Below are 144,179 nucleotides of genomic sequence, written 5' to 3'. Positions count from 1 at the left end.
AGAAATATTAATTTTGTCACTTATTCATGAAGATTTTGTGACAAATGCTCGGTCAAAATCTGTTCCATGTAGTAATACAGAAAATGGTATCATGCTGCCAAAAATTATTTAATATATAGTGATATTTAGTTTAATAAATAATTTGATATTAGTTTCATCATGGCAATACTCATGAATTGGCAAACCTAAATCTAAGACTATTTAAACAAAAAAATGTTTTCAAATAATCCTCAAATACTTATAGTGTATAAGAAGTTTAGCAAGGAGAATGTTATATAACCTACATTAAGTACTCCTTTTATATTGCTTTGATTTATATCTTAATTTCATAATGAAACACATAAAAAAGTATATTTTTGTGTAGCAGCCATGCAAAAGTACTGACTTTAAAACTGTCAATGCTTCTCCCTAACACATTTTGTTGCTCATTTCTACTAATGATGAACCCTTTTATTACACAATACATTTAAAATTATGAAAGTAAAATGTTATTTTTAACAGGTATGATGATCTACAGTTTTAGTTTATTTTAAAGTAGATCCTAGATCAAACTTTTCTAAAACCAATTTTACTCATTTCTTAAACAGGTACATATTTTAATATAATAAAACATTTAAAAAATATTACATGATACTTTATCAGTTATCAGCAGAAAACTTCAACAAAGTTGAAATACAATTAGACTTAAGCGATCTATGGAGCATTTTGGTTTCAGAATGTTTAATATTTTTCAGGAATTAGGCTAAAAAGTAGTTCTCACATGTATATATGTGTGTCATTACTTTACAAAAAATTGTTTCACCATGCTTATATTGTACATGGTTTTCAGATAAAATATGTTTAAAAACTATGTAATCTAAATATTTTGCTTGTTTGTTGAATATTTTCAATTTTACCACAATTGACAATATTTTTGAACTTTTTTTTACATATTCCCTTATTACATAGGGCTTTATCTTACGTGTTTGCTTTATTAGCGAATACTGAAGTGAAAAATGTGGACTCATTCAAAATATACACATCTCTGCTAATACTTATAAAATCATAAAGGAACAAAATATAGAAGACAAAGGAGTGTGTCAGTAAAATATTCACTTACAACTTTCACATTTTGGATTATAATTCTCATGGGTAGTGCACTTACTTTGAAGCAACTATTTTTCATACAGCATCTCACTAAACTTTTTATAGCATTTTTAGGTAGGTTATGTTCATTTTAATGATGATAAAGCTAAGCCTTAGAGAGATTAACTAATTTAAACCGAAAATTAAATAGTGATTGGGCCGATATCTTTTTGTCCTTTCTTCAGTTCGTATTGCCTCCTAAAAATATTTCAGTATTAGAAAATGAGATACAAGGGATAGAAATACTTTTCATATATACGTACCTACCTATTCTCGCCATTTCTTCTCATATTCTTGGTCATAGGGGAAGATTTTAATATTCACAACTATATCAATTACCTTTAAGTAAAATGCAGTGTCTTCCAAACCCAGGACTAGAAAAATCACAAAACTACTTTCGTTGGCACATTGCTTTGTAATATATTCTATATATTTGAAACTTGTGGAATATGCTACAAATAAAACAAAAACTCTAACTCATGATTTTTTTTCTACCTCTAACAAAAAACTCCTCTCGGTTTTTTCCTTGAATTGAAGTGTTTTCTAGCACTTCAACATTCTCTTACACCCATAAGTTTTATCAGGTGCAACAGTATCCTCTACCCTACTTAGTAGACAAGTGTTATTCATTAACAGAATGCACGTAAGTGATTTTTAGAACATTTTCTGTTAGAATTAAGGACTTTTTTTCTATTGATATCACAATTGAGACTGAAATCATTTTGTTTTCGGGCTTTCGATATACAAATGATTGGTAATTTCTTTAAAATTCTTAAACAGTCAAAATTAGGCAAAGTAGCTATGCACTGACTATACTCTAAAGTCTAAAATGTAATAAAAATAATGAAATGTTTAGACTATCTTAGGTTTAAAAGGATCGCTGTGTATGCATAAGGCAAAAAGATAATGTTAGCCTGCAAAGGATAACCAAAGTTAGATATTAAAATGTGTAAAATATTTCTTTAAGAAAAACATATGTAATCATTTCACAAACTTCAAATAATAGTCATTGGATGCTTTTAGGTTATTTTTAATGCACCAGATTTATTTACCAATTCAAAAAAACACTTGTAAGTAGATACTTTAAAAATTCCTAGGGTAAACAAATCGATATATATTAGATGTATAAGAACTAGAGCCAGGAGCAGACTGAGTCCCTAAGTTATAAATAACACCTTTTTAATAAAAAGGGTGTGCTTTATCAGAAATCCAAGTAATACCAATTTATAGAAACAACAGAATGTTGGCCACGTTAAAGTTAATGGCTGGAGGCCATTAGGGGATTGAAGAATGTACAACAAAACAGAACCATCTCCAAAATGCATTATTCATCCCTCAAAGAACCCAAACAGAGGGGGAAATTACAACAGGTCCTCACAAACCCACAAAAGTTCAGGCATCAGGAGGTGTTGCCAGATGCCACTTCTTGCCTCTCAGTCGCTAGGCCTCTCTCCATGTAGAAACCCGCTGGTGCAAGAGGCAGGTGCTCCACACTCTTGGGGATTCCCAAGGCCCACATGCTTCTCAGCTTCCTGGGGCCCAATGCGCAGCGCCTCCGCGCAGCTCCCGGAAGTGCCAGGCCCCACACAGCAGGCCAGGCCCGCGGGGCGTGGCGTACGGAGGTGGGAGGGGCCGTGAGCCGAGGAGGAGGGGCCGAGTGGGGCCCCGCCCCTCCCGGCTGCGGCCTCCAGCTACGGCCCGGGTTCCGCGGGCTCCGGGTCCGGGGCTGGAAGGCCGGGCTCGGGCTCGCGCGGAGACGCCTCCTCCTGGTCTGCGGGCGGGCGCGGCGTCCGCTGCTCGAGGTGCAGCTGCAGCAGCGCGCGGCGGTACATGGCCTCCAGCTTCTCGAGGCGGGCCCTCAGCGCCCGGGGGCTGCCCGGCTCGGGATCGGGGCTGCCGCCTCTCGCCGTCCGGTTCGTGCCGGCCTCCTCGGGGCCCGGCGTGGCTCTCGCCGCCTCCTCGGGCGCTCCGTCGCCTCCCTCGCCGGGGAGCCGCAAGGCCTGACGGAAGAGGCTGCGGTTTTCGCGCTTGAGCCGCCGGTTCTCCAGCCGCAGCCGGGCGTTCTCCTCCCGCAGCCGCGCGTTCTGCCGGTCCCGCTCGTCCCGCGCGCGGAGGGCCTCCAGGTGGCTCGCCGCCAGGTCGGCGAAGCGCTCCTCCAGCTGCGGCCGGGCGCCGTCCGCACGGCCTCGCCAGCCCACGCCGCCGCCGCCGCCGCCGCCCCCACGACCCCGGCCCGGGCGGCCCTGCCCGCCGCCGGCCCCGCCGCTGCCTCCGCCGCCGCGGCCCCCTCGCCTGCTGGCGCCACCACGCATGCGCCACATCGGTCCCGTCCCCACCGCGCCGAGGGCCGAGGTCGCGCTCCGAGGCTCGGACGAGCTAGGCCGGCGGGGCGGCCGAGGCCACCGCGGAGGAGGCGGCTGCTGGCTGCGGGCCAGAGGAGGCCGGGAACTCGCCTGTCGAGGCGTGTCTTGTCTGCCGCGGCGGGGCTGCCCCGGGCCTGCGGTCGCCGGGCCGCTCACACACAAAGGCCCTGGGGAGCTGGGCCGCGCGGGCAGGCGCGCTTCCAGCGGGGCCCTTCCTGGCGCTTCCTTCCGTGCAGGCCTGTGCTCTGCAGGAACCGCCGGCCTCGCCCAGCCCCGCCGCCGCCGCCGCCGCCGCGGTTACCTGGCTCTGTACGGGGCAATCTCAAAGCAAACAGAGTAAGCCCTGGGACAGCCATGTGGGCCACGCTGAAATGCTGCAACTACTTCATTTAGAGCGTAGCGCTTTAAGCCACCTCTAGGCTTTATAAACACCCAACAGAACTGAGCTGAGCCTCTGTCATGAGGCCCTCAGGTGCAAACAGGTAGCCCTCAAAATAAAATAAGTGGGCAATTCTCCATTTGTGAACAGCCTGGACGCCACTTGCAAACTGCAACTCCATAAAACCTAGGAAAGGCAAAATGTGCTCCATTCATTCAAGAAACATTGAATATTCAGTAAGTTGCAAAGTCTGGGGACAGGTGGATACAACTCATTAAATGAGTCACATTCCTTTTTTTAAGGATCTCAACCTACAAAAGTAACTGGGTTATTGCAAAGTAAGTTAAGGATAAGATATTGATGCCAAAAAATTTATAGGGGAGAGAAAAGGACTAGAAAGAATCTGTTTTTAAAGGTAATTCTTAGATTCACTAAAGTCTCCAAACTACTGGAACAAGTAAATGAGCAAGAAGAGCATAGAAGAATCTTGGTTCACAGAGCTGGGGTTTTCATTAAATAGTACAAATAAAGAGTAACTGGTAAAATACACAGTTATTTAATTTTTCATCCTTTATCAAGTAAGATCCTAAATCCCCACAATCACAAAATAAATTGTCATTCTCATTTCATGAAGTAGAAAAGTAGGAAAGATATAATTTCAGCATTTCAAAAATGTAAATTTAGTTTTATTAAGGGCTACATTCTAAATTTCCATTCAAAGTAAATGATGTAAACTTTTGCAGATATGCACCAACTACTCTGGATTATTGAACAAAAAATAAATAAAAATGTTTTTCCCCATAATGTATACAGAGAATGCAAGAAAATGCTGGTATGTAAGGAAAGATGATTCTCAATTTTAGATATGTTGAAGTTTTAGGAATCTGTGAGATAAGTTAGATATGCCGTGGAAGGTAGAGAAAAACACTGCATAAGATTCAGTCACCCCCTCTGTGTGTGTTATGAATTGAGTATTACTGTATTTTATTTTTGTTAGCTACACTCTCCTCACCCCCACATTTATAAATCTATTAGTGTTCTCTTATTACAGTTTCCCAGATTAAAGCAGTTCCGTGTCACTTGTAGAATACCTGCTAAATTTTGTACCTACCACTGTAATGAAGCCACACTAGGTTTTCTAACGGGCATTGATGCTGGTTATATGAGAAGGCCTCCATGCCTTCCTCTCTACACTCCAAAGTACTCTCTTTTGCCTTGATACGTTAATGAAGGAATGTAAAATACGAAAAGCAGGTAAAATTGATTAAACAAAAGGAGATCCAGTAAAATTGACAGTCTGTTTGTTATATCTTAACATTAATCTGATTATATGTGGACACTCCAAAAGACAGAATTCATTAATACTACCTGACACTCTGAGTCAGGTATATGTCAAATAGACTAACTTTATTTTATTAATAGGAAGGAATAGAGGAAAGGAAAGGAAAAAAGAAAAGAATGGGTAGGGGGAGAAAAGGAAAAAAAATGATTCACAAAAGCTATCAAATACAGTTATAAAAAAACAGTCATGCAAGTTATTTATGCAGACCAATGAACATTCACCTTATAGTTTATGGAGATTCTACCAATCTTTATGAATAGGAGGTTTAGACAATGGATGTAATTTCTAAATTGAAAGTATTTGGGATAACAGAATTACTACAATGATTGATGCCAAAATTATTACTTGTGTTTAAATTTAGATAATATCCCAAAAATTCTATATCTGAATATGAACTTATACATAATTTCTAAATAAGGGAGCACAGAACTTAGAAGAATACTTCTACCCACCATTGTTAACAGCCTGCATCTGAAAATATTGTGCAAATAGTATAACATATATGTGAAAATAAAATGAAAAAATCTTGGAAAGGAAAAATTATGAAACTTATAAAATATAGAATAAATATGCAGCTATATTCTTAAAAGAAGAGAATATAGGAATATGTATATATATTAATTAGAAAAAAATATAAAAGGTAAATGCCTGTGCTTTCCTTTAAAGATGGGAGTTTTTAAACAGTAAAATTACTTGCTTGTTAAATAGAAAAAAAGCATCAAAGAACACAAATCAGTATTTCTTAACATAGTATTTTTGTCCTTTACTCTTACTCAAGAAAAAGAGGTAAGAATTCTCCAATAAAAAATTTGAAATCCTATATAATAAAAGGGTAATATGCAAATTGACCCAATGGCGGGGCAACGGGTCACTATGACACACACTGACCACCAGGGGGCCAGACACTCAACATAGGAGCTGCCCCCTGGTGGTGAGTGCGCTCCCACAGGGGGAGCGCTGCTCAGCCACAGGCCGGGCTGATTGATGGCTGGCGTGCGCAGCTGCAGTGGCAGGAGCCTCTCCCGCCTCCCCGGCAGTGTTAAAGATGTCCACTGACTGCTTAGGCCCGCTCCCTTCGAGGAGCTCCCGGACTGCTAAAGGGCACAGGCCGGGCTGAGGGACTGCTAAAGGGCGCAGGCCGGGCTGAGGAACCCTCCCCCCATGCACGAATGTCGTGCACCATGCCTCTAGTTAAGGTAATGAATATCACATTCACATTGGTATAAATCATTCTACATCTAATATTTCTTTTTCCTCTCTCCTTAAACCATCCTATAATATCTCACTAAATGAACTTTGATTAATTATTTTGATCAATTATGTAACAATGTTGAACTCCTTAGTCTGGTACTTAACAGCTGTCCAAAATCTGGGTGCTCTGGGTCTTTCCATGCTTTCCTTACATTACTCCTCTGTTGGACTATTCATTCTCCTAATGAGTCATTGAACTCTTTTGCCCTGAAGTTTGGTTGTAACATCCCTTCTGTGGACTGAATTGTGACCCCGCCCCAATTCTTATGTTGAATGAAGTCCTAACCTAATATGATGGTGTTTGGAGATGAGGCCTTGGGAGGGAATTAGGTGTAGAGCAGGTTATGAGAGTAAAGCTCTTATGATGGGATTACTTGCCATGTAAGAGCCTACCACAACAAACTTGCTTCCTTTCTCTCTTTCTCTGCCATGGGAGTACACAGCCAAAAGGTGGCCATCTTTAAGCCAGGAAGAGACCCCGCTTTGGGGAACCAAATCAGCCAGCACCTAAATTTTGGACTTCCCAGCCTCCCTAATTGTGAGAAATAAATTCTTGTTGTTTATACAGTTCCTTCCATTTTTTTTTCCATCAGTTATCTGGACTGCAAAGATGTCATCAAGGCAAAGTGTTGCCCTACCATTTCATACACCTGTCTTAGGTCTCCCGAACTCAAGGTGCATTTTTCCTCTTTTAAACATTTATAAACTAATGCCTGTTTATGTAACTTGATGTTGAGGTCCTTCCCTATGTTAACATTTCTTGTGCAAATAGATCTGCAAATAGAGCAGCTTATATTGTATGGGCATGTGTGCGTGTGTATGATAAAAATATTTCTTAAATTACTAGGATGTCAAAAGCATTTATTCAATTTCTTATATAATATTTAAAAAAGATTTACAAAGTAAAAATGCTAATCATATAATAGTCAACGTATAGGGTGTTCCAAAAAAATGTATACACACTTTACAACTGATAGCTCAATTGATGTTTCTTTTTTTTTTTTTTTTTCAGATTTAACCCATTGGAATTAATAATTATTCCAAGTGTATATACATTTTTTGTATATCTGGCAGATTGAGCTCATTGAAACTCACAAAGAAAGATTTATAGAATGTTGGAATTATTCAGACTGAAATAGGAAGGAGGTTGGCATTGCCTTGCTAATGACTTGTCTTATTATATAGTAGGTCTTCGTATGCAGATATTTAAATATGTAATTAACAAGAGGCATGACTTTTGTAGTAAGACATACCTGGATTTTACAAATACCACAATCTTCTCACCCCACATATATGGCCTTGGACAGCCTCCTGAAGTCACAATTTCCTCATTTTTACAATGGGGTTCTTGTGAAGATCTATGAATATCTTAAAATAGAGTCGGCCAGCAAAGAGTACTCAATAACTCTTGATATCATCATTTTGTAGTTGTTTTTATTTTATGAGATAGACATTTTAAAAATTAGTTACTGTGAATATCCTGCGCTATTTAAAACCCCCATTTGAGTTATTTGCCTAAAGAACCATTGTAGCCTGGTGGTGGTGGCTCAGTGGTTGATATCAACCTATGAACCAGAAGGTCATGGTTTAATTCCCAGTTAGGGCATATGGCCGGGTTACGGGCTCAATCCCAAATCTTGCAGGAGGTAGTGAAGAAAATGATTCTCTCTCATCATTGATGTTTCTATCTCTCTCTTCCCCTCCCTTTCTCTCTGAAAAATATATATTTTTTTAAAGAGCCACCTGAAATGTAATATGCATCCTTTTTAAAGATATGATTCTTCTTTCTTGATAGTTCTCATTAAGTGTTTGGGTTTTAAAAATCCATATTTTGTAAGCCTGTGTGCTGAAGAATTTGGTTAATCACATTCTGAGCTTGATGTTTGGTGATATTCTCCCTAAAGCCCTAGTTGAACATGGTTTGTTTTCTAGGAGCAGATTTATTAGGGCTATGAAGGGCATGTATTGATGCTTGGTAGCATGAATATCTCTTTATTGGAATAATTATTAGAGAGTTAGGAATTGGGAATATTGACTGTATTTATTTAGTCTTTTGATATGGACAAAAGTATTAAAAGCTATCAAACACTAGCATTGCCCTCTGACAACATCATTTAATTCTAGCTATAGGGAAAATTGTGACATAAAAGCAGCACAACTGATCTATCTTAATTAGAATAGTTTCTACAGTGGGGGAAATACCCACCTTCCTTTAAAAATTATAAAAGCACTAGCCAGACTAATAAAAGAGGGCAAAAACATTATAGATTAGCAGATAGTAATGTAGCTGAGAGCAAAATGTACAAAATGTAGCCACACAGGATATTTAGCTAAAGGGAGAGTTCAAAATAACTGTTCGAGCGGGGGAGGATATCTGTTAATTCTAAAATAATGTTTTATGCTATGTGTTTGTAGACTAGCATTATTCCTTAACGAGTCTGGAGCTGGCTTCCACTAGCCACATCCTGTCTAATAAAGAGGGAATATGCTAATTAACCATCACTCCGTCACAAAGATGGCTGCACCCACAGCTGAGGCCAAGTTCCCATAAGGAGCCTTAACAAGCAATTAGCAGGGACCTGAGGCTACGCCATCCCCCGCCCAATGGGTCTTGACAGGGGACCTCAGGCTGTGCCCCCCTGCCCGGCAGGGCTTGACGGGGGACCTCAAGGTGCACCCCCAGTGCTGGGTCGGGGGAACTCAGGCCGCACCCCTTGCCCAGCAGGGCTTGACGGGACCTGAGGCTGCACCCCCCCCCCCCCCCGCTAGTGGGGCTTGACAGGGGACCTGAGGCTGTGTCCCCCTCCTAGTGCTGGGCCAGGGGACCTGAGGCTCCACCCCCCCCACCTGGCGGGGCTTGATGGGGGACCTCAGGCCATGCCCCCCACCCAGCGGGGCTTGACAGGGGATCTCAGGCCATGTACCACACCTGGTGGGGCTTGACGGGGGACCTCAAGGCATGCCCTCCACCCCGGTCTGGGCTGGGGGACCTCAGGCCATGCCCCCCATTCTGGTGCAGGGCCAGGGGACCTGAGGCTACATCCCCTGACTGGCGGGGCTTGAAAAGGGTGGGACTGGCTGGGTCTGGATCTAGCCCAATGCGGGGGGGGGGGGGGGGGGGGGGGCCAGGTCTGGGTCTCAAGCGATTTTGAGGCACATGTGGGTGGGCGGGGACTTGACTCTGGGTCCCATGGTGTGCCCCAGACTCTGACAGAAGGAAGGTTTTCATATACATTTTACTAATTTTCTTTCATCTCTGACACTTCTATTATAGAGAAAGGGCAAATAGCGATATTAAATTATTTCCTCTAATTAATCCCCTTTTAATGTGTACGAATTTCGTGCACCGGGCCACTAGTATATCTATATAAGTGTAAGTGAGTTAAAATAAAATACAATTTAATAGCCAGTTCCTTATTTACACTAGTCACATTTTAAGTGAAGTTCTCAGTAGTCAAATATGGCTTAGTGGCTAGCATATTGGGTGGTGTGGGTATAGAGCACTTCCTATCACAGAAAGGCCTGTTGGTCATCAATGGGACAATTAGTACTATATTCTACTTCTTACTCTAATTATTGGTCTCAACCTTCAAAAAGCCATTCTGAGATTCATGAAAATGATGTCCCTGCATATTTCCAAGGTTTTCTGGATGTTTGATTTCATGCCACTGACAAATTACTTTCATCAACCTTGAACACAGAGAACCATCTTATTTTTAAATATATGTAACCTAAAATAGTGAGTCTCTAAATCTGAGCTATCCAGTTATGTACACATCATTGAAGGTAGTAATAGGAGTTTGGAAATAATTTCTAATTAGAACTAAGTTATTAACAAGCTATTTTCAGAAGGGTGCAAAAAACAAGTAATTTAATTTTTCTCCTACCACTGCCCCTCAAATCCATTCTGTGAGCTCTTCCTTCCATTCCCTTGGATACTATATTGAGAAGAACCATTAATTTGCAATTACTTCTGAGCTTAATGAACAATTATCATTTGCAGATATTAAAAGTCCATTGCAATGGAATTCAAAACTTCAAATGCTCTTCCAATTCATGACTCCTCTTCTCCTCACAGCAGTATCACTGCCAGGCCCCAGATCAGGATTAACCAGCCTGCAATGGGCAGGAGGTGAAACTGACGTATACTCTCTTCCATGCTTCATCTCCTCATCCTCCTCTAGCTGCTATTTCTAGCTCCCTTGGGGGCAGGAACAGGGACAAGGTGAAAGTAGTATTAAAGGAAAAGGAAGAAAAATCATAGGTAGCTGGTGCTGCCATTTTTAAAAATTTTTTTATTTTTTTTTGCTTTGTGTCCTCTGATGGCAAGACTTCACTCATAGGACGCCTTTGTGCATTTTGGGCCATCACACATGATCCTCTGGCACAGACAATTCCCTTTTCTTCACTTCTAATGGCTTATGTCACTAACTCTTGCTCTAGTGGTAAACACCACACAGCTTCTTTCTGTGATGTTGTCTTACCTCCCACACATAATCCTTTTAGAGAAATTCTTTGGAGAAGGGTAGAGCCAGTGACATTTCTTACTTTCTACTCAAGAAGTATATAGGTCACTCCCACTACAGTCTTGTCATTTTTCTCTGTCATCAAAACCAGCTTCAGCTAACCTTTAACCTTCAGCTTTATCCAGGCCACAGTGTTCTGCAAACATCAAGAACCTCAAGGCCACTTTCATCGCACTCTATCTTGGAAGCACATGCTAAGAACATGAGTTTCTTCAGCTCTGAGTGTATTCTGCTTCAGGCTGAGATGTCAGCCTCCATTCTGTGGACTGCTCCCCCTCCTTAAATCTGGTTCTTTTACTTTGAATATGTAGGAACTTCAGGAAAACATTCCCTGTTATACTCTTCCAAGAAATTTATAACCCAATTCTCCTCTCTGATTATGCTGTCTGCCTATATATAGGACATTGAACCAGTTTCCCAGCTTCGATCCTTTGATGAAAGGTCTGGATATGATTTAGCCCCTCTTGGACAAGTAGGCACCTATAAACCATGCCTTTAGCTTTAGCACTTTAGCTAAGATGAGGAGAAGTTCTACCTTATTTCAAACAGATAACATATTTATCCTAGTGAAGGATACACATTCATTCAAGCAAGTAGTGTTTATTGAAATTCAAATGTGAACCAGTACTTAAAATATTTAAAATATGTAAAGTTCCTAGCATATTGTAGGAATTTGAACATTACCATTACAGTTATAAACTCTAAAATTGCAAACGCTCAGATTATACTAAATTCCTGTATCCTTTCTTCTCTGTTTTCACTAAATATTTAATTCAATCTGATTAACCAATTAACTTAAATATGTTGTTCTATGCTAGTGATTTCCAAGCTTATATCTTGATCCAAATAGTCCACTCTGAGTTCCATCTTCATATGTCAGTTCTCACCTGACATGTCTTCCTTACTATCTCACAGGCATAACAAGCAGCATTTTCTTTTAAAAAAAAAAACATATTTATTGCCGAAAGTATTACTGATGTCCCCTTTTTCCCCATTGACTTCTTCTAGCCCGCCCCACCCCCTATCCCAAGCCTTCACCATATTGTCTGTGTCTATGGATTATGCATATATGCATACAAGTTCTTTGCTTGATCTCTTTCTGCCCACCTATCCCTCCTCCTACCCCCGCCTTCCATCTGCAATTCAACAGTCTGTTCCATGCTTCTATTTTCAAAATGAAGCTCATAATACACTGCCCTCCTCAGCTAATCTGTTTTTCTCCCAGACTTTCCCATCTTAACAATTAGTTGTTTGGTTGTTTAGGCCAGGTGACTTCTTTGTTTCTTTTTTCTTCCTAATCATTCCTACTCCTTGTACTAGATGCATCTCAAGTCTTTCGTTTCTTACTCTAAACATGTTTTAAAATTTTTCTCAGCATGTCCTCTGAAATCAGATAATCCTAAATACTATCATCTGTCATCTGGCCTATGCAGCAACTGCTCTGCTGGCCTCGACATTTACCATCTTGGACTCAAGCTGCACAAAGCCACAGTGTGACCTTTCACAAACATAAATATGAACATGCTATTCCTCTGCTTAAAACTCTGCAGTGGCTTTCCATTATACTTCCAATAAAATCCAAAATCCTTATGATGGCCTAAAAAACCCTTGCAGAATCTCTGGTTCCTGCTTACTTCTTAAGAATCATGTATTTTTGTTGCTTGCTTGTCTACTACACTAGCCATCCTGGCTTCATTTAATTCTTAAAGTTTGTCAAATTGTTTCTCACTTTGGAGATTTTGAATATTCATTTCCATCTAATGGGAACATATGCTTCCTCTACAGTGTGGCTTGCATTTTTTATTCTTTTAAATCTTTTAGATCTCAGCTTAAATATTCTTTCCATCAAGGTCTTCATAGATGAGAACTATCTTTTCTATCTATCCCTTCACCCTATTCTTTTATTTCAGAATGTTGAAAATTAGTTGCAACTATATTTTGTTTATTAATTTTTCCACTATTCTGTAAGTTCCATTTTTACATATTTTGTTCTTCTGTTCCATGAGTCTGTAAAATACAGAAAAACAGATACTATATCTGATTCATTTATCCCTATAAGCTATCTAGGGCAGTATAGGTGCTCAATTAATATTGGTTGAATGAATGAATGAACCCAGAGGTGATCAATACCTCTTTTTTTAGCTATTAATGTATAAAAAAATCTTTGTTTATTAAAAATAAAATAACTACTAAATTCATTTTTGCTAAGCTTTACTTTTACAAATAATAGGGAAATAAGAGTACTATGGAGTTCAAAAGATAAACAGTAGCTTAGTTCAATCATATCTACAGGAAATATCCAGATGTAGAGAGTGATTCACCAAGAAGAGATAACAATCCACCCATTAGTAGATTGTAGATTACAGTAAAACAAGGCTTGGAAGAAAATATTACCGAGTTAAGTAAGCACTTGTAAAAATGTTTGAGAATAGGGAACTTATTCTATAGTGTTTTTCTAGTCCAAAAGAAACTACAGTCTTAAGCAAAAAGGAAAAAAAAAGTCCATTTTGTTTACATATCTAATTATATCTTGTACCATTGGGTTCTCCCCATGAGGAAACCTGAGACGGCAGTTAAAAGGGGAGGAATTTTGGCTAAGAAGCAGTTCATGAGGAAGCAGCTAGAATATATTTTAAAGCAAAATAAAACATGGGGAACTTAGAAGTAGACACAACTGTGGCAAATGTATACAGTAGGAGGAGTTAAGTGTTCCTGAGGACACTGGGCAGGTGCAATAAGCCAACCACCACTCTACATTAAATTGGAAATCATATCGAAGAGTTCACCAGTGATTATTTATAGACTGACAGAAAGATGTTTACATAAGGTTATTTAGAAGCAAGAGTAAGAGCAGTACTCAAACAAGAAAAATAGAGTAGAAAGAGGCTATCTAAAAAGTATGCATATGAAATGAAAATTAGAGGATGGTGCTATATAGTAATACTAGAGGCCCAGTGCACGAAATATATGCATGGGGGCAGGGGTTGAGTCCCTCAGCCCAGCCTGCACCCTCACCAATCTGGGACCCCTCGAGGGATGTCTGACAGCCCTCTCACAATCCAGGACTGCTGGCTCCCAACTGCTTGCCTGCCTGCCTACCTGCTTGATTGCCCCTAACCACTTCTGCCTGACAGCCTGATCACCCCCTAACCAGTCCCCTGTTGGCCTGGTCGCCCCTAACTGTCCTCCCCTGCAGGCCTGGTTGCCCCCAACTGCCCTCCCTTGCAGGCCCGGTCACCCCTAACTGCCCTCCCCTGCAGGCCTGGTCACCCCTAACTGCCCTCCCCTTCAGGCCTGATCGCCCCCAGCTTCCCTCCCTTGCAGGCCTGGTCCCTCCCAACTGCCTTCCCCTGCTGGCCATCTTGTGGCGACCATCTTGTGGTGGCCATCTTGTGTGTTGGAGTGATGGTCAATTTGCATATTACCTCTTTATTATATAGGATTAGATTCTAATTTTTCTTCAGTACATTTTGGCTACAACATGGATATTAACTTCCTAGGATCTAACTCAGAAGTTCGTATACTGTAGTTGAAGTTCAATAAGCCATTTCAAAACAGAGGGATAGATGGCTGAATGATAAAATGGATAACAATGGCTGGCCCAGGGATGGGAAATGTGTGGCAGGAGGGCCAGTACACCCTCCCCTTTCAGCATGTATGCAATTATCACTAATCATTACAGTATTCTGTCCCGCTAAAGCTGGATTTGGACTCAGTCCTTAAAACTTTCTCAACACAATGCTGCAAACTCCCCCTACTAATATGTGGGAGATACGATTTCAATTTCTCCCACAAGCAATTGAGAAAGTGAAGAGTAGATGCTGGTCCTCACCTTTCAAGGGCAGCACTACGTACAACTAAATTATGTGCTTGAGAGTTGTTCGGTGCTATGCTAGCTGAAGCCAGGTGAAACAGGTTGTGATACTTCTTTGTACCCGCTGCGAATTCCAACTAACTTCGGATAAATCATTGACTACATTCTCCCAGATCCATAATCTCCTGAACTATCATATGACCCACATGAGACATTTGATTACATTTTAGATCCTTTGTTTTCCTATGGATAAAATATCATACATATATGAAATATAAAGGTATCACTAGATGTACTTTTATGCAATAGAAATTAATTATTCTCATATACCTTTACGTTTTTCAGGGCACAGAGTAATAATAGAAACACATTTGTTTGTTCAAGGTAATTTGAGTTACTTATAACAAGTACAGGAAAAGTTATTGGTCATTTACCTCCCTTTAGTTACTTGCTACTGAGAGAGATACCACAATTTGTCAAGCTCCCCAGTGTCACATTAGTGCTGATCCAGTGAGTGGGATGAGATGGAAGAGTCCCAATCACCAGTCCTCTCAAAGCAAACTCTGAAACCTTTTGTTTGAAAGGCTGAAAACAACATTCTCCCCTTATTCCAGATATCAACAAAGAACAAACAAAAGCCAAATCCTGTCTAAAATCCTCTCGAATGTCTCAGATCGGGACAGTGAGCTGAGCCTGTTGTTGCTTAGAGATTCTGGGTTTCAGGGGAGAGTCCAAGAGAAGGAACACTGTTTTAACAGATTTGATAAAATTTTTCCCCTCAGTCACCTCACAAGCAAGAGGCATCTGTCTAGGGAAGAGACAAAAGGGTGTCAGAACAAAGATATCCATCAAAATATGACTTCAGGGAAAAGACTATTCATATTTAGAAAAATTAAGTAATTGAATTCCACAGCATGAAGACTGGAACAGACATTACATATTCTAACAGATAACAGAGATCCATGGGGACTATCCGCAAGTGCAAATGGGCTTCCCATGCTGGTCCCAGGGAATGTGATGTTTGTTTGCTTGCTTATTTTTAAATTGAAATTATTTTGTGACAGTTCAGTGGTTATCATTTCAGGCTGTTCTTTCCTGTTTTAGTGTACAGGCAGTGCTACTGCCCAAGACGGTGAAAAGCAGGCTCATGGCCTCCTGCAGGGCTCAGGGCCCTATGGCAACCACTCCGAGGTGAGGTCCCTGAGCCAGGGGTGGGAGCCACCCACAGGCACGTCTCCTCTGTCAGAAGGCACTGGTCCCCGCTCACTCGGAATCTTCACTGTCACTGTCACTAAGTATAACTCCAACATCTTGTTCCCATCATTACTTTGTATTTGGGGAAACAGACAGTAAGTTTGCTGCTAAAGAGGCTGGAAATTCCTGCCCTAGACCCTTCTTATCAATGAATCTTCAGCTCCACTCAGGGATGGTGAACTAGGATTGACCATTTACTTTAAAATCTATGTGCAGAGGTGTAAAGGGCAGCAAAGTGAGTTAAGTGAGATGACAGGAGTTCCAGCAGATAAAGGATGATTAGAGAAATTGCAGCCAAATTAAAATTCCCTGTTCTTATTTCCCACTGATGTGCCTGGTTCCATGTCTCCTAGTGTTGTCAGTGGAAGTGGGGTTGTTGCGTTGTTGGGAGGAAAAGAATTTTGTGAGACTCGCAAGGGAGGATGAGTGATATTTATTTGGATGGAAATAGACCCCTGGGTTTCCAATGTCCTATTCCTCTCTGTCCGGCCATGGAAAAAGTCTAACCATGCCATCAGCAGGGCCAGAATAAAGGCCACTTCCCGTGGTTTCTGCTCCATGTTAAAGTGCAGTCCAGTCCAGCGTCCTGCGTGTGAAGTCCGCAGGGCCATGAGTCATGCGGCTGCTAAGGCCACATGGCTATGGAGAGAGAACACGGGAATGCATGGGGGAGTGCAGGTCATGTAGCAAGACAGAACAAGAGAGAGGGAAACCTTAGTCCGGGGATTTTAACCAGGAGCTTCTTCAAACTAATTAACTTTCCAAGATTTCTTGAGCTTCTGATGGGGTCCATCCCCTAGCTGAGCCATCATTCCCCAGGCTAGGCCCACAGGCAAGCACCTCCCAGCACCACCCTGACTTCTACTCTGCATGGCCTATCTCCCCCTATCTCCGCCCCCTCCCCTCCCCCAACAGTCCATTACTAGTTGGGGGAAGGGAGGGGTGTTAATTCCCTTGGAGGAGCAATGCTGTAGCTTTCTGGTTAAGCTTCCCCGGTGACCTCGCTTACAATGTCAGACTTCCCCTAGCTTTCTTTTCTTCATTAATATTAACTAACTAACTACATGATAACAACAGGAGTTGTCCTTGCTTTCCATCCTTTTTAAAAAATGTAATGAAATGTTTAATAGAATATTTATAATTATGATCCTTATTATGGTTTCAGAATATTCTTTATGTGTGACCCAATGGCAGATGATAATAGCCAAATACATATTTAATAATTTCCAATCAATTCCTGTCTTCCGAGTTCACCTAGGTATGAACTTTTCAGAAATTAATACATATTCAAAGTAAGTGGAAAATTCTCTTTCTATTTCCTTTAGCCTCTGTCACTTCCTCACTGTTGTTTTATCATTTATTTAATTGCCCAGTCTCAATCCAAATCCATCTCTATGAAACTGAGACTTCAAGTTTAAGATTTTTGTTACCTGTAGTTAAAAACTACAAAAAAATAGTATATATAAGCTTAGGTACATGAAAGGAAACATTTTAGAGCAACTGAAGCAGTAAACATATAAACATAGGTATATTTCCATTTGGCATACAAACAAAAGGTAGTGGAGAGTTATTGCTATGTATTCAAAGAAAATTCTCACATGCATGGGAAGTCTTCAGATTTGCTCCCAGAATAATCAGTATGACCTCTATTGGAACTCCTTCTGGTTTCAAATGAGACAATTGTGAAAATTCCAGCAGCTTCTGATAGCATTAATTTATGAAACTGTCACTCTCTGACCTTGGCAAGTCACAGTTCAGCTTTTCAATGAACATCTAGTTCTTAGAACTTCATATTTCATGTTGCTAGTGGAAGCCCTCAACTTGAATTTTTGTCCTGTGTTCCGGATCTGACATACGACTGCATGTGTCAGGTTTGGGGGGAAAGACATGACAAAAATCCCAAGTCTTCTTTCATCTAAATATATTCCTCGAATTCAAAAACAGTTGCATATGCCAAATTCAAGGAGTTCTAGTCAATTCTTGTTTCTTTTTTTAAATCACTGCTTGTTGAGAGAAAATTAGTAAATCCAGTAGAAATCCTCAGGTTTTCCCTACACCAATGAAAATAAACTGATATTGTCTTGAACAGAGCTCATGATCTCTGACCTCAAGATGTTTACAGTAAATATTGGACTCTGACATTCAAATCTACCTGTAATGGAGGTGGTCAACATAGCACTGAATATGGTTTTAAACAGCATCAACTTTCCCTTGTAACACTGCTGTATGTGTTTCATTTAGATTTTAGTTCTGGGCACCAATGCTAATGGGTCTTCCTATTTGAATATCTAGAGACAGAACACTAATTGGGTAGAGTGAGCACCTATAAAGCAGAGTGTACAGAGCTCACTGAATTAGTGATAATATTTCATTAGGGCCTGAGCTCTGTTATTTTTCTTATATTTTCATGCATAGTAGTCACAGATCTTATTTAATATGTCAAACTAACTAATGTTATTTACAATATAGCAATAAGTAATGCACATTATATAGCATAGTATGACCACAGTGAAAATTTCATTTTATATAAAATCTCAGAATATATACAAAAAATGTGTATAATAGATATGAGTTTACAAATAAACTTTCACAAAATTACACTTAACCTACTATATGTATGTCTTGATTTTTTAAAAAGATTTTTAATAGCTTTTTAGAGAGAGAGGAAGGGAGAGGGAGAGAGAGAGAGAAACATTGATGTGAGAGCTAAACATTGATCAGTGGCCTCCTGCACATTCCCTACCAGGATTGAGCCTGCAACCCAGTTATGCACTCTGACCAAGAATGGAACTGGAAACCTTTTGGTGCATGGGATGATGCCCAACCAACTGAGCAACGCCAGCCAGGGTTTTCTGTATGTGTTCTATGTAATTAGAAAAAAAATTTTTTTGGTTATGATCCAGTAATACATTGCAACCCAGAGATTTTAAAACATTAATAGATGTCTAAGGTGTTATATCTATAATAATAAAAGCATAATATGCTAATTAGACGGGACGACCTTCCAGATGAAGCCAGGGCTGCGAGGAAAGCCCAGGTCCCAGGTGCCAGAGGGAAGCCGGTGCTGGCAGCAGGGGAAGGAAGGCCTACTCTTGCACGAATTTCATACTGCAGGCCTCTAGTCAGCCTCTAGTTATAATACAGTGCACAGGTGGGGTCCCTTAGCCTGACTAGTAATTGGGGCCATCAGGCCCAGTCCCTATGGCGCGATCGGGGCTGGCCGGGGGGCGGGAGGGACTGTGGGAGGTTGGCCCACCATGGGAGGTTGGCTGCGGGAGCACACTGACCACCAGAGGGCAGCTGGGCTTTTATATATATATAGACTAGAGGCCTGATGCATGAAACTCGTGCTCAGGATGGGGGAGTCCCTCAGCCTGGCCTGCACCCTCTCTCAATCCAGGACCCCTCGTGGGATGTCAGACTGCTGGTTTAGGCCCAATCAGGTTAGGCCCAGCAGTCGGACATCCCTCTTGCAATCCGGGACCCCTCACTCCTAACCACCTGCCTGCTGCTCCTTACCGTCTGCCTGCTCGCTCCTTACTGCCCACCTGCTCACTCCTTACTGCTTGGCTTGCTGCTCCTTGGTTCTGCAGTGGAGTGGGGAGAGGCTCCCGCCACCGTCGCTGTGCTCACCAGCCATGAGCCTGGCTTCTGGCTGAGCGGCACTTCCACTGTGGGACCTCACTGACCACCAGGGGGCAGCTCCTGCATTGAGCGTCTGCCCCCTGGTGGTCAGTGTGCATCATAGCAACCAGTCATTCTGGTTGTTCCAGTCGTTCTGCTGTAATGGTTGCTTGGCTTTTTTATATAGAGATACCAATGACAAATGTGTTTTTTAAATCTAAGACATGTGTTAATAGAAAATGTTATTTTTAAAAATTATATTTATTTTGCTGCCTGTTGTGGTTTCCTTTGACTGTAAGAGTGTTATTTCTAACTGAGTTGTTTTCTCTTTTGATTAGCTATATTGATGGACACTTTAAAGGAGATTAAAAATGAGAATTTGAAAATCTCTTAGGTTATTTTCATAAAAGTTTGGTAAAGTGGCCAGCACTTAAAAATATCAGAAAAATGCTATCTTATCAATTTCAAAGAATCTTTAGCAAATCATTTATAATTTGCTGAGTGTTTTCTAATATTGCCTGAAGTTATAAGAGTTTAGCTATTAATTTAATGTATGCAGAAAATTCCTACATAGACCATACATAGAAGTGGTAATGGTAAGAAATTTTCATGGGGAAGAGCCTCAAAATAATCATTTTGTAGAAAAGGAAACTGAGACACAATGACTATTAAATGATTGAATTAAAAGCTTGTAAGCAGAAGAATAGACCAGGAATTCAGATTCCCTCACCCATCATGTGTTATACTCCCACTATAGAAACTGCCCCAGTCTTGCCTGATCTTAATAATTATTCAGGGTGCTTATTAAAAATAAAATTTTCTGAAACACTGTTCTAGAAGATTGTGAATCAATGAATCTAGGATGACGCCCAGGAGTTTGCATTCTTTAAGAAGCGTCCTAGATGATTCTTACACTTAAGCAAGTTCAGAAATCACTACCTCTGACTATTTTAAAAAAAACAAATTATTTGCTTCTGCTATAATACAGACTATTTGTTGCTGAATGTAAAACAAAATGACAGTTTTAGTTTAAAGTGCAACCTATTTCCTACTGTTCCATATGTATGCAAAAAAAATAAAAATCTTCAATATTTGGAATAGCTGTTTATTTTGCCCATTTAGACATTAGAAAAGATGTATTAATCATAGAGATTTGAATTTAGTATAATAACAAAATTTACTCCACAAATGTTAAAAAGATCTTGGCTTAAAGGGATATTGGCTCATAGTCTTGCTTTCTATAATACCTAACCCGGTCTCAAAGACCCTGGGGGCAATCCCTTTAACAGCCTTCTTTTAACATCCCTTTTGAAACTTTCACAACATCTCCACTTAAGCCACATGTCCCCTAGATCATACCCCAAATTTTCAATTATCTAGAGCTACCATATACCTGGAAACCTAAACTCTGCTCCTCCATTCTATGACGACAAATCCCCATCCTTCTAGATGCCATCTACTTTTGTCATACATCTTCCCTGAGAACTCCAATTTCCCATCTCCCGTTTTTGTTGTTCCCTGCCTGTACTCCCCTGCACTGTGCTCTGTTTTCATTGGCCTCCTTTCAGATCCTTGAACACGTCGAGCTCTTTTTTCTGCCACAGCATTCTTTTGCTAACTTCCTATGGTTTCCTCTTCAAACTCAAGGTCCAAACTGCAATTTTCCCACCTGAGGCATTTTTCATTATTACTTTCGTATAGGAGTTGACTGTTTCCTCCACTAGTTATCTTCTTGGCATCTTACTGCTGCCCCTCACAGCTCTTTTTAACAAGTTGCTTACGTGGACTGTCATAAGCTATAAAGTCTATGAAGTCAATGACTATGATTATTTACTATTATATCTTTGGCACCTAATGATGTCTACATTTTCAAAGTTAGTCAGTAGGATCACCCTTTACTTCTCCTATACTGGTCTCAACAAACTGAGCATTTAGAAAGAAACTAGAGTATCTCAGAAACTACTTGGTGGAACAAGCCAACATCTGATCTGTTTCAAAGAATGAGAAAATGCAGAGAAAAAAAGACAGATGATCATCAATATCCTGTTCATCAGTTAGACAGAGCTAACCTTAAAAAGCTCAGGATGTTTAACCTCTGTAGTTTATTTTAAAACAGTATATTGACTTTAGTTGCTATTCCATTATATGTTCAAATAATTTTCATCTATCCCAAGCATGTTGTGCAGTGACTCAGCAGACATCTGTGACAAGTGTATTTTTAGAGTAGCAAATATGTGTGTATGCATTTATAGTACAAGCAAAATTAAACCTGAATTGGAAAAAAAGTGAATTATCCAGCCCCAACCACTATTGTGCCATTTTCATCTTCAGAATCAACATTTTCATGGTACAATTTTCAGATCACCTGCCACTTTTAAATGCCAGAATTAATGGGAAATTGTTCCTCTTTCTGTATACTTACTTTGCTAGAGAAGCCTTTCTACAGCGAATGTTGAACGCTATTAAGCCCTATTTATGGTTTTAATAGCTTTGTGTTAATGAAAAAGTCAGATACCCTTTATATACCCACCTCAGGGGCTCCTCTAGGAGATGTTCTATTGATGTGAAAGGGAGTCAGGTTGATTTCTGCCATAGACGAGAAAGTAGTAAAAAGGCTCAAACTGCCTGTGGTTAATGAAATGGCTTGTTTTATCACAAATATTCACTGCCCGTGTTTCCACTTATTCTTCCAATGGCTGTCCCCTGCTTTTTCATATAGCTCAAATCTAATGTCTCAGTTGTTATGTGTGTCAACAGAAATAGGGAAGGAAGATGATCTCATAATGTTTTAGTGAGAAGAGAGTTGAACATATAGACAGCATTCCTATATTTTGATTTGTGTGTTCGGGGTTATTTGGATAATCTGAACAGATGAGTTGGATTTTGCCCCGGCCAGCGGGGTCTTCTAACGGGGGTACCGAGGCGGTGCACCTAAGAGAATGAGAGACAGACAAGGGACGCAAAGAATGGAGGCAAGACAAAAGGGATTCTGATCAAGCCTCAAAATTTTATTTTTTCTCAGGCAAGAGGAAGTGGGCCTAGTTTCAGTAACTTACTGAAGGTCAGAGTTAATCCTTTGACCGACTCTTGGCTCCTGACAGGATTTCCTGGAACAATTAATCAGGACCTTAAAGACTGCATCTGTAAAATTGAAGTAAGGTGTGGAAGGCTATGAACTTTCTAGCATAGAACTGTATTTTTTATTCTTCTTTTTAAAGTATCATGAATTTCCAAGCTATCAAGATTTGCTAAATCTTGCCATGCATAATCTTCAGAAGCAGTCTATGTTTAATTTATTTTCAAAATACTTTCAATTTCAGTAGATTTCCATGAAATGAAAACATTTACCATAATGTATGAATTTCATCAGGGAGCTGCCTTAACAGTGTCATAAGTAAATACAGGAAAAGCATTGCAAAAATATAGTAAAAAAAGAAGAAGGAGGAGGAAGAGGGGGAGGAGGAGGAGGAGGAGGAGGAGGAGGAGGAGGAGGAGAAGTTAGCCTCTTAAAAAATGAGCTATATTTTATTTTTTATTTTTTTTATTTTTTTTTTGAATTTTAAATATCATTTTATTTTATTTTATTTATTTATTTTTTAAATATTTTTTTTATTGAGGTATTATATGTGTACATATCTTACCATTACCCCCCCCACCCCACACCCATACATGCCCTCCCCCCCCAGAGTTTTGCGTCCATTGTTTATGCTTATACGCATGCATACAAGTCCTTCGTTTGATTTCATAACTCCCCCACCTCTCCCTAACTTTTCCCCTGTAATTTGAAAGTCTGTTTGATGCTTTATTGTCTCTGTATCTATCTTTTTGTTCATCACTTTATAATGATCTTTACTATCCCTAAATGAGTGGGATCATGTGGTATTTTTCTTTCATTGACTGGCTTATTTCACTTAGCATAATGTTCTCCAATTCCATCCAGGTTGCTGCAAATGATGAGAATTCCTTCTTTTTTATGGCAGCATAGTATTCCATTGTGTAGATGTACCACAGTTTTCCGATCCAGTCATCTGCTGATGGGCACCTAGGCTGTTTCCAAATCTTAGCTATTGTAAATTGTGCTGCTATGAACATAGTGGTGCATATATCCTTTCTGATTGGTGTTTCTAGTTTCTTGGGATATATTCCCAGGAGTGGGATTACTGTGTCAAATGGAAGTTCCATTTTCAGTTTTTTGAGGAAACTCCATACTGTTCTCCACAGTGGCTGCACCAGTCTGCATTCCCACCAGCAGTGCACGAGGGTTCCTTTTTCTCCGCATCCTCGCCAACACTTGTCCTTTGTTGATTTGTTGATGATAGCCATTCTGACAGGTGTGAGATGGTACCTCATTGTTGTTTTGATTTGCATCTCTCAGATAATAAGTGACTTTGAACATGTTTTCATGTGTCTCTTGGCCTTCCTTCTGTCTTCTTTTGAAAATATTCTGTTTAGGTCTGTTGCCCATTTTTTTATTGGATCATTTATCTTCCTCTTATTAAGTTGCATAAGCTGCCTGTAGATGTTGGAGATTAAACCTTTATCAGTGATAGCATTTGCAAATATGTTTTCCCATGCAGTGGGCTTTCTTGTTGTTTTGTTGATGGTTTCTTTTGCTGTAAAAAAGCTTTTTATTTTGATGTAGTCCCATTTGTTAATTTTCTCTTTAGCTTCCATTGCCCTAGGGGCAGTGTCAGTGAAGAAGTTCTTTTGGCATATGTCTGAGATTTTGTTGCCTGTGGATTCCTCTAGTATTTTTATGGTTTCCCATCTTATGTTTAAGTCCTGTATCCATCTTGAGTTTATTTTTGTGTATGGTGTAAGTTGGTGATCTAGTTTCATTTTTTTGCATGTATCTGTCCAGTTTTCCCAACACCATTTATTGAAGAGACTGTCTTGACTCCATTGTATGTTCATGCCTCCTTTGTCAAATATTAATTGAGCATAGTGGTTTGGGTCGATATCTGGGGTCTCTATTCTGTTCCACTGATCAATATGTCTGTTCTTGTGCCAGTACCAGGCTGTTTTGAGAACAGTGGCTTTGTAATACAGCTTGAAATCTGGTATTGAGATCCCACCTACTTTATTCTTCTTTCTCAGGATTGCTGTGGCTATTCGGGGTCTTTTTTTATTCCAGATGAATTTTTGGAGAGTTCTTTCTAGGTCTGTGAAATATGCTGTTGGTATTTTGATGGGAAGTGCATTGAATCTGTAGATTGCTTTGGGTAGTATGGACATTTTAATGATGTTGATTCTACCAATCCATGAACATGGTATGTTCTTCCATCTGTTTACGTCTTCCTCTATCTCTTTTTTCAGTGTCCTGTAGTTTTCCGCGTATAGGTCTTTTACCTCCTTAGTTAAGTTTATTCCTAGGTATCTTAATTTTTTTGGTGCGATGGTAAATGGGATTGCTTTTTTAGTCTCTCTTTCTGTAAGTTCATTATTGGTGTATAGAAAAGCCATAGATTTCTTGGCATTAATTTTGTATCCCGCTACATTGCCGAATTCATTTATTAAGTCTATTAGTTTTTTGATGGAATCTTTTGGGTTTTTTATGTACAATATCATGTCATCTGCAAATAAGGACAGCTTCACTTCTTCTTTTCCAATTTGGATGCCTCTTATTTCTTCTTCTTGCCTAATTGCGATAGCTAATACTTCCAGTACTATGTCAAACAGGAGTGGTGAGAGTGGGCATCCCTGTCTTGTTCCTGTTCTTAGGGGAAATGGTTTTAGTTTTTGCCCATTGAGTATGATGTTTGCTGTGGGTTTATCATATATAGCTTTTATTATGTTGAGGTATGATCCTTCTATTCCCACCTTGTTGAGAGTTTTTATCAAGAAAGGGTGTTGGATTTTGTCAAATGCTTTTTCTGCATCAATTGATATGACTATGTGATTTTTATCTCTCAGTTTGTTTATGTGCTGTATCACGTTTATTGATTTGCGGATATTGTACCATCCTTGCATTCCTGGGATAAATCCTACTTGGTCATGGTGTATGATCTTTCTGATGTACTGCTGGAGCCGATTTGCTAGAATTTTGTTGAGGATTTTGGCATCTATGTTCATGAGGGATATTGGCCTGTAATTCTCTTTCATTGAGTTGTCTTTATCTGGTTTTGGTATTAGGGTGATGCTGGCTTCATAGAAGGAGCCTGGGAGTGTTCCTTCCTCTTGAATTTTTTGGAATAGTCTGAGGAGGATAGGTTTTAGTTCTTCCTTGAAAGTTTGGTAAAACTCTCCTGTGAAGCCATCTGGCCCCGGGCTTTTGTTTGCTGGAAGCTTTTTGATGACTGCTTCAATTTCTTCCATAGTTACTGGCATGTTGAGCTGCTTAGATTCTTCCTGATTGAGTTTTGGAAGGTTGTATTTTTCTAGGAATATGTCGATTTCCTCTAGGTTGTCCAGTTTGTTGGAATAGAGTTGTTCGTAGTATTTTGTAACAATCCTTTGTATTTCATCGGGGTCTGTTGTTATTTCACCTCTTTCATTTCTGATTTTGTTTATTTGGGTCCTCTCTCTTTGCTTCTTGGTGAGCCTGGCTAGAGGTTCATCAATCTTGTTTATCCTTTCAAAGAACCAGCTCTTGGTTTTGTTGATCTTTTGTATTGTTTCTTTGGTCTCTATGTTGTTTATCTCCTCTCTGATCTTTATTATTTCTTTCCTTCTGCTTACACTGGGCTTATCTTGTTGCTCTCTCTCTAACTCTTTGAGTTGTTGGGTTAGGTATTTTATTACCATTGTTTCTTGTTTTTTGCAGTAGGCTTGTAGAGCTATGAACTTCCCTCTCAGGACTGCTTTCGCTGTGTCCCATAGATTTTGGATTGTTGTGTTTTCATTGTCATTTGTTGCCATGATGTTTTTTATTTCTTCCTTGATGTCTTTGGTAATCCAGTCATGGTTTAATAGCATGCTGTTTAGTCTCCAAGTGTTTGATTTCTTTGGGTTGTTTTTATTGTAGTTGATTTCCAGTTTTATGCCACTGTGATCTGAGAAGATACTTGATATGATTTCTATCTTCTTGAATTTGGAGAGACTTTGCCTATGTCCTAACATATGGTCTATCTTTGAAAATGACCCATGTGCACTTGAGAAGAATGTATATTCTGTGGCTTTGGGGTGAAATGTTCTGAAGATGTCGATGAATTCCATCTGTTCTAGTGAGTCATTTAGGATTGATGTTTCTTTGCTGATTTTTTGTTTAGAGGATTTGTCCAATGGTGATAGTGGGGTATTGAAGTCTCCTACTATGATTGTATTGCTGTCAATCTCTCCTTTGATATCTTCCAGGAGTTTTTTAATGTATCTTGGTGCTCCTGTATTGGGTGCATATATGTTTACCAGAGTTATTTCTTCTTGTTGGATTTCTCCCTTTAGTATTATGAAGTGGCCTTCATTATCTCTTGTTATGTCCTTCACTTTGAGATCTAATTTGTCAGATATAAGTATTGCTACCCCAGCTTTTTTTTCATTTCCATTCGCCTGGAAAACCTTTTTCCATCCCTTTACTCTCAGTCTGTGTGCATCCTTTTTTTTGAGGTGGGTTTCCTGTAGACAGCAGATATCTGGGTTTTGTTTTCTTATCCAGTCTGTTACCCTGTGTCTTTTGATTGGGGCATTCAATCCATTTACATTTAAAGTTATTATTGATAGGTACTTATTTGACGCCATTTTTATTCTATACCCCTGTGTTCCTTCTTTGCTTCCTATTTCTTTCTCTTTTTTTTTTTTTTACAGCAGACCCTTTAGCATTTCTTTCATTGCTGGTTTGGTGGTGATAAACTCCCTTAGTCCTTTTTTGTCTGTGAAGCTCCTGATTTCACCTTCAATTTTGATTGATAGCCTTGCTGGGTACAGTATTCTTGGATTTAGACCCTTCCTTTGCATGACTTGGTATATTTCATTCCATTCCCTTCTGGCTTGATGAGTTTCTGTTGAGAAATCAGTTGCTAGTCTGATGGGGGTTCCTTTGTATGTTACTGTCTGTCTCTCTCTGGCCGCTTGTAAGATTCTTACTTTGTCGTTGGTGTTTGCCAACTTAATTATAATGTGCCTTGGTGTCGATCTTTTGGGGTTCATTTTGCTTGGAACTCTGTGAGCTTCTTGGATTTGTGTGGGTTTTTTCTTCCCTATATCAGGGAAGTTTTCTGTTATTATTTCTTCAAACAGGTTTTCTATTCCTTGCTCAGTTTCCTTTCCTTCTGGCACCCCTATTATCCTGATGTTGTTTTGTTTTGTGTTGTCCCGAAGTTCCCTTAGGCTCTCCTCCATCTTTCTAATTTTTGTTTCTAGAAGCTGTTGTAATTGGGTATTTTTTTCCATCTTGTCTTCTAGCTCACTTATGCGGTCCTCTGCTTCGTCTAGTCTACTCTTGATGCTTTCTATTGAGTTCTTTACAGCAGCGATGTCATTTTTCATTTCTTCTTGGTTCTTCTTCATTTCTTCTTGGTTCTTACTCATATTGTCGAATTTGTCTTCCATCCTTTTCAGCCACTTTATGACCATTTCTCTGAATTCTTTCTCTGATAGGTTGTTTGCCTCTAAATCGTTTACTTCCTTTTCTGGTGATGCCTGCTTCTCTTTCCTGTGGGGGCTGTTTCTTTGTCTCCTCATGGTCTCTCTTCTCCGGATGTCTGGTTATATAGATTTCTCTCTCTGGCGTTGATTTAAAGGTATAAAATACAACACAACCAGGCACAACAGACAAGGCACTGAACAGAATTGTATTCACGATATTAATAACCTCCAATAAAGGTAACCACCAGAGAAAGACAAATTAGGGAATAGGAGTGGAAGAGGGAGAGTAAAAAGAAAGAACAACAACGAAAAAAAAACAACAACAAAGAGTGTGAATCTGAACTTGGGAAAAGAGCAGAAAGAAAGAAAAGAAAAAGAAATAAAAGAAAAGAAAAAGAAAAGAAAAAAAAAGTAAGAGAGACAAGAATGATACTAAGAGAGAAAAGGGGAACAAACTATATATATGGGGAGTAAACTCCACTAGAACAACCACTATTCCCAGCAAATTCCAGCAACACGAGCCTGGAGATTAATACAAACTGCAACAGCAGCTAATATCAAGTGAGGCAAGGGAAAACAAAAGTAAAAAACAAACAAAAACAAAGCAAACAAAAGAACCAACCAAACCAACAAAAAGAATAATCAAAACAATCTCATAAAAAAGCATAAAAATTCAATCTAATCAACATTCAAGCAAACAACAACAAAAGGCCAGAGAGAAAAATAATTTTTTTAAGGTAGCGTAGAGAGAGGTTTGTATGGATTTGGAGCAGGGGGTTGGGAATTAGATATATAAGTAGGATGAAGTTTTAGCAGAGAGTAAACTGAAAAAGTAGGGAAAATCTAAAGCCAGAAAGGGTTAAGATAAACTGGGGACCAAAAGGGGAAAGGTTAGGAGGAGAGTGATGGCATAATGTTAGCTTTGAGATAGGGTAAAGCGATTGTAAGGGAAAGATGCAAATCGAATGTAGGACACTAATCCAAAAATAAAAGAAAGAGAAAATCAAATGACATTAAAAAAAAAAAAGTAAAATAATAGTAATAATAGTGCTGATTGAAAATAAAAATGTAATAATTAAAAAGGTGAAAATCGAGTGAGGAAAAAGAAAAAAAAATTAGTTTCTTAAGTAAAAGATGCAAAAAATGAAAATAAAAAAATATGAGAATAAAAAATTTAAAAAATTGAAAAAAGAATTGAAAATTAAAAAATAGGAAGACTGAAATGTGCAGTAGCGGCTGTCATTCACTTCCTCTATTATTCTGTTTGGTACACCTTTTTCCCAGTCTGGGCGGTATTTCAGTTCAGCTTCATTCCAGGGCTCCTCAGTGTTGGAAGCCAGTCCTGCTTTTTAAGCCAGCCGTGTCTTAATTTCTCGTATTTATTTTTGATTACACCAGAGACAATTAGCGTTTCAGCCCCTGGGTGGCAGTGTTTCTGAATTGACTTCCGGGCCTCTCTAGCTCTTTTTTTTTTTTTTCCCCCTCTATGGCACTCACTACAGGTTTGTGGAGGTGTGCGCCTCAGAGCTTGTGGAGGTGTGCGCCTCAGAGCTGCCTCTCTGATGGTCACATGCAGCTCTGGTCCCCAGGTTCCGAAAAAAACAACTTCCCCCTGCAGTCTTTCAGGGATTTCCACCTGGGTTTACCTCTGTATTGGGCTTAGCAATCAGAGTCGGAAAGAGCCCAAGTGTGCGGACCGTGGGTCTGTGCACCAGACTAAGGATCCTGCACTCCTTTGAAAATTCTTAGTCTGACCCTCCTCGTCAGATTAAAATGAGTTGCTTTCAAGAGGTCACTTCTGTTAGCAGCTCAGAAGACCCCCCTCCACATTCACGGATCACGGCAGTTCCAACTGCCGCCGATTTTTCTAGGCACAGACCTCCCGGCTCCTGCCGGTCCTGCGGCTGCCGCGCTTCCCTCACCCAGCGCTTCCCTCACCCACTGCGGGGATTAGAAACCGCACCTTATTTCAGGCGAAATCTGACCTTTCCGTGGTGCAGTGAAGAGTTTCTTTGAATCCGAATGTTTGCGCTGAGAGGGGACCGGTGGTCTGGTGCTCGCAGCAGTTCAGTGTTTGCAGTTGTCGCAGAAAGTCAGGTTTCCACTAAAATCCTCCTTTCCTTGCAAGATGGCGAGGCGCCCGGTGAGCCCGCAGCTCCGGGAGGGGACCCAGCCCCTGTGGGTGCTGCGCGGTCAGAGGAACACTGCCCAGCACTCCCCCGCCTTCTCCTGGAGTTTAGCTGTCCCTTGGCTTGCCCACATACACTCCCTCTGCGAGCCTCTGCTGCTCCGACTCGATAAAAAATGAGCTATATTTTAAAGTCCAGCCTTATTCTGCAAATTGGACAGTATCCAGGTATTATGTTAAGAGTGAGTGAGTGCTATCAAGAAATGGTAGGTAGAATCTGGAGTTGAGTCTGCTGGTTTAGACCCAGCTAGACTAGGTCTAATTATAAAAGCAAGACCACCATGGCCAAGGGAGTTTACAGTGAAACTGACACACAGAGTGGGGGGTCAAGGTGAAACCAACATTGATGAAAGATGCTTGGGGCAAGACAGAATAGGAGAACGAGAAAGTAATGACTCAAATTCAAACATGAGATCACAAGATGAAGCCAAACTAACTCAAGCAAGAAGTAGCAGGTAGGAAGGGATTGATAAGCACCAGCCAGAGCATGTGCATGAGACTTACTTAGAGATGCATGCATGTTTTCCTGATTCATGAAGCCAGAGAGGCAACAAAATTTCAGGCAGAAGGTCATGTGGCCTTTTATTCAGATTCAAATGTAAGTAGTCATCACAATCAATAAGTAAAATTCGTTATTCTCGTTGGTTTGTATGGATGGACACTTAAGAATGTTGGGTAAGGAAGTTCTCGGTTTGCTGATATGGAGTAATTTTTAGGATGTATTTTTAAATGTAAAAAGCTAAGTGTAAAAGAATATAGTATACAGCTTTCATAAAGAAAGAAAGAAGAAAATATCACTATATATGCTCATTTTTGCAAGAAAGTAATTCAAGTAGTAAAATTCAGGAAAACATGAGGTGATTTACCTACAGGAGTGATGGGAACAGAATGGAAAGAATAAGGGAATGCAAATGGGTTAGAAGAGGAGAAGGGGATGGGGAGAAAAATTTCTCTGTGTATACCTTTATATTTAGAATCAGCAATACTTTACAAACAGAACCAATAAATAATTTAAAATTAGATATGCAGGAAGAATAAAACATGAAACACAAAAATAACAAGTGAACCTAACCCTATTACAAAGGAATAACATGGCCCCCACTGAAGGAATCAGAGAAAAATAGACTAAGAAACATCATAAAATGTTTTGACAAGATACTCTAAGATTAAAGAAGAAGAAAAACTGTACACAACTAGTAGACTCCAAATAGTAAATTTGATTTTCACTGGGGTGTGGATAAGCAATTCTGAAACTATCTCAGTAAATGTCTCTTACTAGTATAGGAATGAGACCCAGGTTTCTCACTATCAGAGGAAGGAGTTACAAATAAGTAAAGGGGAAAGCCAGAATGAACCCTGAGATGTTGGATTGGAATTGGAAATATGAGTTGGAACTCATAAATTATAATGCGAATAGATAAAAATAGACATAGATGGGTATATATATGTGTTACTATATAAATAAATATGTTCTATCTGTATTCACTGAGAAGGTATAGCAGCAATGAGAACACTATGTGCCTACTGAGATCTTGGTTTCTGTGAACAATTTCCGAAAATTAAACAAAAATACTTGAAAAAAATGGTTGATTCTAGGGATGGACATTGCTGAGTAAGTACAAGATGAGTCTGGAACACCATAGAGTCTGGAAAGTAAGGAAACTTTAAAACAAAGAAAGGATGGGGATCACAGAAGCCAACATAAAGAAGTTCCCAACGGCCAAAGCTGGGATCATCTGAGGGAAAAACAACTAAACAATAATAAGCAACGGAGCCCCTAAATATTCATGATATAAATAAATAATTGGATGCATAAGCAAATAAGAGGGATTAAAGGGACATCCATTCCTTACAGCAGAATCCCAATCAATATAGGAGGAATGATAAAAATATGCCACTGGGTAAACATTTAATAATATGTATTGCAGGCAAGAGTCATTAATTAATGCTAAAATTAGTAGGCAACAGTATGGTAAGAAAAAAAATACCTCTCCACAAAATATTTACTAATATCAAAAGGAAAATAAAATTTTTACAATGGAGAAAACCTGGCAAAAAATAAAAAAACTGATATCATCAGGAGTAAGACATATCAATTACTGAAGGTCTTCCTAAAATCTGTAGCCATTTATCTGAAAACTTCAACATAGAAGCATCATTTCCTTTAGAGTAATTTTGTCCTTTTCTGACTTTTCAGGCATAGAATTACACAGTATGCATCCAGTGGGACTACGTAATGTTGTGGATTTGCTTGAAGTTTCAATCTGATGACAAGGAAACTGTCAGGTTTAATGTCTTCTGAATTTATTGGAAGGCTCTAGCACAGGAGCTGTTATTTAGACAGTTTTGACCAAATGACAGTTGCTCTCTATTTAGGAAAAGACTGTGACAGAGATAATCTGATCAATTGGATGGACTCTGACTGTCATTAGGGTGATAGATGTCACACCTCTTTTTCTTATGTCACTCATATCATAGCTTCAAAGGCTAAGTAAGCAAACTTAACTCACTACCTGCACAAAGTTTTTGGACATCTCCCAGGATGTTCCAAATACTACAGCCATGAGCTAAACAGATGCTATCTCTCTCAGAGGTGGCATCTCCCGTGATTAAACAATTGGCAATAACCATTGGCTGTGATGCAAAAATATGTTTCCCAAAATTATGCTGTAGAATGCTGGTTTGGCGGTTGTTAAATATTGTCCAGTAAAGGGAAAGGGAAGAACTTCCATTTGAAAATACACCCATATGAAAAGTTAAAATATCCATTTAAAAGTATCCATACTGACATTGTAAAAACAAAACAAAACCAAATTTAAATTACCTGTAATATTGAATTCTTCAGATATATAAATTCAGATGTAATTCCTGAAGATTATATCTGATTTCATTAAAGAGGAAATCAGTTAAATTTAAGAAATATCTATTTAAAATTTTACGTTAAACACATGAATTTTCAAAGTCTTGTCAGCAAATTGTTATATGTGTTTCAAGAGGAAGGAAATAGTGTGCGGCATTTCACAAACTCACCCAACCACATAGACCACAAACAACTGCCCCTTTCCCCAGATCTTAAGGACTAGCGCTCTGTGGAGAGCATTTTAGGAAATAATATCTTAACTAACAATAAATCAATCACCATGTAAGTCTCCATTATAATAAACAACAATAGAAAAATAAAGTCTTCTTGCTTACAATTATGCTGAAAAATTAAAGCTCACCTTTATATATTAATAAAGAACCAAACAATGAAAACTAATTAAGATGTCAAATGGTTCAGATGATCATTTCGATGGGGAATATCCACATGCATTAGAATCGATAGAGGAGGCAAAGAAGCAGAGACTGGAGCTGAGCTTTGATGTGTGTGTAGGTTTGGGGTGGGTGCAGAGCAGACTGCATGGCGCTCCCCGCACAGTCCATGTGTATTAAGTGCTTGTTAATGAACCAGCTAGCCTAGCTGTGTAGCCTTCAGAGGAAGCGCTGCCTGGCTCACACTGGAGAGGAGCCACCAGGAAACTTTTCATCTGGCAGCAATGCAGTGGAGGTGCCTTTGCAGGAATATAATGAGAGCTTCTTTGGAGAGACTGTACAAGCACTTTCTCCAGCAACCTGCAGTGAACCCAGTCAGGATGCTACGCTTGTCCTGCAATCTCTCCTTTGGAGATGAACACTTGGCTTCAATGGTAGAGAGCTTAAGGGTGCAGTGTATCATTTCCATCTGTCTCAGGGAGCATATATTCCTACCTCCTTCCTGAGGTAGAATAGCCCATTAACTTATGACTGTATCATCACTCCCTACACTAATTTCCACTCAATCAAAAACACTGGCAAAGCTAGATCGCATAAGCACGAGCCATGGCCGGTAATCTAATATGGCAGGCAGGAGTACTTACATCAATTCTCTTGAACGAAGGAGGCCAATATGTACTCTGCTAAAGCCTTCTTAAGTGTACGATTCATACCTTATCCACCCCCGCATTCCATCGCCATACATTGAACATAGTGTGTACTCAGTAAATAACTTTACCTTTATGCAGGTAGAACCTGGTTTAAATAATATGTCCAGAAAACAACAGGAGCAATATTGCCAGATCATAACTGAGTTGGTTGTATGAAATAAACTTTGGGAATTCTGACAGCATGAGTCCAAATAAACATTGATTGGAGGCCTCTACCTCTACAAACATCCTATATAATAAAGAGCTAATATGCTAATTAGATCAAACAGCAGAACAACCATCCGGACGACCTTCTGGACGAAGCCAAAGCTGCGAGGGGCTGCGAGGGCCGGGCGAGGCTGTGAGGGCTGGCCGAGGCAGCCAGGGCTACAAGGACCAAGCCCCTTGCATGAATTTCATGCATCGGGCCTCTAGGCCTATATAATAAAAGCCTAATGTGCTAGTGTCTGGTTGTCTGTTCAACCAATCAAAGTGTAATATGCTAATGATATGTTAAGGCTGCTCAACCGCTTGCTATGATGTTCACTGACCACCAGGGGGCAGATGCTCCAACTGGTAGGTTAGCTTGCTGCTGAGATCTGGCCAATCAAGACTGAATGAGATGGGCTGGACACGCCCTGGAGCCCTCCCATGGTCCCTCCTCAGCTGGCCAACCTCCTACGTCCATTCCCAGCCCTGATCATGCACCTGTGGGGTCCCTCAGCCTGGCCTGTGCCCTCTTGCAATCCAGGCTGAGGGACCCCCCCTTGACTGCATGAATTCCATGCACTGGGCCTCTAGTTTAAGAATAAAACTGAAAAAATAGGGAGGGGTTGGGGCAGGGGGAAAGGAGGAAGTGAGGAAAAAAGGGAGAGAACTCAGGGACATGGACAGCAGTGTGGTAATTGCAGGGTTGGATGTAGAAGAGGACATAGGGGGGATAAATGGTGATAGAAAAATTAAATTTAAATTAATTAAAAAAAACTTGGGGGAAGATAAATAAATAAATAAATAAAATACAAAAAAAACACTCTGAAATAATAGAAAACAATAATATTGGTTATGCTGAAAGGCCAATTAATCAGTCTGTAGTGAGTTTCTTTCTGGGCCAACAGTTCTTTTGAGACCCAATTTCAATGTCCAACAGTTCCTTATGTGTACATGTCAGCACTGACATTTCAGTTCTGGATGGTGGACAAATGGTGGTAATGCAGGTCCGACTCTGTCTGGTTTGGTCCTGGGCAATCTGCAGTGATGCACAGCTGCTAACTGCTAGTATGGGAAGGCCACATCAGCGTCTTCCGTCTCTGGACTGCTTCTCTTCTGTCTTCATGGCTGGAGTAGTCCTGTCGATTCCTCTCTTGCTGGAATCCACATGGTCTCGGAGTTGTTTTCTGAAAATATACAAACATATTCTCGACCAAAAGTTAATAAAGGAATATTTTCTATAAATTTGACTGGGGGTCCTTTTTGAATTTTTGCCCAAATGATTTTCCTCTGGCTTGTTTTGTCACCTTGTGTGTTTTTCATGGGTGTCTTGCTTTTAGCCTTACAATTAATTTTCTAAAGTATTAATTTTCTAGATGTAATTTACTTACAGGATATTTTTTCTTACATGATATTCCTCTACTATCCCCTCCTTTTTTGATTTAAATGTTAGGAGGCTTTTGAAATTTTTATAATGTAGTCTTGATGGCTTTTAAATTTTAATTTTTTGCACTATAATATTACTGTTTTAGGTTCATTATATGGTGCACAATTTTATACTGCTTGTCTCATTTTCGGTTCTTATAAGTGTATTTCTAATAGCACATGATCTCACTCATCTAGGGGAAATAATGAACAACATAGACTGATGAACAAGAACAGACCCAGAAACAAGGAGGCTTGGATCAGACTGTCGGGCCTCGGGGGGAGGGTAGGGAAGGGTGGGGGTAAAGGGGGAGATCAACCAAAGGACTTGTGTGCGGGCATATGAGCCTAACCAGCAGTTAAAGACAACAGGGGGGTGTGGGAATGTGTGGGGAGGGGTGTGGGATGGGAATGGTGGGACGAGGACAAATATGTGATACCTTAATCAATAAAGAAATTTAAAAAAAAAGAAAACAATAATATTAAAGATAGTTGTAACTTGAGGTTTAAAGTGCTCAAAGCATTTTTCACTATTCAGGAGGAATTTTGAGATATAAAGTGGCTTAGGACTTTGCTAACTAATGAATATATGGTAAAAACATAAAGCAGAATTTATACACTCTGTCCTTATAAATACAAAAGCTATAAGGGAAGGAAAAGAAAGAATAAAGTATACTTAGTCAGTTTCTCAAAATATGATCAAATGAAAAAAAGAAAACATAATGAATATTAAATAGAAATCATTTAAAAAGGTCACAGATATTAGTCAACATATATCAGTATTCACAATATATAAAAATAAGTTACTTTGACTGTTGAAGACAAAGATTCTGAGATGGATTAGAAAAGAAAACCCAGCTTATGCTGTTGTAACAAAGGCAAGTTATAACATAACACATCTAAATATTAAAACAGAAAAATAGAAAAACAATGAATTATGTCTGCAGATACATGCACAAGTGTGTAAGTGCACACACACACACACACACACACACATTTCAGAGAAATACTTAACCAAAGAACCCCAGGGTAGCATTATTATCACACAAAATATACTTAAAGGAACAAAATCATTATTGATTTGAAGAGGGTTGTTGCTTAATGATAAAATGAGAAGTTCACTAAGAGTTTTAATAATCATAAAGCTGAATGTGTCTGTCATCATGGCTTTGTAAAATACATGGAAAACACTGGCAAAAAAATAAATTGATAAACTCCTAAAGTTACTAGGGAATTTTAACATTTCTGTTTCAAAACTGATAGATCAAGCATTTAATTCTTTAAAAAAAACACACAACTCACTTTGTTCATTTTACCCTGGTCAAATATAAAGTTGAGCTGGATCTTGAAGGCTTTGGCATTCTGTACAGCAGACTTCAAAAAAGAGTTTAAGCCTTAGCTGGTTTGGCTTAGTGGATAGAGTGTTGGCCTGTGGACTGAAGGGTCCTGGGTTCAATTCTGGTCAAGGGCACAGGCTCAGGTTGCAGGCTCGATCCCAAAGCAGGGCATGCAAGAGGCAGCTGATCAATGGTTCTGATCATTGATGTTTCTCTTCCTCTCCCTTCCTCTCTGAAATCAATAAAATATGTTAAAAATGCTAAGAGGAACATGATCACAAAAAAACCCTGAAGGCTACTAAAGAGAGAGAGAGAGAGAGAGAAGAGAGAGAGAGAGTTTAAAGGTCTAAGGCCTAATCACAATATCATGGCATGTATTGATACTTAGCATAGCTTTCTTTTTCTTAAAGAATCCCACCTTTCTGATAAAATAGAAAAGTACCCAGAATTAACATTGAATATTACCACAAGTTGCCACCACACTTATGAAAATACCTAATTTGATTCACAAGTGACTTGGAATTTCTTTGAAAATACTTTGATGTATGCCTTGTAATGCCAGATTTTACAATAATATTTTATTTTTTAAATAAAATTACATGAATAGATAAAATGTCCAGATATTAGGGGGCATTATAAAAATTCAAATTAAAAAAATTCAAATTTTCTCCTTTAATCTTGAATCCTTAACTCAGGTACCTTTACACAGATGTAAATTCCTTAGTAGTATATCTGATTGCATTAAAGCAAGGATGGGTAATCTAAAGATGATTTCCTTTGTTCCTTTCTAAAACTACATGCATTTACTAAGCTCTCTCTATAATTTTTGATGTTGCAAGTATTGTCGATTATAAAATAGTATTGAATATTTGCAAATAAATTATTTCGGATGTGCCCTTTTTACAAAACTTAAGTCCTCAGTTATTGAAATAACTGTTGAGATAAGAAGGACTTTTCATTAAAAGTTAAAACTGAGTGGTATAAATTACTGACTTGTCTATTGCCCAGGTCCTTCTATGAGAACAGGTACCTTCTCTGTCTTGTTCAGCACTGTATTCCAACACCTAGAGTACAAGTGAGATAAACATTATTACAATATATAAGCACAAAATAAATTGATGAATGGAGTGGATCCAGAGACTCGAAGCATGGAACAGAGTTAAACAAATGAATAAACTAATAAGTAAGCAATCAAGCCAGTCACAACTGGAAAACCTTTCTATTAAAAACTGGATGCTTTATTTAAACGGAAAGGTACCTGAGATTTCCAAGATTCCTTTGATTAGGTCTCTGACCATTCCTGGCAGACAGTCACCATAAACAAGAATCAGGAGAGCTTTTCAGAGTCTCCCCAGTGTTGCCCTGTGTGCAGAATAGGTGCCATTTCTAGAGGATCAAAATAGAGTTCGGATCTTTAAAACTAGAAGGAGAAGCTGTTCAAACCACATGGGCCTAGATGGAGAAATTTGTGCAATTTTTAATCCAGTCCATCTCTAAAGCATTTATAACAATAGATTCTTTCTGGATTCTACTAGCCTAGGGACAAGAGAACTCTACCTACAGTGTTCAATCTTTGATACCAGGCTTTGAAGTCTTCTTGCAAGCAGTCTTAGATCTGTCCACAAGCTCCAAGTCTCCCTTTTGTATTAAGTTTTTGTTCAGATCCTGAGCCATCACCACCAAATCAAGTTCTTGCCTTCTTTGAGATTAATGCCTTTGATGTAACCTTCATTGAGATCCTTAACCCTTCACTCTATACCTATAGCCGACATAAACACAATTTTCTCTGATAGGACAAAGGAAGAGGGAGGGAAGGAAGGAGGGAGGGAGGGAGGGGGGACAGAGGAAGAGAGGGATGGAGGAAGGATGCAATCTAGACATCAAAATTGTATTTCTTTAGGTTAAACAGCACATTTCCCATACATTTTTATTTAAATCCAAATAGCCCAAGGAATCTTGAAAATGAAAAAAAAAACCACCACCCTTTATTTGAAAAAATTAATCCATCATATACCAGGTAGCTTTCCTTCTAGGAAGAAAGGAACCAAATGGGGCTAGATTACTGAGAAACACAATGAAAAGGACAGGAAACAGACATAACAGGACTCCAAAATCTAACTCTTTATCCTGAACTCCTTTCTCTGAGTTTATGTGCAGAATTTGAAAACACCTGAATCCTTTAGAAAATTCTAGCATATCTTTTAAGCCCTGATTCTATTTTAAGCAAGTTACAGACTTAAAAGAGTAGTTCTTAATTTTATTTGGAGTGAGGGAAAACAGACATTTATCGATCCTACTTGTGATAATAATCTGGAAAAGAGAAACAATACTTTGCCATAGTTGTATGATTTTATCAAGTATTACTAAAAGCTAGGAGTCAAATAATATACATTTTTCATCTATTTCTGCTCCCTGAATGTATAAAACTCCACTTTACTAACAACTAATTCATTTTTACTGCACAAAATGTGACTTTTCATAAATGTAATACATAGTGTACACATCATTTAAAACTAAAATGAGAAAAATCTTTATATGAGCAATAACTATAATAAACATGTTTAAATGTAAATGTAATGCACAAAGCTCAAACAATGAGCCTACATGAACACTGTGATATTTAGACATTTGTCAGACAGCCCTTTTCTGTTTTGACACCCAAATAAATGTTATATGTGTAAGACATTTCAATGTGTGGGAAGATTCTATGTATGGAGAGTTGGAAAACATTCAGGCAAGCAGTACCAAAACAGTCAAATACTTGCAAATCCAATATGCTCATCCATAATGATTCATTCTTTATTTAAGACACATTTTCAAAGCCTAGGACAAACCAATCTGTACAGTTAACAAAAGCCTTTTGCTTTTTTTAAAATATATAAATTTTATTTTTTTAATGTATTTTTATTGATTACAGAGAGGAAGGGAGAGGGAGAGAGAGAGAGATAGAAACATCAATGATGATGGAGAATCATTGATTGGCTGCCTCCTGCAGGCCCCCCACGGGGATCGAGCCTGCTACCCAGGCATGTGCCCTTGACTGGAATGGAACCTAAAACCCTTCATCCGCAGGCCGCAGGCCAACACCCTATCCACCCAGCCAAACCAGCTCAGGGCAAAAGCCTTTTGCTTTTGACCTTCTAACAAACGAGCTTCAAAAGAAGAAATACAGAATCTAAATGTTAACAATTTTCAATTCTATGAGGTTTTCCCCCCAGTGCTCAGACATGAGATACATATTAACTGCAATTATGATATCGTTACATCTTCTATAGTCTTTGTTCTTATTTTTTAAAATTCCTGCTTTGTATAAAATCAGCAAAGCAACTTTCAGCATAAAAGAAAGCAATGATTCCCAGGATCTTGGATTTACCTTGATTAATTTTCTCAGCATGGGTTTCATTATCTCCAGCTGGAAATTATCTTGGAGATCTCTGGATATGACAAATGTGCATGAATTTTAAATTTGTGAAAACAAAAATAACAATATTGTGGATGATTCATCATTTATGGTTTTTGTTTTTTCCTTTCATAATTTTTAGGAGACTGGGGCTGTAAGCAAATATATCTTCTCTTACACTGTGTTCATGCTCTTCTTTTGAGGAGAGCTTGTTGGAGAAAATATTCTACCCTGAGAGAAGAAGTACATTGAATATATCTTCTTTCACTTTGGATTATGTCTAGGGACTTAACTGATGGAGTGAATATATTTGAGCAATGCCGAGTGAGTATTTAGAAGGAAGAAGACACATAAGAAAATGGGAAACTTGAGGAATAGTAGCACTCCGGCAGCACTCATTTTGTTATCACTGTGCCAGAAAACGTTCTAACACTCTACACAACTACTAGAGCTCCCACAGAGGGCGTGAAGAAAAACGCATTATGAAATCCGGAATGTGATTTAGTTTTGAAATTATACTCAATTTGTAAACATAATAGACATGGCAAATATCACATTGAAAATTTCTTTCATATCTGACCAATTAAAGTTAACCCATGAAGAAGTGTGGAAAGAGTGAAAAGACTATAATTTTTAAATAAGTTTAAATCTTTCTTGTCTTAAAAAACAAGTGTGTTCCTCATAAGCTTCTTTCCAGGCATTTGAGAACTTAGCAAATGAAAACATACAACCCTCAATATTCTAACTGGAGTAAGGTCCTTACATAGTATTATATATAATCTTTATGACCTATACATTTTTCCTTTAAATATATTTTTATTGATTTCAGAGAGGAAGGGAGAGGGAGAGAGAGATAGAAACATCAATGATGAGAAAGAATCATTGATTGGCTGCCTCCTGGGGATCAAGCCTGCAACTGGGGTGGCCTGACCAGGAATTGAACTTTAATCTCCTAAGTTCATAGATCTACACTCAACCCTTGAGCCACGCCAGCCGGGCTGACCTATACATTTTTAATTATTATAAACAAGAATGAAAAAAAATTTCATTCTTAAAAGATATGGCAATGCAAATCTCTCCTATGTTATGGTATTAATCCCAGTCACTTGCTTTCCAACTAAGTCATAACTTTCAGCTGCTTTTTACAAATGCACTTAAAATTTTTTAATTTCATTTAAGTGCTTCTTTAAAATAATAAAACCAATCTAAAAACAACCATAAAGCACTACAGTAAATATGTAAGAAAAAGACAAATAGAAAAATAACCAAAAGATTTAGTAGATACTTTACAAAAGAGGACATCCGATAATCATATGAAAAGGTGGTGTGCTGGATTGGTCATCATAGAAATACTAATGATAACACTCTGATATTACTATAAATAAACTCTCCATAATGTCTAAAATGAAAAAAAAGAGAGACATTGCCAAATTTCAACCAATATATATGTAAATTAGTATAGTTGAGGAAAGTGTGTGGCAGTATCTTCTAAAGCTGAACAACAATACTCTATGATCCAGCAATTATCACTCTAGGTGTATAATTATCTGAATTTCATTCTACAGCCCAAGACATATAAAATAATATCCACAGCAGCACTATTTGTAATAGGCTGTACTGGAAACTGCCAAAATGCTATTAAACATACAACCAGAATATAAATTGTGGAATGTTATACAGCAATGAAAATGAAGGGACTACAGTATGCAACAATGTAAGTGAATCTCACAAGTATATTTGCACTAAAGAAATCAGACATAGAAGTGCATATTGTATGAATCTATTTATATAAAATTCAAAAGCAGGTAAACCTAGACGATGACTTCAGCAGTCAGCCTAGTGGTTAACCCTGTCAGGGAGAGTGATGGAGAAGGCACAAGAGGTGTTCTTGGGAAGTGATTATGTTCTGTTTATATCTGAGTGATAGTAATATGAGTCTGTGCACATGGAAATTCATTAAGATATACACTTACGATATGGGAAGAAGAAAAGTTGTCTTCAATAAAAAAATTTACATTAAAAAGTAATTGTTATTCTAAGTGCCCAGAGAATGATTTATGCCTGAGAGGGATCTACTAATGTGTTTAAACTGAATTATATTTTTGAAAAATTTATAAAAGTAAAATCTTTTAGCTTGATTCCATTCTCTTTTGACTTAAACTTCTCTCTATTCCCTTCATGTCTCTGGAGTGATTGAGGGCATTTTGAAGATCCTAAACACCCTGAAGAAACTAAAACAAGTTTAGTTGCATAATCATTCAGTTTGTATGAAAGGGATAGACATGTATTTTGCAGTTCCTTCCATGTATAACTCCATCATTGGTTGCTGCCCTTGCATAGGAATGACTTCCAGGAATTCTCTGAGGGCCCACTGGTTTTGTGAGAGAATGCATCAGAACCAGAGCTCCTATGAAGGAATAAAAAAAAAAAAGTGCCTACATCCCTCAGCACTGGGAATATAAGGTTAATGGAGGAGAGACACAATTTGAACATACAGACTAAAAATTAGTCTATGAAAAATTCTTCTGATGAATATGCATCTAAAACTTTAAGTATTTATTTATTTTGGTTTCTCATCAAAATGGAAGTTCTCTCCTTTAAAGCATATACTTTCATAGAAGACTATGTAATTATAAAAGCAGCATAATTTTTATGGAAATCAGAGAAAGTGGACTTTATTAGTATTCCTGTATTTGTGGGGAACAAGCTTGCAGCGGCACTAAGAGTGGTGGACATGTTCAGTGCCCATGCTTTCTGTACCTAAGCTACCAATAAGAACAGATGCTGGTCAGTCATGGTCAGGAAAGACTGAATGAACGATTTTCTCTATAGAAAATGATATTATAAAACTTGTTTTCAGAGACAAAAATAATGCAGCCAAAAATGTAGGGAAAATATTTAACCAATAAAAATATGATTTATTACTTTTTGGGTTTGTGATTATTTGGTATTTGAGCTTTGAAGTTTGTAATTTTGTATGTATTCTCTCATTGTAATTACTGATTTTGTACTTACTTTTATAATTGCAGTTTCGAACTCTTTTCTTAAGGAAGGTACCCCTACAAAACTCAAATCTGCCTTAATAGGTTCCACTGTCCTTACTTCTCTGTCTCATCCAAATATTTCCTTTCTCTTTTTTTCTTCTACTGTAGCTTCTCAGAGTGTCTGCATCTACAACCAAGTTGACCATTTTATTGAACTAAAAGTTGATTACTATAGGCAGATAACAGGAGAATGGGCGAATCGATGATGAAAACAAACTTCAAATTTTCAGTGCTTATAAAAGGCATATTGGAACACATGCTGGGAAGGGCATGAGCTGGAGAGGGTGTCAGAGGGTTTGACCTCCACTCGGCACCTCTGGGAATGGAGCAGTTTAGCTCTCGCCACTCTGCAGACTGACCCTGGTCAAAACCCGGTTGGTCACTACTAGTTGAGTGGCTGTTCCAATTCAAAGTAAACAAGGCAACTAGATTTGAAGTCCTTGCCTGGTAATTTGCATGGTCCTTAAGGATGTGATTTGAAGATGACAAACCCAGTACCTGGCCGTCTAACAGCCTAAGTGTATTCAGAGTCAGTGGGGGCATCTTCAGTCACCTGCTCTGTTGTATTTGGTGACCATTCACAATGATGGCCCCATGGTGTCACTTTTATTCCCCTTATGTGAGGGAAAGGGGAAATGTTCTCACTGCTCTCCATGGCAGGTGTTCTGGATTCTGGTAAAACAGCCACTTCCTAGGTTCCCCTCCAAGGGATGACCGCAGCTCATTCTCTGTGTACACACCCCCCCCTTGTTTCCAGGTTCCTTCAGAAAAATGCAAGATGCATCTTGTTTAAAAAGGTGGGTTTTTTTCAGCTTGAGGTAGTTTTTTTTTAAATATATTTTATTGATTGATTTTTTTTTTTTTTTTACAGAGAGGAAGAGAGAGGGATAGAGAGTTAGAAACATCAATCAGCTGCCTCTTGCACACCCCCCACTGGGGATGTGCCCGCAATCAAGGTACATGCCCTTGGCCGGAATCGAACCCGGGACCCCTGAGTCCGCAGGCCGACGCTCTATCCACTGAGCCAAACCGGTCTCGGCAGCTTGAGGTAGTTTTTCCACCTTCTCCAGCAACAATCATCCCTCCTTGCAGGAACTGAAGCAAAATATCGCCATATCACAAGGGCTGTTTTGTTTACTTTTTAAAATTAGCAAATGCTTTAATAATAATAGACGTAGGGTTCTCAAAGTAATGTGAGTCCACATATACAAACACAAGAATATCTATATGTTAAGCATTACACTTAGCATTTGCATGTATGTTTTGTTTATTTTTAATTTCTTTATTGATTAAGATATTACATATGTGTCCTTATTTCCCCATTTTCCCCACCCCCCATTCAGACCCTTACCCCCCTGTTGTCTGTGTCCATTGATTAGACTTATATGCATGCATGTAAGTCCTTTAGTTGATCTCTCCCCCTTACTCCCACCGTCCCCTACCTTCCCTGAGGTTTGACGTTCTGATCGATGTTTCTCTGTCTCTGCATCTGTTTTTGTTCATCAATTTATGTTGTTCATTATAGTCCATAAATGAGTGAGATCATGTGATATTGTTCTTTCTCTGCCTGGCTTATTTCACTTAGCATAATGCTCTCCAGCTCCATCCATGCTGATGCAAATGGTAAGAGCTCCTTCTTTTTTACCGCAGTGTAGTATTCCATTGTGTAGATGTACCACAGTTTTTTAATCCACTCATCTGCTGATGGGCACTTAGGCTGTTTCCAAATCTTAGCTATGGTGAATTGTGCTGCTATGAACGTAGGGGTGCATATATCCTTTCTGATTCGTGTTTCTAGTTTCTTGGGATATATTCCTAGAAGTGGGATCACTGGGTCAAATGGGAGTTCCATTTTGAGTTTTTTGAGGAAACTCCATATTGTTCTTCACAGTGTGTTTTGTTTACTTTAAAAAGTCTCATTTTTTAAAAAAAAAAAAACACCTTTGTCTATATCTGCCTAGGAGCACCAGTAGTCCCCATCCGCCCTCCTTTTTTCTCTCCTTCCATGCAGAAGAAGAAAAGGAAAGGGTAGTGATTTTTGATCATTTGTATCCCATGTTATTTATTTTATCCTTACAATAAATTTTGAAAGTAAGTATCATTACAGGTCAGGACCTGGATAGCCGCTGAAGATGCAAACCAAACGCAATTGCTTTTTCTCAAATTGAGGGAGAGATGACAGGGAAGACATGCTCACCCATTCTGAGGAAAATAAAAGCTCCCCGCCTTCCTCCCACGGGCTCACTCTCAGGAGTCCAGGAGAAAAGGAGGCCCCTAACCCAAAGGAAGATAAAGCACTCTAGGTTCTCCCAGCCTGGTGCTGTGCCTAGCTGGGTGGAGTAGGGGGGAGAGAGTGTTGCCTTGCAGTTTAGTTTATGGTCCTTATAGAGTCAGATCTCTGTCTCTTCCAGTCCAGCCGACCACAGTCCTTCCGTCTGAGGTTCCAGCAGGGATAACACAAATAGCAGGGACTGGAACGCCTACCCTCTCCCGTAAGGCTTCTTTGGAGAGAAGGCCACAGAGCCATCAAATATGTCCAGGCAGTTGTGGGCTAGGCCACACCTGCACAAATAAACAGGAATCCTTTCAAACCATATCCTTGAAGTCCAACCATGCATTTACTTTCCAATTGTCCTCCATCATAAGGAAGTTATTTTATCCTGCTTACACACCTTAATTATTATAATAGACTATCCAGTGACTCAAATACATTGCAAATTGTCACTTGCCTGTGGGAAACCAGAAACATCAAGATCCCCACAAAAGTGTATTGTCTTGGGGACCCCTACCCATGCAGAATAATTTAACTTATTCTAGAATATGAGATTGCCTTAATTTTGCAGCGATATGCTCCCACTCATTCCAATTCCACCATCTCTGTCTCTCTCCACCTTCCCGTTGCATTTCTTAGGCCAATTCCTCATCCCTCCTCCCAGCCCAGCAACTCCAACATAATTCATTCCACAGCTCAGCTCCCTGTAGCTCCAGCCGGGAACTTAGCTACACATTTATTTTTACCTTTTCAAAAACCCTTACGCTATTAACGCCTTCGGTTTAACAAGGTGCCTCTACTCCTGACCTCACACAGCTTCCTCCTGTGGGTACAGTTTCCTCCCATGGGAATAGCTGCGCCATCCCCTTCTCCCACTCACAGTAACAGTGTGTGTGTGTGTGTGTGTGTGTGTGTGTGTGTGTGTGTGTGTGTGTGATGCCGCTGATTCACACAGGTGAGTGAGTGGAATTATTATTGGCTGACTTAAATATTTTTAAGTCTTAGACTTGCTATTTGATTCTATGTCGTCTGGGGGGCAGCACGAAGCCCACACTGCATGGCTGACTCAATCCAGCCACTTCATTTTTGAGACAATGCTGAGTTGTACACAGTGTTTCCCAGACATGATCTCATTTTATCCTCACAATAACCCTATGACTTGGATAGGACGAGGTGCATCAGTCAGGATCAGGGTCTGGGGGCAAAAAACAAGAGACAATGTAATGTGAAGACTTAACTAGGTGTAAAGTTTTAACTCCTGGAAAGTGTGACTAGAGAACTCTGTTTCCCAAAGGTAACACCTTTATAAAGCCCCTGAGGCTGAGGGAACAAAGAGAAGAGGTTGCAGTTATTCCAGTTCCTTCAGGAGGGTTCCCTGGAGCTGAAATGCAGATGGCTAAGGAGGGGAGACGGAGCTGCTCCATGCTGACTGCCGGGAGCTGGGGAGAGGGAGTCTTCGGGACGGTAACCCAGGCCTCAGAGCTGGGACCTCCGATGGGTGCTGGTGTCTGGAGCAGAGAAAGGCGGCAAGAAGCTGGTTCTGCAAGTGTTGGGGAACCAGCAAACAGGACCCAAAGGCTGCTACAGAAGGAATGGCAGCTGTCAGCTGAAGAAGCGCTGCAGGCGGGACTCACGGGAACTGCTTGCCAGTGGGGGTTTCCCTTCTTCTCCCTCCAGGCTCGTGGTCTCCCTCTAGTGTTCGCTATTGTCAGCGTCTAACAGGCAGCAGCTGGCAAAGCGAGGAGTTATGTGCAGATTACAGTCCGGTACATATACTGTAGAGGAGGGTATGGAGGTTAAGGTCAAAAACTTAATAAATACAGCAGAAAATTTTCCTGGCCTAATTTTGCAAAATAAACAGACAAAAAGAGGAAAACAAAGCTGAGAGAAGATAACCAAACTAAGATCTTGTTAAGATAAAGCTGGTGAGTGGTAGTGCTGGGTCTTACATTGTTATTTTGATTGTAAATGTCATACTCTCTTCATTATGCCATGTTTTCTGAGGCCTAAATGGTTGAAATAACTCTCCTAGAATCGCATACTATTTCAATGGCAAAGACTGAAAACCATCTCTATCTCAAAATATTTAACTTACCCCTCTTTCTGTATATCACCCTGACTCAAAAGTGTCTCACATGTATGAGAGATGGAGTGTAGAAGAAAAGAGAACTCCAGGCTAAGGAGAAGGGAGGAGCTCAAAGATACAGCTTGTAGCAAGAGACAGAGACACTGACAGGAGAAACAGCTGAACTGGGAAAATCAAATGGCCTATTCGTTTATGAGTTCATGCATTCAACAAACAATCATTGCATGTCTACCTCATTCCAGACGCTATTGCAGATGATGGTGGCTCATATTTGAATAAAAGTCCCTACTTTCATGCAGTGAACGACCTAGTGAAGTAGTGAGATAATAAATAATATGAATAGCTTATGTACTTTGTTAGAGAGTATAGAGAAATAGAGCAAGAAGAAAGATAAGAAATATCCACAGAGCGGTTGCATGTCTCTAGAAGGATTGCCACAGAAGTCCTCATGGAGATGGTGAGGTTGGAGTAAAGGCTTGAGGGAAGCAAGCAGCTGATCATGCAGGTATTTGGGGGAGCGTGTTCCAGGCCGGAGGAGCAACCTTAAGAGTCCTGAGGCAGAAGAGGAATGATGAAGAAGCCAGTGTGGCCGGAGCAGCAGGGAGCAGTGGTAGGAAACAGAGTTAGAGAAAGAAGAGAGGACCTGATCAGTGGGGCCCATGTGAAGATCACCACTGCAATGAATCAGGTAATTGTTCCTTAGTGTCTGCGCCCCCTTCTGGAGGACAGCTTTATGTTCTTCCACTGATGTCATGTGTGGCCATGTGACTTGCTCTGGTCAGTGAAACGTGAGCATACATGATGCCTGTTCCTTCAGAAAGAAGCTGGAAGGACTCGCACATGGTTCACCACACTCCTTTCTCCTTTTTCCAGGATGACCTGCTCTATCGGTCTGGTTCTCAGAGGAGAGATGTGGAACTGAACTGCAGGGAACCGGAAATGGACACGTAAGGCAAGAAATCAATCTTCCTTAGTTATAAGCCACCGATGTTTTCCGTTTGTTACTGCAACACTTTTGAACTATTTGGGATGATAAGTACTCCTCTTCTAGTTATGTAGGATTCACGTATAGGCCTGTTTCTTGTTTTTCCCCCTAAGTAGGGGTAAGAGGAACATGCTACCTTGGACTTGGTGGTGCTCCAGTGGCGCCATCCTTTTAAGAGAATGCTTCTCAGAGAGACAGTGTCAAGGAAAAGGGTCAAGTCACATCTTTGGTTACTCTCTTCACACAAACTACCAGTTAAAGAAAGAAAGTCAGAATTCTATTTGGAAGTCCTTCTTTCTTAAAGGAATTGGATGCTGCCTACTTTTTAAAAAATATTTTTTCAATTACAGTTGATATTCAATATTGTTTTATGTTACCTTCAGGTGTATAGCATAGTGGTTAGACATTATATAGACATTTATATAACTTAAGAAGTGGTCCCTTCAATAAGTCTAGTACCCACGTGGCACCATGCATATAGTGCATATATAATAAAAGGCTAATATGCAAATTGTCCCCTCAGGAGTTCGACCAGGAGACTGAGAGTTCCATCGCTTGCTATGACGTGTGATGACCACCAGGGGTTGGTGTGGAACATGGCAGGTGACTTGCAGCGATGGCGGGGTCCTGAGGGAGCAAGGGAAGGAGGAGGCAGGGAACCTGATTGGCCCTGATCGTGAGCCAGGCCTAGGGATCCTAGCCATGCACAAATTTTGTGCACCAGGCCTCTAGTTAAAATATAATTGACTATATTTCCTATGCTTTACATCTTCATGACTATTTTGTAACTACCAATTGTATTTCTTACTCCATTCACCTTTTTCACCATCCCCCCCCCCCGACACTGCCTTTCATCTGACAACCATAAGTTTGTTGCCTGTATCCTTTTTGTTTGTTCACTTATATTGTTTAGATTCCACATATAAGTGAAATCATATGGTAATTGTCTTTAGAGAAAGACTTATTTCATTTAGCATAATACCCTCTAGGTCTATCCATGTTGTGGTAAATGGTAAGATTTCATTTCTTTTTTATGGCCTAGCAATATTACATTGTACCACATATTTTTTTATCTACTCATCTATTTATGGGCACTTAGGTTGTTTCCATTTGCTGCCTACTTACTTTTAATGGAGTTTATATGATATAGTACCTTTCTCTAACAATTGGGAGAATCAAAGACTATAAGAGGAAGGAAAGGGAAGAGAAGAAAGTACATTATCTCTGTTCATGCTGTATTCATCCCTTCCCATCTTCACCTCACAGGCACCAAACATCAGTCTTTGCAATCTGTCCACTCATCCTCCCAACCTCTCTTTTACATCTTTACATATATGCTGGCCACTCTGTTTTTCTGTCATTGCATTCTGGTAACAAACATGTTAAATCTTCTGATGAATAAATGGATGAGATGAAAGAGGAAAGTTAAACCACGAAAACTTCTTAAGGATGATTTTATGAGATACTAAATAAAAAGTAGTGATACAATCAAGTAAGATAGGTACACTGAAAAAATTCCATTGGTCTTATATGCCTCTGTAATATCATGAAGAAATTATGTAAGGCTCCTTTTATAGCATTTATTTTAATTACATAACATGTTCCTTAAAAATTAATAACCTGACTTATTCAGTTTGGCATCCCCAATAATTAACATAGGAGGAAGGCACCAAAAAAGTCTGTTGAGCTCAAATAAAAACCAAAATCAAGACCAATTGCATTCTTAAAGAAACTGATAATTTGTTTGAAAATTTATTAAAATTTAATTTGGTTTTAAAACTTCTCTATCCCTGCTTTTTCCCCCCATCTAATACATGAATTAGCATTAACCTATTAGAGATATCTAGATTAAATGATTATATATTATGGCTATATCCATGTTGAAATATATATAATTTAAGTTGTTTAAGTTTATTTCCTATCATATTTGATCAAGGCATCAGCAAACTACAAACACATCATATTTTCCTCCCTGTAGTGCAGGGAAAGCCTATTATAAGAGTGAATTGATTGCTTGGGTAGACATCTCAATTTCCATAGCCTTTGACTTTCCTGTCATTTAACACTCAAAGCCAATATTCTCCTAAACCCCATAAACTTTTTTTTTATTCACTGAATTTCTGGAGGATGCAACTGGGGAGAGCTATGGAGGGAGAAAATGTGTCTAGAATGTTATATAATATACAGCGGCAGGCAAAATAGGTTTACAGTTGTCTGTATGGAAAATAATACAATAATGAATCAATAATAATACAAGAATAAACTGTGTTTCATGTACTCACAACTGTAAACCTACTTTTGCCCCACCCTGTATACTGGAGCTGTCGTGTTAAGAATGACTGGAATGGTGTTAATGTGACTTTAGCAGAATACACATACCCTCTAAATGGTAACATAAATTACATGTAGTGCTCATATTGCTGCTTGATGCTATTACCTAAAGCAATACAATTTTACACTTGAAGCCAGCTGACTGCAGTCTTCAATAAAGATGCATGTCTCTAATGCTACACCTCCTACAGCAAAGGTAATTAGGACACTATACTCCTGACAGTTAGAATCCTCACAATGGATGTTACATCATCTTTTTGGGACTCAGTAGTATCTTGCCCATTAGCTTTGTTTTTTACTCAAAAAGAAAAATCCCAGATTTGTTATTTTTTTATATTTTATATGTAAAACAAGAACAGCATTACATATATGAATGCACATCTTTCCATAATTTTGACTTCATAGATCTTTAAATGAATTTAAGAGATAGTGAAAAACATAGGATGAGACAGGGACATTCAGATCTATTCATTAAATAGCTTTCTAAGCAAAGCATTTGGAAAGTCATTGGCCTTAAAGATGTGAGGGGTATCTATCATAGCATCCCTGTATTATCACAATAAATTATTATAGCTTACTTTTAGTTCTATTGTTGGCTTGGAAAAAAAGTAATTATTATTTGTTAATCCTCACCTGAGGATATTTTTCCCATTGATTTTTAAAGAGAGTGGAAGGGACAGAGAGAGAGAGAGAGAGAGAGAGAGAGAGAGAGAGAGAGAGAGAGAGGTATGAGAAAGAAACATTGATTGGTCACCTCCCACATGCGCCCCAACTTAGGTGGGGATTGAACCTGGAACCCAGGTACATACCCTTGACCAGGAATCAAACCCATGATCCTTCAGTGCACAGGTTATGGGACCACAGCAGCCTGGGTGAAAAAAGGATAAAATTTTGAACTATTTTGAATTCTACTGAATTCTATTGAATTCTACTGAATCCTTATTGAGTCAAGCATTTCATTTGTCTTCATTGAGTTTTTGTTGTTATAATTTTCTTTTCTTCTCTACTGTCTCCTAATAAAGACATACAACTGCTATTTCCCCCCCTTAAGTAAAACCTAACTTAAGACCTCACCAGCCAGAGTGATATTCAGTGATGGAATTAGGTAGCCAAGAGCCATTGTTCCAAGAAAAAAAATGGCTTTTAAGATAGGAAGGAAATCAGATATAAAGTTCAGAGTCATAATTTATAAAATTGTGCTAGGTAAAGAAGATATACAAATGATGAACATTCTATTTCAAAATATTTGAAAGAAAAATGGTGACAACCCACTCTTATTCACAATTTTGAATCATTTGAAACAAAAGCTACAGATCTTTGACCAAACTCTGAAAATAAATTTTTACCTACCACCTCCTAGTTAGCAAATATGTCGGTCACCAACAATTACATTTTTTATTGTAGTCAACTTGCCCAAATATATATATTCATCTCTATCTTTTCAAGCTGTCTTACTTTTAGATTATGAATAATGCTACGCTGCTAATTCTCAAATTGAACAGACAACATGAATTGGGGGGTGGGGGTTGTGGGTTTAGAAACCTAATGTTTAGCTGGCGTATGAATTTGCACTTACTCACTGGGGGATCTTGGACAAGGCATAGATCTTCTCTGACTCATTAGTGAAGTGAGAACAATAATACCCACTTCTGGTATAAATTAATGTTTAGAAAATATTTGGCCTTTTGTAGGTATTTAAATATTCTTTCCCTTTTTTTTTCTTTCCACTTATAAAAAATTCTCAGAGGCTTTCTCCAGGACTCCTATGAAATCGTGTTTGTTTGTTTGTTTTTTGTCTGTACATAAGTCTCTATATTGTCTTCTTATGCTTTAATTTCAAAAGCTTCATATTGTAAGTTAACACAATCATAAGATTTTCCCCTCTTTTATAACATATCCTGCATTCTTGTGACCTGTTTGATAATTTTTAAAGGAAAAAAGAAAAAGCTAAAACTAAGTCTCAATAAAATATTTTTTGTTTTTATATATATTTGACTATACCATGGTTAAAACAAACCACCTAAAATATAAAAATTATGTGCAATAAACACATGATACAACATCTGTAAGTTATAATTTAGCATTAGTTGTTTTATGGGAAATCCATGGAAATTTTAGCTACATTCAACCTATTCAATTTCTCATTCATTTGTGAGAAAAAGAATGAAAAAAATAAAAGGAAGGAAATTGCAAAAGGCCAGCATGATTTAAAATTGTAATAATAATTGCATTGATTAATACAATTTGAAGCTTTTATTCACCATTTTTTGTAAATTATGGCATTTCTTATAAAAAGTTCATAATCCAAACAACATGATATTTCTAGATGCTTATAATTGATTTTTGAAGGTTTACTAAGAACTATAGTTGTTTGATTACAACTGAATTCATGTACCTACACCTTCCTTCCTATTAAAGGTTTTACAATCTTCTCTAGATATGGGACCAAATTAATCCTTATCTTCTAGCCATGCAATTATCCCATTGATATATTTCATATTAATGATAGATAGATAGATAGATAGATAGATAAAGAAAGAAAGAAAGAAAGAAAGAAAGAAAGAAAGAAAGAAAGAAAGAAAAGGAAGGAAGGAAGGAAGGAAGGAAGGGAGGAAGGAAGGAAGGAAGGAAGGAAGGAAGGAAGGAAGGAAGGAAGGAAGATATTGTTTAGAACCCCCTAAAAATGTTTCGAAGCCCAGCAGCCCAGGTACATGAAATATAATGGTGCATCATATTCACATTACTTTCTTGGTTCATTTTCAAATTGTCTTTAGATAACAGTTTGAGTCTCTGCACACAAATTTCCCACTTCTGAACAGTGATTATTTTCATCCAGTGGAAATATTGATCGAGTATTGGGTCTATGAGTTGTTTCTACTTAGACTGACATTAATATCACTCATTCTTCTTAAGAGGGTAAACTTCTTGTTATTACACAATAATAGTGTGGAAGGAACAACAAATAGAATTTAACAATTTGAGTTATGGATACAAAGAAGGAGTCCAATTACTGACATTAATCTAGTGTTATCTACTAAACATTATACTTACACTTAAACCCTGTCTTTTGGATACGAGGTTCAGTTCTGTCTCCTTGGTAGCCTATGTCCCCGTGGCCTCCATGCCCAGCACCTGCCTGGGATCCCCTCGCTGCTGGCAGGGCCCCGGCACTGATCACATATCTTAGGGAACCCAGGTTTCTTCTCCAGGGAGGGCCCAGCTCACCCCACTGGGCAAGAGACAGATCCATGGTACCAACCACCACGAGGCTTCAACCTCGGCATGAACAGAAAGCTCAGGCAACAGCTGTGGGCAATTGGATTGTAAGAAGAGGGTCCCTCTTGGCCAAAAGGGCAAGAGGGGCCAATATAGAATGCTCAGGTGCCTTCCTAGGGGGCCCTCTACACAGTGGAAGGGATTAAATCCTTACAGGTCCTTTTTAAATTGCTGCCAGACATTCAAAGAATTAGTTTGTAAGTTTGTTTGGGATAATTGTACATTATGCTGTTCTAATTCAAAATATCAAGTGATGTGTTACCTTTGTCTCCAAGCACCAAAAAAATGATTTTTTATTGATTCCCAAGGGTGCGAGGTACTATTATAGGTAATGGGGGTAACACAAATCTGGGAAAAATTATAATGACATTATAGAATAATATCATGTAAGGATATTCTTTGCTCTAGGCCATGGCAATTACATTTCAAACTGGCTGTCAATTTCTTTTTGTATAGACAAGGTCATTTCTTTTTTTTTTTTTTTGTGATTGTGTCTCAAAGGTTAGAGTGAATGGTAAGTTTAAATTAGATAATTAATATAAAACACCTATACAGACCCAGCAAATAACAGCAGGACACAGAGCATAGCCCCCTCAATGGAAAAGCCCACTGCTCATAAGGTGTCCAACTCCTTCATCCTAAGTCAGGACTTGTGATGCTTCTCTCTCTGCATCTCCTCTCCATGCAACTAGTATCAGCCTCTCCTCCCAGTCTACATCTCTTCAAGCTGAAATACTTACTTTTCCAGAAACAGCAAACTTTCTCAGGACATACAGTTATTTTCCCATAATGTTTTCCTTTCTCCATCACCTACCTACTTTCTATCCATAATAGCAGGTATGGATTAGTGTTTTTTGTTTTTTATCATTTCCAGGCTATTTCATCAGTCTCTGATGGGGAGTCTCAGAAATACATCTTTGCAAAACAGTACAAGAACTTGTGTGAGGTAACCTCCTAGGATGGGACCGAAGAGGGGCACCTGTGGACTTTGATAGGTTCTGCACACTGTCCTCCCAGAGGAGGGCCCTTTCCCCTTCTCTCCAGGGGACATATTTGGGGCCTTTGCTGCCTCACTTTGTCCCCGGGGCTGGGCGCCATCAGACCAGAAGCTGCCAATCTGATGGGGACAGGGCCCTCTCCCCAGAGTTGACAGTGTGGGTGTCCCCATCAGGGAGGTGGGCATCTCTGACATGTACTGGCGTGTGCAGTGCCTCTCCTTGGAGGTGCATGTGTTTACCCTCTGTCCCCTTAGAAAACACCGACCTTTGACAGTTTTCTGCACCACAGGGATGTGACATCTTTCTCTGGCCTTGGGCTGTGAGGAATTCTTTCCAGCAGGGGATTTCAATTTCCAGCTTTCTGCATTTTTTCTCCTTTTTGTTTGGGGCACAGAAAGAGCCAGCCATTGCCTGACTGCCTTCTGGCCCTGGCGTCACACTTAGTATAGCAGTCTCTATGCCGCGGTGATGCACACAATTATTAAAGGGCCTCTTTTCTTACATATGATCTCCAATCCATCTGGGATTTCCTTTTCAAATAACAAACATTTGATGTCAGATAAAAACAAACAGAAAAACGTGAGCAGACACAAAAGGGACCTATGGTAAGATTCCATTGATAGGAAACGTCCAGAAGAGTTAAAGGAGCAGAGACAGAACGCAGATCAGGGGCTGCCAGAGGCAGGAAGAGTGCGAGTGAGTACTGTTGGTGCAGGGTTTCCTTTTGGGAGGATGGAACTTTCTACAACTAGAAAGTTACGTTGGTTGCACAGCATCGTGAATGCACTTCATGCACAGGAATGGCACAATTTAAAATATAAACAAACCATTAATTTAAAACTTAAAATAAACCACACTAGACAGCACATAAAAGGAAAATATAAAAATGAAAAGAAATGAAAGGTCAAGGAGGGGAAGCAGTGGGAATTGGGGAGCAGGTTCCAGTTGGGTAAGGAGATGCTGCATCGGCCAGACTTGGCTTCAGAGCTGCACCTGGACGAGCTGTCCAAGGTGGCATGGCCACCGCGTGTGGACGCCCCTCCAGTTCTGTAGTGACATTCATGTCTGTCTCTGCATGGGGCTCCTTGTGATGTCTGAAATGTGGTAAAGAAGCAGCTCGCTCTGCCTCCTGGGCTGGTGCTGGAGTTGTGAGAGGAGAAAGGATCACCCATGCGCTGGTATTTCCATGTGCCCCCCAAGGACAGAACAGCCTCAGCCCAGGACCCACCCCAGGACATCCTCCCCACAGGCCGCCCAGCAGATGGGGGGTCTGAGGCCAGGCTTTGCTTTTCTCTGGCCTCTGGGAGCTCCCTGTGTGACTGCACTGCCCCCTGTCCATCAGCTCACATGCACCTCCACTCCCCACCCAACCCCACCCCCTCCAACGTCTCACTCTTGGGCCCGGCTGCCTGCGCTCTCTGGACCTGGCTGTTTGGAGGTGGACACTGTGATCCAGGGTGGGAATGAGGACCTGCCGCTGGAGCCTGAGCGGCTTTGGGTGGGGAGGACAGTGGGGCCTGGGCCGCTGCCGGCCACACGCACTTCAGGCCTTCTCGGGCCTCGGGGGTGTGGGGCACCTGGTCTTCACGTGGACATGGGGTGGCGGGGGTCTCCGTCCGCATCTGCTGCTCCTCACAGTGACCATCAACCAGTGCGGAGGACTCACGCCCTGCCAGGCCCCGGTTGCTGCTGCTCCTGCTCCTGAATCAGGCCCAGCCCTGTGTCTGCACAGACCTCCTCTGCCTGGAACTGGGTGGGGGGGGGGGGGGGAGCGGGGGGGATGCACCTCCAGGGTCTAAACATCCAGCAGAGGGCACCACCCTCATTCCACCTCCCCCTGAGGGACATTAGATTCAGCTCCAGTGTGGGGATAAACCTGGGGTGGCAGGAGCTGCCCACACTCCAAGTCCACACCCCCAGCCTTGACCTGGGGTGTCCACTCCCCAGCCCTGACGTAACAGAAAACCTCCCTGGTTCCCTACCCTGAGCTTCTCTGCCCCCAAGAGCAGTGACCTCACTCCCTGACAATGGAGCCCAACAGTCGTGGAACCCGGTAGCCAGGCAGCCCGTTCTGAAGCAGCCCCTCCAGCTCACTGACAGAGGCAGCCCCACCAGCATGCTCTGCTGTGCGCCGCCGCCCCGCCGCCGTGACCCGCAGAGAGCCCGCGGTGACAGCTTCTTCCGCCGCTGCCGCCGCTGGCTCCGCACTCAGCCCCGACGCCTCTGGCCCTTTGCTCAGGGGAACCCAGAGGTGACCCAGGGAGGCCCTGGGCGGGTTTCTCAGAGCCAGCCCACCACTCTCATCGCCCTCCCAGCCCCGTGTCCCCTCCCCATGTGTGTGTGTGTGTGGAGGGCGGGGGGGGGGGGGAGTGGAGGGTGGAAGGGTGGGTCACGTCGGGAGGGCCTGCCCCGAGCAGGTGCAGGCTGAGAGGTGTGGGGTCAGAAGCCTGTGGGCCTGTCATGCTCACACCCAGGTCAAGGTTCGGGGTGGACATGGAGTGTGGGCACCTCCCTCTGCCCGAGGTTTAAGCTGATCCTGGAGGTGTGTCTCCTCCCCCCCCCCCCCCCCACACACACACACCCCTCCCCTGGGTGCAGGCCTGTGCAGACTCAGGGCTGGGCCTGATCCCAGAGCAGGAGCAGCAGCGACCAGGGCCTGGCAGGGCGTGAGGCCTCCTCACTGGCTGCTGGTCACTGTCCTTGCAGCGCCCAACCCAGATCATGGAGAAACAGCAGATGCTGGATGGAGACCCCCGCCCCATGTGCACGAGTGAGGGCCAGAGCAGGCCTGAAGTGCGTGTGGCCCGCTGGTGGGCAGGGGAACCAGGGCCTGTGGATGGCAGGACGAGGTCTCCTCCCCGGAAGCGGCCCAGGCCCCACTGTCCTCCCCACCCAAAGCCGCTCAGGCTCCAGCGGCAGCTGCTCATTCCCACCCTGGATCACGGTGTCCACCTCCAAACAGCCAGGCCCAGGGACCTGGAGCGCAGGGAGGCCGAGCCCAAGGGTGAGACGTTGGAGGGGGTGGGGTTGGGTGGGGAGTGGAGGTGCATGTGAGCTGATGGACAGGGGGCAGTGCAGTCACACAGGGAGCTCCCAGAGCCAGAGAAAAGCAAAGGCCGCCCTCAGACCCCCCATCTGCTGGGCAGAAGGCCGGGAGTACCACCTGGGGTGGGTCCTGGGCTGAGACTGTGCTCTGTTCTTGGGGGAAGGAAGGGGGGGGACATGGAAATACCAGCACATGGGTGATCTTTTCTCCTCTCACAACTCCAGCACCAGCCCAGGAGGTAGAGCGAGCTGCTGCTGCTTTACCAGCAGCCAAACATCACAAGGGGTCCCAGACGGGGACTGACCTGGATGCAACTACATCCCCAGAGGTCACGTCACCTTGGAAACCTGCTCCAGCTGCACCTCTGAAGCCTCCTGTGGCCCATACAGCAACTCCCTCCCCAACTCAGACCCCAGGGCCCCTGTCCTGGTTACTTGCTCCCCCATGCCCACCAGAATTACTGTTACCCTTCTACATGGTTATCTTTTCATTTCTTATAGCTTTTATATTTTTCTTTTATGCACTGTATGATGTATTTTATGTTACAATATAAATAAAAATATTATTTCCTATTTTAAATTTTGCCATTCCTGAGCATGAAATACATTCACGATGCGGTGCAATTAACATCACTATCTAGAAAGTTCCAACAGGAAACCCTGCTCTAAAGTCCTTGCTCCCACCCCTCCTGGCCTGGTCTGCTCTCTGTTTCTGTTCCTTTACCGATTCTGGACGTTTCCCTAAATGGAATCTTATAATAGGTGCCTTATTATGTGTGTGTGTGTGTGTGTGTGTGTGTGTGTGTGTATGTGTGTGTATGTATGTGTGTGTGTGTGTATATATATATATATATATATATATATATATATCATATAACAAAAATGCTATTTCAGATTATATATATATATATATATATATATATATATATATAATCTGAAATAGCATTTTTGTTCATTATATATATATAATCTGAAATAGCATTTTTGTTATATGAACTGGAAATCCAAGATTTTCCTAAGCCTCTGCTGGGACATTAGCATTTCTGCTTTTTTATTCCATTACTAGAGGCCTGGTGCACAAATTCCTGCATGGGTGGTGTCTGGCCAGGCCACCACAATTGGGACCAATCGGGCCTGGCTCAGGGGAGGGAATGAGGGAGGTTGGCTGGCTGGCCTTGCCCCCAATTGGGGTCGGGCCGATCAGGCCCGGCCTGGCTGCGGGGGAGAGGGAGGAACACAGGTGGTTGGCGTGCTGACCCAGCCCCCTGGTCGAATGCCCAGTCAAACTCATGGTTTAGGATACAATTTGCATATTAGCCTTTTATTATATAGGATTATGCTGAATGGAATATCTATGTCCATAAACCTCTATTTAGGACAGGGCCTAAAGTGGAGATTCTTGGTCTAATGTGAACAGATTGTAAGGTGTTGGGCTCAGTATCCAGCACCTTAGGTCACCTTCTCCACCTTGAGCCCTGCTTGGGAAGCAGGGGTGCTGAGACCTGGGCTGAGAGCTCTGGGTGGGAGGGAGGAGGAGAGGCTGAGAGGGGAGGAGAAAAAGGTACCTGGAAGTGACACATCCAGCTGGAAGGTCCCATCCATCCTGCCTCTGCCCTACCCCATGCCCCATAATGCCCACCACTAGCCCACACCAGCCTACCCTGCTGCGTAACTCATCTGAGCAGACCAGGCTGGCTCTGCCATTTGGGACACAGCAATGCATAGCCCTGCACATTCTGACCTACTTCCTCTCCCTCCAAGCACAGAACCCCTTCCTCTCTGCCAGTCACAGGGGCCACCATGAACGTGCTCTATCCAGGTGAAGTTCTCAGTTGTAACAGCAGGACCCACTTGAGCTTGTGTGAGCAGAAGGGACTTTACAAGGGGCCTCACAGAAGGTGCCAGAAGGTCAGAGAATCAAGCTCTGGGCTTTGGGACAGGCTACAGCATACCTCACAATCCTCTGTTAGTGATTCCTGCCTGGGCCTTGTGCAAGCCTCCAGCACACATAGCCAGTACTTTCAGCTTCTGTGAGGGGAGGATCTGATCAGTGGGGATGAGGGAGAGAGCCCTCATCTCATTCAAAATCAGGTCAGGTGAAATCTTAGTTTGGAGCTGCCAAGTGAGGCTCCAATAAATGACATATCTCTTGTCTGCAAGAAAGGGGACCCCAAAACTAAGAACATTGGTTCTGGGGGTGGAGAGAGAAGATCTGACTGGCGGGGGCGGAGGGGAGCAGGATAGATGAGAAGAGGACATTTTTATGGATGTCAAGTTAGAAAAATCAATCTGAATAACCAAATGAAGACTAGCTGAACAGATTCTTGTAACCAAAGATCCTAGAGGAAGCCACTTCAAGACTGGCAGGAAGGGCAGAGGTGGAAAAGGGCTGTCTCTACACCAATGTGCGGTGCTTGAAAATTCGCAGGGATAGCTCAGCTGCAAAGGTTCCCCCTGAGGAGTGAGGATAGTCTGCTCAGAGCACCAGAGCCAGGGGAAGGAGTTCACCGAACATCTGGCTGTGAAAATCAGCAAGGACTCCAGCCACCAGGTGAGAGGGGAGTCTACTAGAACCCCAGGTGCCTTCAGTCTTAAGTGGTCAGTGCACAGAATCTCCTATGTGGTCACTCACCCTGAGCTCTGCTGGAGCAAACGTAGCTCATAGCAGAATGGAGTCAAACAGGGAGAGACTGGGTTGAATAGCTTTGGGGTGAGGGCTGGAGGAAAGACGACAAAGTTGCTGTGCTGAGTCCGTCTCTCACACCACCCACAGACCACATCATTGGTGGATTAAGCACTCCTCTCCATAAAGCATCAGCTTGGGTGAATATATTAACCTCGCCCTCCCAAATTCCTGTGGCCCAACCCTGCCAAGCTCGCACCCTGTGGAGGAGTCTCTGGGCTGGGACCACACTGCGCTTGAAATGCAGTCTGTCTTGGAAGGCTCTTGAGGATTTCCAGGCTGACTCCGGGTGGCGAAGGCACACAGGGAGAGACTGAGTTGTGTGGCTCTAGCCTGTGAGCAGTTTTTCCCTTACAGGCAAGACCAGTGCAACCATTTCTATGAAGAGCCTTCTCTCCACAGGACCACATATTAGTCTGTTTCAACCTGATAACCCCTTCTGGCCTTATCCCGAGCACTCATTGAGACCTTCCCCTACCGCAAAGTTCTGCAGGTCCTAGGCAGGTGGCAGCTGCCTTTGGTGCAGCCTGAGACATTTGTAGAGTAGCCTCAGATGCAGTACTGGTGCAGAGTTTGAATCTGTGAACACCATGGCTATATATCACTGGCCCCTACAGGGTTCTACCTCATATAACTCACATACAGCCAGGGGCTCTTCCAGCGACTGAGTCTTACAGGCAGAAAGCAGGTGGAATGGATCTCAGGATGCCCTGGGCCTTTTGCTGACCTGCCCCTGTGCTAATTAAGGGTGGAACCTGAGCTTAGTATGCAGCTTGGATCTTCTCATATGCACACAGGGCCAGGAAGGCAACCACAAACATTGGGTTGCTTCGGAGCTCCAAAGAGGTAGCCCTGGGCCAGTCAAAGACAGCATCTGACATTGAACTACACTGGAGTCTCTTGCAAAGGCCCCCAAGCCCACACACTTGATGGTGGTTTTCAAACAATTTCAGAGCTTGATCCAAATAGCTCTGCAAGCAGCACACACAAAAAGAGAACTTGGCAGTTACCAGACAATGCTAGGCAGTTACCAGACAATGCTGCTTCATGGGGTCAGTCCTTATCAGCAGCTCTTACTATGGGATTAGGGTCTGTGGGAACCATGCCAGGTAACTGGATAGTCAAGGCCGGTGGGAGCACAGAGGCCTTGTTATCAATACACCAGAATGGCCAAAGGCTGTTCTGGGCATGTGCCTAAATGGGATGTTCAAGGACTCTGAGCCTGGGATTCCCAATCGGGCCAAGAGACATGATCAGGTGCAAGGACACATGGTACACTGTGCCCTTCAGTATCCAATATGATTGCTATAACTATTGGCACAAAGCTTTCTTTGTCTAAATAGTGTAAAGGTAAGTTACTGACCACCTAGTCTGCTGGAGTGTGTGAAGTCTTCTAGAAAGTGAGGTGAGCAGAAGAGACAGGAGAAGCTGCTGAGCAAAAAGGCTCAGGTACTGCTACAATGTAAGGCGGTGAGTTTAGAGGCAGCATGGGGCTGCTCAGATAATAACTGTAGGTACAGAGATTGATGCTGCTTTGTGGGAAAGATATATCTGTTCACCAGTCAGTGTCTGGCTGCCTGGGTTCTACCTCACATAACTTTGGACTTTACTGTGAGGACTATTCTTCTCTGATGACTATATGGCCACTTGCTTCAGCAATAAGGACTCATTCTTACATACCCACAACCTCTCATGGCTTCTCCGTCTAAGACCTGGCATCCTAGGAAGTCCAGCTCCAAGCAGAGGGGCTCGAACCCAATACCTGTTACTAGTGAGCAGAGGATAAAGGAGGAACTCGGACTAAGTTCCCAACAGTTAGTACAGTGGGCAGGGTTCAAGCAGGAACCAGCCCTGGCGTAGTTTAATGGGAGAATTTAAAAGAACACATGGACTAAGAGCCACTCAGAGCCAGTCAGACCAGCAGAACTGTGCAGGACTCCAGCTGGCTCTGACAGGGTCAATCCTCATATTCAGCTAGCCTGAGGTCAATGCCACCCATGGACACACTAACAGCATTCAAGACTCAACTACAACAGGATGGCTCTCATAACCCATACAAAGAATATTCCTGGAGCACCTAGATCAGGTGATCAGAGAGACTGCACCACTGAACCCTCCAGGATATCTACTACATTAGGCCATTTTACCAGGACTAGAAGACATAACAGACCCACCTGATACAGAAACAAATGCAGAGAGGCAACCAAAAGGAAAAGACAAAGAAACATACCCCAAACAAAAGAACCAGATAAATCCCCAGAAAAGGAACTAAATGAAATAGAGGCAAGCAATCTACCTGATACCGAGAACAAAACAATAGTACAAGGATGCTCAAGAAACTTAGGACAGGAATGTACCAACTCAGTGAGAACATGAACAAAGAGAGTAAGTATAAAAAGAGACATATAAACCAAGAAAAAACAATCAGAAATAAAGAATAAAATATCTGAAATGAGCAATCTATATATATAAAAGCCTAGGCGACTGGCCGACCTGCCAACTGTTTGACCGATAGCTATGATGCGCACTGACCACCAGGGGGCAGATGCTCAATTCAGGAGCTATCAACCTGCAATGACTTGGCAGCTGTGGTTCTCGGGTGATGCACCTGGAACCAGAGAAGAGGGAGCCTGATTTGGGGGGAGTGTCACCTGAGAACCTTCCTCTCGCAATCTGGGACCCCTTGGGGGATGTCAGAGAGCCAGTTTCAGCCTGATCCCTGCAGGCTAGGCCGAGGGACCCCACTGGTGCATGAATCCATGCACTGGGCTTCTAGTCCTATATAATAAAAGGCTAATATGCAAATCTACCGAACAGCAGAACGACCAGTTGCTATGACACGCACTGACCACCAGGGGCCAGATGCTCAATGCAGGAGCTGCCCCCTGGTGGTAAGTATGCTCCCACAGGGGGAGCACCGTTCAGCCAGAAGCCAGGCTCACTGCTTGTAGTGCTGCCTTAGAGGTGGGAGAGGTTCCCACCACCACTGATGGGCTCATAGCGGTGGTGGCAGGAGCCTCTCTTGCCTCCATGGCAGCACCAGGGACCTACTTGGGGTCCTGGACTGTGACAGGGCACAGGCCAGGCTGAGGGACCTCCCCCCAGTGCACAAATGTTGTGTACTGAGCCCCTAGTATTGTATAAGGATTCAACAACAGATAAGATGAAACAGAGGATTGGCTCAACGTTTTTAAAGACAAAGTGGCAGAAAACACCCAGTGAGAGCAATTTAAAGAAAAACAAATGTAAAAACATAAGGATAGTTTAAGGGACCTCTGGAACATCAAGCTTGACAACATCTGCATCATAGGAGTGCCAGAAAGACCAAAGAGAGAGCAAGGAATTGAGAACTTATTAGAAGTAAATGACAAACTTCAATACTCTGGCAAAGGAATTAAACATACAGGTCCAAGAAATCCAAAGATTCCCCAAGAAGAACAACCCCAGGCCAATACTGAGATGCATCATAATTAAAATAAATGTTAGAGCACTGGCTGGTATTGCTCAGTGGATGAGCACCATCCCATGCACCAAGAAGTCATTGGTTTAATTTCAGGTTGGGGCACATACCTGAATTGCAGGCTTGATCTCAAGTGGGGGGTGTGCAGGAGTCAGCAGATCAATGCTTCTATCTCTCCCTCTCCCTTCCTCGCTCTCTTGAATTAATAAAGTCATATTAAAAATAAATAAATGAATGCCAGGGGTTAAAAACAAAGAGGGTCTCTTACTGGCAGCAAGAAAAACACACTTAGTTACCTATAAGAGAGCTCCTAAAAGACTGTCAACTGATTGTTCAACAGAAGCATTTAAATCCTAAGGAAGTTGGCATGAAATACTCAAAGCAATGAAAAGCAAGTACTTACAATCAATACTACTCTATTCAGGAAGGCTATTGTTTAAAATGGAAAGAGAAATAAAGAGCTTCCCAGAAAAGAAAAGACTTAAAGGAGTTCATTACCACCCAACCAGTAACATAGAAATGATAAAGGGACAATAATTGAGAAGAAGAAAGAAAAAAATAAAAGCGGAACAAAATTATAAAGAATAACATGGGGAAATTATGTACTTATTAATAATTACTTTAAATGAAATTGGATTTGGTGCTCCAATTAAAAAAAAAGAGGCTCAACACCAAAAAAACACAAACCATTCTATTAAAAAATGGGCAAAGGACCTGAATAGACACTTCTCCAAAGAGGACAGACAGACGGCCAATAGACATATGAAAAGATGCTCAATGTCACTAATCATCAGAGAAATATAAATTAAAACCACAATGACATACCTCTTCACACCTGTCAGAATGGCTATCATCAATAAATAAGCAAACAAAACATGTTGGTGAGGATGTGGAGTAAAGGGAGTTTATGGGACTACAGATTGGTAGAACTAACATGGAAAACAGTATAGAGGTTCCTCAAAAAATTAAAAATACAACTACATCATGATCCAGAAATTCTATTTCTGGATCTTTTTCAAAAGAAACCTAAAACCCTAATTCAAAAAGATATAGACAATCATGTGTTCATTGCACATTATTTAAAATTGCCAATGTATGGAAGCAACTCAAGTGTCCATCAATAGATAAATGGATAAAGAAGAGATAAGACATATATATATATAATGGAATATCATTTGGCAATAAAAAAGGAAATCTTACCATTTGCAACATCATGGGTACCTCTAGAGGGTATTATGCTAAGTGAAATAAGTCAGAGAAAATAAAATACTATATGATTTCACTTACATTTGGAATTTACAGAACAACATAAATGAACAAACAAAATAGGAACAGACTTATAGATTCAGACAACAAACCAATGGTTACCAGATTGGGAGGGATTGGGGGGCTGGGTGAAAGAGGTAAAGGGTTTAAGAATTACAAATTGGTAGTTACAGAATAGTCATAGGGATATAAAATATAGCATAAGGAATATATTCAATAATATTGTAATAGCTATGTATAGTTTAGCCAGTTGAGTACTAAACTACTTGTAAATTATGTCAATGTTTAACCACTACCCTGTACACATGAAACGAATATAAATAACATTGAATGTAAATAAATTTGAAAAAAATAAGAACAAAATAAGATATAAAAAAGAAGTGATCTGATTCATCACTGATCACAATGCACATGCGTTAGGTAGTGATTTGTGGATAGAATAGTGACCGGCAATGTACTTTACATAATTACTCACAGTAAATAGGCCCTGGTAAAATTCTATGTGACTTAAACTCTTCCTGATATAATTCCCTATCAACCCATGAATCTGCATGTTTCTTCTGAGGCATTAGTCATTAAAAAACATTCATTGAACATTTTTTCATATAGCATAAGTGTGTTGGACACTAAACAGTTCCTTATTTTGAATCTTAAAAACAATGCTGAAAGGCAGGCATTAAATAGTACCTGCAATTTACAGATCAGGAAATAAAGACCCCAAGTCATCAAGTCAATTGGCCAAATTGCACATGGAGATCTCTGGCCTCCAAATCTGGGCTCTCCTCTTTACGAGGAGTACCACTTTTCCTAGATAGAATAAGTCTTTCAAGGAATGCATGGAGCTAAACCAATAGATGGATCTGACCTGGAAGAAGAATGAGATTAAAACCAACTCTCATATGTGAATAACAAAAGCTGGTTAATATCTACCCTTAGCACACAGAAGTCTATAAAGCAATTTGCCTTTTCCAGATCCTCTGTTGATCAGTGGCATCAATGTGTTCTAATGTGACTCTGCTCTCTCTTCCTTACCCTCCCTCAATTCTACTGAATATAACAAAGAAATTAAAATCTTCCAGAGCTTTTATAGCCCAGATACTCTGCAGACATGAGCTCACTGGGTTTTACATAAATACAAAGGCTTTCAATTTACATTGTTTATTTGTTTCCTCTGTGTGTTTGTTTTAAGACCATTGTTCATCTTTCTGTAATTGATCAACCTATTTATAAAAAAGTTAAAATTATAATATATTTTGAAATGTAATATATCCTGAAAAAAGAAAATCAAAGAATAGAATTCATAATTGTACCATATGACATTGCCTTCCAACTTTCTGTGAAATATATGTTTTATTTTAAAATGTAACAGATCATATATTTTTAATTACCACAATAATGTGGAGGTAAGGAGCTGCTTTTGAATTTTTTACTAAATGTCTACAAAATCAATTAAAAAGAGGGAGGCTTTTATGTGAATAAGTTTTGAAGAGTATGGGTATGATATGTGAGAATTTTCTCACTGTATTTTGAAAATATTGTAGCTATAAAGTTGAGAAACTATGCTTTACCATTTGATGGAGCTATTTTAAGGCAAAATTAAACACAATCATCCATTATTATTATTTTCCTATCATTCTCTTACAGCTTTATTTTCTGGTAATATACACTTCCTCAACTTCTTGCATTCCAACCCTGAGCTCACCTGCAATCATCCCCATCTTTACATCTTTCATTCCTATATGTCAGAATAGCAGATTCTGGTGGAAAAGTGATGTCCACTACTTCTAGGTTTAAACATCTATCAACAAGATATTAACTTAAAAGCACATCAAGTTTGAACCCATAATATGTAATTGGAAAAATATAATATTTACTTGTTGGGTATATTGCCACACATAAACATGATTTATGGAGAATTACATAGCTACATAAGTACTACACATCAATCCTATATAATAAAAGCCTAATATGCAAATCGATCAAATGGCAGAACGACCAGTTGCTATCATGTGCAGTGATCACCAGGGGGCAGATGCTCAATGCAATAACTGCCCCCAGCCCACAGGCCTCAGGCCACAGAACACGAATATACATCAACCAGAACAGCTGGCACCTGCCTTGGCTGGCCTGGGGCTCATACTCCTTGCAATGGAGTATGAGCCCCAGGCCAGCCAAGGCAGGTGCCAGCAGGGGACCCCTGATCACCTCGCTGGTCACCCCACAGATCAGCCCTGATTGCTAGCCAGGCCTAGGGACCCTACCCATGCATGAATGTCATGCACCAGGCCTCTAGTACGTTTATAATAAGCAAGGAAAATGGGACAAAGAATTAGGTGTAGAAAACCAATATAGAGGGAGGGATTTGTTGAAAACACAAAATCTAGGCAATGAGGCCCTGCATATTTGCTCAAGGAAGACAAAACCATTAGTTATAAGTTTTCTAGGAGCAGTAGAGGAAAATAAAATCAGTAATACAATTCATAGCACCTACAGTGTAGAAAAAAGTCAATTGTTTAGGGACCGAAAATTATTCCTATAAACACTGAGTTATATTTATCTTAGGAGTCTTTCTAGAAAGAATATTACATGATTAAAAAAAAACAAAAACAAAACAAAACAAAACAAAACAAAACAAACAAAATACCCTATAATCCTGACAAAAGTTTACAGAAAGGGCATAGATGCAGCCAAACCTTAGGGCCTATTTGAATAACTCTAAATGGACTTCATATAATTACTAGAGGCCCGGTGCTCAAAATTTGTGCACGGGTAGGGTCCCTAGGCCTGGCTGGCGATCAGGGCCAACTGGGGCCTTCAGGCTGCCGGCCAGGCCTTCCTTCCCCCGACTACTGGCTGCTGGACAGGGCCTTCCTTCATTCCGCACCGCCCCCTGGTAGTCAGCACACATCATAGCGAGCAGTCAAACTCAGGTCGGTCAAACTCTCAAGGGGACAATTTGCATATTAGCCTTTTATTATATAGGATGCCTTGCAGTGGAGTATGAGTCTGTTCTGGTTGATGTATATTCGTGTTCTGTGCAGATCAAATGCTTGCTTTTTTGTAGAGTGATAGCTCTGAAGAGGCCAAAAATGTCATATAGTTTACTCAATTTCATGCATCCTACTTGTGAAATCTCAGTATACCTTTCCGTTAATAGAGATGTTAATTGTTACTAGGAATATTATGAAAGATCTCTGCAAGGTACTGCAGCTTGATCAAAAACTCTGTTGTCATTCAATCGGATTTTTCTGCAAAGAAAAAGGGTCAAGTGAAATTCTCAAATTTACCCAAAACTTTGAGAAAGGCATAAACTTGTTTACTCCAAGTTTCTTCCTTTTAACATTATAGTAATAGCAAAACCTCTTTTGGAAGTTTATCAATTCTGCTTTTATAAGTGAGTGATCGATAAACTCTTATATCTAGGAATACCATCTGTAATCCTTGACTCTGCCCTCTAGCACGCAAATATGGCAAAATGATGTAGCGGACCCATGGAATACAGACCGTGTTATCATCAAAAGCTATAGCAGGCCTTTGCCCACCCCGTCCCAAACAATTTTTGTCTGACCTAAAACCCAGAGACTTGGTCTCCTTGAAGAGATGCCAGAGAAAAACTTCTCTTAAAAAGGACCTTACCTGGTACTGTTAACAACTAGCAAACAAGTAGAAATCCAAGGGCTTGATCAATGCATACAACTGTAAAATGTCATGTGACTCATGTGACTCTTCATTCTTTGCTCACATTTGGCCTCACTTGTCTTATCCCTCACCTTCAGGAGTCAATCAACCCAAAGGGTTATACTGCTATCCCTACCCATTCCTGAGACCAGCCTGCAAACAGTAGAGTAACATAAAGCAAAATGAGAAACTCCTACTCACTTCCTCTAGTGGAGCACTATTTTAGAATCGCCCATGTAGTGTCCTGGCAGTAAGACAATGGAACTCAGGTTTCTCCTAGCATTAGTGAATTCTTTATCTGAAAAGGGAACTTTTCTCAGTGATATAAAGTCAAATCCGTATCTATACCTGAAGCACTTATTAAGTAACTTTGGAAGCTGCATTTGAGAAAAATAAACTAGAAAAGCTGTACGATGGGTTTTTTAATTGTTTCATACAGATTGATAGGAATATTTCATAAATCTTGTTAGAACAAGATAAAAGGAAGAAGTAGAGAAAAGAAAGAGCAAAGGAAAGAAGGAGGGAAGGGGGAAAGAGAAAAGGGAAAGAAAGATATAATTTCCTATCTTCTCACTAAGAATCCTGAACTCAGAAGGATGTGTGGGGACTAAGAAGCATGGTAGACAAAGTTCTTAGCACTCCCACATTTGGAGGGACAAAAAGTTCAATTGAGGCTATCAGCCCTGCTCCCTGAGATAGTATGCCAATAAATTTGGATGGGGGCAAGATTTTAAAGCGGCTCCTCTGATTTTGCTGAGCTAGCTTTGAGAACCACTTCCTTCCCATCAATTTGTCAGAGGGAAAAGTTCAGATCAAGTCAGAATTCTTTTAGTTTGTCCATTCTGTTCTTCTCCCCTTCTATCCTTGCAAATGTTATAGCAGGCAGTTAGATATTAACCGAAGTGGGTGTGGGGAGCGAACCCATCAGAAGCAGTTAGCTGACTAAGCCCCATTTAGATGTATAGTCACCCCAGGGAGTTCGCCCCACTAACAGGGGAGGGAGGGAGAAGATGATGCAGGGAAGTCTCCCTGGGAGCATGTGCAGTAGAAGCCTAAGTGGGAGGAGACAAACCTGGGAAACTCTGGGGAAAAGATGAATAGGATAAGGACGAATAGGATAAGGACGCAAGCCCCGGAAAAGCCAGGAAAGAGATTAGCTAGTTTGAAACAAAGCCTGTTCTCTCTCAAACTCAAGGAAATATAGGAAAGCTAAACAAAGGCCTCAGTCTCCCTTTAGCAGCAGCATGGGCCAAAGCACATTGCCCATGGTGGGCCAGGTGGGAACAGAGAAGGTGCTGGACTACCAGAGCTTTGGGTGCCAGGTAATGGCATCACAGCTCTGAGCCCTGGCCCTCCTGCTGCCAGTGGGAGTGGGTACAGGCCTGCCCCCCAAAAGCTGGACTTCTTCCTCAGTGGCGGAGCTACAGCGCCTAGGTGAGGTGTTTATGGGACTGGTGTACCTGAGAGTGACGTACCTAGGGGGACGGATTGACTACACCAACCAGCTTCTGCTGCTGGACCCTCTGGGGAAGTGCCTCCTGGAGTGCAGCAGCCTCCTCAAGGGCATCTATGCCCTTCATGCCTGTCCTTCTCCCGGGCCTACTTTTGCTTTCTTTTCTCCTAAACTGAATGGTCCCCATGAGGTTTACAACCAAGAAGCAATGGGCTTTAAGGACTCTCCTTTTGCCTCTGGAACTTTCCTTCCTGTCTAGGCGGTCCTGTCTGGGCTAACTCCTCTTGCTGTAATCTTGCCTCTTCTCTCTTATGCCTCTCCTTGTTTCTCTACCCCCAGCTATAATAAACGTTCTATAAATCCTGCTGCTATGGCTTAAATCCCTCCTTCCCCTAACATCCCGACTGCCCCTCACATTCCTTTCCTGGGACACCTCAAGAACATATTTCCAGACTTGGCTGGGACAGACCCACCTTTCCAGTGCTCATACATTTAATCACAGGTAATTTTAGGTTTTAGAACTACTGATTTCTGATTTCTCAAGATGCACTCTTTAAATATATATTATGTTTGAGTTGACAAAAGTAAGAGTCACTACATTACTTATTAAGAAGAATGACTACAGGATGATATGTCTCTATAAATATGAGCCTTCTGTGTATTTATTTTCTCCAGTAGATAGATATCTGCTCCCTGTGGGACTAACTTTCTCTTGTGCATTACAGTGAGGAAAGGACTGCTTAACATATTCTTCAGCACCGTAAGTCACTTCCTGCCTGGGAACACCATGCACTTTCCTCTATCATTTATTAAGCATCCTGGAAAACAGCAGGTAATGGCCATGACCAACTTTTCGTTCAATATTATATCAGTTATATTTATTCCTAGTAACCTGCATATTGAATGAGAATAAGGAACCTCAGCACTTGCTTTTGCCTACTTGGAGGTATTTTTTTCTTTGTTTTTATTACCCTCAGAGGAAGCACAGAGCCAGATGCAGGGTTAAGGAATGGCTTATTATTTGACTCTGCTTTCAAAGAAGAGGCAACTGAGTTTCTTTATGTTAGCTCTGTACTGCTGTGCCATCTGTTTAGAATATATTTTTCTAGTTCTCTTTAACTTAAGGAAATAAGTAACAATAGTGGTCATCTATACCGTTCAAAACAATTATTTTCCATTTTTCATTCTCGTCCACCCATCTACCATATTCGACTTTCAGCTTTCAGCTGTCACATTCTACCATTCAGCAAGTAGATTAAATACAAGAAAATGACCCAATTGGCTATTAGTTTACTGTAATAACTAGAGAATAGAAATGAAACTCCAGCTATTGAGATACACAGAAATACCTCGCCTTACCGTCCTTCTTTATTGCACTTCACAGATGTTGTATGTTGTTGTTTTTTTCAATTGAAGGCAAAACCTTCCACCACCAACAACAACAAAAAAAAATTATGACTCACTTTATTGCTTTACTTGCTGGAACCAAACCTGCAATACCTATGACAAATGCTTGTAATTTGAAAGGTAAAAAGATTATGAAGGCATCAAAATTGTGTCATCCTGAAGCTGCCTTTTGGGGCTATTGATTTTAATCTGTTTATTAAGAAACTAGAGGCCCAATGCATGAAGATTCATGCAAGAATGGGCTTTCCTTACCCTGGCTGCCAGCACCGCCTTCACTCTGGCTGGAGCCACCTTTCGCTCTGGCCTGGAACCACCTTCCCACCTTCCCACGTTGCCCAGAGGCCCAGAGTGGCTGGGGCAGTGCGGAACGCCTGCGTCATCGCCATGGTGACGAAGCAAGCATCCCGCCCTACTCCTGGCCACTTGCCGCCTGTGTTTGCAAATTAACCCGCCATCTTTGTTGGGTTTATTTGCATACTCACTCCTGACTGGCTGGTGAGCGTCTTGAAGGTATGGTCAATTTGCATCTTACTCTTTTATTAGTATAGACAAGACTCAGAAAGAACTTTTGATCCTACCCTTCTTTCTGCTCAAGAGATTCAGACAGAAAAGCCTGGCTCAGGAAGAAAATTTTAGGATGTTCTTCCAGGCCTAATTTGAATTAATTATGGTAAATAGCAGGGCTTCCAGCAGAGGCCTTTTCCGTAGATGCCCCTGCTTCCCATTGTTTCTGTGTTGCCTGGGATGAGTGTGCCTGCCTTTTATGTCCTGCTCTTCCTCAACTACCTGTCAATCACCCATTCTCACTTATCAAATCTAATACCAAGCCCCCCTTTTCTCCTTTGTCCAAAATGTCATAGATGCTCAATGCTGTTGCACTGTTTTGGGGAACTTCCATATGAAAGCATTTATATGAATTTCCCATGCACATGTATTAAAATTTTTTCCTGCTAATCTGTCTCAGCTTATTTGATTGTTAGCTCAGATAAAAGAACTTAGAAGGTGGGAGAAAAAGCATTAATTTTTTAGCACACTCCCCACCCCATACACCCCCCCAATAATATGTGTGCCTAGGGCATATTTCGGCCTCACAGATTAATCATAAAAAGCTCTGATTCTCTTAGGAATCTTTGTTCAGGAAGATCCAAGTATTTTTAGTTATGCTTTTTCAAGATAGCCTGAACCTACTTCTATCAAAAAGGAATATTAGTAGGAGGAATTAGAAGTAGCTAACAGGATGAGCAGGGCTACTTACAACTCGGAGCCAGGAGCTCACTGATGTTAAGGTTCTCCCCTCCCACCACAGACTGAGAAATAAGAACTCTATCTTCCTTAATGATTGCATTTCAGAGAGAAGTTTCCCAGGTCCTTGAGAAAGGCCTTTCTGGGTTATAAAACTGGCAAGAGGCTCCTTAACGATTTATGTCTAACAGGGCCAGAGAAAACATTCATAATTCCAAGTTTTATAAAGTAAATTCTCTAAGAAAAAAGAGACCAGGTATTAAGTCAGGAAGAAACATGTTTAGTCAAACTGAGGATAATAATAAGCTGCTAACAATTATCTAAGTTTTTAGTGTAGGAAATGATAAAAAATTTAAATATGGAGGCAATGAGTGTTCAATTCAAAAGCAGATTCATGATCTCTTTAATCTCTTCAAGAGAACTAATTTCTGGAATTTGATTATTCACATTGTTGTCTGTAAAAAATGGGTTTTTGCAGTGTTTGAGAAAGGAATTTCAAAGGGAACAAAGGTGGGAGAAATTTAAGTGTATTGGCAAGATTTATTGGGGTGAAGGGAAATAATACACCCTTGGAAATATACAGGGTGGGCAGGCTACAGTAGCAACTGCTCTGATCCTTGACAATTTTCCACATATTTTCTTGGTTTTGGGGAATGAGCAGGCAGGCCTTCTTTCAAACTATCCAACCTACTTTCTAGGTTTTCTCAGGCTTTTGCTGGGCCCACCCCTTAACCAATCCCTTACCTGGACCTTCTGGGGTACCCTGCCCTCATCCAATCCAATCCTTTTCCAAGATTTTCCCAGGTAGACTCCACCCCTTTCGTTGCCATTTTGACTCCTACTGTGCATGCCTCAAAGTTTTGCCTCCTCATCTGGTTTTTACTGGGCATTCATTTTCCTTCCCCTGCGCCATCTTGGCTTCTACTGTGCATACACTAGCAATTTTCCCCACTGCTTTATTCTTCCCCTCAGTAATCGCAGCTAATGACAGGTAATGGATGCTTCCTACCCACCTAGGGATTAAATACTCTCCTTGGAAGATGTGAAGGTCCCCTGGGAGCCTGCAAATGCTGTGGCTTCCTAGGGAATCATGCTTATTGTCCAATTCAGCTCCCTAGTTTATTAGGCCTAATGTCTGATTCCATTTGTTCCCTTCCTTTATTAGTAACTAGCTAACCATCTACACTAACAATGTCAACAAGACCCCCCAAAATCCCAGTAATAGGGATATGGAATTACTCTATTTATTTTTTGGGGGGAACAAGAAAAGTATTAATAGTTGACAAGCTAATATTGGGTCATTCTTTGCTAAAAGAAATTTCCAGGCTATGTCCTGAGAACAATTGTTTTAAATGTCTACATCAAGCCTCTTCTACAATAGAAACACAATTATGAAAGGTGGCTCTGAGGCATGATAAGATCTGTAGTAATCAAAGAAAAAAATGTAGTATTTTCTAGAGACTCTATTTACTAATACAGAAAATTGTATGAATCATATTTTAGAAACATTTCTTTCTAAGAATCCTATATAATAAAAGCCTAATATGCAAATCGACTGAATGACAGAATGACCAGTGGAACTGACCACCAGGGGGCAGACACTCAATGCAGAAGCTGCCCGCAGGCCCCAGGCCAGCCAAGGCAGGTGCCAGCAGGGGCCCCTCGATCACCCCACCAGTCACCCCACAGATCAGCCCTGATCACTGGCCAGACCTAGGGACCCTACCTGTGCACAAATTTTCTGCACTGGGCCTCTAGTTGAGGCATAAAATTAGTCTAAAGAAAAAAGTTTTTAATGTCATCCAAACATTTTACTTAATTAGGGTTTCACCATATTGTTTTAAAAGAAAAATCATAGCTGTGGTGTACATCTGACAATGTAGGAGATGATGTTTGAATGACTTTCTGGTTCTATTTTACATTATCTGCACCTCTTTGCAAATGTTTTCACTTCCTGTGGGAGGTCTATTTGATAGTGGTTGGAGTTCAGTGAGTTCTCTCAATAAATCAAACCCTTATTAGAGATTCTGCTGGGATAATTACACAAATTAAGAAGGTCAGGAAGGCTTGGTTGCACTAGAACAGAGAAGAGAGGGAACTATGTTCTTACACTTGAGTAGAGTGTTTTACAATCTTTTGCTGCAGTAATTGTTATTTTGGAATGACTGAGTTCTCTATTCCTGAATTGAACCTTGGGAAGTTTTGAATTTCTATTAGTGAAATTGCAATTCTTCCTATCCAGAATTAAGGTATTTGACTTAGGGGAAATTTTGTGATCTTAAAATATAATACTTTAAGTTTCTTTAGCAACTTTCAGGAGTCACCTTGAAAGTTCACAAAGATTGTCATTATCTTCATGAGCAGTTTTTTTCAAGGTCTCCAGAAATCTTACTTTGATCAAGTGAAATGATTTGGGGTCAAACATAGAATTGCCATTTATTTATTATAGATGTTTGGGCAAGTCACTTAACATCTTCAAGCTTCAGAGTATTTAAATGTAAAAAGAATATTAATAATAAGTATTCACAAAGTTATTATGGTGGTAAGATAATGTGAAGTTGCCCTGTAAGTTGTAGATACAATTCAAGTATAAAAGAAAGTATTACTGTCATCTATTTGCTTATTATAAAGTTGTTTTGTTCAAGGTTACTTATTTTGCCAGTAAGCCTCGATGCAGGATGATATTTTTCAATCTACACTTAATTCCTTCAGAGCCTTGCAGTGCACTTTTTCGAAGGCTATTCCAAAGTCAACCTCTCTATTGGGAAATGGAAATAATATAACTGGGGCATAAATACTCTAGGCTTTGGAATTTACTTCCCTCTTATTTATTTGATTTATGTTAAATGTTTGAAAGTATTTCTGTTATTTCCTGAATTATCCCCCCTCTTGAGAACTGCTATTTCAGAGATTATAAGTACTTTCCTACTTACCTTTTCCACTCCTAGACCCATTTGTGTGTGTGTGTGTATTGTGTATGTGTGTACACTCATACACATGTGGTTGTGGTGGTGATGATGGTGAACAATTATTATGAAGATAGGGTTTGAAAGGGTGATGCCTAAGGGGCAAATGGAGAATTAAAGGGTAACTTCACGAACACTAAGTTTATTATCACAAAATCCAGCAAACTTTCAGTAAGTTGACAAGCTCTTATAATTAAAACTAGCTTTCCCGTTGCAGGAAAAAATCCTGCAATAGGATTTCCTGCTGCACTCTACCCCGCCTCCGTTCCTCCCTTGTCCCCCCCGCCCGCCTTCTCCTCCAGCCCGCCCGAGTTTCCCTTCTCCCCCGGCCCCGCCTCCGCCCCGCCCTTGTCACCCGGCTCACCTTCTCCTCCAGCCCGCACGCATTTCCCTTCACCCCCGGCCCCGCCTCTGCCCCGCCCTTGCCGCCTGCCCCGCCTTCTCCTCCAGCCCGCCCGCGTTTCCCTTCTCCCCCGGCCCCGCCTCCGCCCCGCCCTTGTCACCCGCCTCACCTTCTCCTCCAGCCCGCCCACGTTTCCCTTCACCCCCGGCCCCGCCTCTGCCTCACCCTTGTCACCCGCCCCACCTTCTCCTCCAGCCCGCCCGCGTTTCCCTTCGGCCCCGGCCCCGCCTCCGCCCCGCCCTTGTCACCCGGCTCACCTTCTCCTCCAGCCCGCCCGCGTTTCCCTTCGGCCCCGCCTCCGCCCCGCCTCCGCCCCGCCCTTCTCCCCCGCCCCGCCTTCTCCTCCAGCCCGCCCGCGTTTCCCTTCACCCCCGGCCCCGCCTCCGCCCCGCCCTTCTCCTCCCCCCCCCCCCTGCTTGCTTGCTTCTTCGAAGCTTTACTCCCTTCTGCAGCTCTTGGCTTCTTTGGACGCTGTCTTGATATGCAAATTAGCCGCCATCTTTGTTGGGGTAATTTGCATACTCATCCTGATTGGTTGGTGGGCGTGGCTTGTGGGCGTGGCTTAGGTGTAGCGAAGGTGCGGTCAATTTGCATATTTGTCTATTATTAGATTAGATATGTCTATTTTTAAAATCATACAGAATATTTTTTTAAAGGCTAATAAGAAATCTAACTCTTCCCTAGCTGGTTTGGCTCAGTGGATAGAGCATTGACCTGGGGACTGAAGGGTACAGGGTTTGATAACGGTCAGGGGCACGTACCTGTGTGGCAGGCTCGATCCCCTGTAGGGAGCATGTAGGAGGCAGCCGATCAATGATTCTCTCTCATCATTGATGTTTCTATCTCCCTCTCCCTCTCCCTTCCTCTCTGAAATAAATAAAAATAATATAAAAAATAAATCTAACCATCTCCTCTCTAAAGTGCAAAAGGAAGGCTCATTTTCTTGCTTGACTTCTGGTTACTTATTTCATTGCTTCATTTACCCTATTTAATGTTTAGGTTCTGTCCCTCAAGAATTATATTATTAAAGATAGGTTTGCCTAAAATCATAGCCTTTTAATCTAGATAGCAGAGATTATTTAATGCCAAATTTCATTTCATAGATAAGCAAGGTGAGCACAAAGTCTGGTTCATCCAACAAAGTCCAGATTTAGACCTGTCATCTGGTGTAATTATAGTTAAGCATCCTGTTCACCCTCAAATATATCCTGGTTTGGATGACAAATTACAGTCATTCTGTCAACATTGGAAATAAAACATAGAGGTCAAGGGACTGGCTCAAATATGAGTAATTATTTACCGCTGCCTTTAGGCCCAGAACTCAGACCTGCTGACTCTTTTCCGGGGTTCTAGTCACTGTACTCCGGGTTCTTGCCACTTTATCTCTTAGTCATTGCAATTCATGAATGATTTTTAAAGGGCCAAATTTCAACAAAAAAGTACACAAATTCTCCTACAGTACCATCCTACCTTTAAAAGAAAAGTAAAATATTTTCAATTTACCTCCTTCTTCCCTATATATTTCACTGATATTAAAAAAAAAATAACCCAAAACATAAGTGAGAACCAAGGACCACACAGTTTCTTTCACATAAGGATATCAATCAGTAATCAAACAAACAAAATTCACTGGGCACTTTCAGTTACCCAGGAATAGGCCAGCTGCAAACTTTACGTGCCTGTATTTTACCCTGGGGAGTAGACGAAGATCATGCTTGTTAACGGACAATCATGTGCTCCCGAGAAGAATCGGTACTGTATGCGTGGCCTGCACTTCCTGGAGTGAAGGGCTCCAACTTGATCTCATCCTGTCAGGGGATCCCTTGGACCTGGAGCCCCAGTGTGAATACAGCCCCATTGTTTCTCTACTTAGTTGCTATGCCTCAGACATTGGGCAATCTGTCAGGCATCTGCCCTGCTCAGGCTTTGCCTAATGATGTGGGAGGATCACAGAGCCTAATCTGACACAGTGGCTCTGAAAATGTCATGTAGGTTCCTGGTACATTTGCCTGAGGGATCCCTGATGGGGGCACATTTTGAAAACGTAAAGGTTATAGCACCCTGTGAAGGATTTATGCCATGATTTAGTTTTGTAGCAGACATTCCCTTTTAAATTTAGGAATTAATCTCCTGGTGTAGCTAGTTTTATTGGGTGCCATAGAATACACAAGAAAGAATAAGAGATAAAATTTCTGTACCTCATTGATTTTGTTAGTTGGAAATAATAAATTCCTTATATTTTCTTTCTTTGATGTAATTCTGGTAAAAATATATTTTAAATAGACATTCATCAAAACTTTCTTTTGCTTTAGAATGGCCCAAGAGGCTTATAATCAGACAACACTGCCAGTTAATCATTAAGGTAATCCAACATTGCAAAATTCTAATTCTAGTGTAAAATTTTTAGATTAAATGCTTAAATGTTTTATGGAATATTGGATTCAGATGAGGTTCCACATATACACATATACACAGTGATTATTATCCCCAAACCAATATGTAAAGACATTTATGGAATGTAAAAGTTATTTTCACTGAATAAAGCACCCCAAGAAACCTTCATGATGTCATCATTCATTTTCATTTCTCTTTTATCCTCAAAGCCTGCAGTTCTCATCCCTGGCACTTTAGGATTGCCAGAGCTGCTTTTATAAAATGCCAATAACTGAAACCTACCTTCTTTATTTGGGGACAGGCAGATATTTCTGTCTTTAGTTAGGAGAAAGCATCATCAACGCCGTATTTGAAAGATGCAGGGTCCAATCCAATTTACAGGTTAAATGCCCGTGGGAGAGTAAGGCGGAAATGTTAAGAAACATGCTAGCCACAAGCTTAGGAATCTGGTTATTAGACGGAGGTTCTCTGTAGACTTACCACAAATTATGTGAAGGATATTAATAAATAGTCATTATTATTGGAAATTTCTGAAAGAGGTTGGAATGTATACATCTAGAAATAGTATGAAGTTATTCTAGGAACAGCAATTTGATTTCTATAAAAAATGCAATGCTGTCCAAATCCATCCCAGTTTGTCTGGGATTTCTGAGAAGTGGGACTTTTGTGACTTAACTTATACATACAGCCTCACAGGTAGCCTCGCATAGACTGACTTTTATTTAGTGTTCACAAATTTGCTTAGATTAAACAATAAACCCACTTAGATCACTCTAGATGTTATAAGGTTTGTATAACTATATCCTGTAATTTGCTAAGAGTTTAACAGAAAGGCTGAGATTTGATTAAACTTCCGTCCATACCTACACCATCCCAGACGTTGATGATTACCAGAGCGGTTTTTAGGAGAAGCCCAGGCTGTATTGCCGAACCAGGGTGAGTGATCTGGTTGAATCCCCTGAGACTGGCTAAAGCAGCTTGGTGGGCCCTCTAGTGACCTCCTCATGCACTTTTCTCAGTAGATCCTCATTATCATACTAAAATCTCCCAGGTGGAGACTTTCCATCATTTTTGAACATGTGATGTATGGATAGCCATGTTTTCTATACATGTGATGATGTTCACATTGATGATTATGCATGATTTCCCTGAATAACGACGAATCTGATCCTTTGTTCAGGGGCACACTGCTTTGGGAGTGATCCCAGGTGTATCCTTGCTTGCTCGTTTGCAATAAAGTTCCTTCTCATAAAACCATCTTGCCGTTGGCTGGCAACTCCTGAGTAACTGGACTGGGTTCGGCCTGGGAACACTTTCAGTGCAAAAACTGGAGAACTCCTGGGAAATCTGAGACAAATTGGGCACCTTGTTAACTGTTTGCAACTCTAGGAAAAGGGAGAAAGATATTGCCAAATGCCACCCTAAAGTGCAAGTATATTCATATCCTCCAAACAAAGCAATAGCTAAAGGTAAATGATCAGTTCAATTGATAGCTTTGATTTACAGCCCAGTACATTCCTGCTATTTCAGATCTGTCTCCTATAAAGCATTCTTTGATTCTGTCACTATTTTTGGGTTGTTTGTTGGGCACACACATCTAAAAACACTGAGTTGTTTCTGTGAAGAGACTTTGAAATAGGTTCCAATATACTTTATCATCTACCCTCATTTATCTTTGTCTAGTTTTATTCAGATGGTTCTTCTTCCATTTCATACTGTGGCTATTTTTTACAAGTTGATTCATTTTCCATTTTATTTATATTTGCTGTTTAGTTTTTCAATATGAATGTGTCTTTATTCAACACGACATATTTCAGACATGCAGAATAAGGTGTAAAATATTATGTAAAAGTACCCATTTACCCACCACCAAGGGTAAATAAGTCAAACCCCCTTATTTCATTTACTTGTTCTCACCACCCTCCAAAGACAGATATTGAAGGAAGGCAGTTATGGGAGGTTATCAGGGACAGCACAATAGCCAAGGATATGGTTGTTAAGCAAATCTAAGTCCTTGCCTTCTCCTTTAATAAGAATTTCTGGAAATTGAGAATCATCCACCTCTTCCTTGAACAAACAAGGAGGCACCTTTACAAATGCATGCTTCTTTTATAAATGTACACTTCTCTTACAAAACGGTACCTTCTACTAGGTATTCAGGGCTTCTCCTATGTCGGCAATTTCTTAAAAGTAATCAGCCTCACATAGTCATATACCAAAGAGGCATATTTTGGGGAGGTAAATTCAGCCTTCCTTCAGCAGCATCATGCAACTTGAATGTGGCAGTGTTGCATAGGCAAGATTCAGCTATACTGAATACACAAAATTCTGGTGTAATTGATATCGTGTATTTAACCCAATTATTAATTATTAATTAACTGAAAAAGGAATAAAGGAAAGGCTGAATTTAATAGGCATGCCCAGTGAAGTCTGGGTGACATAGGGAAAATAACTGTTTGTCAGTCACACCTGGGAGCAGGTCATTAGCCAAGATGGGTGTGGCCATTGCAAGGGTGAGATACAATCTGAGATACATGGACTCCTGAACAAAGGAGTTCCCTCCCTTCTCTCTTGCATGCTGGGCCCTGGCTCTCTTGTTGCAGGGCGCACGCTCCCCTGCATTCGCCAGGGCTGTGAGCCATGTGGACCCCACACAATGGACTAACGGACTTTAGCCTGCTGTTATGCCGGACTCAACTCCACTATGGAACAGAGTCTCTGGACACTAGCTTTGCTTTTAGCTCTGCTGAATCCCCAGCTGCTCCTTTTCCCGCACTGGATTAAGGGAAATGGGACTTTGCAAACCAAGAGATGTAATTCTACACAAATAAAGCTTCTACCACATCTCATCCTTCTGTGGAGGCCTCCGCAAATGCTTATTCCCACATTCCCCGAAAACCCCACTCCCACTAGCAACAGAGAAAGGCAATCCATGCAATTCTCCTATAACATAATCATTTGAATCTAATAATACCTTATTTTATGAATACACTATAATTTATCCCCTCTTCTATTGCTGGACATTTAGATTGTTTTCCAAATTTTTCACTATTAAAAATAAATGTTTCTCTGCCCTGGCCCATGTTACTGGGTGGTTAGAGCACCAGACTGCACACCAAAGGGTCATGGGTTCAATTCCCGGTCAAGGGTACATACCTGGGTTGCGGATTCACTCCCATCTCCCAGTCAGGAAGCATGCTGGAGGTAACCAGTCGATGTGTCTTTCCCACATGGATGTTTCTTTCTCCCCCTTCTTCCCTCCCTCCCTTCCACTCTCTCTGAAAAACATGGAAAAAAGTACCCTCCAGTGAGAATTAACCAAAAAACAAACGTTTCTCTGTACCATATAGCTCCATGTGCACATGTGAGGATCTTCCTTAAGTGCATACCTACAAGGAATTGCTTGGTCATGAGGGATGTGCACCAAACACTTCATGAAACTATTGTGAAAACAAGTAGATACAGCAATTTAGACAGCCTTCCGCATGATATGAGAACCTCCATCACGCCATATTTTCACTGGCACTTCCTACTGCTGTAGAGGTGGGAAATTTACTTTCTACACTCTTAGGTTCTTTGGCTGGTCTCATAATTTTATTGATGTATCCTTTCAGAATCATGGTCTCTACTGATTGGTGAATGCCAAGGCAGGGGGTCATTAATCTATGCAGCTGGTCCTGAGGTCAGCCATGGCATCTCTTGTCTGGTTTTGCTGCTTTTCTGGGCCTAAACCTGAAAGTCAACTGAGGCTTAGATGTATTTGATGTGGGTCAGAACCTTATTTTCCTGATTGGTTAATGTTTAAGGTCTATTCTCCAACCCTCTTGTCCGTTCCCCCTCTAAGGAGGCCTAACCCAGTGACATACCAAAGAAGGAAAGGTCAGGAGGTCTAAACTGCATGACCAGCAATATGCTAGGAGAGGAAAGGTTACCCTGGGGGTGGGGTCATTATTCTCCCATATTTGCCCATTGCTAGGCACCAGGGGCCTTCAGCCTGGTGACCTTCTGTATCTGGCCCATTATCATTGCTCTGCTCATGTTTGTCTAACTGCCTACCACATTTCCAGCCAAATATGGCCCAAATACACAGTTCAAAATCATATTAATATCAATTTATTCTACAGGTTGACTCTGTTAAAAAATGTTTGAAGAAATTATTCTCCTGTTAGTAATTCTCAGCTGGATGTCAACTATTTATTTTCTATCCATTTCTTAAAGAAATTGTATGGAAAGGTTTCTCTCTCTTTGTGTATTTTTTGTTATTTTCTCTCGGAAGCATGCTGAATAAGGAAAGAATACATTATATTGAATTTTGTGCAGTGTTTGTAATTTTTAATAAATGACAAATACTAACTACTATTTTTAAATATAATAAAAAATTGTCTCTTAGTTCCTAACTATTGTGCACAGAAATCTACAGAGTTAATACACATTTAATTTCTAATAATTACTTCTGTAATACATAAATTATCTGGTACAGTATAATAAATGGTAATAGTATATATTACAAAGTGGGCTGACATCTTAACAAAAAAAAAAACATTCTAACACATGGCTATTATCCTGGAGGAAAACAGTATTGTGAAGAAACTACACTTGCAATTTTCTTAGAAAATGAATCATAATTCATTAATGCCTCTGAATAATTTGCCAGTAAATGAACCAAAAAAGTGATATAAATGATCAGCCATAGGTATTTATGTTATTTGGGGGTGGGAGAGGTGATAGTAAAGGATAGAGGAATTGGGAATTGGAAGAAAGCCTTGCATTAATACGTGTATGCTAAGGCATGAATTTTAACCAGCAGAGGCCTAAAATGCAATTACTTTGTATTTATCATTTTGCTGATTTGTTTACAATTGACGATAAAGAGCCTCTCGGACAAAGAAAAGCTAAAGAAGATCATCACCACCAAACCAGTGTTACATGAAATGTTAATGTGTATTCAAGAAGAAGAAGAAAAAGAAGGAGGAGGAGGAGGAGGAGGAGAAGGAGAAGGAGAAGGAGAAGGAGAAGGAGAAGGAGAAGGAGAAGGAGAAGGAGAAGGAGAAGGAGAAGGAGAAGGAGAAAGAGAAGGAGAAGGAGAAGGAGGAGGAGAAGGAGGATGAGGAGGAGGAGGAGGAGGAGGAGAAGGAGAAGGAGATAAATTCATATCTATCAAGAATTGAATCTAAAAATCAAAATAAATGAATAAGGAATCTAATGAACAAAATAAACTGATGAATAAAATAGAACCAGAGGCATGGAAACATGGAACAGAATGAAGACTAAGAGGGAAGAGGGTAGGGGAGCCGGGAAGAGATTAACCAAATAACTTATATGCATGTATCTATTGCCTATGGACAGACAATAGTTCGGTGGAGGCCCTGAGTGGGGTGGGAACCACGTGAAGGGATGCAATGGGGTGAGGGTGAGGGTAGGATATCTGTAATACTTTCAACGATAAAGGTTTAAAAAAAATTTTTTTTAAATGTTATTGACCAACAACACTGTTGAATTACCTACATAATGATGCTCTTGAAGATTACCTACATTAAATGGTAGAATCCAATGGCTAAACAATTGCTTCAGAGATTATCTAGTCACTCCTAGGTCTCCTAGTAGCAAAATCTCTTTAAAACTATTGCATATTTGTGTGATACCTTAATCAATAAAGAAATTAAAACAAACAAACAAACAAAAAAAACCAAAACACTATTGCATAAAGATGCCTGTTCCTTCTGTGGCAAACCCTCTATTCAAGATCCAATCCCTTCTTCCTCACTAATAAGAGGTCAATTGAGGGGGAAGGGAGACATATGCAATGCTTTCAACAATAAAGATTGTTTAAAAACCTTTACCATCTCAGCCACCCTTATAGATAAGGCTGACCAGCTGATATGGCACTAGTAACAAATAAGTAAGAAGTCTCCCAAAGCTTCTGGGAAAGAATTTTCTTCTCTGACAGGACAGGCAAAAGCTTTCTTCTTTCCCCTTCTCTCTTGAGTACTGATGTGATGGAAGATGCTACAGCAGCCATGTTGCTGTCTTGAGGGAAAGGTCAAAAGAATTGCAGAGACATTGACAACTGTAATACTTTCAGTTGAATTTAAAGAGAACTGCCATCCACTGCATACTGATGCCGGGGACCTGGGAGTCATGACTGCAGCCCCTTCTTCCCTTCTTCGTAGAGCACATTTATTTGCAAACTCATGATGTGCTAGGCTCAGGTGCTCAACAGATTTTCTACATTAGCTCATGTAATCCCTAGCAATCTTATGAGGGAGCTTGGAAGTGTTACCTCTCTCTGTTTATGAGCTGTTGAGTACCAGAGCTGGAATTGGACACAGATAATGTGATAACAGAACTTTCCCCCATGATCCTCACGTCTTTCTCACTCCCCCCATCCCATAGCTTACCAAATCCTGACTGCACTGTGTTAATGCCTGTGAGGCCAGCCGGCTTTACTTCCTCCCATTGGCACTGCTCTGTCCTCTCCACCCAATAGGGATGGGATGCTGACATACCACTCCTTCCACACTACCATCATGCCACAAAGGTTATTTTCCTAAAATGCAAATTGACTCCTCTTTCTCTTTATTAAAGCCTTCAATGATTAATTTATAGTTAACCAGCCATTCTTACTTTGTAAATAAAACAAATTCTATATTAGACCAGCCCGCTGGTCAAAATACTAGGCCGGAGCTCTAACAACTGACTGATTTAACAATTAACTAAGCTTCTTTTTTTCTTCATTTAGATGCTTTAAAAAATAGGGTGACAATCATTCCTCCCTATAGAACTTAATATCAGATAGAATCATCTTGCAAGAACCCAGAAAGAGAAGAACAAGGGCAAGATCCTGTGCCCAGGCTGGTTTTCTTTGACCCATGTGGTGTTTTTAAGAATATGTTGAGGTCTGAAGGTCTATAAACAGTGCTTCTGTATCCCTTCATGGTATCAATTGGACAGAACTGACTAGCAGCTGCCCACTCAGCAATGTACCTTGGGCCCTGCGATGTCCTTTTGTCTGTATCCTTGGCCTATTTTGCTCATTTACATGCTGGGCTGGAATCATGGAGATTTGAGTTTGGGACCCTGGATTATTGACTGATTTCCCAACCTTGTCATGACTGTAGCTGCAATCTGAGCAGCAGCAGCCGAAGGAGCAGCCCTGTCATTTTTACTTAGTGGCTAATGTTTATCACTGTGGGGGACATGAACATGCCTAACATGCCTATAATTAACACGCTAGATAAGGAGGCCTGATGTGTCAAATGTGGAAGGAAGGGATTTTTAGTTCAGAGAGACCATTCACAAACTACACAAATTGTAATACAATGTCACATGACTATTATACGGAGGAAACAATAAAATAACATGGAAGCTTCTAGCAGTCGGCCTGGCATCTATTAGGAACTTAATTGCTTTGAGGTTTCTTACTATGTGATAGATGCAGAAAAAAGGGATTAGAACCCTTTGAGACTCTATCGAAAGTATGAACCCTGGATCTAAGGAAAATAAAATGTTTCTTTTTACAGACATATTTTTTTTATCTAACTTTAGGTTCTTAGTCCACTTACAAGCCACTGAAGTGGACCTCAGGATGACATTTAAAGTAGAAAATAGGAAGTAGGGATTCTTAGTGTATATGAATCTATAGCCAGTAGATTGTTGTAAGAGAAAAGAATTTGCTGCAAGGAAAATGACAGGTGGGTGTGCACATTGTTTATGGAGTGTTCTCAAATATATTAGGGAAATTCTAAAGCAAAATAGTTTGGCTTCCAGGCAAATAGCCCTGTTAAAGACAGCCTCGGCTCTGCACAAACAATTCTATGATTAAATCTCGTAATAGTTTTTCAAGAACCATATCATTGTCCCCTCACTGTTTGATAAACCCAAATTTTCTTTCAAGTACAATAGTGAAACAATAGCTTAAGGAGTGTGCATGTAAACATAATATGATATGTTAGATTACTAATGAGTCTCATGTAACAGATTAGATAAGTAGTGAACAAAATTAACTTTGTAATTAAGCTCTTAAACGGTGTCCTGAAACGAATACCTGTGGTTTTGTACACTCAACAAGATGAGGAAACCCATAGGTACAGTCCAGCTTGCCCAGGATATCACTGAGTTCAGCCGTTCCAGCTCACGTACATGCTGTATGTCTCTCTAGTCAAACAGAAGAGCAATACAAATACAATCAAGAAGAATGAGGGCATTATACAGAAGGACAGAGAGGATGGAAACTAACACTTATTGAACCTCTATTATTTATAGGGTTCCGTACTAGTTTATTTAATCTTATAATATCCTTGTGAAATAGTTATTATTATGCCTAGCTTATAAATAAGCAATTAATGTCACACAGGCAGTCAGCAGCAATACATATGCTTAGAAACAAACCAAGTAGGATGGGTGTAGTCATCAGATGTTAGTGATGAAAGTGTCATGATGTTGATATTGATTGGTTTTAAAAGGCATCGGTTGTCCATATAGGGACAACAGTTTAGGATTCTTGGCATTCAAGCTATATAATTATGTGGCCACTGATTGTAAGTCATAAAAGTAAATGGATAAGATTGATCACAGAAGTATAAATATCTGAGTAATTCACCACAGCATGTTTTTAATATGCCATAGTAGCAACTTCATAACATCCTCTAGGAGCCAAGCATAAAATGATCTGTGTGTACGCAACTCGAATCATAATATTTCAGAGAGGAAAAAAAAATCCTAGGATGCTTGATTCCTAGAATTTAAGAAACATATTGCACCATAAAACTGCCTTTGAAATCTCAGAAAGAAAAATATTCATTGAAAGCCAAATCAGATAAGTGGTCTGGTTTTATGCTCAGTTGAGTGATACCAGTTGCTTTGCCAGTTTGCTAAATCTTAATATATTGTCTAACTTTAGCGCACATATTTTTCCTTTTCTGCTTCTGTTTCCCTCTGCCACTTTGTCCTTCTCTATTTTTGTGTCTGATTATCATAAAGTGAACATACCACAGAGCTTTGCTATTTCTTTAAAGTGTAAATGTGGAAAATAAAGTCTTCGTTGGGTGTCAGACTCGGGCTGCTGTCTGCCATTTACAAAATACGGGGCTGATTTTCCTACGAAGCCATGGAAATTGAGGGAGTTAGATTGCACAGTGAACTGTCCTAGCGGGCCATTTCTGCATGGAAAGCCACTGACACATTTTATGGCCTCAGACCCAGAAATAAACACCATCCGGTGACTGTTTCTATAGTCAGGCCATTAAGTGCAATGATTTGTATTTCCTCAAGAGATCCCTTAAATTCCAATGCCTTGTGTTCGCAGCAGCTTGGCAGAAGTTTGTTTGTTTTTGTAAAAAAAATCCTGCAGTTCATGGGCCAATAAAGTGTATGCGGGGCACAGTACCCCCAGCAGGTATGAAAGAAAAGAGGTGTGACCTCAGGGCTTCACAGAGTCCCTGGAGATGCCATGGAGGAAAGCTCGCTGAGCACCAATCTGTTAGTGGGTTTTGCTGAAGCATCTTCCTTCACGGGTGAGGCTGCTCACTTTGCTTCTCTCTCCTGTGCTCTGGAACTCTGGGCCAAGGCAATGGATGCGGTTATCCCTAATAGTTCTTAAGAGGGTTATTTAAAGTAGAACCTCATAAAGATAACCAAAAAAGTGATAATGGTGATGATCCAATCATCATTCTGAAATAAGGATTACAGCTGTTTCACCAAGGATTTCCCTTCAGCAAGCAAATACATTTCTAAGAAATCGTATTTACAAAAATCATATTCAGTGGGGTAACCCCCGCCTACACATTGGTAAACCTGTCTCCAGTTAAATGTGGGCCTTATTTTCTAGCTTCTTCTAACCTGTTTTCGTCTGGTTGTGGGTGTCTTGTGCTGTTCATGTAATTCTTTAGCTTGTGGGTGTTCTCTTATAGTACAGGCCTTATGGTTGTATTCGCTTAGATGACTGCCAAAGTTCACTTTAAAACAGTCTCACATTCTGGGTATCTGCTTTGAACATTACCTAAGGGATGGTTTCTGTGTGTGTGTGTGTGTGTGTGTGTGTGTGTATGTGTGTGTCTTTCTGAGTTCTCTGTATCCTGATCTCTGAATGTTATCAGTGTTATCTAAGAAATTGTGGGGGAGTCAGGAGAATTGAAAACTCTTTCTGATGGGAAAAAAGCATTTTTCATTGGGGTTCATGCTGACGATGAGTTTCTTGCATTGGCCACAAATATAGGCCATAAAATACCATTACCCCTCTTCCTCCTTTCCTCCTTCATCTCACAACACTGGGGCTCAGGGCGTGGTGTATTTATAATTTAAACTTGTCACATATACCTTGAGCCCAAGATAACAGAAGCCTAGTTCCTTACCTATAGTGGGAATTAAATAAGTGCAACTTTTAAATGTGAAGGTATTTACAAAGGAACTATTTTAAAATGCAATCGGTCCTTTTATGGAGTAGCTATTATATGTCAGACACTGTGCCAGGCTCTGGGGGGGAGGGAGAGGGGGAGAGAGAGAGAGAGAGAGAGAGAGAGAGAGAGAGAGAGAGAGAGAGAGAATAATGTCAAATGCTAAAGTATAGACATATAAATTGAGTGGCTTTATAATTTGAAACCATACTCTTTCATTGGATACTCAATGGGATGTATTTCTTAAGAGAAAAAAAAATAAACAAAAAAACCACACCCAGGTTTATAAAAGAGATAAATGACTAAGAAACAAGGTGAAAGAAGCCATTTTATGTGTGTGTGTGTGTGGGGGGGTATTTAATCAAAATTGAAGATATTGAATTAATGATTATGCTTTAATCCCTACCTACTACTAGCTCTTAAAATAAAATACTCAGTAAAGAAGAACAAAAAAAAAAAATGACAGCATACAAGGACTATCGCCCCCACACAAAAAAACTTACATATACTCAAGACTGTAAGGCAACTGTAAATTTGGTGTGGCAGTTTGATATTGGAAATGCAAAACTCTAGGCAACAAGAAATACCGCCCCCCCAAAAAATGTAATTGGCATCTCCATGCTTACTTGGGTATTCCAATTTTAAAGACCCTTAGTAGGATTTACAGTTGTAAGCATTTATTGAGCAACTATATGTATAAAATACAGATGAATGTGCAAATAAAACAGGGCCTTTAAATGAATGTTGGGTATTTTCTTCCCTTGATAGAATCAATATTCTTCATGGCCACTTACAGGAATGTTTCCCATTGCTCAGTGGTAATGGAGCTTTCATTTCCACATGGACTGTGCACAGTGAAGGCTGTATCTCAGGGTGTTTTGGCCACCTGTATCTCTCTCTGTATCATATAACATTCACATTCTCCCCTACAAGCTACTTACTTGCCCCTGGTCTCATCCTGTGCCTAGCACCAACATCCTGCCAATCTTTGTATCTGTCACACATTTTCCCTTTGATTTCCGGCCCTCCTCCACCCCCCAGTTCATTCAGTGGCTTCTCTGGGTCCATTACTGCTTCAGCGGGCCATACTCTGGGGCTGATGCTTAGATTGGCCTTGGGAATCTCAACTGATGCGTCTGGGCTTCCTTTAAATGCGCTTGCCTGTCATGTGTGGCACTTAAATAGCATCTCATGTGAGCAAATCATACATAGTTTATTTAAAAGCCCCTCAGCTCCCTGGCGGCAATAACCAAGTTCAGGCTGCGAAATCATTGCGTGCCTCTGCTGTTTGCCACAAACCATAACATCAAATATAGCATCACACATCCCAAGGAGCGCCCCAAAAGCAATTTATGCTGATGAACCCCAGCTATTAACACAAGCTGCACTGGCCCTGGCTGCTGTGCTGAAAGCTGGGTTGGACTTGGAATAAGAGAACTGTAGAACTGAAGGAAAGCTGAAACCTCTAACGGTTTTACAGGGCCGTAATTACAGCAGGTACCCAAGTATAATCAGTTTAACATTTTCACAGTACACTCACATGTGTCCTTTTGAAGAGCCCATAAACATGAATAAAATGGGGATACTAGAATCAGAATAGCCCCAGGAATTACAATTCTCCATAGAGGCGACACAAAACAATGGCACTGATGAAAGTGAGTTTCTGGACTTGCTGAGATTATGATGTTGAATTGAAAGTGGGATGATTTTACCAAAGAAACAACTCAGGAAATACAATCTCAGAGAAACTGTACAGGTGGCTGTTCCTAAGCAAGTGAAAAAAGCAGCAGGATTTTAGGCTTTTCCCCCTCTGACTCTTCGAATGAAAGATGCAACTCAAAACTGCGCATTTCCTACTTGGGATCTGATAGGAAAGGCTGACCCAAGTATGGCAGCTCAGAGAGCTTCATCGGTGTCATTGCTCTACGTCCGTTCGACAATCAGATATCCCATCAGCCACAGCCGGAAGTGATGTGGGTCTGAGAAGAGGTGTGAAAATATGTTCAGTAGGGTGAAGAGCATCAGGGTCTGAGGTCATAGTGCTTTGGAGTCTGTATCAATAGATTCTGAAACAAATGAGAAGCTTGTCATGTATGACACAGTAGGTAACATGTCCTATTTTGTGTAATTGAGTGTCTGATGTTACAGCGGAAGCCTCCACCTATGTCCTTTTATTAAAACACATCGGATTCTAAATTGCGAAAGAAAACACCATTGGAAGTGAGGATGAGGTATGCCAGCAGGGTCATGGGAACAAGTTGTATTAGGGAGGGAAGATTACGGGGGATGTTGTGCAGACAAGGTTTTCAGGAAGCTGAATGGAGTTCTGTAGCTGGAACCTACTTACACAGAAAATCCTTCATTCAGATACACCACAAAATCCAAAACCCAGGAGTGTTTAATATCTTACACTTAAAAGTACTATTTAGAAGTACATGCTCCAACATGCTGAAAATTTGATCTTTATAAACGGTAGCTTAAGAAAGAAAATGATATATTTCCAAGCTTGGTCTTTGACTAGTTGTGCTGAAGAAAAATGACTAAGTTTTAAATCACAAGTTTCTTTCCTCACTCTTGAAGTACTAACAGAGTTTCAGCCAGGAATTCAGGACAGATCCTAATGCTGACATGCGGATGATAAAACTTTGCTGAGGCTGTCTGCAGCATGAGCCAAGATCATGGTTCGGTTCACATGGGTTTTCCTTTATATCAAAGTTTGTGATAGCTTTTCTCTCCCTTTTTTTTCTTTCTTTTCTTCCCTTTTTGCCTTCCCTCTCTCTCTTCCTTCTTCCCTCCCTTCTTTCCTTCCTTCTCTTTCAATACATAACCCATGACAAAATATATTCACAAGTTTCTCTATGAAAATCCCTTGGTAGAATGTGAAATGTTTCAAGGGACGTGTGAACATTCACCCAACACATTTTGATTGAGCACCCACTTGAATTCAATCCCAGGATATACCGAAGGCAGGACTGCCACCCTGGTGGGCCCGGTGAACAGAGCAGTGAGCCAAAGAGGATGATTCTCCAGCCTTAAAATCTGGTAAAATTCATGTTGCGAGGTGTTGGACTTGCTCGGGACCGGTTACCATTTTCTTCATTCTGATTGTTCCTTTTAAAATAGGAATGTCTGTTCTATGCTTGGAAGCACACAATATTTGTCTTATTTCATAGGTTCACCGGTGGAGAGGAATTTTGCCTCATGGAGAATCATACCTCAAGACTCACCAAAGTCTCTTTTAGATGATTTTTAGATGAGACTCAGGACTTAGGATTGACGATGGAATGAGTTAAGACTTTGAGGGCTTCTAAATTTATTTAATGAACACACAGGGTGTGGCAAAAGTAGCTCTATAGTTTTGAGTACATGAAACAAAAGTTCTGGGCGCGCACAGAACTTGACGGGCATAAGCAGCAGGCAGCAGAGCGCGGATCTTGGTGGGTGTTGGTTGTGGTGGGATGGTGGAGCAGCTGAGTGGGGCTGCCAGACCAAGGCCGGGTGCCGGTCGCTGTCATCGGGGAAAGCCTCTGGTGGTTACCAAAAATTCTTTGCTTCTGCACACCACCATCCCACCCGGCATTTGCACCTGCTGCCGGCGCTGGCCCAGCTCGCACCCACTGCAGGTGCCCAGCGCTGGTCCCAATCGCTTGGACATCAGCAGGTGCAAGCAGCATCTGCCCGTCCTGATTGCCCCTGAGGGCTTCTCCACCTCCCCCTGCTCCTGAGGGGCAACCGGGGCAGCAGCCGCCGCTTGCACACACTGCTGGCGCTGGCTCCAGTTGCTCCACACAGTCAGCACATGGGAGCGGCGGTGGGAGAGGGGCTGCAGGAAAACAGGATTGGGGGCCGCAGCAGGAGGGGCCGGATGGGGGCATGGAGGATGGGCCGAGACCTGCCCCTGTGCCCACTGCAGCATTGTGGCCCACAGTTCCTTTCAAGGTGCACGAATTCATGCACTGGGCCCCTAGTCTATTCATAAGAGGAAATACTACTCAGCAATAAAAAGTAATTAAGTCACTTTTTTTAAGATTTTGTCTATAGGAGGTACTCAGCTAATAGCATTTTTGGCCTAGTAACTTCAGTTGTAATGATTGGATGAGACATATTTGTTGAAGGACAGAGTTCACCTTGGCATGCTTATGAACCTTGGGTGGTATAAGAAGGTCATGAGGAGTGTGAGCTAATATACTAGCTCAAAGAATGGCTGGCAGAAAAAGAGAACAACCGCAGATGAGTGTGTGTGGACCCCCTCTTGGGGAAGCAGGCCTCAGTTGCATATTCACAAGGCCACTCATGTCACGGAGCTGAATGTGACATCTGTCAAAGCCAACACTGGATACTCTGTGTATTGTGAAAACAGTGTGGAGGGTAATTGAAGCTGCATAGACAGAAGCCAATGCTACTTAGGAAAGCTATACCTTCTGTCTCCTTTCTTTATGTTTTCAAGAAAAACCACAGGAAATGGAGATGAATACAGAGCTATAGGTTTTACCTGGGACTTAGCTAATTACATCAAATTTGACAAAGAAACCCCTCTGTTGGGCTGAATTTGCTTTAAAGCCTACAAATCAAGACTTATAACAAAGACAGATAAAGATTGACTTGCCGTTTTCAGAAGTTCCATTTCTGCTAGCCTGGGTTTTGTGGACTGTCATAACAGTAAAACGTTCCTTTGCCTATTAAAATTATACTGGTTATTGATTTTCTGTTGGGTGCCAAGGAATAAGGAGCTAATCGTTGAAGTACTTATGCAAACCTGCAAGCTCATTGTGTGCTGAGAAGAGTCACAAATGTAGTGGAAGCTAAATGTTACTGTTGAGGAGAAACCACAGTCGGAGATGGGTTCCCCCAGGGCTCTCTGAATAGCTCTGAACTCATGCCTAAGGTCCATATTAGCCGAATATAGGCAGCTATGCTTTCCGATTGGGTATTACTTTCTGTATGTTCCTTTCTGATTTTAATCGTCACTATGCATCATTACTAGTATGGTAATATATCCCACAACTAGTTTATTTTCTACTGTAAATTTCTTTGTGTTATTACAAATAGTCAGTTAGGACTTCTTGCAGAATTGCTTTCACTGGGAGTATAATGGTTGCTGGTAATATATCATGTGTGTTTTATTGTTGTTAGTTTCTGGTAAAATTCATATTGCATCATTGGATTAGTTTAAGATATATTTGAAATACTGGATTTTCCATTGTGTCATACTTTTTTACTGCTATTTATCTTGTACTTCTCTCTTTACTAATATCTTCAATTATATATATATATATATATATATATATATATATATATATATATATAAAGTTTGGGCATATTTCCTTACATTTCATGTAGGCATGATTTTTTTTGTCATGAGAAGTGCTCTACTGAACACATTCCCAGTCAAGTTATAAATGCATTCACAGATAATTGACTAGTAGCAATGCTTGTTTATAAGAACTGTATGCATTTTGAAGCATGTATTGTTCATTTTTAAGAAAAATAAATGTGGACTGTCTATATCACATAATTTGAAACGTATGTCAACTATTTTGCACTCTAATATGTGCATATAAGTGTTTATAATAAATATTACTCTTTCATACTATAAATTTTAAAAGATATTTGGTCTTTTATTGGATATTTGTATTTAATAATAAATGTATGCAATTTAAAAATAAAAAATATGGAAAGGCTTATAATAACATGAAGCTATCTCTATTACACCCTTAATTATGCTCTCTAAAGGTAGTAATTTTAACTGCTTTGTCTATTTCTTTAACTATTTCATTATCTAATTCTAAGTAAATTATTTACACTCTAAATGACTTATTTATTTCATATATTATGATGTGATATTAATTAATTCTAAACAATATTTATCTATCTTTATCTTTCCAATATAGTTATAGACGAGGGCAGGGGAAGAAGAAACATTTCCCTAGCTTCAGTGTACTTTCAGCTGGTCTAGTAATCAAATAAACATGAGAAAGATCAACAAGAGAAAATAACCAAATTTAATACACATGTACACATGGAAACCCCACATACATGAAATACTCAAAGACTGACATATATGAGATGTTCAAAAAGGGAAAGTGTGGTATATATGCCATTCTGAGCTAGGGATGAGGTAAGATATGTTTGGGGCTTCAAAGGTCATTGCAGAATAATAAAAAGAGAGATGTTTACTAATTAGAAGTGTACCCTGCCCTATAGATAGGGGAGAAAGTTACCTCTGATAATCTCTTAGTATGGGCATGGCCCCCAATTGAAATTTCTCTAGATAGTTAAGGGAAGAAAGCAGAATTTTCTCTTGAGCCTTCAGAGTCTTGGGTGATACTATTGAGGCTCATCTTGAGATATCATTCTGAACTCCCACAAAATAGTTTCAGAAAATATCAGAGTTCCTTATAATGTACTATATATATAATATAGTCCTATAAAGTCAAATAGCCATTATATATATATATATATATATATATATATATATATATATTCTTTTTTATATTATATTTTGTGGTAATATTTAGTAAACATATATATGTTTTTATTTGGTAGGATTCAATAAATGTCTCCCTATTTTTTTCTAACTGCCTTATCAGTAATACCTTCAAAATGACCCCTAATAATAAATATATATATATATATCAATGCTCCTTATCTTTATGGAAACCTTCCTTAAACCCTCTATCCACCAGTTCCAACTCAACCTGATGATTCTCTGAGTCTTGTTCAACATGGGTTCTTATTCACCTCGCTCCCATGGTAGATCTATTGTTTGTTGAATTTTATGTTTTGGTTTATAGCCTCATTTTGCAGGGCATTCTTCACTGATTTTATAAGGGACAGTCCATTTTCTGAATTCCTTTAGGTCTGAGATATATTTATTTGTCCTCACACTTTAATGATATTTTGTTGTGTATAAAATTCTAAGTAGATTTTCCCTAAGGACCTAGGGCATTTCACCGTGGTCTTCTAGCTTTTAAGATTTCTGTAGAGAACTCTTAACTCCATCCTTCTTCCCAGTCTGTAAGTGACCTGTGGTGATGGTGGTCATATTTTGCTTTAATTTAAAATCTTGTAGGATCATCTAATTTACGGTGCTCTGAAATGTTTTTGTGTGATTCTACTTTTATTCATTGTTCTGGTCATTAGAAAGGCATTTTCAATATAGTATTTCATATACTTCAATTATCAACATTTTCTTCTACTACTTTCCCCCCTATTATCTCAATCCCCATATAGAACATTTTCTGTGTAACTGTAGAAGGTAAATACAAATACTGAATCCACATGGTAGTTTTTAAAGCTTTTCAGGTAAGAGGGAGCATATATCCCTTCCGTTTATATTTCATTAGCCAAAGCAAATCACATAAACAAGGTTTATGTCAATGGGATGAAAAGAATTATCCTCCCAAGAAATGGGTCTCATGGGGAGGGTTAGTGAATATTTTGGCAATGATAATCTACTGCACTTGGGGTCTGTTCATATCTAAGAGTGAGAGTTAGCTCTGTAGGCACATTCATGGTTGCTGATAGGTGAACCTCACTGTCTAGTAATTGACCAGGGAGGTGGGGGCACCTATTTAACAGGGGTGACCCCCACAGGTTAGTATGTACTTTTGCCATCCAGCTGAATTCATTATCACTCCTCCATTTGCTTTCCAATTTATTTGCCACTGTCTCCTCTTCCATAACCTTTGTCCTTGTGGGTTTATACTATTTTATATCCTTTAATGTTTTAGTAGCCATTTGGAAGGAAGCAGAGATAAGCACATGTGACTAGAAGTCAAAGTAGATGACTTTATTTTTTTAATATTTTAAAATTCTTTATTATTTAAAGTATTACATATAATATTACATATGTCTCCTTTTTCCCCCATTGACCTCTCCCCAGCAGTTCCCACCCCCCAGCACATGCCCTCACCCCGCCTAGTATCTGTGTCCAACGGTTAGGCTTATATGCATGCATAAAAGTCCTTTGGTTGATCTTTTACCCCACCCTCCCTCCACCCTTGTCTTCCCTCTGAAGTTTGATGGTCTGTTCAATGCTTCTCTGCCTCTGGTTCTATTTTTGTTCATCAGTTTATGTTGTTCATTATATTCCACAAATGAGTAAGATCCTGTGATATTTATCTTTCTCCAACTGGCTTATTTCGTTTAGCTGCATAATGCTCTCCAGTTCCATCCATGCTGTTGTGAATGGTAAGAGTTCTTTCTTTTTTTTACAGCAGCGTAGTATTCCATTGTGTAGATGTACCACAGTTTTCTAATCCACTCATCTCCTGATGGGCACTTAGGCTGTTTCCAATCTTAGCTATTGTAAATTGTGCTGCTATGAACATAGGGGTGCATATGTCCTATTGGTGTTTGATTGTGTGTTTGGTGTTTCTGATTGGTGTTTCTGATTCTTTGGGATACATTCCTGGAAGTGGGATTACTGGGTCAAATGGGAATCCATTTTTAATTTTTTGAGGAACTCCATACTGTTTTCCACAGTGGCTGCACCAGTAGTGCACGAGGGTTCCTTTTTCTCTACATCCTTGCCAGCACTTGTTGTTTGTTGATTTGTTGTTGATAGCCATTCTGACAGGTGTGAGATGGTATTTCATTGTTGTTTTGATTTGCATCTCTTGGATGATTTAGGTTTTAAAAGATGTAAAAGGGGGTGAGTAACAATGAAGAATTTGAGACATTCTGGAGGAAAAGACAATGAAGCAGTACAATAGTGTTCAAATCCACTGAGAGTTAAATGAAACTTGAAATGATGACAAAGAACGAAGAACAAGAAGGAAAGGATGGATATAATTTGGAGAAAAAGAGCAAAATTCCTTAAGATAATGAAATGGACATAATGGATGAGAAACAAACAGCAAGCTATAATTAATATGGAAAAGGAGAAATGTAATTAAGTAAGTAAAATAATATCTTAATAATAATCTTAATGAGCTCTTATATGTTTGTTTTTTACACAAGATAAAACTACTTTAAGAAAAATTCTGTAATATGATCTAGACCTGAGGGTGGAAAACATGTTTTGTTCATTCTTTAATTTCTATTTCCTAGCAGAGTGCCTGGAATATAATTCAATTGCTGTTGCTTGAAGGCCTTAATGCCTTCTTGATTTAATATAATTGAGGGTCATAATACCAATTTAGTAATTTTAATTCAGAAAATTTGTGAAATAGGAATCTGGCATCTGCAAAGTTATTTAAGAAGTTTATTAAAACACAACACTGACTATATTTGGAAAAGGACCCCATGCCCAGGGGAATATGATAATGTTCACATGAATCTTTCATTTGCAAAGCATTTTATATTGCTTCTGAAATTGCTCAAAACTATGCTTTGTAATTATAGTTAGGATTTGTGGTAGGATCACTTGTCTTACATAAAGGACATATGAATCTTATGAGACTTGGGACAAAGCTAAAATAACTAAAACTGATTTATGTTATTGTGGACACATGCATTTATTCAATGATATACATACTAAGTTCTTATGTTACAGTACTCTTCTGTGTTTTAAGTGCACAGCAGTGAACAAAATAGGAAGAAATCCCTTTAGAAGAATTCTTTTAATTCCTCATAAATACAAAAGGTAGCATTGCATGGCTAGTGTAAAAGACTTGGAGGCCATTAAAAGAACTTTCACTTTACTCTAAGATGATGAACCAATGAGGATTTAAAGGAGGAAATAAATGTCCAAGAAGATTCCTTTTATCTGAGTTCACTTCAAATTCTAATAGGAATTAAGCTTAAAATTTTTAAGGGGGTAAATTAAAATCATAATGACAATAGAAAAATGACAATCAATAGGGAAAATCACAGAATGGCTTAGAAAGTAGAATGAATAGTTAGAAGGAAATGAGGATATAGGAATACGAGAGAAATACACATAGGTGACAGAATGAGAGAGGGAGAAAGACTGAGTGAGCAGGCCCACAGGGGAATAAGTCGATTTAGGGAGAGAGAAAAAAGTGAAATGAGAAGAAAAATGAAAGTGGATGAATATGAAAGACAGTAGGAGAAAATATAAATACAAAAATGAGATGGATATTTCCAAGGAATTATTATGGAGACAAATCAAGGTTATGATTCCTTTTCTACTAGAGGTAATAGGTGTTTATGTGCTTAAAATAGACAAGGATATAGCATCTCAAAATGATCATCACCCTTTTATAATTACTTTTACATATTAATTATAGATTAGTGTTTGTTAATTCTTACTATATTTAGTCATTTATTCAACATGTAGAGTAGACCAATAAATGAAGAATAACTCTGTCCTCGCATGTGTGTGCACACGTGTGTGTGCATGAAGCATTGTCTTTCTGCACCTCCCTTTCTAACTCTGATAGGGGAACTCATTACAGAGCCCCCTCACAGTGTGAGGAACTGATGATTAATGAGGGGGAGTGTTTGAAAGGGAAGGTTCTTCGTGATTGCTAAACAGTAACCACCACAGGGAATAGCAGCTCACCTGCACCAATCCTACCTAAATATTAACAACGAGAAGTGTGTTGCCTTTTCCTCCTCCGTCTTTCTATAGAAGAGGAAAACCTTTCAAAAGTTGGTGGGGACTTCAGCATCTGGCGCTAAGTTCAAGTCCCATAAATGTTCCCTACATGTGTTTTGAAAATCAACATTCTCTCCAGCTGGGTACCTGGGAGCTTTCCTGAATCAATGTTGTTGGGTTTTTGTTTTTGTTTTTTATCAGTGAAAGGTAAACTCCATTTGGAGGGATGCTTGTAGATGTTGTCAAGATGGTTTTACGTACCCCCATCTGGTTTCTATGGGTAGGTCACACACGCTGTGCGCTGCATAGCCACCTGCACTTCTAAATAAAAACAAAATTCTGAATATTGTTTCAATACACACAGAAGTCTGTGTCCACTGAGCTATTGCCTTTGTCTGTCTTATGCAGTCTTTGTATTTTCCAATCCATTTTCACTGGCTTTTTACTTTGGTCTTCGGTAATATGCAGCAATCTCATAAAAAATATATTTAGCACAATGGCTAAATTACTGGGTTGGAATTTCATTTTCCATGGCATTTTAAGAGACTCTAAGTAAACTGATAGTAAATGCTTTAGGGGACGATAGACCTCCTTTATCAGTGCACAGCTCACCACTCTGTCTTAAATCACTTTTTGAAATGGTGACTTGGTGAGAATACTATTGAGGAGGGAAATATTAAATGTGTTTGACTAAGCTAAGAGCTCTAGCATATATTTTAAATTAGTGTGTTCCGTATTATCACCCTTCATTCAGTCCTATCACAAATAGACTGTGTGATGGCACATTTTTCAAATAAATAGGGACCCGAGCAGTGGAATGAGCTGACACTAACTGAATAGCTACTTTATGGATTTTTTTCTGTCTAAATGAGCTCTAAAGATAAATGTAGAAGATTCTTCGGGAATGAACTGGCATGATTCAGAAATCTATATTAACACATCTTGGAAACAAATTCTTGGTGTTGTTTTTTTTTTAAAAAAGCCCTGTCTAGGTGCAGAATCGAGGGGAAACAGCAGAGGCAGAAAGGCAGCAGGGCATGAAGATGACATACCTCCAAGGACAGCGCTTTGAAGCCTAAGGTTCCACTTCAAGATAGCCCTTCCTTTTTATTCCTTTTCTGCTGCCGCATGAAAGAGGGAGCAGTCCGTGAAGCCAATTTCGGCCTCCCAGCTTAGGGCTCAGTACTTCACATGCTTCTTTAAAATGTGTGATCTTTTCCCATCATCACTAAGATCCCCTGGATGTCTGACCTTTTCACTGTTGTGATCTCTCAGTATTCCTCTACAGAAAATTGCTGTTGACTAGTAACCCACTCTTCCTTTTCCCCCCCTTCGCATGGCAAAATCACTATGATAATATGGTTGCAAGTCACTATCATAATAAAACATTTATATGTATATATGCACATCAGAATAGTAAAGAAAATATAAAGAATAAAGCTACTATGTAATATGTAGTGCCATCCAAATTATGGTATAGGTTTCTCCACTGCCCTCTTACATAAATATATTTTTTAAAGTATGTGGGAGGATACACTATCAGTCTTTTTTACCCTAATCAATATGATTTACTTTGTCTACATATATTCAGCCAATCCAAAGTTATACACACTCACAAACTACACACACACACACACACACACACACACACACACACATGATGGGGCAAAAATAGTTTACAGTTGTGAGTATGGGAAACACAGAGTTTATTCTTGTACTATTATTTATTAATTACTAGAGGCCCAGTGCACGGCATTCATGCACTCGGGGGAAGGAGCCCCTCAGGCCAGCCTGCACCCTTTAGCAGTCTTGGAGCTTTCAGGGGATGTCTGACTGACAGCTTAGGCCCACTTCCTATGGGGAGCGGGCCTAAGCTGTCAGTCGGATATCCTTAGAGTTGCCGCAGAGGCGGGAGAGGCTCCTGCCATCATCCCTGCTTCTGGTTGAGTGGCGCTCCCTCTGTGGGAGTACACTGACCACCAGGGGGCATCTCTTGAGTTGAGCATCTGCCTCCTGGTGGTCAGTGCACATCATAACGACAGGTCGTTCCGCTGTTTGGTCAATTTGCATATTACCCTTTTATTATATAGGATTGTATTATTTTACTAATACATACAAACAACTGTAAACCTACCTTTGTCACACCCACACACATACACACACGCATATATACATATACATATACATATACATATACATATACATATACATATACATATACATCCCTCTGTTGCATGTACTGCTATGCAGATATGGTGTAATTGTTTTTAAAGAACAAGCAGTTTTTCCCTTAGGAACTAGCTTAGTTTTTATCCCATTGCATATTTCTTCAGTGGAATTAGAGGATCTCTTCATGCAAGAGAGATCCACTAAAAAGGGTGGTAAGTAACATTTGGTTCCCACTGTAGTGAGCGCCTTTGGCCTTGAGTGAAAGAACTGAGAAGAACAGGAAACAACCTGGGGTGTCATATTCTGGGGCTGAAGCACATTTATTGTGATATTTGATTATAGCATTGTGCCTTGGTACCATATTATTTGGTGTGTCATTCTTAGATCTTATGTTGCCATAACAACAGAATGTGTGTGTGTCTGAGTGTGCGTGTTTAGTAGAAAGACAATCAATTTTTCCCTCAATATTTTTCTTTGATCTAAAAAACTTGCTTCTTTTCTCTGAAGTTGTTCACAATAGGACATGATAGAAGGAGCACAGGTAATAATTACAGAAACTTCAATAGAAAAAAAAAAAAGAAAAAAGATGTTTTAAATGAAAGCTTTAAGCCCCTTGTCTTACATCCCACGACTGTTACAGATGATTGAAGTGGCTCCTGCCTGTATCTATCATAATACCCTTTTCCCCTTATTGGAGAGCAGCCAAAGATACAAAGGGTATGCCTTTTTTGATTAATCTATGTGACAGGGGCAAATTGGTTGGGTATTTTTTGTTTCTGCTTTTTTTTTTTTTCTATAGAGTGCCAGAGGCAGGAAACTACTATGCTTCACTAGTGACTCAGATGAAAACTTAATAGAAGGTCTCTGATGCCCACTGGCCCTACAGTACCTGATTGATGTAGTCCCAAACTTAAGTAGGCGACCTTCATTGGGCCAATCACTTCAGAGGCACTGGAGGGAGTATGAGGGAAGAATCCCTTGTACTCTGGCCGTGAGGAAGGTCGGTCTGCCAAATTTTGCTCTTAGTACTTTATTTATATTTATAGAGAACATTTTGCTGTCATTGTTGCCTGTGGAGTAACTGTATTTGTATGTGGGTTTTATTATCTTACTGGTTTAAACGTCTAGTTAATAAAGGCCCCCGTGAAATCCTCAGTTTCCTAGACTGTAGAGTGGATTTAATAGAACATGCCTCATAGTTCTTTTGTGAGGATTATATTAAGTAATTTATGCAAATGTTTAAAAGAGTACTTAGAGAAACTAAGAGTGTAATCAATGCTGATGACTATAATTATATGCAGATATGCGAACGACTCTGAAAGGGGCTCTTTGGGCTACTGCTGAGCTGTTGACATATGTCATCCTTCCTCATTTCAACACAGTGTAGAAAAGTCCAAGTTTACATTTGTAAACTCTCTTGCTGACCATTACCCAAGGGCCTAAACCAGCACACAACTAGATATTGAGAGGCACTATGCTAGGTGAATAATACTTTCTAGGATTTAGCATGGTGATATTGGATTGGGAGTATAAAATCATTCTTGTATGTACAACTTGAAAGAAACTTTACATGTATTTCAGGGTTAAATATGTACACACACTTAATATTTGCTATGAATAACATCACAATGGCTCTTGAATCTTGTTGTACATGGGAATCACCATGAATAGTATTAAAATATAGATTCATGGGCACCTCAATAATGGAGTTCTGTAGAAAAATGTGGAAACAACCCCAAACCTGCATTTTGAAAATAGTAGGAATGTTCTGATACACCATCAGATTTGGGAATTAGAGTTCTACTGTAGTTCCAGTATTTATACTTAATATATCTTTGTGGTAAAAGCTCGTCCTATATTCTACTTTATTTTTCTTTCTTTCAATGCACTCACATACATGTATCTAAGAAAGAGACACTATGGTATCCCAACTGACAAAATACAGAAGTAGTGTATTTGCTTTTATCACAATTGGAAGATCTGGCAGGAAAATGGTTGATCTAGAGATAGAAAGATTCTGAGATGCTTTGCCAACTTATCCCTACCTCATCCACATAAGAAGCATTGCACTTAATTTTTGCAAAATTTTCTTTTCCTCGGACCTTACTTATTGAAGGATCTTAAATATCATGTTGTCTTTAAGTGTGTCTCATCAAAAAGCAAGGTTTATGGTCCATCACTGCAGCCTATTTTCATATTTCCATTTATGGGTTTGGGTATCATTATAATGTTAAATAATGAGACATGAAGAGTGAAAATGCTAGAGAGCCTTAAACCTTTTAAAGTCTATTCAGTATGATTGCATCTTTCACAGAGGAAAATAAAATCTATGGTGAAATGAGAAATACAACCTCATCTAAACTAATTGGTCTCTGGTTTTTAAACATGCTTTGGATCAACTCATCAGCCCTCCCGGAAAACCGTCAGTCTCAACACATAGGTGACTGACCCCACTTGATAGTATCCTGCATAACTCCTCAGATACAGCTGACAGGACTGACAAATGTGTGGAATTCTTCCTTATGCATGTGGTTCTGTGTATTAAATTTGACTAGTTGACAGCATGTCCTCTAAATCATCCCTCCTTTAAATGGGAGCACCATAAACTCTGATTTTCCTCCCGCTTCAGTTGTGATGATTAACTGGCCAAATCCAGCCTAAGCTGGTAGAGGCACCAACTAATAGCAGGGATGCAAAAGGACTCAAACAGCCTTTATGTTTCTTGGAGACGTTATCATATTCTGTTCAGCTGTTTTAGAGGCGATGGTTCATGAAGCTGCTAGAAAAATGTTGCTCCCTTGCTTACAAGAGTGGAACTCTGTGTGACGATCCTTTGAAATATCTCCCCCAAGACATCTTTTTATGCATTCTAACCTTTTTTCAGTATGTGTCCAGCAGGCTCTCTATTCTTCTCTGAATTGATTCAGTTGAAGCCCTGGTTTTTTCAAGTTTATTAATTATCCTCTTAAAAGAAAAAATCATAAACTCCATATAGGAATTAACGTACCTTAGCGATTCTCCATTTTGCCACAGCAACTATGAGACTGAGAAATAGAGAATGTACAAAAAGAACGCAAAATAAGCAGTTGAATGATTTAGATTTTACTGTGTCAATCTGGAGTGATTCTGGGTCTGTTTCTTTATTACTCTAGGACTCTGTTTCCTTAGACAAAACTGGGAGTAAAGATACCCACCCTCTGCTTTACATGACTGCGAGTTAAAATAATGTATGTGAAGATGCTTTGAAACTGTGAAGTATTATATAAGAAAACTTATGGTATAAAAATAACCAGTGTCCAGCCCAACATCTCACTTTCATAGAGTGGATGGAAGAGCGAATGGGTTTTGCGTGCAGCAGAACTGGTACCAGTACTAGATATGTCTGCTGTAAAGTTTGGTTAATAATGCCCAGAAGTTAGGACTACTGTAAGGATTAACAAGACACAGTTTATCTCAGGAGTGCCTCTCCCTCCCAACCTCCACTTCATAAAACTCATGCTGTTTGCCAATTCATCCAGCTCAAGTTTTTGGAAGCTTTACACCCTAAAAGTGTGACAAAAACAAACAACACAGACAAAGCTCTTCTGGCTTTTTATAGGAACTATGAAAATCACCATAATTAATTACCATAATTAATTAGCTTTATAATCCCAATGCCTGGCAATGTCAGATGGTTAGTACTCAAATATTTGTGGAATTAAAACAAGTAGCTCAGTAATGGCATTTAATTGATTCAAAATATACTAAAATTCTATTCTAACTGTATGACCCAGCAATCCCTCTTCTGAGTATTTACCTGAAAAATTTGAAAACATTTACTTGCAAAGCTGTATGTACCCCTATGTTCACTGCAGCATTATTCACAGTAGCCAAGACATGGAAACAACCAAAGTATCCTTCAATAGATGACTGGATGCAGAAGATGTGGTACATATATACTTTGGAATACACCTCAGCCATAAGAAAGGATGCAATACTGCCATTTGTAACAACATGGATGGACCTTGAGAGTATTATGATAAGCAAAATAAGTCAGTCAGGAAAAGCTAAAAACCCACATATTTCACTCATATGGGATATAAAATTGAAACTTATAGACACGGACAACAATATGGTGGTTACCAGAGGGAAGGGGAGTGAGGAGTAGTAAAGGGTAAAATGGGGCAAATATATGGTGACAAAAGATGATTTGACACAGTGCAATATACAGATCATATATCATAGAAATGTTACTTGAAACTTATATAATCTTATTAACCAATGTCACTTTAATAATTTAATTTAAAAAATACATTGAATTTTTAATTCTATTCCTAATATTAAAATTGATCACCTTTCCTATTGTTTAGAAATAATAAAAATATTCTCTCTAATGGTGATATTATTACATTGAGTGCTATAATGAGAAATACTTTATTCTGGGGAAATACTTTTCTATAATAAACTAAAGTTTATAATAAAACTCAATTTCAAAATAATCTTACTATATATATAAAACACCCATATCCTTATGACGATAGTGTTAGTATTATTTAAATTCCAAACCACCTCTAAGTCCCACCCAAGTGATTAATATAGCTCTCTCTACAGTAGTCACAGAACCCACTGACTGTGTTTACACACAATGGAATTGTAACTTGAATGGACAGTATGAAATAAACTGATGTTTCCCAGAAATTCATAGCTGCGCCATGGCAAGAAAGATTAAAGGGGGAACATTTATTGCCCTGCCAGCCTTTACTTTTTTTATTCTCCAAAATTGGAGCAAAATTTAAATTATCTCGGTCCGCAGGTACAAGTCGTATTTGGAGCTCCTACGGAGACCTTCCCCAGCAGTCATCCACTCCCTTACTGAACCTCTGAATGTATACACCACTTTCTACCTTCATCACTTTCTTAGTCCTTTCCTTTTATTCCCCTCAAAAGCATGTAGAGGCAGGTACCAGGTATCAAAAGCATATAGAGGCAGGTACCAATGATCAGGGTTGGTAACTGAGATGGGAAGCTCTGCCTATGGTCCTAAGGAATGCTATTTCCCCCCAGATAAACATTAACAGTATAAGACACGGTGAGCATCACAGATCCATGGATGGATGACCCTTTGGAGGACAATAGAGAGAGAATTTGTATAAGTTTCCTGAGTGAGAAACCTTCCAGATGGCAGGCCTGAAAGTTAGTTTTTCCTGCTTAAAACACAGAGCTTCCTCAAGAGGAAGATAACACTTCTGTCATCAGAAAGAGGGAAAGTTTTCAACAGTGAGAGTTATTCTGGAATTGGCAAACAAAATAAGTGCAAGGAATTTTTTTTACATAACATAGTTTGTAGTAGAGGTGCCCAAAACTCGCATCGGAATACAATAAATTTAGTATATCTGAGGACCCCACCAATCAGAGACAATAACTCAGAATCAAAGAAAAGTTAACACAGGTCAGTGTACAAAACAACCTGGAAGAAATTAAAGAGAACATAGATGTGACTCTAATTCACACCTAGTTTTTTTATCAGAGCTGATACTCATTTCTAAGAAGGAAAATTACTGATCAATATTCATACCTGAATATAGTAAGTAGATGCTTATGTACATATTTACGTTAATCAGCGACCATGTTTGAAATTGAGGTGCCTATTTTCAACAAATTGAGTTGTTTTTAATTTATTTATTTAAATAAATAAATTAAGATTACTAGTAAACACAATAAGAAAGTTATGATTAAACACAACAAAAATTTCAAGTGCTTAAATGCGCACAAATAGAACACCCCTACAACTCCATACAATTGAATATTAATAATTAGAAAGAACAAACTGCAGTTACATAAAATAAAAACAAACAAACAAATGAAAACAGAAGGTTGAGTAAATGAATCTAAGCACAAGCATGTACTATATTATTTTATTTATTAAGTTCTAAACCAAGCAAACCTAATCTAGGGTGATGCAATGATAGAAATAAGAATACTGAATATCATTGGGGGTCAAAGAGGCTATATGGTGGGGAGGGGAATCTCTGCATATTGGTAATATCATTTATTGAACTAGATGCTGGTTACAATGATGCAATCACTGTGGGAAATTTCATCCAGCTATATGACTTGTTCATTTTTTTGTTATATATGTCATTCTTTCAAAGAGTTTAAAACAAACACAACTGCCAGGAATGTACCATGTAAAAGAAATACATGACAAGATAATTTTCTTGTCAAGAACTCTCACCCTTGACAGGCCAATCAGCATACCCTATGCTTTAAAGAACAATTTGCCATCTCCAAATATCCTGGATCACTTACCTTCACCCTCCCAGTGGGAAACCCTATTCAATCCACAGAGCCCATTGTGAGTGACAAATTGGTCTCTCTAAACTTTAGAGCTCCTATCTTGAACATCTTTGAGCAGCTCTAAAGGAAATCGTTTATTTTTTTCTTTGTGTTTTGTTTTTATTTATTTGTTTTTGTTTTGCCGCCTATTACAGTTTGTGTGCTTGTTCTAACCTTCCTTTTAAACTCGAAGCTTTCTTGGTTCGGGGGCTGTGCTTTAGCCATCCTTGTTTCCTCCCTGAAGTACTTGGTATAGTGCCTGGCCTATAACAGGTGTGATATTTTGTAAATATTTGTAGATCTGAGTTGTTCACTATGGCGATTTTTAACTATAATATTTTTAGGCTCCACTCCACCTTCTAGGTCATCTTAGCAGTTCCTTGGAAGGTAGTGATCTTTTCATCTACGTTCAAGGATAAGCTTACTTTGGGCACCTCATCACAATATAACTGACCAGTAGCCCATTGCGCGATATTGCGCGCAGTAGGCCGCCCGCCGCTTCTGCGGGAGCCAGCGGGAACCACAGCACGCCTCCGGGAGCCACGCTGCTTTGGTGGGAGGTGGGCCTGCCTTCTCCTCTCCGGGCCTGCGCTCGGCCATGGAGGCTGCGGGCTGGCCCCCTTGTCCCCCAGAGGCCCTCTGCAGCTGGGGTGTCGCCGCGGCGACAAAGCAAGTGTCCCTCCCCGGCCGCTCCGCGCCCACTGCCCAGAGGCCCTCCATCACCACGGCGACGAAGCAAGCATTCTGCTAGGCCGCTCACGCTGCCCCTTCTCAGTGGCAACCACCCCAGGACTGGGGGACTCCAGCGAGGCTGAGAGGACTGGGCAGTGCCATCATGTGGCTATGGGCGCCATCATCTTCATGGCAGAGTGACAGTTATTTTGCATATTACCCTTTTATTAGGTAGGATAAGAACAAACTTTAATTGTTTAATATTTCAATTTGCCAGGATCTATCCAAAAAAGGAAAAAAAGTATTCCTTTTACATGAGAGCCTATTTTCCAGGGAAACTAAATTGACCTTTTATGCTTTTCTTATCCACCCCCACCACCACTACCACCAATTGCTATTTTTCTCTTTTAAAGCTGGAAAGAATAGGATTAGAAGTTAGTTATAATACCAGAAGGTGAAATCAAGGATGCATGCTCTGTGTTATTATACAAAATTGTGAAAATTGTACCATTTCCAAATCAGAAGATACCATATCAGTACTTCACGTGGGCACAGAGTGAGACCAGCCATGTCTCCCGGGTGAGGGAATTAGCATTTTCATTTTTCATTTCAGGGGGGTTCATTCCCTCAGAGTTTGCCTTTGGTACCTCTGCAGTCACTTAAGTCCTGGAGATGGCTCTTTACATAAACCTTCCCACCTGTTACTGGCTTGGCACATTATGCTGCTTGAGAGAACAGCCAACCAGCCCTAGGCAGGTCCCAAGGAGAAGCTTGCAGATGCAGCAGTTTTCTAGTAAGTTCTGATTGCTTCCCCCTGCTATGAGGGTGTTTTCCCATCATTGAAACACCGTTACTCTCTTGGTACAAGCTTTGCTTACTGCTCATGACCCTGTTGCCTAGAGCTGCAAGAAATTAGCCTCCTTTAAATAATCCAAGAAAAAGAAAAGTTCATCCGAGAGAAAGCACAGTTGCCAGCTCAGTTTCTTTCATAGCTTGAAGCTGCACTAATTAGATGTGCGTTTCTGTGGTTACAGAGCTTCGCCTGCCATGTTGACTAAAGAAAAAAAATGCCATTTCTCCATTTTACTCTCATCGATTTCTATAAACTTGCTCTTGTTCTTCAAATAGGCATTATGGAGAGCTCCATCAAAAATAGCATTGTTTATGCCCAGCCAGCATGGCTCTGTGGTTGAGCCTTGACCTATGAACCAGGAGGTCATGGTTTGATTCCCTGTCGGAGCACATGCCCAGGTTGCAGCCTTGAGCCCCAGTGTGGGGCATGCAGGAGGCAGCCGATCAATGATTCTCTCTCATCATTGATGGGTCTATCTCTCTCTCCCTCTCCCTTCCTCTCTGAAATCAATAAAAATGTATTTTAAAAATAGCATTGTTTAAGAGTGAGCCTTAGTATTTGCATACAACAATACTGATTGTCTTGCAAAAGATCTTTTAAATGTAATGTAACAAACCTAACTAGAGAAAAGAAAGAGGGTCAAGGAAACAGATAAATATTTTCCATTAAACTTTAAAAACAACAGCTGTTACTTTCTTTAACAGTGTGAAGATTTCACTTTATTAAGTTCAGGTGGTTACTAACTTTAAAAGTATTTTTAATTTAAACTTGTTTCTATCTAGTGGCTAATTCATGACTAAGTCCTCAATGTTAACTCTCAACTTTACTAATTTTATTAATGGTCTCTCTCAAGAAGAGTGACAAAATGGTACATCGTTCTTTTGAATTGTGATAATAAGAAGTAAATGTGTATTCTTAAAATATTTACTCAATTGGTTTTCTCGGTGTTTCTCTTTCCTATAATTTCCCCCTTTTCTCCAAGAAAAGAATATTTGTAGACTAAAGAATAATTTGTCAGTAAAAGAAAGAATCTCTCCTTCTCTCCAACTGCTCCCCTGCCAGCCTGTTTGCCCCTAACTGCCCTCCCCTGCAGGCCTGGTCACCCCTAACTGACCTTCCCTGCAGGCCAGGTCCCCCCAACTGCTCTCCCCTGCAGGCCTGTGTGCCCCCCCCCCCCAACTGCCCTTCCCTGCAGGTCCGGTCACCCCCAACTTCCCTCCTCTGCCAGCCTGGTCACCCCTAAATGCCCTCCCTTGCAGGCCTGGTCCCTCCCAATGCCCTCCCCTGCTGGCCTGATCGCCCACAACTGCCCTCCCTTGCAGGCCTGGTCCCTCTCAACTTCCCTCCCCTGCTGGCCATCTTGTGGTGGCCATCTTGTGTCCACATGGGGGCAGGATCTTTGACCACATGGGGGCAGCCATCTTGTGTGTTGGAGTGATGGTCAATCTGCATATTGGAGGCAACCCTAGCCTCTTGCTCTCTGCAGCTCTGTGGCTGCCGCCATTTCCGTTGGAATTTATTTATTTATCTTCTATAATTGAAACTTTGTGGCCTTGAGTGGAGGCCTGGGCCTGCCAGGGTGTGTGGAAAGCTTGGCTTCCTCCATTGCCGGGGAAACCCAAGCCTCCCTTCTGCTTGCTCAGTGGCCACAGCCATCGTGGTTGGGGTTAATTTGCATACCCACTCTGATTGACTGGTGGGTGTGGCTGGTGGGTATAGCAGAGTGATGGTTAATTTGCATATTACTCTTTTACTAGATAGGATTATTGTGATAAGTTTTCACAGTGACAGATGATTACTAGTCATTGGGGTGACACATTGTAAAGTATAAAAATGTTGAATTGCTATATTGTACATCTGAAACTAATATAACTAATATAATATTGTATACCAATTATATTGAAAAAATTTTTTAAAAAGCTCTGGGAACATACCAAATCATGTCATAACATATGCTTGCAATTATCTTGAGTAAATATTTAGGAATGGAATGGCTGGATCATCTGATAGACATAAGTTTATCTTTGAAGGAAGTTGAAATACTGTTTTCAAATTGCTTGTATCACTTACATTCCCACCAGCAGTGCATGATGGTTTCAGTTCCTCCACAACCTTGAAATTAAATTACTGGCCTGACTGATTTCTCTTCTGAAGGCTCTTGGGGACAAAATCTTCTTCCAGAATCATTTGTTTTCTTGGCAGAATTTAGTTCCTTGTCGTTTTAGAGCTGAGTTCTCATTTACTTGCTGCGTTCATCTCCTAGGGGCTACCTGTATTCCATGCCACGTGGCCTCCTCCATCTTCAAGCCACCAGTGATATGCTGAATCTTTTTTATGCTTCAAATCTCTAACTTCTTCTTCTGCCACTGAAGAAAGCTGTCTTTCAAAGACCTCATGTGATTAGGTCAGGACCCCCTGAACAATTACCCCATTTTAAAGGTTAATTATATAACCTTATTAAGAGAGTAAATTCTACCACATTCATTTTCCTGGGACTTATTCAGGGTGAGTACACCAGGGGTGGGAAATCTCCAAGGCTATGCTAGACTTTTGTCATCACATTATTCATTTGGAGAATCCTATTGCATGTGTATTAGGCCTGTGAAATTGTCCTACAGCTTATTCATGTTCTGTTCATTTTCTATTCTATTTTCTCTCTGCATTTTATTTTAAATTATTTTTACTATTATGTCTTCAAGTCAACTACTCTTCTCTTCTACCATGTAATCTTCTATTAACTCTACCAGGTATGTTGCTTATACACTGTAATTTCATTTCTAAAAGTTTTTTATTAGGTTTTAAAATATATTCCATATCTCTACTTAAGTTTTTGAATATGTGGACTACAATCATAAATTTAGCCTTGTCTACTAATTCTAAAATTTATGACAGTCTGAGTTGGTTTTGAATGATTGTTTTTATCATTATATTTTGTATTTTCCTGCTACTTTATAAGCCATATTTTTTTTATTGAATGCTAAATATTATAAATTTTACTTCATGGGGCCTGGACATTTTTATAAATATTCTATAAATATTCTTGGGCATTATTTCTCTGGGTCACATTTAAGTTACTAATAAAATGTATTATCCTTTTAGGCTCCACTTTTAAGATTTGATCAGATCAATAGTTCATTTTTAGATAAATTAAGTTTAAGGTGCTTATTAGAAATTCAAATGGAGATATAGAATAGGTAGTGGGTATATAAGTTTGGATTTCAGGGAAGAGATTAGTGATGGGAACATAAATTATGCTTAATATTCAACCAAGCAGTTTAACACAATCTTAAATTTAGACTTGTGTGCCATTCATCTGAAGGAGACCCGTCATAGGATCTAACAGGAAAAAGGCATTCTTGGCCTTATTTATATTGTCACTAGAGGCCCGGTGCACAAAATTTGTGCATAGGGGGTGAGAGGGTCCCTCAGCCCAGCCTGCACCCTCTCGCAGTCCGTGACCACTCGGGGAATGTCTGCCTGCCAGCTTAGGCCCGATCACCCTGGGTATCAGGCCTAAGCCGGCAGTCAGACATCCCTTTCACAGTCCAGGGCTCTTGCAGTCAGGGACATCTGGCTCCTTACCATTGCCTGCAGCAGAGGCGGGTGCGGCTCCCACCACCGCCACTGCGCTCACCAGCCATGAGCCTGGCTTCTGACTGAGTGGTGCTTCCCCTGTGGGAGCACACTGACCACCAGGGGGCAGCTCATGCATTGAGCGTCTGCCCCTGGTGGTCAGTGTGTGTCATAGCGACTGGTTGTTCTGCCATTCTGTCAATTTGCATATTAAGGTTTTATTATATAGGATGGTTCAGTGATGCTCAAAGTGTGGTATTTTAGCAGCATTAGCATCACCTGGGAGTTTGTTTATAATGTGGGTTCATGCTCTGCCTCAGGCCTGTGAACCAGGAGCTCCAGGAGTAGTTCCAGCATGATTTTTAACAAACCCTAAGTGAACCTGAGAAGCTTGAATTTGAGAACCAGTGGTCTTATCAAGAGATGGCAGGGGAGGGTGGGTGGGAAGTGATCAACCAATGAACTTGTATGCACATATGCATAACCCAACCCTTGGACACAGACAATGGGATGGTGAGAGCCTGGTGTGGGGAGAGGACTGGAGAGGACTGAAAGAGGTTAATGGGGGGAAAAGGAGGATCTATGTAATACTTGCAACAAAAAAGATTAAAAGAAAAAAAAGGTGCTGTAGAGTACTACAAAGATCCCTGCCTTCAACTTAGCAGCCAGGTCAGAAAGAATCAGAGGAACTTTCTAGGTGAAGAATAGAGAAAGACATTTCATGTGAGGGAGGCAACAGGTGAAAGGCATTGGATATAATGGCATTCAAAGCAGTTCTGTGTGCTTGGGGAGGTTTATATAATCTTTATACTCTAAAGAGACTCTCTGAGCACCACCGCATGCTAATAGGGAAATTCAGGTGAAAATCTTTTTTCTTTTATAAATTTTATTGAAGGTAGATAGAAAAAAAGCAAAACACTGTGTTTTGAAATCCCCAATTTTAGAAATGTTTTAGAATGCTGAAATATATGCATTGAAGTAATTGTTACTCGATTACTAATTCTATAGTCAACATTTGAGACTATGGACCAGCCAGAAATTCAATGTCCTAAATATCTTTATTGCTTTAACATTTCCTACAAAAGTTTAGGACTAGTGTCTAATACCTGGTAAGTGTTCAATATACATTAGCAAATATAATTTGTACTATTATTATTATTTTCAATATATTTTTTATTGATTTTTTTACAGAGAGGAAGAGGGAGGGATAGAGAGTTAGAAACATCGATGAGAGAGAAACATCAATCGGCTGCTTCCTGCACACTCCCTACTGGGGATGTGTCCACAACCAAGGTACATGCCCTTGACCAGAGTCGAACCTGGGACCCTTCAGTCCGCAGGCTAATACTCTATCCACTGAGCCAAACCGGTTAGGGCTAATTTGTATTGTTTTTAAAAGCACTTTGCCCGGGTGGTGTGGCTTAGTGGTTGAGCATTGAACTATGAACCAAGAGGTCACTGGTTCAATTCCAGGTCAAGGCACATGCATGGGTTGTGGGCTCCATCCCCAGTGGGGAGCGTGCAGGAGACAGTCAATCAATGATGTTTCTCTCTCTTTGATGTTTCTATCTCTCTGTCCTTCTCCCTTCCTCTCTCTGAAAATTAATAAAAACATATTTTTTTAAAAAACAAAAACACTTTCCATTCTCTTTCCTGGCACATTCTGATATCACAGGGGCACTGTGATTCATAGCTAGTTCTCGAAGTGATCTTTTCCTTTTAGGTGTATGCATTTGCATATCAAACAAGTAGAGCATGATTAACTGCATTGTTTATTGCCCTAGTAAAGTGTTCTTTTGGAATAGCTATGACCTGCTTGTAAAGGTATTATTGCATGCTATACTTTCTTCCTCCTAAAAGGTTAAAGATAGATATTACCTGTCTACATTCCCCTTAGATAGGCTGGATCAGGCACTCACATGGAGACAGGAATGTTGAGACAAGTCTGGAAGGGCAGAGATGTCCAATTGGCTGTCAGGTACAGGAACACAAGTTCAGGCCGGAAGTGGAATATGAAGCCAGATGCCTGCAGGCAAATAAAGACAGGAAATGAGTGGGAGGTGAAGAGTAAAGCAGAACCAAGATGAGATCATCTGGATTAGGTAAAGTGACCTGAATCTTTCCCCTACCTGCCCAGAACTCCATCTTGATTATTGCTTTTCGCTAAATGCTTCACTTAGGTGCACACATTCTTCCACTTCTCTTTAGTTCAGGTTTCAAACAATTTCTAAACAAGGATTCCGTATTGCATTGTGGATTAGCATTCATGAAATGGACTAAACGTTCCTTTCCTTACTTTCCTATATTTCTATCAAAAGCATAATAATTCTGATTCCATCTGAGCTCAAAACTTCAGAATGATACTTAGCAATACTCTTCCATTAACCACACCTCCCCTGACCATTCATTAAAATTTTTCTTTCAGTGAAATATATTACACTCAAGAGTATACTACAATACACCAAAGAGCGTATAAAACATATGCATGCACAGTTGTGTTATTCAGGCACATAGTTAGGCTCTCCCAAGGTCAAGACAGCTGAGAGGTTAATCACCTACCCTTAAAGTTGTTCATGCCGAAATGGTGTTTTCCATACAGTGCTGTGCAGAGTATTAGAGAGGCTGAGTAACTTGCACAAGGAGGTTCACTTTAATAATATTCATAACTCATTAAAATTTTAATCTGAGATTTACCATTAGCTGCTTCCAGTTTGCACTCAATGGCTTCCCTTTACTGCTGTGTTCTGGGCCATCTGTCAGCTTCTTCCTTTCCTCACTCCTTTCTCTCCTCTTTCCTTCCTGCCTTCCTTTCTCCTTTTCCTCCTTCCTTCCCTGCCTTTCAGCCTTCCTTGACAGCCTTTCTTTCAACTATCTCACAGACTTGCATAAACCACTCTCATATTTGAGCAATTTGAATAATGTAAAATAGGGGACCTCTAAATAGGAGGCCTTCCCTTAGGTACTGACAGTAATTAAAACTGGAAAAATCATAAGACTTTTTTTTAATTTGAGAAAAAATTAATGTTTCTGTCACAGGTATACATTTAAACTTAATTTTAATTAAAATACAACAGCTTTTGTGGTATATTTCATTGATGCATGGTGAAAGATATCCATGATCAAAGCATTCTTCCAATTGTGCTTTTACACCTTCAAAAAAAAAGCTTAGAACCTGTGTTTGAAAAGCTTTCAAACTGTTTCAGTGTGCTTCAGTCCTGGTTAGGGAACTACCTGAGCAATTTACAAATATCCAAGCCCTACCCCACACCTACTCCAGAATTTATCAGGTATTGATTGTGTTTTTATAAATGCCCACATCTGATTCTCTTAGACGGCCTGGCAATAAGATTCTCTGCCCAATTTTTTTGATTAACATTTTAACCCAATGACCAGTTTAGCTGAAAAACCATGAACAAGGTGTTGACTTTGCCTCTGTGTTGTATAAATTAGCACGTTAATGTTTCTGGCTGTTCACTAAATATTTTCAGTTCTCTCTTCTGGGTGTCTGATTGGACTGTACTTTTCAGCTTCCCTGTGGTTGGGAGGGGCTATGAGCCTATGAAATTGTACTTCTGAGCCAAAACATTTAATTGCCATTTTAGTTAGACTTTTGCTACTGAAAAAAAAAAAAAAAAAAGTGGGTGGGCCAGTAAGCCTCAGCAGCCCCTGAGCTCTTCTTAGAAATGCAGATGCTCAGAGCCTGCCCAGATGTTCTGAACCTAAACTGGCACTTTCTCAAGATCCCCAGTAGAACTCATGCAAATCGAAGTTTGAAAAGCACTGCTCTAGAGTTCTAGTTGCCCTGACCCTGAGGCCAGCGACAGTGGAGGTGCTGCTTGGAGTAGCCATGTCTGAGACGGTGGCCCCTCTGTCAGCCTGCAGCTCTGAGGGACTCCAATGGGCAGGGCGCCCTGCCAATGGGCAGTAGGCACAGAGCAGGAGCTATACCTTTGTGTTTTAAGATGTTTGTGTGGCTGGATTCTGCAGCATAACATAGTCCATACTCACTGGGTAGCCCAGATGTATTTCTTTCTCTTCTCTTTGAGCTCAAATGTTAAATACACAGTGTGACATTGAAATCAAAACACCGGTGTATATTTTCAATTAAAACACAGCTTTTTAGCACCAAAGTTAAAGACTGATATTGACAGGAAAATAAATTCAAGACCAGCCAGAGATGGGACAGCAGCTCAGCGCACCAGCCACCCTGGAGGGGCGCTGGTCGGTGTGGGATTCATTCAGACCTTTGAGAAAATAGCTCTGAGTTGAGCCTCTAGTGAGAGCAGAATGGCTGCCTCTGTTTCAATATTTGCAACTCCTGGTATGAAAACCAAAGCCAAGTTCCTGTGTGAGGAGCAGGGAGAGGAAGATTATCACAACTTGCCAGATGGGCAGTGCTGTTTACTAAGCAAGGAAAAAACAGGTGGGTGAAAAAAGAGCAGGAAATGGAGAGAGAAGAGAGGAATAGAAACAGTAACAAAGGTTTCAGCCTTACCACAGCTTGCTCTTTCATTTCGAACCTAGAAAATAGCTCTGGGCATGCTTGCCTTGATGAACTGGAAAAGTTCCACACATTAAGGCCAGCAACCCTGACAGAAGGCCATCTCGAGAATGAATTCGTCTTTCCCATGAAGGCTAATCTTGTACAAACACATTGCAGGGCGTTGTCAGGTCCTCTAAGGACCCCACACTCTCTTGCACCATTTTGTTAATGGAGAGGATATTTGTGTTAAACGTTGTGCAGATTAAACTGGTGGATTATTTCCCCTGCATTTTAAAATCATCATTCTGCCCTGTGGCCAGACCATTCCTGACTGAGAAATACCAAATGCAACTGAATTTTCCTTTGCTTCGTTTGTGGAGGCTTGAGAAAATTTAAAGGGGCTATTCAACTTTTTTTCTTTAAAACATGCCTATATTTTTCTTTCTAGGGCACCATCAGATACAATGACTTCAGACTAGGCATATAATTACCATAGACTAGACACAAAGTTCACTTAATCATTTAGGTTCTTATTTATCTTTTAAAAAAATATATGTGCTGTCCTGGCCGGGTAGCTAAGATGGTTAGAGCATCATCCCATTACACTATGGTGTCCGGTTTGCTCCTAAATCAGGGAACATGAATGCATAAATAAGTGGAACAACAATTCGATGTCTCTCTCTCTCTCTCTCTCTCTCTCTCTCTCTCTCTCTCTCAAATCAACCAATAAAAACAAATGTGGCCCTAGCCAGTTTGGCTCAGTGGATAGAGCATCGGCCTGTAGACTGAAGGGTCCTAGGTTTGATTCCGGCCAAGGGCACATTCAGGTTGTGGGCTCAATCCTCAGCAGGGAGCGTGCAGGAGGCAGCCAATCAATGATTCTCTTTCCTCATTGATGTTTTTATCTCTCTCTCCCTCTCCCTTCCTCTCTGTAATCAATAAAGAAATATTAAAAAAAAAACCAACAACAACAAACAAACAAAAAAACACAAATGTGTGCACATTCTCTATGTTTCAGACATGGTTAGTGGGAGCTGGTGATACAGTGGGAAACAAAAGACACAAAGTCTGGTCCTTATGCAGCTTACATGCTAGTATAAAACTGTGTCCTCATATAATAAAAGCCAAATACCTCTGCCAGGAATACTGACCAATACCTTGATTCTGTGGTAACTGCCATGAACGCCCCTATCTTGGTAACATCATTTGATGGCACACTAATATCTGCCTTACTTGACATCTTAAGGTTTGTTTTTTTACATTTGACCATTTATTCAATCTTTGACCAATAATTTATTTAGCATTTCCTACCATAGAACTTAGCCTAAAACACATCTCTGCTTTTATTAAGCTGTGGTCTTTCCAAAGATGTGATTAAAAACAACAATACAGTAAGGAGACATCTGTGTATGAGTTTCAGTTTACACTGGTGCCGGGGTTCTTGTCCCAGCATTACGAAGGGTTCTGCAATCTGGAGAAAGGAGCTGATGCGTAGATTCAATAAGGAGTCCAAGGACGAAAGATAATTTTGAAAGGCATTGGGGGTCAGAGGAGCTTCAGCTAAAGGAGCTAAAGACTTCCTCCTTGTCTCAGGACCCTGCTTTTATTAACACAATTTGTCCTAAGGCAAGGTGGAGATAATACATTTCAAAGGGTAGGGTTTACAGAAGCATTGTCAGGTTGGGGAATAGCCTGCAGCTGTTCAGGTGTTTGGCCAACAGGAGGCAATAATATGCAGATTAAGATGCTCTGAGCTGTCTGGCAGCAAAGGATTATCCTATTCAGGTTTGGGGGAGATGCTTTTTGGCCATCCCAGATGATTCAGCCCTGCTGACATGCTGGAATTGGCTGCCGGCACACTGAAGACCTATGGCATAACCACAAAGGATGCTAACAGTAGGCAGGACCCAGGAAACAGTCCTGGGACCAGAACAAGCAGTCTATCACCCAGAGTGCTTTCAAAATGAAGCTCCAAGCTAGTGGGAAGGATTGATGTATTGATTGAGGAATTAAGAAAGCAGGTCATATCTGTATAATTTATAGATTTGAGGAAGATTAATAAAATGGCTAGGGATTGGGGTACAATAAGGTAAGTTGGACAAGTTCCTGTTGGAAAATAACATTGCAAGTATTACGTGTTTGTGTATCAGATGATTCCATGCACAGTTTTATTCACTCACTAGACCAGCATGTGTCCTTAAATACAACTGGGTTATATGCGCTATTGCAAGGATATGGGTGTGGATGGTTGTGGTGCCGAAGAAATCACCAGCACATCCATAATAACTGTCGTTTCCCTCAAAATGTTGCTGAAAGAATGAAAGGAGAAAGTATTTGGGAAAGGTTTCCCAATCTAGAAAGTACGTTATTTATCTCGATTGTTACTGTCACTACACTTGTTTTAAATGTAAACTAGACACGGAGACAGCGTGGCTTGTAAACCACCCGGGCGATGTGCCTGGTAAAGCGCATTCTGATCGTGTCAGTGCCATCATTCAGACGCGTCTCCTCCAATGCTCCTGCCCTGCTGAACTGAGATAGGGCAGTGTGCCTGCTCCCTGATTCTCGGTGAAACTGCACACGTGGAGTACCAAGTGATGGAGGAAATAGGAGGTGAGAATAGAATGCCTGTCATCTTGTCACAATATGAGGGTGCTGGAAGGTGAAGTGTCGTTCTCATGCTATCTTCAGAGGAAGAAAACTAATTTTCCTTTCAACAAATGTCAAAAGGAAAACTTTTAGGCTGTCACACATGGCCCGTAGTTCCAGAAGCTGACCCATCTTGGAAATTGCAAGGCTATGTGAGCACTGCACTATCGGGAAATACATGGGGCTAGCTCTCTGTCTTCGGGACTGTGAGCTCCTACATCCAGACACGTATGTGTCATATACATACTCTGTCTTAAATTCGATTTCTCTAGAAGCAGAACCCACAAATCGGATTAAGAGATGTTTGTCTGGGAATTGATCCCAGGGATTACCAGTAGAGGAGTGGATGAGAAGAAAGGCTGAAGAAGGGGTGTTAGTGAAGCAGCTGGAACTCTGTGTGGGCCACCTCTAGGAGAAGGTGCAGAACCCACTTCAGTGTAATCCCACGAGGGGCAAAGAAACAGTGACACGTATCCATCAATTTCCATTCATCTTGGCTGAAGGCTGTTCTCAATGACAGTAATGCCCAGGCCCCTCCATCCTCCATACTCCTTGGCTGAGGGCATCCCTGCTATCAGACAACTCCAAGGCGAGTGTGTGAGGTTCTCAGCAGGGAGCAGTCAGGGTCTGTGGGATGATGAGTGCTCAGGGCACCTGGCCAAGGTATTGACAGTATCTGCCATATAATCCATTGTCTGCAGACCCTATGATGTTTAGTTCTGATTTTCCTTGCTTCAATCTGATCCTTAGTATTCTTTTTTACCAAATACCACCCGTGGAGGGACACCTCGGGTGCTTGCATAGGATCGGAAGGCATTTCCTCCCTATTGCCATTTTCCATCCAGAGTAGCACCGTCCCATAGAAATGTAAGGTGAGCCACAAATGCAAGCCACATCTGTAATTTTAACTTTTCCTATAGCCATTTTTTTAAAAAGTAAATTAAATACATGAAATCCATATGAATACTGTTTTATTTAACTCAGTGCATCGCATCTAAAATATTATTTCAATATGTTGTCAATGCAGTCCTACTAATGAGATATCTTACAGTTTTTATAGGCCACGTCTTTGAAATAAGTGTGTATTTTATACTTACAGCACATGTCATTTCAGAGTACTGCATTTCTAGAGCTCAAAGAGCCACACGTGGCTGGTAGCTACCATATTGGAAAGTGCAGTTCCAGGGCCACCCCACCTTCCATCTGGAATGAGGGTGCTCAGGAGTGTCCTAATGCATTGAAAGTTTGAGGAATAAGTGTCTGGGGACACCAACAGATTCCACTTCAGTGGGGTATCCTAGCAATGTCTATAATAGTTTGTCATCAGTTTTCAGGGTGAATATATAATCATGCCAAAGACAAGATATGCCCTCTCACCCTCTTAAAAAAATAACCTAGATTGCTATGTAAGGATACACACACTATTCCAGTAATGAGGGTTGAGAGAGCCCTTCCATTGTCTGTAATTCAGTTTCTACTCCCAGTAAAGAGGGGCCAGAAAATACGTGTGGCCTCCCCATGATCCACCTCCCGGTATGTGTGCTTTTGTGTAGTCCTGTCCCACAGTGTGCCGTGGTTGGTCTGTGTGACCAACAGAATAAAGCATAAGTGATGATCCATCACTCTGAGACCTGCTGTTATCCTCATTGCTCACTAGGGGAAGCCAGCCGCCATGGTAAGAGAACAGCTCAGTGAAGAGGCCTATGGGATGAGGAACTGACTCCCATCAGTAGCCTCCTGAGTGAACTTAGCAGTGGATCGTCTCGCTCTGGTCCAGTCTGGAGATTGCAAGTTCAAGTGGCAGATGGACTGCTACCTCATGAGAGACCCTGAGGCAGAACCGCCCAGCTCGGGTGCTACCAGGTTTCTGACCCTCAGAAAAGGAGTGAGATAATCAATGGCCAGCTGTTCGGTTGTTAAGGTTCGGGGTATTTTGTTACATAGCAATAAATAAGTAATACAACATCTAAGAAAGTAAGTTCAATTATAAATAAATAAAGAGAGCACATTTTTATATATAGACAGATTTGTGTTCATTACAGTCAGATTGAAAGGGGAAACTGTGAGCCTGAGGAAGGAAGATAAAACCAGGCCATGACAGGAACAGAGCAGAAAGTGAGGAACATAAGGAAAAGGAAAATGATAGTTTAGAATTTCCTCAAACAGAGCAAGGATACTAAAACTTGTCTTCATCGTTTGCTAGCCTACTGTAACAGCACAGGGTCACCGTTGATTTATTAAAGTGAGTTACTAGATCTAGAGGTCATCCAAATGTTAACCAGATCATCAACGAAGGGGGTTGGGGGGAGAAAAATGGGGGGAAAATCTTCCTCATAAAGTTCAGGACTAGTTCAAATTCTGAGACTACAAATCAGAGGCAACTGAAAATATAGTTATGCTCCCCATCTGTAAGTTCACCTACTATTCAAAAAGGTTTTGGTCCTCCCTGGGGCCAACTTTCTGAAAATGTTAACTATAATTCTAAGCAAGCAGAATGCTTTATGCTAGCTTCATTAATCTTATTAAATAACATGTCTTTGCCATTCATTGATTCGACATACAAATCATTCACCCCCCTAAGAAATTGCAATGGAATCTAAAGTCACTCAAAACCCAGCCTTGCGCTGCCTGTGGTTGTCAAGGTAACAAACATCTTACAATTCTAAGCAACTAGACCTCCACAGACTATTTTGAAGCCACCCTAGGTATTAGCCAGTCTTCCACCTCCCACTTCATGTAACAGTTTCCAGAGTCATTCTCAGGAGAGCTAATCAAGATATTAAGTTTACCCACAGACAGCCATTGGTGCCAATACCCTGTAGCAAGTTAGCAGAAATAAATAGATTTTCTTTGTGTCCCTGCAACCTGAGATGCCGAGTCGAAGCCCCCTTTGCTGCCGGTGCTTGTTACAGCAGCTGCATTCAGCGTGATGACTGAAGGGAGACATCGGGAAGACAGAGATGCAAACTCCTCTTGCTCCTTTCTAGGAAGCTCAGGGAAGATGATAGATGTTATCAATTCTTAACTGCTTGCAACGGGCTCAGGCACTTCTAAACACTCCCTCATGTTCCAAGCACCATCCTATACAAAACAGGCCTTGTCACACTCGTTTTAAAGATGAGGAACTTGATGCTCATTTGTGGCGACATTCTTACCGAGAACACCCCACCAAGAGGTGACAGGCCCTGGGTAGGAACCGAAGACTGACTTCAACAGCAGGAGGCATATCCACTGTGTTTTTTCTCAGCACCACCTTACTGCTTCCTGCGATTGCGTCTTTCCTTTCCATTTCGGGTATCCCCCTTTTAGACCACATTTCCTGAGAGGCACTTTCTCCCCATGGCTGCAGGGATGATATTTTAAGATATTAAAAAACTGGTGTGGCATAAAGTGTTGACCAGTCAGCATAGGGGCCTGATACGGTTAGTGCAGGGAAGGGTCCCGGAGGCCCTGGAATACCAGAGGTAGGCCCTGTAGTTGCTGTGTTCTTAGAGCTGAGGGGTCCCTGGAGGGTCCATGAAGAGGGAAATGGGGTGCTGAGGGCCTCAGGTCAACTCCTATGTCCCCGCTGTTATATATGTCTTTTAATATGTGAATAGGAGGGGTGGTTATACTGATGCAGACCAGCGGAGGGGCAGCCTTGACTGGCTGAACAAATGAACAACTCTGACCTCAGGAACAACTGTTTGGCTCTAGAATTTCCACCAGAAAAAAAAAAAATGTAGAGGCCTTTGTTTATTGTGTAGGAGTACATATTTATCTGTCACACAGAGAGTGGTACTAAGTACTAAGGATATGAAACGGCTGAAAAGACGGTGAGTTTAGCTACATAACCCCAGTTCCCTCAGACTGAAAACCTCTGCATTGAATACTAGGAATTTTAGAAAAAAAAAGCTTGTCATTTTCGTTGGTTTCTTATTTGCATTTTGGAAGATAACGTGTGTAAAATGTTAACTGAAGGAAATTCAGAAAGTGAATAGAGTTTGGTCTCCTAAAATGCCTTTCACCCACTGGAAAGAAATACTTTAGTGTACTGCTTTACCCATTCAGCAAATGTCTGTTGTTTTTGTCAGGACAGTCTCTGATGAGCACATAGCAGGTTGTCTCATTTGAGATCGCTGACGACACCGAGGAAGCGGGAAGAGCGGGGAGACTACCCATCCAGAGGACTGCCGAGATGTGCGCTGGGATCTCCGAAGCTAACCCACAACTTCAGGCGAACGAGCACCTGGAGCAAGCCACATGAGAAGCGGAGCAGGTGTATTTCCTTAGATAACACCACCGGAAAGTTCTATGTCATTAAAAAATGTCATAAAACACTTGACTATATCTGATGTACCATTAGGAATGCCCTCAAAAACATCTGGTTACCTACCTACGAAACTAGAAACAGATAAACTAAAAAAACAGGTAAAATTAACTTTAAAATATCTTTAAACAAAATAATGCACAACTTATTTGTACCTTTGAGATTTCCATGTCAATAAAACAGTATTGAATGCCCAACAGCAAATATCTCTCTTATAGGACCTGCTGGTAAATGGACATTTCAGGATGACCAAAGGAACGGAAATAAGCATAATTTCTTCTGGGCTCTGCTGTCTCCATTTAATATAAAACATTGAGTCACAACAGTTAATACTGTTTTAGGCACTTTGTTAATTGATTTTTAAATGTTCTATTAAGTCATTATTAATATCACATTTGAACTTTTTTTTTTTTTTTTTTTTTTTTGTAGAGTGAACCTGATATTATCACTGCTGCTATTCTTGCCATCACATGCAAGGAATGTCGAGTTGCCATGACTTTAACGTAGAAAATCATCATCTTGGACAAGACCTACCTAGGACTAATAGGTGGTGGAAGATCATCAGTCGTGGCTGATGGCAGTGTTAGACTGGACTATTCTTGCCTCTTCACAGTCTCTTTTTCGAGCAACTTTGCAGTTCCTCCCACAAAAATACAAACTTGACTGTCTTGACCTTTGAACTCAGCTGCAGATTAGCTTTGGTCAAAGGAATGTGGGCATCGTGGCTGTGCTGGTTCCAAGCCTGGGCTCTGAGAAGCCCCATCTGTTTCCAGTTCGCCTCTGCCTCCAGCGACTGCCAGGAACCTGCTTCCTCTGGACCTTGGCTCCTCCCTGGGTTGGGCCCAGACTGAGCCCCCCGGGGGCGGGGGGGGGGGCGGGGGGAAGAACCACAGAGCAGGCCTGGCAGTGCCACAGCCAGGGGAGTGCAGCCAGGTCCAGCCAAGATCAGCCGCCCCGGTACACTCAGATGTGACAGGAATGAATGCTCCTTGGAAAATGTCCTGAAGATTTTGCAGTTGATTGTCACATAACGAAATGTGTTAACAGTTTAGTAAGGAGTTAATGAGAAGAGGGGGTGGCTCCCCAAACGACCCGATATCACTTTCCAGTGTTGCTCTCTGTTCAAATCATAAGAACTCAGACCTTCTAAAGTGGCAGGAATAGCATCAGCACAGGTAGGCTGTGGTTCAGTATGTGAAAGAAAATAAAAAAGATAAAATTAATCAATCTAGACTTAAAACAAAATTAACCAAATACTATGTAACAGCTCATTTACTTGACTTGTAGTGTCCTTTCATTCTTTTTTATTGTTTAAACAATAGAAATTCTGACATAATATCTTAAAAGGAAATAACCCGATTGAAACAGAGAGGGTCACTAGAATTCAGTAATTAAAGTAGGGCTCCCTAGCTTAAATATTCACATTCTCATTGGATCTAATCAAAATAAAAATTCATTTTCATAGAAGAGTCCGTTAGTAGGAAAGAAAGTAAGTAGAAGTCTCTCTCTAAATATTAAGTGCATGCAGTTCACTACAAATAGTGCAATGATGTACGTCATTCACGCACAAGCCCTGCTTGTGAGAACTGTGCAAATTCGCTTTGGGTCCTGCTTTTACATTCCATTTTGGATTACACAAACTCTAGCTTTATATGTTGCACACAAATGTAGACATGGTTCTCTCTTCTCTGAGTAAAGATGATAATAATGCTACCTGCCCCAAACTGCTTTGTATCTTAGTGTAAGTTTCTAAGGAATAAAAATAGCAGAGCTCTCAAATTTCTTTACTGTAAAAGAGGTTAATGCAGTTCCCGACAGAGGTCAATGCATCGATCGGTGTAGCTTCAAACAAGGAGGCAGGTCTTTTCGCAGTGTTTACAATGTGTCTCAAAATTATCAAAACATTGGCAGTTTAAATCGCTTTGTTGTTCAATAAGCAAAAATTCCTATATAAAAAATCTTCTGCAAAACAGTAATCGTTGTTAAATAATTCCATGTGTCACTCCATCAGATATACTTATGCTTATTGTACCAAAGAACTTCTCTTTTATAAATATCATATCGAATACTTTCATCTTATAGATACCATATAAAAATGAAGGACAATGAATACAATCCATTGGAATTGAAATTTAAGAGAAATTGAAGAACATGCGAAAGGCAAGGGTAATTTTTCTTCCCTATTTCCAATTCCCTTGCAAATGCTATCTTTTAGCAAATATTGGAACTCCAGAATTCATTTCTTACACATAGGAAATGAAGGAACAAAATAAACCCATTTCATTGCTTTACATTATTGACTAATATTCCTGAGTAAAATACCCATGTCTTTTTTTTTTTTCATCTTTATTGTTGAAAGTATTACATAGGTCTCCTTTTCTCCCCCATTGACTCCTTCTATCCTGCTCTCACCCCCTGCCCCAGGCCTTCACCACCCTGTTATCTGTGCCCAGGGGTTATGCATGTATGCATACATGGTCTTTGATTGATCTCTTCCCACCCACCTACCTTCCTGCTCCTGCCTTCCCTCTGAGATGCAACAGTCTGTCCCATGCTTCCATGTCTCTGGATTTCTTTTTGAAAAGATTGTTTCACCTACCCCTTCCTGTTTCTGTAAACCACTCATTCATGCATTTATTTATTCAACAAATATTTATTGAACACCTATGGTTTTCTACCTACTGGATGTGAAGCAGTTTACAGAATAGTCATGGCCTTAGCCCTCTTGGAGTTCAGAGTCTAATAGAGGAGATACATGCTAATTAAGCACATAGAAATGGAGATAAACATATCATTTCAAATGTTAGAGTAGTGAAGGCAAAGAAACTGGGTGCTCTGGAAGAGAACAGGAAAACTTAATTTAGGTTGGATTGTCAATCAAGGAAGAATTGGCCTTGGACCTGGGACCTGAAGAGTGCAAAGGGCTGGCCCTGTGGAATGGAGCAGGGTCCAGGCAGTGGACACAGTACCTACAATGGCTCTGCAGCTGGCATCCTGAAACTTCGGAGAGATTTCCTTTGTACCTTCATTCATTCTTAGGTCATCGTATTTATATTTTTATTTTTTTCTTAATGTATATGTTCTCTTTTTAAAGTTGCCTGGGGGCAGAGGATTAGCTTAGAGCCACTTTTATCACCCATCTCAAACTATTGTGCATTCCAGGTTCACAAACTTCAATGCCTCCAAGGTTTAGATAGGAGGAAAGTTGATGAGGAATTATTTTATTCTTAATACACAGCAGGGATTTTTTGCTTCCTCGCTGAATCAGTCAGGCTTCCGTATAGGAAGCAGAAGTCATTCTATGTATTCTGAGTATAATACAGATGCTTTGAACCTCACCCCTGTCATCTGCCTCCAACACCTGTCTCCTATGCCCTCTGGCATCTTCCCTCTTCTATCTTCTAAATCTCACTGTGCCTCTTATTAAGGGGTCAGAACCTGTGATTATATAGGGAAGCGAATTCTAGGAAGTGCAGTTTCCACCATCTCTTCTGCAATGTACTTTGCCAACTCCGCATCCATATTTACCCTTTTGGCAGCAATTAAACTTCCAAATAACAATAAAATACCATCCCTCTTCTATTTAGCATGATACAACTATTCCTTGATCAATTGAAGACTTGCCCCAACTTTTCCCAAAGGTGGAGATGTAAATTCCACTATCCCTGCATTCATCTTTTGGGTAATCTTCTTTTTCTAGCAGCCATGATCTCCCTTTATTATCCTGTGATTTAAAGGTTAGATTTATAGTATTAATCAGTTAACATTGTTAACACAGTTTATAATAGTAAGGGGAGGAAAAATGGTTGATATATTAAAAATATATACATAACAAAACAAGCAAGAAATGTATGACTGTACTACTACAATCTTCATTTCTGAAAGTAGTCATATCTCTTCTCCCATCGCTATTATAGCTTCCAAGTCTACTTTGTAATAATAGTGACTGTCTCAAGATATGCAGCATCAAATGAATAATGCATTCCACTTATTTTCCAGTTAATTCCATGCTTGTCTATTTTGTGCATGGTTAATCAAGGCAGTTTTCTCTCTCCATGAAAAATTTCCCTAATTAGGTGGTCTCTTCAAAGCTGAGATTGATTTGAAAGTTGTTACTAAAATTTAAAAACAAATAGAATAGTTTTGTTTTGTTTTTAAATCCTGTCTTGATGTTTTAGAAAGACAGGAAGGGAGAGAGAGAAGAAGAGAGAGAAACATCGATGTGAGAGAGAAACATTGATTGGTTGCCTCCGGTACATACCCAAACAGAGGATTGAACCCACAACCTACGTATGGGCCCTGACCAGGAATGGAACCCATAACCTTTTTGGTATATGAGATGACACTCCAACTGAGTCACCTAGCTAGAGCAAATAGCTTTGTTTTTTTGTTATAAATTCATATTTTCTACTAAAGGAGTGCCTGTAATTATAGTGAGAGTTAGTACTCCTGCATTTTTGAAGGAAAGAGAAGACAGAAGGGTATTGTACAGACAGAAATAGGTACAGATGGTGACATGACATAAGGAAGTGTGGTCTGAGATTGCACGTTAGCAGCCAGGACTAGAGCCTTTTCTTAGGCGCCTTTTCTTGAGCACAGGCATAAATATCTGCCCTCATTTTTTACTTTGTTTCCCACCACTACCATATTCTCAAGCTGAAGAAACTGAAATCCATTCTTCCTCTTGCAATATACTCTGGGAATGCTGAAAACGGAAACAAAACAACCCTCATATTATTGGAACAAAAATTATTGGTTATACTTGGTACTATTTCCAAGTTAGTCTCTTGGAAGGTGGGGAGAGATTAGGTAGAAGAGGACATGTTGGGTTGAAACAGCTGGGATTTAAATATTTCGGATCTTAAAGGAGGGAGATTAGAGATACAAAGGTCAGGAGGCTAAGACAACAGCTTGATGGGCTAAGGAATCAGTTTTCTAAAGCAAACCTAAATGTGTGGGCAGCAAGGTTAGAAAGCAGTGTTGATTATTCTCAGGAAAAGGCTACATTTATAAGAAGAGGCACTGAAGGAGGGCAAGGTACCGAGGTCTTAATACAGCAAACAAAAAAGGCAACTAGACTTTAGAGTTCAATGATGGAAAGCAAATTTCTGTAAGGTAATTTATTCATTTATTCTTTCCTTCAACAAATAATTATTAAGCATAATGTATTGTGTTCCAAAACTGCCCAGTGCCTTAGCAAAGGGAATACAGAAGAAAACCGAATCCTCTAGTCAGGTGGATTGCCCTGTAGCCATTTTCCTATTTCCTTACGGCTGTGAAATGCTCTGGACCCAAAGGCACGGGTTAAGAAAAATTCAACCTGGTAGAATGTGGAGCTGTCATTACTAAAGTTGTAAAAGAAAAATGAATACTCTTAGAGACCCCTCTTTTCCCGCAGCAGGTACCCAATTTTGAGACAAGTACAATAATATATATATAAAGCTGGAACAAAATTTGACTTACGTTAGGTAGACAAAATATGTGAATGCACTCCCATTCTATTCCATCTCCTGATTTTAATATCAACAGTTTTTTTTTCCTGAAATTATGGCGTTCGCTAAATCAGGAAATCACCTCCAGAGCAAATAACGTGTAGATGACCCTTAAGCCCCGTTCATGAGGACGCCCTCTCTCGGAGTTCCGTCTCAGTTGGTGCCTTAATTTTGGATGTCACTCTGGCTTTAAAACTCGCTCTCAAATTTTTCTTTAAATACATTGTACTGCAACTTAATTTCTAATTTGATAAGAGATAGGCAAATTAAACACATTCTCTCGGTGTATGAAGTGCTTTGAGAGAAAACGGTATAACTTTTGAGAAACACGCACACATACACACATATGCCAACCACCTTAATAAATCATCAAACAAATGATTGCTTCAGCCCTATCAATACTCTAATGACTCCCACTGTTGTGGCAAATGGCCCAGGAGAAGGACAGCCAGCACCCAGAGGAATCAGGAGAGTAAACCTTTATTACACAGCGATGCTGGTCCAGAGGGCTCTGATCCAAAGCCTGAACTGCCAATCTGGGCAGGTTTTGATATATATATATATATACACTGAGTGGCCAGATTATTATGATCTCTGAACGCATAATAATCTGGCCACTCAGTGTGTGTGTGTGTGTGTGTGTGTGTGTGTGTGTATGAGGCCTGGTGCATGAATTCATGCATGGGTAGGGTCCGGCCAGCCTGGCCAGGGGGAGGGGACATGGGCGGTTGGCTGGCCTACCTGCTGGTCGAACTCCTGTCGAGGGGACAATTTGCATATTAGCCTTTTATTATATAGGATATACACTGAGTGGCCAGATAATTATGCTATTATGCGTTCAGAGATCATAATAATCTGGCCACTCAGTGTATATGTTCTTGTGGTGGGCCCCACGGGGTGGGCTTTGCTGCTCCGCCCAAGGCAGCTAGAATGGGGAAGTAAGATTACGGTTTAACTAGATACTGAACTAGGCTGTAAGCCCCCAAAGCTGCCTCCTATTTTCCTTCTCAAAAAAAGTTAAAGAATTGTCTCAGATGTATAAGATCTACATTGGAAGAACTTGGTTTGAACTGTATGTATGTATGACAGACAAAGAAGAAAATAACAAATATAATGATAATAATGACAAGTGTTCTATAAATGGCTAATGTTATTATTCCCTCTACTGGTGTTATCATATTATTAGCTTATTTACTTTGAAGAGATTTTCTACAGATGCTAATTTAAAATAACATTGAGTAAATTTCAAAAATATTGGGAATTTAATGAAACTATGACTTACATTAAATATTAAATTTATTTTAAACAGCAGTCACATTATTTGGAAATTTAGCCTTACCCAAAGTGCAAATCTATGTGGCAATTTAGCTACTATCATCAATTCTTTATGAATTAGCTGTGACTATCTACTTTGCTCAGGAAGGCTTTTATACATCTAATTAGCACTAATAGAAAATGCCTTTAAAATGTTCAAATTGAAACAAAAAATATGACAGCAGTTTCTCTTATCAGGACAATGTGCAGATGCTAAGACATCTTATTAAAAGAGATAATATGCCAAGGAGTCTATTCATTTTTATGTGTGATTAGTGGTTGTTTTTATTTTTTTATACCTGTGCAATTCAGCATCTTTGAAATACCCATAAGCTTCTAAACAGGGAGGTAAATTAGAAACATTTAACCCTAATTGAAAAATAAAGAAATAATAGGAGTAAGGGAAGGGGAAAGGAAGGAGGGGTGAAGAAATAGACAACTAACACAAAAAAAAACAAAAAATAAAGGAGCAAATAATCAATATGTTGTTGGGCCCTTGGAAGAGGTTGATTAATTCATTTATTAATTTTTTCAGGAAATAATTTAGGGAGCACCTGTTGTGTTTTAGTTATTATGTCAAACATTGGGAACACTTCAGTATAAAGATACTATTCCTGTGGCCAAGGAGCTCCTGATTAAATAGGGAAGCAGACTCAAATTTGGTGTGGCGATTGCTAAGGTTGCTGTATAGAAGGGGTACAGTGGCACGTGGGGGCAGGGAAGGTGTGTCTGCATAGGGAATTCAGAGAAAGCTTTGTGGAGCACAGGACGTATGAGCTGTCTCTTGCAGGAGAAGTGGGATTTTTGTCAAATCAATAGGGAAAAAAGATGGCAGCAGAGGGATAGGCATATGAAAAGCATAGAAACCGCATGCTGAGTTAAAGAAATGGCAAGATGCCTGCTATTAAATTAGGTCCTGGATAAGCACTCAGCAAACGGTGCTTATTTTTATAGATTAAAAAAAAATCAGATAGTGGCAATTTTATATGGTTCAACCTAACATGAGTGCTGGTTCCATTTAAATAGTGGCCATCTACAAAGGTAGACTGTTTGTTCCCTGAAAGCATAGTGCTTCTAATCCATGGTAGTTTAACTTGAGTTCAAGTGAAATGAAATTCAGACAGCCATCAAGTGGGAAAAAATACCCATAGCTCCGTTAGTGGTAAGGTGAGTCCAATATAGGTTGCCCAGGACCCAGAGCTGAGCGAGAAGCCCAGGAGGCAACAGGAGGAAATATACATAGGTGGAGTCATGTGGGCTCCTGAGTGATTGCCAGGCAATGACCCACATCATAGACAGGTACTGTAAAGCTGGGTCTTGCTCAAGGGTAATAGAGCAGGAGCTGGGTCTTAACAGATTATGCAACAGGGCTACCGTGTTAGGTATCTGGGGTGTTGGTCTATACCTTCCCAGCTGCTTAAGAAAAAAGGAGAAAGTCAATGTTAGGTTGAGCCACATAAAATTACCATATTTGATTTTTTAAAATCTATAAAAATAGCAATTTCATGTGGTATAATCTAATATTTGCTGAGTGTTTATCCAGGGCCTATCAGTTTCCTAAAGACTCTAAATACATTACCTAATTTAATGTAAAACTTGCAAGAACGCTACAAGATAAATCTCCAGTCCATAGAGAGGAAATTAAAGATCAAAGTGCTGGGGTGATATACCCCAAGACAGAAAGGAACTAGATAAGTAAATAGCAACCTCTCTGGTTTCAACGCTGAATAAGTTTGCCAGGGCATTAATCTATAGATTGAGCAGTTCAAGTAGACAGCAGCCACTCTGCAACTGGGTAGCACGAAGGACACGGCTTGCATCAGGAGAGCTAGGGAGCCAGGATGCAAACCCAAGTCCACAGGCTTTGCTTCCTCATTACACTCTCTGTTCTGCTCTCTGCCATCTACCTCTCTTAACTCCTCTCTCCTTGTCATCCTTTATTTCATCCTTCCTCCTTCACTCCTTCAGTCCTGAAAAAATCCTATATAATAAAAGGCTAATATGCAAATAGACTGAACTGCAGGACAACTGAACAACCAGTTGCTATGACATGCGCTGACCACCAGGGGGCACACATGGAACATGGTGGGCATCAGCTGCGGCGGGATGGTGGAGCAAGTGAGTGGGGGTGTCAGACCAAGTCAGGACGCTGGTTGCTGTCATTGGGGCGAGCCTCTGGTGGTTACTGAAAATTCTTTGCTCCTGTGCGCTGTGGTCCCACCCAGCACTCACACTCGCTGCCAGCAATGGCCCCGCTTGCAACCGCTGCCTGCACTGGAGCCGCTGCTGGCCCCAGCCCTGCTCGCAGTCGCAGCCAGCACCAGAGCTGCTGCTCCTACCCGCTGCCAGCACCCGGTGCCAGTCCCAATTCCTCCGCGCCATCAGCCAGTGCATGTGGCAGCTGTTGGCCCCGATCACCCCTGAGGGATTTTCCACCTCCACCTGCTCCTGAGGGGCGATCAGACAGCAGCCACCGCTCACACCAGCTGCTGGTGCTGGCCCTAATCACTCCACTCCATCAGTGGGTGCAAGCGTGCCCGGCGCCATCAGTGCAGGGGAGTGGTGGCGGGAGAGGGGCTACCGGCAGACAGGGGACTGGGAGCCACTGCAGGAGGGGCTGGTGGGGGCGCGGAGGATGGGCCAAGACCCACCCCTGTTGCCCACCGCAGCCTCGTGGCCCCCAGTTCCTTTCAAGGTGCATGAATTCGTGCACTGGGCTCCTAGTAGATACATACAGGTTAGTGCAGCACAGATAGACTACCTAACGATTAGCTGCATTTTGTAAAGTCACACTTGAGAGATGTAAGAACATTCAGGCTTTATTAAGTGAAACATAAAACATTTACAATGAAGTAAGAGTAATGGATCAAAATATCTATCATCTGTCTGTCTGGCTAGTGATTTTGCCAGGGAAAATGTCTGGAATGTCTTCTCTGAGAAGAAAGATGCCTCTGCTATCTGGGTTATTTTCCTTAGTGTTCTGTTATTTGTGTTAGTAATAATAATAATACTGTTATTTTCAAGTTATCTAATTTTATATTCAAAAGCAACCCCTCCTCAAAAATACAGTTGGTTCCAAAGGAGGCATTTTCAAGAACGTCTTTCCATATAATGCACCTTATTTTAGAGGACTCTGCTCCTTTAATAATAATATCTCAAGATGTTTAATTCTTTATCTCAAAATACAAACCAACAATAACAACCAGTTATTCTTAATTACCTAAAAAAAATCTCTTGAGTTAAAAAATAATACTGTATTTTCTTCTTCCCTGTCATGTCTCTCCCCCACCAGTCAAAATAATTTCCTTTATATCACTCACTTGGCTCCTTGGCCCTCTTGGAAAGGAAGAGGCTAGATCCGGTTTATAAACCCAGTTAGCACAGTGATTTCTTGAGTAGGACCATTAGCCCTGCCCTTGCAGGTGTCACAATCTTTTTGTAACAAGCTATCGATTTCCCCACGAAAGTTGAGATAGAGATCAAATGCACCTAAGAAAATCAAGAAAGCAAAAAATAAAATAAACTGGAAAGAACAGCAGACCAAGGACAGTATTAAAATGGAAAGGAAGACACAATTCCAAGAAAACGAGGTCTATTATTCTTAGAATGTCTTTTCTTATTCTTAGGTTGTCTTTTAGGGGGACACATTTTCTATAGCAGCCACTCCTACAACCTATCTCGAGTCATATGTTGTGACTGCAATGCCCTATTCTATCCTTGACCTTAGCATGAAAAATGTTTACTCACCCTGACCCATAAAAGATTAATAATAATATAATTTGGTGGCTTTTACTCACCAAGGTGAACATTTCCCCATTGTCCCTTTAATGATGAAAAATAGAGAATGTGGCGGAATCTGGTTAACCTGTCCCAGTGTCCACCTTGAGGAAGTTTGCCTCCATAGGTTTGCACCCGGCTGACCACCTAGTGTTAGGCTGATGAATTAGGCTGCTCACTTTTATGGTGATCCCTTCTTTCGCAGCAGAAAACGCTCACTCTTCAGCAACAGCACAGGGAGGATTAGTGTACAGATCCTCTGATCTCTGGACCTGTGTACAATTCACACATCATCTTTGGATTAATCCTGGAATCTTGCTGCAACCCACTTTTCTCCTGAATGATACAGTATGTTTAGCCCGTGGGGTGAGCTTACATTTCTCACTAGAAAAACTGCTCTCTTTTTCTGAGGTAAAAAAGAATTTGATTATACTTATGAATCATCACCCTTTCATAAGCATTTCACAGTAAGAATTGTAATAAAATTTTAGTTAATTTTAAGATACTCTACACGCTAAAACCCTGTGAAACAACACAGTTTTAAATTCAGGTCCCCAGAATTTTTAAATTTTATATTATTTGTGATATGTTCATGTTATATTTATAAGGCTGTAGCTTCATCGAGACCAGTGTGCTTTGTAAGAATAGATCACACAGTCATTATGCATCTATTTTCTATCTATAAAATCTATACTCTACCTCGTTTTGAAAAAAGCATTGTGACAACTTACTAGCTAATGTGATTATCTCATTCGGGCAAACATTGCATAGTAAAAAATAGCTTTGAAAAGTTACTAAAGGAGCCTTGTATTCTTTGCATTTTAGCCTTTAAATATAAGTTGAAAGAGTTATCTTTATTAGTATATCATAACATCTGGGGAAAAATGTATCATGCAGTGTTTAAGTCACTATGAATTTCAACATAATACATATTAACCAGCTTTAAAATCCCACAAAAATACTATACAAGATAATTCAAGGAAAATGCATAAATGTACAACTGTATTTCTACCTTGGGGCTTTTTAATATCTAATAAATAACAAGTATGAATTACTTAAATCCCTCCACAGAAATATGACCTTAAAATGGTACACTTGCCATGTGTTGTCCTTCATGCAATTCTCATCATCATCTAATTGGGATGGTTTCCATTCATATCAATCACATACCTTTATAATTAATTTATTGCATCAGAAAAAAATTTCTTATCCCATTAAGATTATAACTCACAAGCTATTAGAAGAATTGATGTGGAAGAGTGTCCGAGTATATTTATTCCATTTAACTTTGTCTTCAGACACTTTGGAATTCTGATAAGTTTTTTTTTTAAAATATTTCCATCATGTAAAAGCATCAGGAGCGGTTTCCCAGGCCCTTTAATGCATTGCACACCTGTTCTGGAGCACAGAATAATAGCTGTGTTTTCCTAGTAAGGTTCTGTGCGCTTTCTCCTACAACAGGGAGCATTTGAGATATGAAAACTATTTTGTGCCCAAAGAATTATATAGCTTAAGCGACACTCTCAAAGGAGCCATGTCTCATACATAGATTATGGATTTATTTGCTCTAAGTAATTGTTTTTTAAATTACATTTATTGGGTTGGCATTGGTTAACATGACCATATAGGTTTCCGGGGTGGGTTTCCGTGTTGTAAGATCTGTGTTTTGCACTGTTTGCCCACCACCCAAAGTCAAATCTTCTGTCACCATATATTAGGACCCTGTTTCCCCACCACGCCCTTCCCTCTGGCAACCACCACACGGCTGTTTGTATCCAAACAAATAATTCCTTAGAAATCATTTAACCATGGACATCCTGCGAAGGGCATTCTGCAAATAAAAGCCCTTTCTCATAGCACATGGTATTCGTTTCCTGACATAGAGGTCCATGGGATGAGATGAGGCCCAAACACCTGCTTCTTTTCTTCTGCGGGCGTCTCGGAGGTAAAGAACATAAATAGACAGCAGGAGAGCTGTCTTCCTCCCACGGGGCATTTCTTTTATTTTCCTGTTTTTAATGTCTTTCTCTCCTAGAGAACATGCTGTTCCAAAGGTGCCAGTCCTATCGACCCCAAGAAGTTCTGTCTCCAAGTTACTCTGGAGTAGATTTCCTTTGTTTTGTGGGAATTGTGAGTGGCCTCTCTAATTATGAAACGGAGGTGCAAATAGGTATCAATGGTCTGAGTAAAAGATATAAGGAAACAATTTAATCTGTTTGACTTCTCCTTTAGGGTATTGGGATAAGATAGCCAAGGTGCACTAATTATCTTGATGAAGAAGCGAGGTCCACGCTTTCTTTGGTAGTGGGAACATCTCCGATGCAGTGAGATACTACCTAAGGGAAGCTGGTCTCTTCAAACGGGCACTGCTCAGGAGAACGGAGGTGACATGCACTTTAGTTTCAGCATGGAGCAGACATTAGACTTTTCTTCGGACCAAGGTACACTCCCACCGTGGCAGTGCTATGGGAATAACAACTGTGTACATCATGTCAAAGAAGGAATGCCCTATGGGATCCCACTCCAAAGGCGGTCAGAGGCACCAAGAGCTGTAATAACATCGAGAAGAGGTCTCTTGCTTCTCCTCTGCACACGGAACAGCATTGTTACTGTGCCCCGAAAATTTCGGCAGGAAAAAGGTAACAGCAAGAGCCGTACAAACATGACATGAGCAGCACCCGCAGCAGCTGCAGCCTCTCTCTACAAGGCATTCACAAAGGACTGTCCTTTGCAGCTGGGAGGCTCTGAAGAGCTCCCCCTCAGCGTGACAGGAGGTGCAGAACTCCCCTGCGCTCTGAAGGTGCCCTGAGTCCTGGAACAAGCCCAATGCAGCAACAAAGATTTGTCCCTGCGCGTGACCAGGCTGTGGGGAACCAGCAGCAGTGCTTGAGCGGACAAGAGCTGCAACAGCGTTAGGCAAGGCTTGTAGTTTCACCAGCAGCGCCCCATCTCGGCAGCTTGTAATTAACTCTCAGATGGTGGCGTCAGAAGCCGAAGAAAACATTCCCCCCAACACTAAACACCAAGAGGGACTCCTACAAGAATGTGTTTTATCTTGATATTTTTTGTGAATACATCTCCAAGGATAAGTGAATGGTAGGTTTAAATTAGGTCATTAATATAAAATACCTGTACAGACCCAGCAAATAACAGCAGGACACAGTGCCTAGCCCCCTCGATGGAAAAGCCCGCTGCTCCTAAGGTGTCCAACTCCTTCATCCCGAGTCAGGACCTGCGATGCTTCTCTCTCTGCGTCTCCTCTCCATGCAACTAGGGCCAGCCTCTCCTCCCAGCCTACATCGCTTCAAGCTGAAATACTTACCTTTCCAGAAACAGCAAACTTTCTCAGCCCATACAGTTATTTTCCCCTAAAACTATTTTTTCATTACAGCATCACTTTATCCTAATTCTTGTCCATACTAGGAAATATGGATCAGGGTTTTTCCAATCCCAGGCAGTTTCATCAATGCTCTCAATCGTAGTCTCCAAAGTAACATCTTTGGAAAATTGTGCAAGAACTTGCGTGGGGTAACCTCCTAAGATGAGCCCTGCCTGGGGAAGGGGTGCACCTGTGGACTTTGACAGGTCCTGCACACTGTCCTCCCAGAGGAGGGGCCTTTCCCACTTCTCCCCAGGGGACCTGCTGGGGCCTCTGCTGCCTCACTTTGTCCCCGGGGCTGGGCACCACCAGACCAGAAGCCTGCCGGCCTGATGGGGACAGGGCCCTCCCCCAGTGTTGACAGTGCATGTGTCCCTCTCCAGGAGGTGACACATCTCTGACATGTGCTGGTGGGTGCATTGGCTCTCCTCAAAAGTGCATGCCCTGTGTCCCTTTAGAAAACAATGACTTTCGAGAGTTTTCTGCACCACAGGGATGTTACATCTTCCTCCGGCCTTGGATTGGGGTTTGTCTTCCCAGCTTTATGCCGCTTTCTCATTTTGGTTTGGGCACAGGAAGAGCCAGCCATTGCCTGACTGGCTTCTGGCCCTGGGGTCACACTTAGCACAGCGGTCTCTACCCCGAGATGATGCTCACACTTAATAAAGGGCTTCCGTTTTTACATCTCATCTCTAATCCATCTGGGATTTCCCTACCAAATACCCCAAATCTGATGTCACATAGGAACACACACAAAATATATGAGCAGGCACAAAAAGACACCTATTGTAAGATTCCATTTAGAGGAAACGTCCAGAATCAATAACGGAGCAGAGACAGAACGCAGACCAGGGATGGTCAGGGGTCAGAGAAGTGGGGAGCAAGGACTTTGGTGCAGGGTTGATGAAACTCTCTGCAACCAGATAGTAGTAGTGATCTCACAGCTTCCTGAAGGCATTCCAGGCTCAGAAATGGCACAATATAAAACATAAAAAATTACTTTTATTTAGGATGTAAAATAAATGACACCATACAGTGCATAAAAGAAAAATATAAAAGTTAACTAATGATGTAGAAGGGTAAAACTAATTCTGGTGAGAATGGGGGAGCAAGCACCTACGCAGGGGCCCTGGGGTCTTAGCTGGGGAAGGAGATGCTGCACAGGTTGATTCCTGCTCCAGAGCAGCACCTGGAGGAGCTGTCCAAGGTGGCATGGCCCCCGCGGGTGGACGCCCCTCCAGGTCTGCAGTGACATCCAGGTGGGGACCTGCATGGGGCTCCTTTTGATGTTTGAAATGTGATAGAGCAGCAGCTCGCTCTGCCTCCTGGGCTGGTGCTGGAGTTGTGAGAGGAGAAAGGATCACGCATGCGCTGGTATTTCCACGTGCCCCCCAAGGACAGAACAGCCTCAGCCCAGGACCCACCCCAGGTGGTACTCCCGGCCTTCTGCCCAGCAGATGGGTGGTCTGAGGCCGGCCTTTGCTTTTCTCTGGCCTCTGGGAGCTCCCTGTGTGACTGCACTGCCCCCTGTCCATCAGCTCACATGCACCTCCACTCCCCACCCACCCCCACCCCCTCCAACGTCTCACCCTTGGGCTCAGGCCCCCTGCGCTCCAGGTCCCTGGGCCTGGCTGTTTGGAGGTGGACACCGTGATCCAGGGTGGGAATGAGCAGCTGCCGCTGGAGCCTGAGCGGCTTTGGGTGGGGAGGACAGTGGGGCCTGGGCCGCTTCCGGGGAGGAGACCTCGTCCTGCCATCCACAGGCCCGGGTTCCCCTGACCCCCAGCGGGCCACACGCACTTCAGGCCTGCTCTGGCCCTCACTCGTGCACATGGGGCGGGGGTCTCCGTCCAGCAGCTGCTGCTCCTCCATGATCTGGGTTGGGCGCTGCAAGGACAGTGACCAGCAGCCAGTGAGGAGGCCTCACGCCCTGCCAGGCCCTGGTCGCTGCTGCTCCTGCTCCGGGATCAGGCCCAGCCCTAGGCGGGCAGGGGGGGGATACGTGGGGGGGGGGGGGATACGCGGGTGGGGGTGGGGGAATGCTCCTGGGGCGGGGGGTGGGGGGAGGCACCTCCAGGGTCTAAACATCCAGCAGAGGGCACCACCCCCACTCCACCTCCACCCCTAGCCATGACCTGGCCCCTACCCTGAGCTTCTCTGCCCCCAAGAGCAGTGACCTCACTCCCTGACGATGGAGCCCAACAGTCGTGGAACCCGGTAGCCAGGCAGCCCGTTCTGAAGCAGCCCCTCCAGCTCACTGACAGAGGCAGCCCCACCAGCATGCTCTGCTGTGCGCCGCCGCCCCGCCGCCGTGACCCGCAGAGAGCCCGCGGTGACAGCTTCTTCCGCCGCTGCCGCCGCTGGCTCCGCACTCAGCCCCGACGCCTCTGGCCCTTTGCTCAGGGGAACCCAGAGGTGACCCAGGGAGGCCCTGGGCGGGTTTCTCAGAGCCAGCCCACCACTCTCATCGCCCTCCCAGCCCCGTGTCCCCTCCCCATGTGTGTGTGTGTGTGGGGGGGGGGGGGGGGTGGAAGGGTGGGTCACGTGGGGAGGGCCTGCCCCGAGCAGGTGCAGGCTGAGAGGTGTGGGGTCAGAAGCCTGTGGGCCTGTCATGCTCACACCCAGGTCAAGGCTGGGGGTGGACATGGAGTGTGGGCACCTCCCTCTGCCCGACATTTAGGCTGATCCTGGAGGTGCGTCTCCTTCCCCACCCCACACACACACACACCCCTCCCCTGGGTGTAGGCCTGTGCAGACTCAGGGCTGGGCCTGATCCGGGAGCAGGAGCAGCAGCGACCAGGGCCTGGCAGGGCGTGAGGCCTCCTCACTGGCTGCTGGTCACTGTCCTTGCAGCGCCCAACCCAGATCATGGAGAAACAGCAGATGCTGGACGGAGACCCCCGCCCCATGTGCACGAGTGAGGGCCAGAGCAGGCCTGAAGTGCGTGTGGCCCGCTGGGGGTCAGGGGGACCAGGGCCTGTGGATGGCAGGACGAGGTCTCCTCCCCGGAAGCGGCCCAGGCCCCACTGTCCTCCCCACCCAAAGCCGCTCAGGCTCCAGCGGCAGCTGCTCATTCCCACCCTGGATCACGGTGTCCACCTCCAAACAGCCAGGCCCAGGGACCTGGAGCGCAGGGGGCCTGAGCCCAAGGGTGAGACATTGGAGGGGGTGGGGTTGGGTGGGGAGTGGAGGTGCATGTGAGCTGATGGACAGGGGCAGTGCAGTCACACAGGGAGCTCCCAGAGGCCAGAGAAAAGCAAAGGCCGGCCTCAGACCACCCATCTGCTGGGCAGAAGGCCGGGAGTACCACCTGGGGTGGGTCCTGGGCTGAGACTGTGCTCTGTTCTTGGGGGAGGGACTGGGGGTGAGGGACATGGAAATACCAGTACATGGGTGATCTGTTCTCCTCTCACAACTCCAGCACCAGCCCAGGAGGCAGAGCGAGCTGCTGCTGCTTTACCAGCAGCCAAACATCACAAGGGGTCCCAGACGGGGACTGACCTGGATGCAACTACATCCCCAGAGGTCACGTCACCTTGGAAACCTGCTCCAGCTGCACCTCTGAAGCCTCCTGTGGCCCATACAGCAACTCCCTCCCCAACTCAGACCCCAGGACCCCTATCCTGGTTACTTGCTCCCCCATGCCCACCAGAATTACTGTTACCCTTCTACATGGTTAACTTATCGTTCATTATAATTTTTACATTTTTATTCTATGCACTGTATGATGTATTTATATTACAATGTAAATAAAATTATTTGTTAATATTTTAAATTGTGCCATTCCTGGGCATGAAATACATTCAGGAAGCTGTGCAATCAACACCACTCTCTGGTTTTAGAATGTTCCAGCCCCCAAAAGGAAACCCTGCTCTATAGTCCTTGCTCCCACCCCACCTGCCCCTGACAATCCCTGGTCTGCTCTCTGCCTCGGCTCCTTTACTGATTCTGGAGGTTTCCCTAAATGGAATCTTACAATTGGTGCATTTTTTTTTATGTCTGCTCACATATTTTTGCTTGTTTTTATCTGAAATGGCATTTTTCTTATTTGAAAGGGAAATCCCAGATTTTCCTAAGCCTCTGCTGGAACATGTGCATGCTTGGTTTTTTACTTCCATCATCTTGCTGAAGGGAATGTCTGTGTCCATAAACCTCTATTTAGGACAGGGCCTAAAGTGGAGATTCTTGGTCTAATGTGAACAGACTGTAAGGTGTTGGGCTCAGTATCCGACACCTTACGTCACCTTCTCCACCTTGAGCCCTGCTTGGGTAGCAGGGGTGCTGAGACCTGGTGCTGAAAGCTCTGGGTGGGAGGGAGGAGGAGAGGCTGGGAGGGGAGGAGAAAAAGATACCTAAAAGTGACACATGCAGCTGGAAGGTCCCATCCATCCTGCCTCTGCCCTACCCCATGCCCCATAATGCCCACCACTAGCCCACACCAGCCCACCATGCTACATATCTCAACTGAGCAGACCAGGCTGGCCCTGCCATTTGGGACACAGCAATGCATAGCCCTGCACATTCTGACCTACTTCCTCTCCCTCCAAGCACAGAACCCCTTCCTCTCTGCCAGTCACAGGGGCCACCATGAACGTGCTCTATCCAGGTGAA

The 144,179-nt window shown here is 41.0% G+C and overlaps 2 protein-coding genes across 2 annotated transcripts; one reads left to right on the top strand and one right to left on the bottom strand.

Annotated features, from left to right (window-relative positions):
- Nucleotides 1-2,138: 2,138 nt before the first annotated feature.
- TUSC1 (tumor suppressor candidate 1) lies at nucleotides 2,139-3,697 on the bottom strand. Its single transcript, XM_054727418.1, has one exon. It carries the CDS (start codon nucleotides 3,444-3,446, stop codon nucleotides 2,817-2,819), a length of 630 nt encoding a protein of 209 aa, XP_054583393.1. The 5' UTR covers nucleotides 3,447-3,697; the 3' UTR covers nucleotides 2,139-2,816.
- Nucleotides 3,698-57,805: 54,108 nt separating this feature from the next.
- On the top strand, nucleotides 57,806-126,113 carry LOC129151736 (uncharacterized). Its single transcript, XM_054727634.1, has 4 exons — nucleotides 57,806-57,939; nucleotides 58,395-58,692; nucleotides 58,959-59,266; nucleotides 126,036-126,113. The coding sequence occupies exons 2-4, from the start codon at nucleotides 58,410-58,412 to the stop codon at nucleotides 126,111-126,113; spliced, it is 669 nt and encodes a 222-aa protein (XP_054583609.1). The 5' UTR covers nucleotides 57,806-57,939; nucleotides 58,395-58,409.
- Nucleotides 126,114-144,179: the final 18,066 nt, after the last annotated feature.

The sequence above is a fragment of the Eptesicus fuscus genome, chromosome 15 (assembly GCF_027574615.1).
Source record: "Eptesicus fuscus isolate TK198812 chromosome 15, DD_ASM_mEF_20220401, whole genome shotgun sequence".
Taxonomy (NCBI): domain Eukaryota; kingdom Metazoa; phylum Chordata; class Mammalia; order Chiroptera; family Vespertilionidae; genus Eptesicus; species Eptesicus fuscus.
The sequence above is the reverse complement of the archived record's forward strand: the minus strand, read 5'-3'. Positions and strand labels throughout refer to the sequence as shown.

Coding starts and splice junctions, on each gene's coding strand:
- LOC129151736 (XM_054727634.1), top strand. CDS start 58,410: ATGGAGAAACAGCAGATGCTGGATGGAGACCCCCGCCCCATGTGCACG. Junction 58,693..58,958: donor CAGGGAGGCCGAGCCCAAGG/GTGAGACGTTGG, acceptor TCACAACTCCAG/CACCAGCCCAGGAGGTAGAG. Junction 59,267..126,035: donor TCTTTTATGCACTGTATGAT/GTATTTTATGTT, acceptor TTTTTTTTGTAG/AGTGAACCTGATATTATCAC.
- TUSC1 (XM_054727418.1), bottom strand. CDS start 3,446: ATGTGGCGCATGCGTGGTGGCGCCAGCAGGCGAGGGGGCCGCGGCGGC.